We start from the raw sequence: 130921 nt of genomic DNA on the forward strand, positions 1-130921 counted from the left end.
AGGTTTGAGAGGGAGAAGGGTGAGTCATGAACCAAGAATTTAAATTTAGGTAAGGCTGACTTTGGAGGGATGAGGCAGGAATTGACCACAGTAGACTGGGCAGAACTAGTAACGGATAAAGCTATGGATAAGCAGTGGGAGGTGTTCAAAAAAGTATTTGGTAGAATACAGGACCTGTACATACCCCAAAAGGGCAAGAGCTCTACTTGTGTAATTCAATAACCTTGGTCAACAAGGGAAGTGAGAGATAGTATAAAACTAAAAGAAAGGGTTTATACAAAGGCAAAGAAGAGTAGAGATCCCATGGACTGGGAGAGATATAAAGAACAGCAAAGGGGTACAAAGAAAGTGGTAATAGCTGCAAAAAGGGAATACAAGAAAAAGCTTGTGAGGGATATCAAGGAGAACAATAAAGGTTTTTACAAAATATATTAAGAGAAAGAGGGTGGCTAAGAATAATGTGGGCCCCTTAATGACAGATGCAGGTGATATTGTAATTGGAAATCAGAAAATGGCAAACTTACTAAATAGCTTCTTTGTATCAGTCATCACATTAGAGGATCAGGATAAAATACCAGAGATACAAGGAAAAGTAAAAATAAATCAAGGGGAGGAACTAAGTAGTTTCAATATGAGTTCGCAGCGGGTTGGGATCGGGTTTCCCATTTTTAAGAGTTTCCCCTTCATTTCCTTTCCCACTGAAGTGTAACAGCAGCATGACAGGGCTGTCTAATCCCACCGGATTGCTGGCTTTCCTGAAGTACCGGGGCCGATTTTTAGCACCTGTGTGTTCACCTGAGCCTACATAAGCTGAAAGGACTTCTACTCCATCTGTGTGCAGCTGGTCAGTGACCTACAACACCATATCATGAGGATCAATGCCTGCTTTCCTGGCAGTAGCTGCATTGTTTTCAATTTTAAACATGCCAGGTTTATTTAAAGGTAAAAGGGACTGAAAACATGGCTCCTTGGAGACCAAGTTTACCCTCTTCAGCAGTGGCCAATGACATCTTTGTGACAGCTACGGAGCTAGGTAGAGGACAGTTATAATGAGATCCGTGCAACCACCAGAATTGTTACTGAGCATCTTGTAGCAGTCTTTCAGATGTTTTATCAGGTGCCTTACAGTAGATCCCACCCTAATACAAAACAAAAAGCATTATGCTGTCCTTGTACAAGACTTTGGTTAAGCTTTATCTAGAATATTGTGTCAAGTTTTGATCTTCTCATATGTTTGATGATATAGAAGCCCTGAAAGAGGTTCAGAAGAGGGACACTAGATTGATACCTAGTGTAACTTCCCTTTGTTACCATGAAAAGCTTAGACACCTGTGTTTTTTTTACAATAGAAAAGCATAGATTTTGGGGATATTTGATTGAGGTCTTTAAAGTAATGAAAGGACTTGACTTTGTCCATGTGGATAGACTATTTGAGATAAATAGGTAAGGGAGAATCAGGAAATATGTGTATAAGCTACTTAAGTATAGCGTAAGGAGATCAGGAGATTTTCCTTCTCACAGAGGGTCATCGATGCCTGGAATAATTTACCAGCTAGCGCAACGAATGTGGAATAGCTGCAAGCATTCATAACGATGCTGGATGTGTTCCTAGCTGTGGCTGATATCACAGCTTACAAAAGGTAGGTGGGATATGGAGCGATATGTCTCATGGTCACTGTGGTCTCCTGGAATTCAATTTCATCGCCTTCAGGGGTTCAGAGAGGAATTTGCCAATTTTTTTTTCCAGAATTGGCCCAGGTTTTTTTTTGCCTCTCCCAGGAAATTATGTGGCTACTGGTAGGTGCGGGGGAGGGGGGGTTTGATGGGGATTATGGTGCTCAACTGCACTATGACGGCATGGGATAGGCTCAATGGACCAGCTGGTCTTTTTCTGTTCATAACCTTTGTATGTTCGTATTCCTGATAGCAAACCCTTTGGTGCCAGTAAAGGAAGCTCGAAGCAAAATAAATAAATAACAGCAACTAGCACAAAGTCTCATGAAAGGCCAAATGCCATCTGAGGGGAAACAAAACATAAGAAGGGCCTTTAAGAGACCTAATGCAATTACCTTTAAATTCTGTCGGCCTTTTAAAGGTCCTTCTGCCTACAGGTCTGCTTGAGGCCATGTTCCTGGCTGCTTTGGGCAGGAACTTTGGATGCTCGGCCCATGCTCAAGATAGAGCCTTAAATCAATGGCAGAACTGATTTCCCCTCAATTTCCTGACCTCTACTGTCCCTCGGAGTGCCACGTAGATGAGAAACAATCCCAAAAATAAGGGTGCTAGACGGGAAAAAGTCAAATGAAGTGACATAAGAAGGGATCTGACCCAAATTGACTGAGCAGAAAAGTTAGCAAAGAGGTTGATGGAAATTTTCAATCTGAGATGAATACAGTACAAAATAAATGCACTACTAGAAGATGGCATCAAAAAATAGAGTTTCATGGATACATATAGAGATTAAACTAAACTGAAACTTAAAAGGGGAGCATGTAATAAAATTGACAGTGAACAAAACTAAAGAAAATCATGAGGAATATAGAAAGTTTAGTGGGGAAGTGAAAAGAGAGATTAAAAGGGCAAAAAGGGAATATGAAAAAATGCTAACAGATTGTATAGAAGTTTATAGTAAGGGCTTTTATAAGCATATAAAAAGTAGAAAAATAGTTAAAGAGAGGGCAGGACTACTCAGGGATGAAGAAGGGACTGTAATTGTGGATGGTGAAGGTATGGTGGAGATATTAAATAAATATTTTGCATCAGTTTTTATAAATGATGGTGGAAATAAGAATGTAAGTGTGGGATATGGATATGGAATAATATTAGAGATGACTAGAAAAGGAATTGATTCGAAAAAAAATTAGTAGAAATCAAGTCACCAGGCCCTAATGCGATACACCTAGACTGTTGAAAAAAGTTAAAGAGGAGATTACAGAGGCTCTAGCCACAGTTTTTGAATCCCACTTAAATGTACAAATTGTTCCATGTGCCTGAAGAGAAGGGAATAAAGGATAAATTGGGTAATTATAGACCAATTAGTCTAATGTCAGTTGTGGCAAACTCTTTGAATCCATAATTTGATAAAAAATTAGTAAGCATTTAGAAATGCATGGGTTAATCAAGAGCATGGATTTTCTAAAGGCAATTCATGATTTATAAACTGAATAGATTTCTTTGAAGAAGGGATATATTAGATAAAGGGAATGCAGTAGGCGTGGTATAAATGGATTTTTAGAAGGCATCTGATAAGGTATCTCATATAAACTTTTATAAAACACTGGTTAGGCCTCAGCTGGAGTATTGGGCACCACACTTTAGGAAGGATGTCATGACCTTAGAGAGGATGCAGAAGAAATTTACTAGAATTGTACCAAGGATGAAGGACTTCAGTTACCTGGAGAGACTGGAGAAGCTGGGAGGTATGGTGGAGAAGGTTAAGAAGGGATTTGACAGAGGTGTTCAAAATCATGAACGGTTTTGATAGAGTAAATAAGAAGAAACTGTTTCCAGTGGCAGAAAGGTCAGTAACCAGAGGACACAGATTTAAGGTGATCACCAAAAGAACCAGAGGCGACATGAGGGAACATTTATTTACACAGCGAGTTGATATGATCTGAAATGCACTGCCTGAAAAGGTGGTGGAAGCAGATGTAATAATAACTTTCAAAAGGGAATTGGATAAATACTTGAAGGGAAAAAAATGGATAGCTGTTTCAAAGAGATAGCACAGGCAGGATGGGCCGAATGGCCTCCTTCTGTGCTGTATTATACTATGAAACTATGAAACTACACTAAGAGGCTTGGTAGAAAAAATTAGATGTATATTACAAGAATAAATGTAGCAACATGAATAGAAAGTTGATTGATGGACAGGAAACAAAGGGCGTAAATGTGTGTAGCTTGGATTGGCTGGAAGTGATATACTCCAGGACCCCTGGAATACCACTGACCCAGTGCTGGGTCCACTTTTGTTCTCGGTACATATAGAGGATCTGGACTTGGGCATAGGGAGTACAATCTTGAAACTTGCTGATGACATAAAAGTAATGGGTTTGGCAAATAGTGAGGAGGACTGTAAAAGACTTTAAGAAGATCTAAACAAGTTAGCAGAAAGGATAGACAGGATGTTACCAGAATTGAGAGGATATAACTATCAAAAAAGATTGGACAGGTTGGAGCTCTTTTTCCTGGAAAAGAGCAGACTAAAAAGAGACCTGTTAGAAGTCTTGAAAATTATGAAGGGGTTCGATAGGGTGGATTTAGAAAAACTGTTTCCACTTATGTGTGAGTCCAAAACAAAGGGGCAGAAATAAAAGGTAGCCACTAACAGATCAAATAAAGAATTTAGGAAGCATTTCTTTACGCAGAGAGTGGTGAGAATGTGGAACTCGCTGCTACATGTTTGAAGCAGATAGTAGTGATACATTTAAGGGGGGGCTTGATGCATACAGGAGGGAGAAGGGAATAAATACACTATTAATGGTGTTCATCTATACATTATAAAGTAGCGAATTTTCTTTTTGCATAGTCTCTAAATCACCAGAGTTCACTGAAGCATTTGAAAACTAAATTAGTGCTGTATGGTGGACAACACAATTATACACAATATACTACCACAGACACAGGTAATTCTGTGACAATCGTGTCCTATTTCCAGATTATTTTAACAGATTATGGAAATATTTACCACAATATAATGAACACTTTAATGATACTACCAAATGCCAGAGAGAATGATCAGTACATATTATATAGATTTGCCAAGTCACTTAATTATTGAAAAGGGTGAAATCTGCTTTAAAAAGTTTAGTCAATAAATCAGAATGATTAAGTAACATCTAGTGAGAAGAGGTAATTAGAATGGGAGGAGGCTCATTTGGAATATATACACTGGCATAGACCAGTTGGGCCAAATGGCCTGTTTCTGTGTTGTGGTTTTTATGTAATTCTATGTAGCTTCTAAGTGGAGTCACTGTTGGTATGTACATAAATGTAGCCACTGTTTTGTACACCGTAAGGTCCCACGATAAGCAATGAGATGAATGACTCGTTAATTTTTTTGGAGGTTTTGATTGAGGGAATAATATTGGCCAGGGCACAGGGTGAATTCCTTCCTCTTCTTTGAATAGATCTCTTACTACAATACTTTCTTCTTCAGTTGCAAAGTGTGGATGCTGTTGAGTGCAGATTTCACTAAGGCTGCTTAATGATTATCTGACAAGAGGTATTCCTCGACAAGAATGGAATAAATCCATTCAGTTTATCTTCCCATTCCCCCTCCCAGGATAGAATAATCTAGTACAGAGAAGTAAGGCAAATGACAGAAGTCTGCAGCATTTAATAATTTCAGTATTTTGTATAAAAAGAAAAGTGATTTTTACTTAGTGCTGGCATCATCAAGTGGCACAGGAGTGGTACTGTCAAGGTCAGTGTTGTTGTTCCTTTGACAACTGGATAAACACTTCTCACATGGACTGAGAAAGTATTTTCAAACCAATCACAGTTAGCTTCATTCTTAAAGCAATTATTGACTTTCCAAAAAAAAGCAGCACTTGGCTTGTGCTGTGGTGTAATGCATCAATAATGGAAGTTCATGATAAATATGTGGCCAAATCATTATTGAAGGGAAGAGGCTTTGTTTCCAATTATTTTTTTATATATATATTCATTTTCGGGATGTGGGCATCACTGGCAAGGCCAGCATTTATTGCCCATCCCTAATTGCCCTTGAGAAAGTAACGGTGGGCCTTCTTGAACCGTTACAGTTCATGTGGTGAAGGTTCTCCCACAGTGCTGTTAGGTAGGGAGTTCCAGGATTTTGACCCAGTGACGATGAAGGAACGGCGATATATTTCCAAGTCAGGATGGTGTGTGACTTGGAGGGGAATTTCGAGATGATGGTGTTCTCATGCATCTGCTGCACTTGTCCCTCTAGGTGGTTGAGGTCATGGGTTTGGGAGGTGCTGCCACAGAAGCCTTGGCAACTTGCTGCATTGCATCCTGTAGACAGAACACAATGCAGTCACAGTACACCAATGGTGGAGGAAGTGGAGGTTTAGGCTAGTGGATGGGGTGCTGATCAAATGGTCTGCTTTGTCCTGGATGGGGTCGAGCTTCTTGAGTGTTGTTGCAGCTGCACCCATCCAGGCCCAGACAAAAATCTACCCCCATATTTCAACTGTATGGTCGAGGGAGTGTTGTCCTACTGGTCCTTCAGATAGGAGGTGATGCAGGAGCAGGAAACATTTGCTACATCCCGGGAGCTGCCATGGGCAACCTGCAGCAGCTGGAGGAGAATGTGCATTAGTATTCCTCTGAAATCTCTGCAATCGGAAAGGCTTTACAAAAATGCAGGCTACCATGGAGTGAATGGCATCTGCACAGCCATCTGTAGGGGAGGCCCTAAACAGTGAAGGATCAAGTGCTGAACAGCATTCTCTTGCCACTGAATGGCGCCACTGGGACGAATTTGTTTTGCCATCGACATTAGCCTTGCCTTTAAATGTCTGCTACAGTCCTTTAAACAGCAGGCTGGAATTCCTTCCCCTACCATTGCCAGGCACCTGCACCATTAGGGGCACATCCAGAGCACTCGACATCGCAGCAAAGACAGAAAGTTCAGGGTAAGGTGTTAGGCCTCCTCCCAGAAACCAAGTACAGTATAGTTGCTTCTAGTGACACCCTTTGCAAGGGGCCATTTAAAAGAATTTGTTTCCAAATCTTCAGGAGTCCAGGCCAAAATCAAGGCTTGGGTACTCAGGTGATCCTCACATCTCACCTTGGGTGAACTGGCATGTCTTATCACACCAAGCGTACCTGCGCTGACCATCCAACAGGTTCCAATTAAGGTGTGGGAAGCTCTGATGTTTAGAATGCCTAACCATGACCCTGTGCCCCCTTATATCAGTGGCCATGTTTGGGGCTGATGGAGATTCTGTCCCCAACAAGCCATCCCAAAAACTTTGGAATATCTGAGTCCCAGCCTGGTTACTGGCTGTTCCGCTGTACTCCCACCAAAGGAACTGCAGCATTACGCCAGAACAGCCATGGAATTTCAGGGCTGGTGAGACCAGTCGTTCCAGCTGACCCAGGGACAGATGTGGGGAACCATATGGGGGTCCAGGCAAAGGTTATAAACTTTGGCGGGGTAAGCAGTGGAGATCCAGTCTTAGTGCATTTCAGCACTTAAGCCAAGATGCATCAACCCGCAGATTTTCGTGCCATGATCGTAATAAGCTTACTGATGTTCAGTTACAGCAAATAATATTTTTCTATAGATGTGTTCTGACTAGGGTTGCCAACTCTGGTTGGACTTATTCCTGGAGTTTCGGTCACATGACATTCGCTGCAGTCTGCAAATGTTTTCACATTTACTTTAATGGCTTAATATCTGTGCTTTGCTGAGGGTGCCAATGACTGACATTGAAGGCAATAATTTTAAACGACTGGCCTGAGTGTGATAGTGTTGAAATTGAAGCTCAAGGGTGGCAATGCATATTCTGTTATATTGAGAATCTAATACTTATCTTGCAAATTCATCATCACTGGACTTTTCTTCTGAGCTAGAGACCGCGTCCTCTTTATCACTTGGCTCCTCCACCAGGTAAGAATCATCCTGCTCCTGCCGGCTCATTGGCAATAAAGCAAGGAAGGCTGACTGCTGCAAGCACAGCGAGATTCCTTGTGGCTGGTGCCGCTCCACTGTTGTAACCTCGATGTGGAGATGCCGGTGATGGACTGGGGTGGACAAATGTAAGGACATTTGTTGTAACCTCACAGGAAGCGAGGCAAGTCGCCTCTCCAGCGAACTTAAGGGTTGCGGGGGCGGGACCAGCTGTCAGCCATGGAGGATATTCCAGCGGAGAATCGCTCAATAGGCAGCACCTCCAGCTCCACGGAGGCAGGTAGGATGGTGCGGGGTGGGAATTGGCAGATCCGGGGCAGGTGGAATTGAAATTTTGAGCTGCTGGAAGGGTGAAGGTGCAAACTTGAGCACGGGGGTACTTTTCTTTCAGATCGCCAGCGGCATTTCAGGAGACTCCCAGGCAATCCGGGAGGGTCGGCAACCCTAGGATATATGGTATCCAGGGTTAAGAAAGAATCTGGGGAAGGATTTAATTTAGTGTTTCCTCTATCAGAGGATTCAAACAAAGCAGCACATTTTACACCCCCACAGCAGTACTGGACCGTGAAGGTGCTATGGTAACATTCCATGTGCCTCCAGTAAAATTTAAAAAATAACTATGCATCCTGACCTTAGAGAGCAGGCATTCCAAATGTGACATTAAACCATTTTCTGCTAACTTATTTGCTTATTGATTTTATTTTGCTCCATCTGGAGAGGTGGGGCAGAGTAAGAATAGCCTCTTATGCTGCTCTCCAGTGCCGCAGGGTAATTGAAGCAATGTGTTAGAACAATATTAACATTATTAGACATGATGTGGAGATGCCGGTGATGGACTGGGGTGGACAAATGTAAGGAATCTTACAACACCAGGTTATAGTCCAACAGTTTTATTTGAAAATCACAAGCTTTCGGAGCCAGAATTGGAGCAGCGCAGAAATCTTGGAGGGTTGTAGGGCTGGAGGAGGTTATAGACCTGCTCGCTGACCTACATTGGCTCCCGATCTGGCAAAGCCTCGATTTTAAAATTCTCATCCTTGTTTTCAAATCCCTCCATAGCCTCGTCCCTCCCTCTCTCTGTAACCTCCTGACGAAGGAGAAAAGCTCCGAAAGCTTGTGATTTTCAAATAAAACTGTTGGACTATAACCTGGTGTTGTAAGATTCCTTACATAGGTATGGTTACGATTGAGCTGGCTGCACTCAATTTTCACTTCCACCAGATCTCAACTTGCAGGTGGCAGCAGATTAAACTAGTCAATGAGCAAAGACTGATCACTAGTAAGCTGGGGTAACTGTTGACACCAAGCACAAATTATGTAAATGCATAATAATACTGGAAAATAGTACAATGATTAAGTTATTTGGATTCGTGTCGTAGCAGTTGACTGGACCAGCACTTTAAATCTGTAAGCAGTAAGCATTTACTACTGAGTTAAACCTATACTGGAAAATGTTACTTGGCATTAACACTGCTTAGGTGAACATAAAGTCAACTTAATTTGCTAACCCTTGGAAAACAGACGCTGCAGATACTAACCATGGCTATTAATAATCTGTATTGTGTGTAATGCAATGAGGCACCCCAGAGTGTCATGAACTGTAATTATGTACAATGTGTTCATTGAACTGCACTTGATGTAACCTGCAAATTGTATAATCTGTCTTGTGTACATTTGGAATGTGATATGACAACTGTATTGTATGTATTGCTGCAAATTTTATGAATAAAGTATATTTTATGAAAAAAAAATGCACTGCCCTCTTTTAGAAATTCAAGGCCCACCCCGTCAGTCATCACCTGGTAACAAACACTTGGAACATGTTACAGATGGAGTAGGCAGTACATTTGTTGCTACTTTATCTTTACCTTGGTTCCACCTAGTGATCTTTCATGGAACTCTCACTTGGGTTTCTGGTGGAAACCTTCTGCCTTCTCGAAAACTGCTGACAATCCTCTTTTAATATTGGAAACATGATAATATTGGAATTTTCTTGTGCAGTAAATGACACAATGCTGCTTTGATGTCATATAACATGTCTTTATTAGTAGTACTGAAGGTTATAAAGCAACACATCAATGTTCCCCTCTGTTTCTCATCACCGTTGTTTTCTTCCTTCTTTCTTCCGGATAACACAGGTTCATTGGTTGTATCTGTATTTATGTAATTATGTTATCATTTTAAAAACCATTCTAAGGAAAACATTAGTTAAAAAGTATGCATTTGTTGCAACAAATTTATGTGTTGGTACAAATGAAGACAACTCTAAACATTTAGACATTATATTTGCTAATAAGAGCCCGACCAACATTGTTGCTTAACCACTCAAAGTAATGAGACACCTCTGTGTATACGCCTGGAAATTCAGCTGTTCCACACTGTTTACCCCAGCTAACTACTCCCCATACGTAAGCTTCATTTCTTTCATCAGAACAGACTAATGGACCCCCAGAATCGCCTTTGCAGGAATCGACTGTTCCATCAATTTTTCCTGGTCAAGAAAACAAAGTATGAATATTAGGAAGAGATCTTCAAATTTAAATGAATCACTGATACAAATTCAAATTTGCCTTCATTCGGCTGATTACATGTTTGAGTAATATAATAACTTAAAATACTTTTTTAGAGCTGAAATTAGGAACGTCTGTATCAATTTGTTGAGTAACTTTAAGACTCGCAGGAGGAACTCAATGCAAAATTAAACATTACAACTGCTAAGTTTATTTGGAAAATATTGGCAAAAATATATGAGCAAAGGAATGGGACTAAGTATATAGTGCTTTCAGAGAGACAAGGCATGCTCGATTAGCCAAATGTCCTCCTTCTATATTGTAAAATTCCATGGCTCTGGAAATTCTGCAGGAGTTCTCTTGGTCTCCCACAATGACTCCAGTTACATCAGACCTCTGCCACTTTTCAAGGATTTCCTCCATGTTCTCATTGGAGTTATGGCAGGAGGCCAGGAGAACCCAGGTAGAATTTCAGGGTCCATTTTATATTTAGCCCCATAAAATTTACACAACACGATTTGGATGGATGTTGTTACACGATACATATCATACCCAGTTAAAAAGTTCTAAACGCATTAAGTACTTGCAGAGTTAGGGTTAAAAAAAATTAGAGGCCAAATTATTTTGGCCATTTCAGCAGACTTCGACCATAACACCAATAAGAGTCTGGCAAAACATCCAGAAACTCCACCGGGACCCAGATACACCAGGTCCTGGCCTTAAATGGGAGCTTCATGGGAGCAGGAGTAAGCCATTCAACACCCCAGCACCCCCTCCCCCTGAGCCTGTTCCAGCATTCAATCAGATCATGGCTGCTCAGTATCTCTGCTCCATGTACACACCTTTGCTCCATATTCCTTGATACCCTTATCTAACACAAGTCTATCGATCTCAGTGTTGAACATTTCGATTGTCCCAGCATCCATAACCTTTTAGAGGAGCAAGCATGGACAGCCAACAGAAATTCACCCACACCATCACTCACTAGACCAGATAGAGTCACTCAGGGAGTATAGATAATTCAGATTAGGAGTGGACACTGGATGCTGCATAACACACGAGGAAGCCAGAAGAACAGGTAGTGGAAGTGGAGAAGGATGTTCCTGAACAGAAGCTAAGGAAACGTCAACCCTTGGCTGAAGAGCATTTAGACAATGATCTCAGGGGTCCTGCCATGAAAAGACAAATGATAGCAGAGCATCGAACTCATATAAAGGCATGGCAAAGTCTCTCCAAAACTGTGTAGCAGATAGCAGGGCTGATGCCAGAATCCAATGCCATTTTTTATGGCTACTCCACAATGCAGTGCAGTCTGGAGCAAGTGACAGCTGCTGAAATCACTACTTACATCCTACAGAACACAAAGGCCTGGAGCCAAGTCATCATCTCCAAAATGACTTGTAGCATTCAGGACTTAGGTGACGGGATGAAGAGAATGGAGAGAGCAATATCTACCAAATATGGAGATCCCTAGGGCATCATTTCAAATGTTTGTTTTCCTGCTGATCAGTGGCAACCTATATCCTGATCCCATGCCACGTGGGAGAGCAACACGTGGCTGAAAGGATTCTGCCTTCCCTCAGGACAGCAGCATCAGAGAATTCTCTGCCCAGTCTCCTAAGGTGCCTTCATTGGTGAAAGAAAGGCAGTAGGCCAAGGCTGTAGAGATTCCAGGCCTAGAGAAGCAGTCAATTGTGGTCCATTCCTGGACTAGCAGCCCTGAGATGTAAGCTAATGTTGTCCCAGTAGGCTCATAGATATATAGAGCAGCCATCCACATCTCAGACCCCAAGCCCTCAGGTGGTACTTTGAAGGAGTGTTAGAATATGACCGCAGAAAAATCAAAGTCGCAAGGGTAGTGCACAGTGATGCACCTAATTGACTTCTCAGTCGTAAAGTTCCAGAGTGTTACACGATTGCTGTTCTCAGGCATATTGTTATGATGTTCATGATTCTTCTATTGGAAACATAAGGTTGTAGTGGAAATCAAAAAATGTTTGTGGACTTGGGGACCCTCATTGGCACTTTGGCTTTTAAAGATGAACAAAGTGTTCTGAAGGGTTGTACATTTAAATTATTTGGAGTACCCTGGTTATTACAGATGTTGGATAGCTATAATGTGATCAGAACTTACCAAAGGTCTCTCTGATAAGTTTGTATTGTTGCTATCTTCCAGCAGTTATCTGTAACCCTGCTATGTCTTCCTCATGCCTGTGTTCTTCTGTCTCAGGGTGGCGGGGGGGGGCGGCGATTCAGCTTCTGACTCAGTCTCCCCAGAAATCAAAATTTCCAGGCCTTTCTGAAGAGCAGGGGACATCATCCGGACTTTCACAGGCACCTAACTCTTCCCTCAGCATGCCAATAGACTTCAATTTTAATCTTCATGCAAATGTGAGCCTCATTGCAGCATTCCTCTGTTTCATTGGTGGGCCTTCTCAGTGGTGTTCAAAGCCACTGTAGTATTGGATACCCCTTGGCCCCAAGAAGCCAGCCAGCATCTTGTCCTTGACACTCAAAGAGCACAGGGACACTGGACTGCAGAAGGGTGAATGAATCATGGCAGCTCCCTACTTACTGGGCACTGATGTGCAGAAACCTGTGCCTGTAGTTGAACCCCAATTGGACATCAACTCTTATCAGTTGACATAATGAGTGAGTTGACAGTCAGGTTTCATGTGGCCGCTTGAATGCAATGTATAGCTCCAAGGACTCGTAGAACCTCAGTGATCCAATGAAAATGAATGACCTGCTCACCCAGTTATCTTGCTCCTGTGTCAAAAGCAATGAACTGGACTGTCCTGGCAAACAGGGCATTCATGACTTACCTTAAGCAAAAATGTACAGCAAACTGGTTGACAGGCTTGTCACCTGCTATCTCTTGGAATTAACCAGTGGCCAAGAAATTACATTCAGTAGTGACTTTCTGAACCATAGTAAGTGCTATCCTTGAAAACACTCAGCAGGTCAGGCAGCATCTGAGTAGCAATAAACAGAGCTAACATTTTAGGTCGATGAACTTTCCTGAAATGTTAATTCTATTTCTCTCTCCACAGATGCTGCCTGGCCTGCTGAGTGTTTCTATTTATTTCAGATTTCCAGCATCTGCGGTATTTTGCTTTTGTTTTTTGCAAGCACTATCCTGCTTCATAAAGGAGATATTCAAATAAACTCTTCTTACATTTTGGTAGTTGGGTATCTGGTGTCAATATTTCTAGTTTGATAATCGCTCCTGTGAAGCGCCATGGGACGTTTTACTACGTTAAAGATGCTATATAAATGTAAGTTGTTGTTGAAGGGTCTGTATCTCCTGTGGTGCTGTATTATTAGCCTGGCCTCTCAGTTTCTCTACTGTTCCTCCTCCTATATATCATAAAGAGGGGGCTCCCCATTGGGAGACCTATACTGCAGCCTAGCACGATATTTTAGGGAATAGTCCCAAACAAAAAAGTCTTAATGAAGACTTCTAAATGAAGCTAGAAGCCTCCAAAATAAAGAGCACCAAAAATGTTGAAAAAGGACCAATCCGAAGAAAAATTATGAGTCTCTATGTAATAGCACAATAAAACGCAGCAATTCACCTTTAAGATTCCAGCAACAGCCTTTCCCAGCTGCTGTTCTAAGTTACCCCTATTTTACAGTGGCATAAGTTAGATTGGCAGATTCTGGGATGTAAATGACAGAATTTAGGACTGATGGGCTCGAATTCTCCTCCTGTTGGCAGGTTTGAGGAATGGTGGTCCTAACATCCACCAATGCAAAATGATCGTTCACCCGCAGTAACTTCCTCCCAGAACCATCGTTAAGCCTTGCATGGTGGTTTGGAGGCCAGAAAATGGCGCTTCATTGGCTTACTGCCATTGGGAGAGAGGGAAATACAGCTCTGGTGCACTGCAGCGAGTTACAGAGCACCAGCCCTTCCCAGCAAGATTAGTGAAATTGCAGTAGCCTCAGGGGTGTCAGCAGCTGGAAGGCAGCCAGATTATCCGACGAGTCAGTGGAGGTGCTGCAGGCAGAAGTGAGGGCCAGGAGAGACCGTCAGATGGGAACTGAGGATAGGAGGCCTCATAGGGGAATGGTGCAGGCTGTCTGCAGAGAGTTGTCAGAGGCAGTCAGTGCAACCTCCACCACCCCAAGAACTGCCACACATTGCTGGAAGAGATTCAATGAGCTCACAAGGGCGGCCAAGGTAAGTCAAGGCTCTGGTGCCAATATACATTCTCTATAGCTTCACTCACCTCCTTACCTATCATACCTTCCCAAGGGACTGCACCTTGACCTGGTGGGAAGTCTTGCATGCTCCTATGACCCTGAGAGTTATGCTGGTGGTAGCACAACACCTGGTCGGGCCACCCAAACTAAACAGGTCATAAGGTAGGAGCCACCAGTCCTGCAGGTAGGGGATTATGATTCAGCTTAATGACCAGTCCACATGAAAATGCCTTTCATTACAGAAAGGACCCAGAGACAAGATAAGTCTGTTACAGACTTGCAAATATAAACATGAATGGTGGAGAACTACAATCTGAGCAGTGAGAGAGGAGAGCGCGGAGCGCGGGATCAGCGATAAAAGGAGGAGAAAGAGAGCGAAGTGCAGGATCTGCGATAAAAGGAGGATTGAAAGAAGAGAGAGAGCGTGGAGCGTGGGATCGGCGAGGAATGGAGGAGAGAGAGCGTGGAGCGCGGGATCGACGAGGAATGGAGGAGAGGGAGCGTGGAGCGTGGGATCGGCGAGGAATGGAGGAGAGAGAGCGTGGAGCGCGGGATCGGCGAGGAATGGAGGAGAGAGAGCGTGGAGCGCGGGATCGGCGAGGAATGGAGGAGAGGGAGCGTGGAGCGTGGGATCGGCGAGGAATGGAGAAGAGAGAGCGTGGAGCGCGGGATCGGCGAGGAATGGAGGAGAGGGAGCGTGGAGCGCGGGATCGACGAGGAATGGAGGAGAGAGAGCGTGGAGCGCGGGATCAGCGAGGAATGGAGGAGAGAGAGCGTGGAGCGCGGGATCGACGAGGAATGGAGGAGAGAGAGCGTGGAGCGCGGGATCGACGAGGAATGGAGGAGAGAGAGCGTGGAGCGCGGGATCGGCGAGGAATGGAGGAGAGAGAGCGTGGAGCGCGGGATCGGCGAGGAATGGAGGAGAGAGAGCGTGGAGCGCGGGATCGGCGAGGAATGGAGGAGAGAGAGCGTGGAGCGCGGGATCGGCGAGGAATGGAGGAGAGAGAGCGTGGAGCGCGGGATCGGCGAGGAATGGAGGAGAGAGAGCGTGGAGCGCGGGATCGGCGAGGAACGGAGGAGAGAGAGCGCGGAGCGCGGCATCGGCGAGGAACGGAGGAGAGAGAGCGCGGAGCGCGGGATCGGCGAGGAACGGAGGAGAGAGAGCGCGGAGCGCGGGATCGGCGAGGAACGGAGGAGAGAGAGCGCGGAGCGCGGGATCGGCGAGGAACGGAGGAGAGAGAGCGTGGAGCGCGGGATCGGCGAGGAATGGAGGAGAGAGAGCGTGGAGCGCGGGATCGGCGAGGAATGGAGGAGAGAGAGCGCGGAGCGCGGGATCGGCGAGGAACGGAGGAGAGAGAGCGTGGAGCGCGGGATCGGCGAGGAACGGAGGAGAGAGAGCGCGGAGCGCGGGATCGGCGAGGAATGGAGGAGAGAGAGCGTGGAGCGCGGGATCGGCGAGGAATGGAGGAGAGAGAGCGTGGAGCGCGGGATCGGCGAGGAATGGAGGAGAGAGAGCGCGGAGCGCGGGATCGGCGAGGAATGGAGGAGAGAGAGCGTGGAGCGCGGGATCGGCGAGGAATGGAGGAGAGAGAGCGTGGAGCGCGGGATCGGCGAGGAACGGAGGAGAGAGAGCGCGGAGCGCGGGATCGGCGAGGAACGGAGGAGAGAGAGCGCGGAGCGCGGGATCGGCGAGGAACGGAGGAGAGAGAGCGCGGAGCGCGGGATCGGCGAGGAACGGAGGAGAGAGAGCGCGGAGCGCGGGATCGGCGAGGAACGGAGGAGAGAGAGCGTGGAGCGCGGGATCGGCGAGGAACGGAGGAGAGAGAGCGTGGAGCGCGGGATCGGCGAGGAATGGAGGAGAGAGAGCGCGGAGCGCGGGATCGGCGAGGAACGGAGGAGAGAGAGCGCGGAGCGCGGGATCGGCGAGGAACGGAGGAGAGAGAGCGCGGAGCGCGGGATCGGCGAGGAACGGAGGAGAGAGAGCGCGGAGCGCGGGATCGGCGAGGAACGGAGGAGAGAGAGCGCGGAGCGCGGGATCGGCGAGGAACGGAGGAGAGAGAGCGCGGAGCGCGGGATCGGCGAGGAACGGAGGAGAGAGAGCGCGGAGCGCGGGATCGGCGAGGAACGGAGGAGAGAGAGCGCGGAGCGCGGGATCGGCGAGGAACGGAGGAGAGAGAGCGCGGAGCGCGGGATCGGCGAGGAATGGAGGAGAGAGAGCGTGGAGCGCGGGATCGGCGAGGAATGGAGGAGAGAGAGCGTGGAGCGCGGGATCGGCGAGGAATGGAGGAGAGAGAGCGCGGAGCGCGGGATCGGCGAGGAACGGAGGAGAGAGAGCGTGGAGCGCGGGATCGGCGAGGAACGGAGGAGAGAGAGCGCGGAGCGCGGGATCGGCGAGGAATGGAGGAGAGAGAGCGTGGAGCGCGGGATCGGCGAGGAATGGAGGAGAGAGAGCGTGGAGCGCGGGATCGGCGAGGAATGGAGGAGAGAGAGCGTGGAGCGCGGGATCGGCGAGGAACGGAGGAGAGAGAGCGCGGAGCGCGGGATCGGCGAGGAACGGAGGAGAGAGAGCGTGGAGCGCGGGATCGGCGAGGAATGGAGGAGAGAGAGTGGGGAGAGAGGTGAAAAAACACCTAAAGTGACGTCAACACAAAGGAAGGAACTGATTGGTGAGTAGCTGGTGAGTGTTTTTTCAGTCTTTTAAGTTTATTTTTGTTAAGTTTAGTTAATAATATAATAAATCAAGGCATGGCAGGGAACCTCAGACCCATCGAATACACATCTTGTGCCATGTGGGAACTCCAGGATGCTTCTCGTGTCCTGGACAACCACAGGTGCAGGAAGTGTCATCAGCTGGAGGAGCTCGAGCTCTGGGTTTCGGAGTTTGAGCAGCAGCTGGCGTCACTGCAGTGCATCCGCGAGGCTGAGAGCTACATGGATAGTACATTTCAGGAAGTGGTCATCCCGTTGCTTAAGAGAGTGCAGGCAGAGAGGGAATGGGTGACCGTCAGACAGACAAGGAGGACCAGGCAGGTAGTGCAGGAGTCCCCTGAGGGCATCTTACTCTATAAACAGCATTCAGTTCTGAATACTGGTGAGGTAGAGGGTTCCCCTGGGAGTGCAGCAAGAGACAAGACCATAACACCATGGGTGACTCAGCTGTACAGGGGGGGAGGAGAAAGGTCAGGAGAGCAATAGTAATAATGGATTCAATAGTTAGGGGAACAGACAGGTGTTTCTGCGGCCGCAGATGTGATTCCATGATGGTATGTTGTCTCCCTGGTGCCAGGGTCAAGGATGTCACTGAGTGGCTGCAGAACATTCTGAGGGGGAAGGATGAACAGCCAGAGATCATGGTCCATATCGGTACCAACGACATAGGTAGAAAGAGGGATGGGGTCCTGCAGGCACATTTTAAGGAGTTAGGAAAGAGATTAACAAGCAGGACCTCAAAGGTAGTAATCTCCGGATTACTCCCAGTGCCACGCGCTAGCGAGTATAGAAATAGGAGGAAAGAGCAGATGAATGCGAGGCTGGAGAGATGGTGCAGGAAGAAGGGCTTTAGATTCCTGGGGCACTGGGACCAGTTCTGGGGGAGGTGGGACCTGTACAGGCCGGATGGGTTGCACCTGAACGGAGCTGGGACCGATGTCCTCACAGGGAGGTTTGCTGGTGCTATGGTGGGGGAGGGTTTAAACTAATTTGGCAGGGGGATGGGCACCAGGATGTAGTATTGGAAAGGAGAAACAAGGTGCACAAAGGATTAAGTGAGACAGATAGCACTAGAATAAGAAATACTACGGCATTAGGTTGGATCAAACTAAGAGAGAGTACAAGAAAGTCTAAGATAGGTTTACAGTGCACGTGTATAAACGCACAAAGCGTGATAAACAAGGTTGGCGAGCTCCAGGCGCAAATAGCCACATGGGAATATGATGTCATGGCGATTACAGAGACCTGGCTCAAAAACAAGCAGGATTGGTACTAAATATTCCCGGATACAAGGTGTTCAGGAAAGATAGGATAAGGAAGAAAGGAGGGGGAAGGGTGGCAGTATTGATTAGGGAGAATATTGCAGTGCTGGAGAGAAAGGATGTCCCAGTGCGGTCAAGGACAGAATCTATTTGGTTAGAGTTAAGAAACAAAAGAGGTGCCATTACACTACTGGGTGTATTCTATAGGCCACCAACTAGTGGGAAGGAGTTAGAGAAGCAAATTTGCAGGGAAATTACAGAGAGGTGCAAAAACCATAGAGTAGTGATAACTGGGGACTTCAACTATCCTAATATAGGCTGGGATAGTAATAATATAAGGGGCAAAGAGGGGGAGGAATTTTTGAAGTGTGTTCAGGAGAACTTTCTTGACCAGTACATTTCCAGCCCAATGAGGAATGAGGCATTGCTGGATTTGGTTTTGGGGAATGAGGCGGGCCAAGTGGAGCAAGTGTCAGTGGGGGAACATTTAGGGAATGGCGATCATAGTATCATAAGGTTTAGAATAGCAATGGAAAAGGACACGGACCACTCTAAAGTAAAAATACTCAATTGCAGGAGGGCCAATTTCAGTGGGATGAGAACAGATGTGGCCCGGGTAATTTGGACTCAAAGGTTGGCAGGCAAAACTGTAATTGAACAATGGGCGGCCTTTAAGGAGGATATGGTTTGGGTACAGTCTAGGTACATTCCCACATGGGAGAAAGGTAGGGTAACTAAAGCCAGAGCTCCCTGACAAAAGAGATAGAGAGTAAGATGAAGCAGAAAAAAGGGGCATATGACAGATGTCAGGTTGATAACACAAGTGAGAACCAGGCTGAATATAGAAAGTTCAGAGGGGAAGTGAAAAAGGAAATAAGAGGGGCAAAGAGAGAGTATGAGAATAGACTGGCGGCCAACATAAAAGGAATCCAAAAGATTTCTATAGGCATGTTATCAGTAAACAGGTAGTAAGAGGAGGGGTGGGGCCGATTAGGGACCAAAAAGGTGATCTACTCATGGAGGCAGATGGCATGGCTGAGGTACTAAATGAATACTTTGCATCTGTCTTTACCAAGGAAGAAGATGCTGCCAGAATCTCAGTAAAGGAAGATATAGTTGAGATACTGAATGAGCTAAAAATCGATAAAGAGGTACTAGAAAGGCTAGCTGTACTTATAGATAAGTCACCCGGTCCGGATGGGCTGTATCCTAGGTTGCTGAGAGAAGTAAGGTGGGAAATTGCAAAGGTACTGGCCATAATCTTCCAGACATCCTTAGGTATGGGGGTGGTGCCAGAGGACTGGAGAATTGCAAATGTTACACCCTTGTTCAAAAAAGGGTGTAAAGATAAACCCAGCAACTATAGGCCATTCAGTTCAACCTCAGTGGTGGGGAAACTTTTAGAATTGGTATTCCGGGACAGAATTACAGTCACTTGACAAGTGTGGATTGATTAGGGAAAGCCAGCATGGATTTGTTGAAGTCAAATCGTGTTTAACTAACTTGATAGAGTTTTTTGATGAGGTAACAGAGAGGGTCGATGAGGGCAATTCGATTGATGTGGTGTATATGTACTTTCAAAAGGTGTTTGATAAAGTGCCGCATAATAGGCTTATCATCAAAATTGAAGCCCAGGGAATAAAATGGGCAGTAGCAGCATGGATACAGAATTGGCTAAGTAACAGGAAATAGAGAGTAGTGGTGAACGGTTGTTTTTCGCTCTGGAGGGAGGTGTACAGTGGTGTTCCCAAAGGTTCGATATTAGAATCATTGCTTTTCTTGATATATATTAATGACTTGGACTTGGGTGTACAGGGCACAATTTCCAAATTTACAGATGACGCAAAATTTGGAAGTGTAGCGAACAGTGAAGAGGATAGTGATAGACGTCAAGAGGATATAGACAGGCTGGTGGCATGGCGGACATGTGGCAGAAATTTAACGCAGAAAAATGCGAGGTGATACATTTTGGTGGGAAGAATGAGGAGATGCAATATAAACTAAAGGGCACAATTCTAAAAGGGGTGCAGGAACAGAGAGATCTGGGGGTATATGTGCACAAATTGTTGAAGGTAGCAGGATAGGTTGAGAAAGCGGTTAAAAAAGCATACGGGATCCTGGGCTTTATATATAGAGGCAGAGAGTACAAAAGCAAGGAAGTCATGATGAACCTCTATAAAACACTGGTTTGGCTACAACTGGAGTATTAGAACATAAGAACATAAGAAATAGGAGCAGGAGTAGGCCATCCGGCCCCTCGAGCCTGCTCCACCATTCAACAAGATCATGGCTGATCTTCTACCTCAACGCCATTTTCCTGCACAATCCCCATATCCCTTGATGCCTTTAATACCTAGAAATCTATCGATCTCTGTTTTGAATGTACTCAATGACTGAGCCTCCACAGCCCTCTGGGGTAGAGAATTCCAAAGATTCACCACCTTCTGAGTGAAAAAATTTCTCCTCATCTCAGTCCTAAATGGCCTACCCTTTATTCTGAGACTGTGACCCCTGGTTCTAGATTCCTCATCCAGGGGAAACATCCTCCTTGCATCTACTCTGCCGAGCCCTGTAAGAATTTTGTATGTTTCAGTCAGATCACCTCTCATTCTTCTAAACTCTAGAGAATACAGGCCTAGTCTACTCAATCTCTCCTCATACGACAATCCCACCATCCCAGGAATCAGTCTGGTGAACCTTTGTTGCACTCCCTCTATGGCAAGTATATCCTCTCTTAGGTAAGGAGACCAAAATTGTACACAATACTCCAGGTGCAGTCTCACCAAGGCCCTATATAATTGCAGTAAGGCATCTTTACTCCTGTACTCAAATCTTCTTGTAATAAAGGCCAACTTACCATTTACCTTCCTAATTGCTTGCTGCACCTGCATGTTAGCTTTCAGTGACTCATGTACAAGAACACTCAGAACCCTTTGAACATCAACATTTCCCAATCTATCACCATTTAAACAATACTCTGCATTTCTGTTTTTCCTACCAAAGTGGTAACTTCACATTTTTCCACATTATATTCCATCTGCTATGTTCTTGCTCACTCATTCTGCCTTTCTATATCCCCTTGAAGTCTCTTTGCATCCTCCTCACAACTCACATTCCCACCTAGTTCTGTGTCATCAGCAAACTTGGAAATATTACATTTGGTCTCCTCATCCAAATCATTGATATAGATTGTGAATAGCTGGGGCCCAAGCACCGATCCCTGATGTACCCCACTAGTCACAGTCTGCCAACCTGAAAAAGACCTGTTTATTCCTACTCTCTGTTTTCTGTCTGTTAACCAATTCTTAATCCATGCCAGTATATTACCCCCAATTCCATGTGCTGTAACTTTGTTCACCAACCTCCTATGTGGGACCTTATCGAAAGCCTTCTGAAAATCCAAATACACCACATCCACAGGTTCCCCCTTATCTATTCTACTAATTACATCCTCAAAGAACTCCAATAGGTTTGTCAAACATGATTTCCCTTTCATAAATCCATGTTGACTCTGCCAAATCCTATTATTATTTTCTAAGTGTCCTGTTATCTCATCCGTTATAATAGATTCTAGCATTTTCCCTACTACTGATGTCAGGCTAACAGGTCTGTAGTTCCCTGTTTTCTCTCTCCCTCCTTTCTTAAATAGTGGGGTTACATTTGCTACCCTCCAATCTGCAGGAACCACTCCAGAATCTGTAGAATTTTGAAAGGTGACAACCAATGCATCCACTATCTCTATAGCCACCTCTTTCAATACTCTGGGATGTAGATCAGGTCCTTGGGATTTATCGACTTTCAGTCCCATTCATTTCTCTAGTACTATTTTTTTTACTAATACTGATTTCCTTCAGTTCCTCATTCTCGCCAGACCCTTTGTTCTCTAATTTCTAGGAGGTTTTTTGTGTCTTCTTCCGGGAAGACAGACACAAAGAGGGTGATTTTAAACCCCAAGAACAGGTGGGTTGGGGGCAGGTGGGAGTTGAAAATAGTTGTTTTTTGAGTTGCGACCGCAACCCGGCTTTATTTCTGGGTTTAACGTTGGCGCGTAAAAGTACAGGCTTCCCACTGGGAATGCAAAGTCCAAATATTTTGCAGTTGCGACCCAAAAAAAACAACTATTTTCAACTCCCACCCGTCCCCAACCCACCCGTTCTTGGGGTTTAAAATCACCCCCAAATTATTTGTTTAATTTCTCTGCCATTTCCTTATTCCCCATTATAAATTCTCCCTTCTCTGCCTGTATTGTGTCCAATTCTGGGCACCGCACTTTAGGAAAGATATGAAGGCCATAGAGTGCAGAAGAGATCTACTAGAATGATTCCAGGGATGAGGGACTTTAGTTACGTGGATAGACTGGAGAAGCTGGGGTCGTTCTCCTTGGAACAGAGAAGGTTAAGAGGAGATTTTATAGAGGTATTCAAAATCATGAAGGGTCTAGACAGAATAGATAGAGAGAAACTGTTCCCATTGGCAGAAGGGTCAAGAACCAGAGGTCATAGATTTAAGGTGATTGGCAAAAGAATCAAAGGTGATATGAGGAAAAACTTTTTTTACACAGCGAATGGTTAGGATCTAGAATGCACTGCCCGAGGGAGTGGTTGAGTAAGATTCAATCATGGCCTTCAAAAGGGAACTGGATAAGTACTTGAAAGGAAAAAAATTGCAGGGCTACAGGGATAGGGTGGGGGAGTGGGACTAGCTGGATTGCTCTTGCATAGAGCCAGCATGGACTCGATGGGCTGAGTAGTCTTTTTCCATAATCTTTCTATGATTTTGTTGGATGTAAGGCAAAATGATACTCCAATTGGAAACAAATATCTTGTTCTGGACAGACAGGAGTGGAAGAAGTGGGGTGCCTCAAGTACTACCAAGTACAAGAGATTCTAACTATCTAACTGGCTAACTTACCTATTATACCTTTTCTCTCTCAGCGCTTGGGTGTTGGGAAAACATTTTACTTCTGTCAAGGCCAACCTCTCCAAATGCTCAACCATCTTCTTGGCAGTAAGTGTTCCCTCTATTAACCCCTGCACAACAGCTCAGTGCCAGAAGAAGTTCAATGACCTCAAGCCAAGGTAAGAGTAGGCAGACACACGTGACAATGCACGGTGATAAACATGTTTCCTATTTCCACTCAATTTGCCCTCATGGTGTTGAGCACCATCTACAACCCTTTAGCTAAGTACAGATGGTACCACAATACTGTTTACACCACTTCCTTCCTCTGCAAATGTGCCTTCAAACACAGCTTAACATGAAAGGAAGCAGTAAAAGGCTCATATGATATTTAGTTGCTCCTTTCCTGCAACTGTGATCACCCCCATTAAGAAATGCTTAGATTGGATTCCATATAATGGCAAAAAAGGGCCCTCAGACTGTCCACTTTCTTCTTGAAAGAGAAAGTAACCCACAGCCAACACCAGAGATCAGCCACTGAAGTTTCTCCCAGCCTTCAGCCTCCCACCTCATATGAGGAAGAAGCCCTGGAACTGTTGATCAGGCTTACAGCAGAAGCAGAGGAAGACAAGCAAATGGAGAGGAATAGGCTTACAATTTAGCCAAAAGCAAAATACTGCAGGTGCTGGAAATCTGAAATAAAAACAGAAGATGCTGGAAATACTCAGCACATCTGGTAGCATTTGTGGAGAAAGAAACAGAGTTAACAATTCAGGTCGATGGACCCTTCATCAGATCTGGGGTCATCAACCTGAAACGCTAACTCTGTTTCTTTCTCCACAAATGCTGCCTGACGTGCTGAGTATTTCCAGAATTTTCTATTTTTATTTCAGGTTTACAATTTAGGTTGGTCATGCAGTTCATCATCTCGTGTCTCTTCAGCTCCCGTAGCACACATATAGGCCTAGAAATTTGGACGTGCAGCACCCATTTTTCAGGCGCTAAGTGCCTTACTAAGCCCCCAATATGGTGGGCAGAAGCGGGTACACACTTCAGGCTGGAATTGAGCTGCCCACCATATTGGTGGAGGAGGTTGCACTGGCAGCAGGAGTGCACGCCAGCAACATTCTAAGCTCTGCATAATGTATGTAAATTAGGGTCCTGTGCTTCTTGCAGGACCTGTTTTCCATTTTTGATTGCCTCAGTGCTTCACTCGCCACGTGCTGACAACGTGGCACTAACCGGCATGAAGACCGCCTCAGCAGTGCTATTTAAAGGGAAATGTAAGGAATCTTACAACACCAGGTTATAGTCCAACAGTTTTATTTGAAAATCACAAGCTTTCGGAGGCTTTCTCCTTCGTCAGGTGTTGTTGCTCTTTGTCTCACAAATAGTCTGGCTGCAGACAAGGGTAGTCTCATAGGGCTCATTTAAAATGAGAAATCCCATAGAGTTGTTTGCATAGAGTTTTCAATGGAAGTCATTTTAATTATATAAGTTGCTGCTCTGAGGTTACATCACTCACCTGACGAAGGAGAAAGCCTCCAATAGCTTGTGATTTTCAAATAAAACTGTTGAACTATAACCTGGTGTTGTAAGATTCCTTACATTTGTCCACCCCAGTCCATCACCGGCATCTCCACATCATTTAAAGGGAAGATGCAGTACTTACAAGTTCATTGCTGGTTTATTATTTCCGGCTGCTGCTTGACTTCTAGGCATTTTTTGGTGTGTTGTACCACTCTGGAAAGTTCACTTTGTCTGCACAGAGAGAGGTTTTGCTGCTCTTGCAGTGTTGTTGCTCTTTGTCTCACAAATAGTCTGGCTGCAGACAAGGGTAGTCTCATAGGGCTCATTTAAAATGAGAAATCCCATAGAGAGATGTTTGCATAGAGTTTTCAATGGAAGTCATTTTAATTATATAAGTTGTTGCTCTGAGGTTAGATTAAGAGACACTGGAGTAGAATTTATACAATGTGCACACAGGCAAGGCAGTGGGAATGTCTCCTCCTTTGGGGCTGAGGATGAGGGGGAGCAGCAAGGAAGACACCTCAGAACAGGAGAAGCTGTCAGAAGAGGAAGGCACTGAACAGGAGGCCATATCCACAGAGGGTCTTCAGGGAGCACTTCTCCTACATCAACTTTACTGAGGAGCAATGTATGAGGCGCTTATGTTTCACTAAGTAGGTTGTCACCAAGCTATGTTACCTGCTGCAGCCACAACTCGAGCCTCAAACCAGGGCATGGACAATGGCTTATGGCCGTCAAGGTCATTGTGTCCCTTAACTTTTTTGCCACGGGCTCCTTTCAGGCTGCAACAGGTGATATCTGCAACAACTCAAAGTTTGCAGTACACCGATGTATCAGGAAGGTCACTGAGATTCTCTGCGTCAGAACGAACATCTACATCTCCTTCCCTACTGACAGAGTGAAGCAGGACGAGAGAGCACTAGGTTTCGCACGTATGGCAGGCTTCCCCAGGGTGCAAGGTGTCATTGACTGCACACACTTTGCCTTGCATCTCCCTATCACCAGCCTGGCATCTTTATCAATCGAAAGGAATTCCACTCCCTCAACGTACAGCTGGTTTACAGGCAGCACATCATGCAGGTCTGTTCCTGTTATCCCCGCAGCAGTCATGGCTCTTTCATCCTGCGCCAGTCCTCTGTGCTGCCTTTATTCAACAAGCCACTAAGTTACAGGCTGTCTACTGGGCGACAAGGGTTATCCCTGACTGCAGTCAAGAACCTGCACACAGCTGCAGTGCAGGCCTACAATGAGAGCTATGCTGCCACGAAGAACAGCATCAAGCAAACAATCGGTGTGCTCAAACAATGCTTTCGCTGCCTGCACTGTACTGGAGGAGCTTTGCAGTACATCCCTGAGCGGATATCCAGATTTGTCATCGTCTGCTGTATGCTCCACAACTTCACTATCATGAAGGACCAGCCCTTGCCTCAACCTGGGCAGCAACAAATAGGGAGGAGGAGGAGAGGCAGCGATTAACAGAGCCCCTATCTGCCCAAGCTCTGAGACTAGCTCATTGAGGAGCGCGTCAAGTAGATCAGCACTCCCATTCACCAACAGTCCCACAATCCTTACCCCTTTCCTTACGTCCACCATCCGATTGCCTTCCTTCACTCCAAGCTTATGGGTCTAGCCCTCACTTCACTACAAAGGCAAATACCAATACCAAATCCAGAACAAAAAACAAATTTATCAAACAAATCATGTCAGCATTGACAAAACAAACTACTAATCACCCTTGTGCAAGCCCCTTAGTGCCTGTCTTGTGTGCTTGTTTTCCTATCCTGATGCTGCTACTACGAAGTGCTTCCCCACTGGCTACAGTTTAGGAGTCTTACAACACCAGGTTATAGTCCAACAGTTTTATTTGAAAGTCACAAGCTTTCGGAGCTTACCTCCTTCGTCAGGTGAGTGAGGGGTTCTAAAAACGCCTTCTGATGAAGGAGGTAAGCTCCGAAAGCTTGTGATTTTCAAATAAAACTGTTGGACTGTAACCTGGTGTTGTAAGATTCCTTACATTTGTCCACCCCAGTCCATCACCGGCATCTCCACATCACAGTTTAGGAGGTTGATGGCTGCTGCGCTTCCATTGAGGACACTTCAGATGGCCGTGGAGGACAGCTTTGAGCACCTCTGGGCCTAGAGGGCCCGGCTGCAGACTGTAGCATCTCAACCTGGGCCGAGGCAATCTGGGAGGCACCAGCAAGGGCACTGGCAAAGTTTCTGTTGGGGGAGCTGGAATGCCGTCTCCCATGGAGCCAAGGCTACTCTCCTGGGGCGGCACCTCAGCACTCTAGCTCTGCTGGAGAACAGAGTGCAGGAGTGATGTGAAACCACAGAAACCTCTTTCAGCAGTGGCCCCCAAATCCAAGATGGCAGCCATCTCAGCGTCCATGCCAGCAGTGTGAGCTGCCATAGTAACCCTATGAGTTTCCATGGCAGTAATATATGCTGCCATAGAAGCTGTAAGAGCTGTCAGGAGAGGCTCCTGGCGGTGGGTTCCACTGTGATGTTGATGAATCTGACCACTTGGTCTATGTTGAACAGAGTGGTTTCCATGCTCTGTGCAATGCCTTGAGACAAGTTGGAGCTGGACTCCTTCATGCTCTGCGACATTGTGCACAAGCTCTCTGGCAGGCTGCCCACTGCACCTGGCATTTCCCAATGTATGTCCACGAGCCTTCTTCAGCAGCCTGAGCCCTTGAAGACTGAATCTGATTCCTCTGCAGCAGGATTAGTATGTGATCTCACTCTCCAGCGATCTGGCACCTGTGGCGTCCTATCCCCCCGTCCTAGCTCCTGCGTACTTGTACCCGATGATTCACCACGTGCAGATCCCTCCTCTAACCTAGCCTCTAAAGTCCGGGCGGTATCTGGGCTGGTAATTGCGAGAGTCAGATCAAGAGATGGTGCACCTTCAGGAATACTGGGCTGCTCTTCCTCCACTAGCTGATGGACATCGACATTCACAGCAACCAAAATGAAAGAGTGGGACAAGGGTTGGTTTGTGGTGTGAGGGAGAGGAGAGAGAAAGAAATGGGTGTTGAAAGCATCTGCAGCTTGTCATGCAGAGTGTGTAGGGTGTGAGAGAAGTCATAAGGGACAAAGAGGATTAGGTATAAAGAAAGCCTGTGCGGCATCTCCTCCAGTGTCACCAATGGCGACGGCCTCCATTCTGCCCCTTCCCATGATAGCCAGCACGCTCTCTTCAAGGGGGAGAAGGTGTGAAGACAAGCCCATCCTCCTTGCATTGTGTGTGGCCTTCTCCTGCAAGAAAGAGGAAAGTGTGTTGTAATAGTGGTGAGTGTGTGAGCATGAGGAGAAGGAGGTTTAGTGAAGTGTGCTGCACTAGTTACAGAGTATTGGGGGAGGGGAGTGTTGAGAGTCCTGTGAGTGTGGTAATTAATGATGCTATGAGTGGTGCAGCTGTGATTAGAAAGTATTTTCGCAGTCTCCTCACCTTAGCAACTCTAATTAAATCACTGAATCGTTTCCTGCATTGCAGCCATGTTCTTGGTGCAATGCTCCTGACATTGACATACTCAACAATATTTTCCACTGCCTCCTCAGTAGATGCCTGGAGAGCTTCCTGCTCCCTGGGGGAGAAAGGATGTCCCTCCTCCTCTCCACTGCCTGCATCAAGGCATCTAGTGTAGCATTGGAGAACCTTGGTGCCTGCTTGCTCCCTCCTTCAGCCATTTCCTCAGCATTCTGTTCTCTTGTCTCTGCAGCCAGAATGTACCTCCCCTTTAAGAGTTGTTGTTTGCCTTTAAATAGTGTTGTGGACTCTTAATATCGCTCCCCCCCCGCCAATCCACCCACCCACCCGATTGGCGTTCAGTCAATGAATAGCGTTGACTGCACGAACAAACGATTGTCACTAGCAGGTAGTTGCGTGCTGCCTGCATTGATAGTCATTGGCGTGGGCAGTCTGCGCCCCGCCCCCTGCGCGCCCGTTTTCAGGCGTGATCCAATTTTTAGGCCATAATCTGTCATTAGGATAGGTTGCATAAACTTTGGCTTGCCTTGAGTTTATAAGATTGAGGGTTGATCTAATCAAGGAGTTTAAAATGATAAAGGGATTCGATAGGGTAGATACGGAATAAACTATTTCCTCTGCTGGTGGAATCCAGAACAAGGGGTCACAATCTTAAAATTAGAGCTGGGCCATTTAGGAGTGACATCAGGAAGCACTTTTTCACACGAAGGCTTGTGGAAATCTAGAATTCTCGCCCCCAAAAAGCTGTGGATGCTGGGTCAATTGAAATTTTCAAGACAGAGAGTAACAGATTTTTATTAGGTGAGGGATATGGATCAAAGGCGGATAATTGGAGTTGAGGTACAGATCAGCCATGATCTCATTGAAATGCGGAGCAGGCTTCAGGGCTGAATGGCCCACTCCTGTTCCTATGTTCCAATGTTTCGTCACAGCACATTGTGAATCCCTCATGTCATACCTTCTACTGCAAGTGCTATGGCCATTGCACTGCTCATCTACCCATGCTTACCTATTCTATTTGTGTCCTTCTAGGTGTGCTGCAGCAACAAACAGAGGAAGAACTACAAAAGAAACCTGGCTTCTTTGTTCCTTTTCACACACATTACCAATCACCCACTCTATTCCAAGCAGCAGCCCAGCGACACCCACCCAGGGGGTAGTTCATGAGCCTGAAGGGAGTGTACAGGGTGAGACACTAAGCACGAGTGAGCAGGTGGATCCGGGGATGCAAGATAAGGAGGTACAGGCTGTTGGCTAATGGTCAGGAGATGGCTACCCTCAGCTGAGGAGCCTATGATCCCAGATCTCTGTAGTCCTATATTTAAAAGAAAGATGCTTGTAGGGCATCAAGCTGATGTAGAGTCACCTGAGATGGTGTCCTAGAAGGTGCTGAGGATGGTGGTTCAGTTGGAGGAGTCCACTAACTGCATCTGTGGCACCATGATGGATGTTTGTGCAGCACTGCAATCAACCCTGGAGTGCATGGCAACTCCAGAGGAACTAAGAGCAGTCATACCTTCTGGCATAGAAGGTGTGACTGCTGCTATAGACCCTTCAGGTGTCAGAGTGGAGAGGACTGTCTCTTCCAGCCTTCAAACAATTGGGCTGGAGTCTAGATAATATCTCTATAGGCTCCAATGATCTAATTGGTACTATTCGGGTAGCAATCTTGCTGCTCAGTGACCAACCGGACACAATCTCCATGACTACTAGCCTGGCAGATGTGCGTTTCGATGATGATACTGTCTCCTCGGACAGTACCATGAGTGTACCCTCCCGCCAGTCCTCTCAGACGCCTGCACATGTGACAGAAAGCAGCCAAGGCAAGGCTACCCTTGCAGCAGCAAACAAGATACAGCCCAGGTCCATCTGGGGCCTCAGCTTCTCTGCAACAAGGGCCACTCAACCCTAAAGATTACACCTCACACCCTTCTGGTACCAAGGAAAAGTAGGAGATTAAGAATGAATGGGCACACAATTACAGGCACCAAGGAAAACACTGTGCTAAGAAAAAGTAGGAAGACTCAATGCATTTTTTACCTTAATGACGTGGTAGCACCACAGTAATGTGGCTAGATGGGGGAATGTCTTAGATAATGTATCAGAAATGGTAAAAATGAAACATCTATCATTTTTGTCATATTAAAACCAAATGTTTACATTTTGGAAAGGGGGAATATGGAGATACAACTTTGCTGCAGTGAGCTGGGATAACATCCAGATGAAGGCGTCTCAGATTAGTTGCGCCCGAATATATCATGCAGCCAGAAAAGGGTAGTCTTTATACAACTTCCTGCCTGGTCACCTTGCAACACTTGCACTTCTTTCTCTTCATCTGGGTTATGCATGTTTTTCTCTTTGAAGAATGATGTTGTGCAGCATGCAACACAATACCACAATCCTTGACATCCTGGCAGGGCTATGTTGCAGTGCTCCCTGATTGATCAAACCACTTTAAGCATCTTCGAATGTTAATTGTCTTCTCAATTATTATTCTGGTGGCACCATGGACCTCAATGTAACAGTGATCAACTGATGTCTTAGGCAGCCAAAACAGTGCAATCAGCCACTACTGCAGAGGTAGACCTGATCTCCAAAAATCCATCACCGGCATCTCCATATCACAGATATTTGTCGTTCTGCAATGAAAAGTGGTGATATAGTGGACTGCCTCAAAGTGAATAAACCGTGGCAGCTTCCGGGAAACTAAGCATTAACCAGAATTATTTGGTGGTTGTGGTCCGAAACCAACAGCACATTAAGTGACTGGAACCCTTTCCTGTTCTGGTAGTTGATCACATTATGTAAAAGGGCCATACATATAGCCACATGGGTATCACCTTACACTTTGTGAAATCCTGCCACGTGGTAAAAGTGTGAGGCTCTGTCATTCTGATGACAAATGTACACAGTGAAGCAGAAATACTGGCCATCTCTAGCAAACAAGACATTTGTTGCTTGCTTATGCATCGGTGCACAGTCAATTGACTAATGTTGCAAACGTCCCGAGAGGCAGCCTGAAATGACCCTGTAGCAAAGAATTTGAGGGCAGTGGTGAGCGTTACAGACACTGGCAGTGTGGTGCTTGGAGTGGACGTGAACTCTAGATCCAGGGCTAGTATGTGGTGTAACTCATGTATTGTTTTAAATGTCAAGCATAACCTCCACAACAAGCATTGCTCAATTCGAGATAGGACCGTGTCGGTCCATATATGTGGGTGTGAGGGTACCTGTGGGTGGGGACCAGATGCCTCCTGTACTTCCCAATGGGCATGTCTTCCCTGCATTCCTGCTCCTCTTCCTCCAGGTAATGTAAAGAGAGAGGGATTGCTAATGGAAAGTTCATTGCTCCCTCTGTGAAATATGTGAGGTTGAAAAATTGGAGCCCCAGAGTACACGGCAGAAAGATCAACGTAGCAGCAAGCTTCTTGATGAAGCACAAATAAAGGTAATGAAAACCGTTGTTCAGCAGCAAAGGTAAAACAATTTAAAGTTCCATTGAAGCGTACCTTTGAAGCAACTTCCACCTGTTGGCAGTCACCTAGCAATGTTGAATGCCTCCTATAAATTGGCATTCTTAACCATTTTTTTTAATATTGGCAAGCCAGAGCACAAACGTCAAGAAATCCTATGTTTGACTTCAGGATCCCATTTAAATATGGGAGCCAGTTTTTAGGCAGTCATTTCAGATCATTGACCTCACTTCTGGCACAAAATTGCAAATTGTGTGATTAGTGGTGGGGATGCAGTATAAGGTTTCAATGCCTTAATTTCTCTAATCCACCCAGCCTAAAACTGCTCAAAATCAGGCGTATATAAATCAGAAATTCTAGCCCGACAGATCTCAAGGCAGTTCTTCTAGTAATCCTGGCCAACATTCCTTCTTCAGCCAGTAACGCTACAAAAAAAATTAAGTAATTGGTTGTTCGTAACATTGCCCTTCAATGGATCTTGCTGTGCACAAGTGGCTGCCACATGTACCTGCATAACAACAGTCATAGAATTACTTAGAATTACATTGAGTCTACAGCACAGAAACAGGCCCAACTGGTCTATGCCGGCGTTTATGCTCCTCACGAGCCTCCTCCCACCCCTCTCTCATATCCTTCTATTCCTTTCTCCCTTGTGTATTTATCTAGCTTCCCCTTAAATGCATCTATGCTATTCCCCATAACCACTCCCTGTGGTAGCGAGTTCCACATTCTTACCACTCTTTGGGTAAAGAAGTTTCTCCTGAATTTCCTATTGGATTTATTAGTGACTATCTTATAGTTATGGCCCCTTGTTTTGGTCTCCCCCACAAGTGGAAACAAGTTTTCTAAGTCAACCTTATCAAACCCCTTCATACTTTTAAAGACCTCTATTAGATCACCCCTCACCCTTCCCTTTTCTAGAGAAAAGAGCCTCACCCTATTCAGCCTTTCATGATAAGCATATTCTCTCAGATCATCCTTGTGAATTTTTTTTACACCTTCTCCAGTGCCTCTATATCCTTTTTATAATATGGAGACCAGAATTGTACACAGTATTCCAAGTGTGGTCTAACCAAGGTTCTATACAAGTTTAACATAACTTCTCTGCTTTTCAGTTCTATCCCTCTAGAAATGAACCCTAGTGTTTGTTTTTTTTATGGCCTTATTAATCTGCATTACTACTTTTAGTGATTTGTGTATTTGTACCCCTAGATCCCTTTGCTCCTTTACCTCATTTAGACTCTTATTTTCCAAGCAGTATGTGGCCTCCTTATTCTTCCTACCAAAATGTAACATCTCACACTTATCTATATTGAAATTCATTTGCCAATTACACATCCATTCTGCAAGTTTATTAACGTCTTCCTGTATTTTGTCGCGGTCTTCCTCAGTATTAACTATACCCTCCAATTTGGTGCCCAGGTGCTGCAATAGCATTCTGTTGAAATAAATGAATCTTTGCATGCAATTCATGCACTTACTGAGGTATTTACAGTAGCTGCATGCTGTTTGATTACTAATCACGTTTTTTTATGAAGGTTACAGAAAATAATTACTAATCTAATGCACAGCAGCGTGGGCTTGAAATTCCATAAATTCCATTCTGCAGCCATAACCAGGGTGCAGTGGGAATTCCACCCATTGGCTTGTGTTCCTAATCCCATCCCAATTTCGGAGTAATGGAGGTTTGCATAAAGTATGCAGAGGCCCCGTTTCAGTAGTGGCACAGTCAGGGTGGCTACGAGGCGGGGGAGAGGAAATTCCCAGTGGAGGGCAGCCGTTTGAGCAGAGAGCTGGGAGGGCAGGATTAAGGTGCTCACCTGAAAAAGAAAAACGTCTTGTTTCCAAAATGGCCAATACCTTTCTGACAGGATGGCATTGTGATTTCCCACTGTAAGGAAACCAGCCTTTCAAATGCCGTGGGCTTTACTTCAGCCAGGGTGTGGTCCTGGCATGTAACACATACCTATTTCATGCTGGCATACATTGAGTTGGGGGTCAATAGAGGCAATGGGGATTCCAGAAGATGATGTCATCCCACCGATCACACCTCTTTCAGTGACACCACTGCGGACACAAGAAGCACCCGTCCCCGTTGTCCGCAAAATTGCTGCCGTACTTCATGAGGTGAAGACACAGCAAATCCAGATCCCACCCCAAGTCCATTCCCCCCCCGGCCTGCTAGTGACCCAGATCTTTCAAAAAAGGTCCTGGATTTTTGGGCCATTTACTTTTATAAAATGAGGACCTGATTTTAATAATAATTGAGATCTAAGTTTTAACCTTACCTGCACATGCCATTCCTTCAAAAAAATCAGATTTGTAAATCGCTGAACAGTTTCCAATGATATCAAGTTCAGCCCAACGTAGAACCCTTACTTTAGCATTACCTAAAAATGGAATAACATAAGTAAATGACTTCAGCACACATTAATGTAACACCAGATAGTTAATACTGTCATTTGTGCAGCTAAGCTGATTAACCATTCTCCCAACTAGAAACTTGCACATTAGCAATTCCATTTAAAATGGGTTTTGTAGAATTTTGAAGAATTGTGCAATCAGTAACTTAATTTTATGTATCATTCAGATGTCTTACAGGTACATTTAAAATTACTGGATTTCCCCATCAAAGAGAGGTGGGCCCTTCCCAGAATCCCCCAGATGGGTCAGTCCTCCAATCTTAGTCAAGCTATCGGGAACTTATAGAGGCTAGTTACAAACTAACATCGGCAGAAGCCTAAAAATAGGGCACTTGCTTGTTCTCTTGGCCACAGAATTGTAAACAGTCCTTGGGCAACTAATGCAGGGCATAAACTTCGAACTGCGTTAGTAACAAATGATCCTGTGTTTTTTTTCCTGAATACAACTAAAATGGTGAATCAGAGGATATGGTATTTTGTAACAACATGGGTGTTGCTTGCCTCAGCCCATGTGCCATTGGAATTCTCTGCCATGACTTTGTCAATTCTGGACTCGACTATTCCAGTGTTCTCCTGGCCGACCTTCCGTCCTCCTTCTTCTGTGAACTTCAGCTCATCCAAAACTCTGCTGCCCATATCCTATCCCACACCAAGTACTGCTCACCCTTCACCCCTATCCTTGTTATCTTACATTGGCTCCTGGTCCCCCAGCGTCTCAAATTTAAAATTCTCAACCTTGTATTTAAATCCCTTTAAGTGCGATGCTGAAATCTGACACAGGAAACGTAATGTGACAACAGGAAATGCGTATTATTTCTATAATATCATACATTACTCTTGAGTCAGTATTTACAGTTGGGTTCAGGCACTTGTGAAACCAATGGTGGAAGGGGTTTATGGGAACTCCCAGCCTGCTAATAAAATGAAATGATTCAGGGTAGAAAGTAACCAAAAACAATATGGGTGGCCTTTATCTGGGAACAAACCAAGCTATAGTGCCCCTTACCGTAGGAAATTTGGAACACAGGAACAGGAGTAGGCCATTTAGCGCCTCGAACCTGTTCCGCCATTCAATGAGATCATGGCCGATCTGTGACCTAACTCCATATATCCGCCTTAGCCCCATATCCCTTAATACCTTTGGTTAACAAAAATCTATCAATCTCAGATTTAAAATTAACAATTGAGTTAGCATCAACTGCCGTTTGCGGAAGAGCGTTCCAAACTTCTATTACCTTTTGCGTGTTTCCTGACTTCACTCCTGAAAGTCCTGGTTCTAATTTTTAGGCTATTCCCCTAGTCCTAAACCCCCCAACCAGCGGAAATAGTTTCTCTCTAACTACCCTATCAGTTCCCCTTAATATGTTGAAAACTTCGATCAAATCACCCCTTAATCTTCTAAATTCCAGGGGATACAACCCTAGTTTGTGTAATCGCTCCTCGTAATTTAACCCTTAGAGTCCAGGTATCATTCTAGTAAATCTATGCTGCACTTCTTCCAAGGCCAATATATCCTTTCTAAGGTGCCCAGAACTGCTCACAGTACTCCAGGTGCGGTCTAACCAGGGTTTTGTATAGCTCCAGCATAACTTCTGCCCCCTTGTACTCTAGTCCTCTAGATATAAAGGCCAGCATTCCATTAGCCTTTTTGATTATTTTCTGTACCTAGTCACTGAAATTCCATTTTCTTGTAGGCATCCATTATTTGGATTTCCCCATCAAAGAGAGGTAGGCCATTCCCGCAATCCCCCAGATGGTCAATCCTTCAATTTAGTCAAGCTATCCGGAACTTATACAGGCTAGTTACAAACTAACATTGGAAGAATCCTAAAAATAGGCCACTTGCTTGTTCTCTTGGCCACAGAATCCCTCTCCCTGGCCACTGTCTGAGGCTGAACCAGATGTCCTAATTGACCCTGAGCTGAACTTCCAACCCCATATCTTCTCCATCACCAAGACCGCCTACTTCCACCTCCGAAACATCGCCCATCTCTACTCCTGCTGACACCCTCATCCATGCCTTTGTTACCTCTAGACTCGACCATTCCAGTGCTCTCCTGGCTGGCTTCCCATCTTGCACCCACTGTAAACTTGAGCTCATCCAAAACTCTGCCACCCGTATCCTAACCCACATCAAGTGCCGTTCACCCATTAACCTTGTGCTCACTGATCTACATTGACTCCCGGTCCATTAGCGCTTCGATTTTAAAATTCTCATCCTTGTTTTCAAATCCCTCCATGGCCTCGCCCATCCCTATCTCTGTAACCTCCTCCAGCCCTACAACCCTCTGAGATCTCTGCGCTCCTCCAATTCTAATCTTTTGCCCATCCCCGATTTTAACCACTAAACCTTTGGCGGCAGTGCCTTCAGCTGCCTAGGCCCTAAGCTCTGGAATTCCCTCCCTAAACCTCTCCGCCTCTCTACCTCTCTCTTCTCCTTTAAGATGCTCCTTAAAGCCTACCTTGTCAACTGTCTTAATGGCCCAAAATTTGCTGTCAAAATAACAGTAAGGCCAACAGCGCTCACCATTATTAAACCCGTAGTTAAATGCGAAAATCCGGAAGTTGCTGTCCGAGGTGCACCACTCCGCCGTTAGATTCATGTAAACAGCATCTCGCTGTCTGCCTCACCATTCTAATTGGATGGTAGATACGAACTAAACTCACCACAGAAAGTTAGAGCTTGTTCATTTCAGTCTAAGTACCCTTCTTAACGGCATGATGAATCTTAATTACTACCAACCAACCACTGAAAATTAACTATTACAAGTGTGGAGTCTCATTCCTTCAGCTTTTAATTGTTGTTGGAGATTTTTTTTTAATTAATTAATTAATTTTAAAAAACTTTTTCTTTCTGTCTCCTTTTTCTCTCCCTCTTAAGCCAATCTTTCTTTCTCTCTATTTATTTCTGTCCCTGCACCTGATTTGACAATGAATTCACTCTTCTAACTTATACTTCCTGGTTCAGACTCTGCACTGTTCATTTCACAATCCTTCAATCTGATTGGTTAAAGAGATGAACAATTGCTTGTCCTGTTCACTCAGGTCCCAGATGCCCTGTAGAGGGCGCTGCATCATTTCCATCTTCCACGTCCAAGAACTTCCAGTGCAAAATCTCATGGAAATTAAATGAGCAAGGGCAAATCTAACTAATGGGTGGGCGCCGTTCATTGACCGGCTACAGCAAATTCTGGCCCATTATCTGCTTATGTGGCTCGGTGTCAAATTTTGTTTGATAATCGCTCCTGTGAAGTGCCTTGGGATGTTTTACGACATTAAAGGTGCTGTATAAATGTAAGTTGTTGTGTCCTTCATTAAACGAGCCATTAGAAAGACTGAGATTGCCATTGTTTAGTTTTTTATTCCCCATTCTGAACACAATATTAAAATCTGCTGCTCTTGTACATGGAAGGGTTAATGCTCACAGGTTGTTGGTGATTTTGTAAAAATTAATAATTGTGTCCCCGGCTAGTTTGTTTACCCATGGCTACTTGGGATGGTATCCCGAGGTTTGTAGGACACTGTGATCCTGGAAGCCAGGTGGGATTCTTTTAGTGTGACTCCTCCCAGCCCGGAACCTGTGGATTAGCTATCACTGTCCCTCTCCGCATCTCCCTCTAGAATGTCCGTTCACTAGTGACCAAGGCCCTTGCCATCCATGAGCTTATTGTGGATGATTGCTTCAACATCATAACCTTGACGGAAACCTGGCTGACGGGTGATGACACCTTCCCCCTTAATGAAGCCTCCCTGCCTGGCTATATCTTCCACCACTTGCCCCGTCCAGCCCGCCGCGGTGGCGGTGTGGCCCTTATCACCAAATCACACCTTGGTCTGTCCCCCTATTCCTCTGGCACCTTCTCCTCCTTTGAGCATCTCACCTTGTTCCACCCCTCTCATCTCCATTAAAATCCTCATTCTCTACCACCCACCCAAGTACCACGCCAATTTTCTCACCGAGATATCTTCACTGCTTTCCTCCTTCAGCCTTTGCACTGAATGACTTCTCATCCTCGATGATTTCAACATCCACCTCAACTCATCATGCTTTCTCTCCTCTGAGTTCACTGCCCTCCTAACGTCCTTTAATTTCTCCCTCCATATAAACTCCCCTACCCATATTCATGGCCACCCCCTTGATCTTGCCATCTCACGTGGCCTCTCTACTCCCATCGTGGCAATCACAGATAAGTCCATCTCTGATCACTTCCTTGTATCCCTCTCCACCCACATCCCCTTCCCCCTCTCAACCCCACTTCCTTCTGTATTCGCTCCTGGAAAAAACTTTCCTTCAAGTCACTTACAACAGCACCTTCATATTCCCAATTGTCTAGCCTTTGGCCCTCCATTCACCACGACATTTCTACCGATCTGCTCAATCAAACCCTCACCTCCACCTTTGATGCCCTTGTCCCCATTAAAACCATTACTCTCTCTCACCCTGGTTGTTCCCCCAGTACAGCCCTCATCTACGCTCCCTTAAGTCCAAGGGACGCAGACTTGAACGTTTATGGTGGACAACTGCTTTGGCCATTCATCGCCAGACCTGGCTGGATCATATAAAGCACTATCGGGTCCTACTCTCCTCTGCCAAAACTGCTCACTATTCCAGGATCATCCTGGAATGCAAAGATAACCCCCGGCTTCTCTACTCCACTACAAACCACCTTCTTAAACCCCTCTCCCCTGCCCCCTCCAGCCTCACCTCCAATAAGTGCGAGGAACTCATGGACATCTTTGTCACTAAGATCTCCCCTCACGCCCTCTCCGAGCTCATCTTGTCCATGAGGCTCACCTCCTGCTCCCTCGACCCTATTTCCACCAAACTCTGACCACCCAACTTCCCTCCCTGGCCTCCATGCTAGCTGATATTGCATACAAATATGCCGTCATCACCTCCTCCTTAAAAAACGCACCCTTGACCCCTCTGTCCTTGCAAACTACCGCCCCAACTCCAACTTCCCTTTCCTCTCCAAAGTTCTTGAATGTGCTGTTGCCTCCCGAATCCGTGCCCATCTTTCCCGCAACTCCATGTTTGAATCCCTCCAATCAGGTTTCCGCCCCTGCCACAATACCGAAATGGCCCTTATCAAAGTCACAAATGACATCCCATATGACTGTGACCATGATAAACTATCCCTCCTCATCCTTCTCAACCTGTCTGCAGCCTTTGACACAGTTGATCACACCATCTTCCTCCAATGCCTCTCCTCCGTCGTCCAGCTGGGTGGGACTGCGTCGCCTGGTTCCATTCTTATCTATCCAGTCGTAGCCAGAGAATCACCTGCAATGGCTTCTCTTCCCGCTCCTGCACCGTTACCTCTGGAGTCCCTCAAGGATCTACCCTTGGCCTCCTCCTATTTCTCATCTACATGCTGTTCCTCGGCGACATCATCCGAAAACACATCAGGTTCCACATATACACTGACGACACCCAGCTCTACCTTGCCACCACCTCTCGATCCCTGCACTGTCTCCGATTTGTCACAATGCTTGTCCGGATGACCAAAAATTTCCTCCAACTAAATATTGTGAAGACCAAAGCCATTGTCTTTAGTCCCCACCACAAACTCTGTTCCCTGACCACCAACTCCATCCCTCTCCCTGGCTGCTGTCTGAGGCTGAACCAAACAGTTCACAACCTTAGCTTCCTATTTGACCCTGAGACGAGCTACTGACCACATATCCGCTCCATCACCGAGACCGCCTACTTCCACCTCCGTAACATCGCCCATCTCCGTCCCTGCTTCAGCTCAACTGCTGCTGAAACCCTCATCTATGCCTTTGCTACGTCTAGACTTTTTATTCCAATGCTCTCCTGGCCGGCCTCCCATCTTTCACCCTCCATAAACTTGAACTCATCCAAACCTCTGTTGCTCATCGCCTAACTCACACCAAGTCCAGTTCACCCATCATCCCTGTGCTCGCTGACCTACATTGGTTCCCGGTCCGGCAACGCCTCGATTTTAAAATTCTCATCCTTGTTTTCAAATCCCTCCATGGCCTCACCCCTCCCTATCTCTGTAACCTCCTCCAGCCCTACAACCCTCAGATCTCTGCACTCCTCCAATTCATGCCTCTTGCGCCTCTCCGGTTTTAATCGCTCCACCATTGACGGCTGTGCCTTCAGCTGCCTAGGCCCTAAGCTATTGAATTCCCTCCCTAAACCTCTTCGCCTCTCTACCTCTCCACCCTCCCTTAGGACGCTCCTCAAAACCTACCTCTTTGACCAAGCTTTTGGTCACCTGTCCTAATATCTCCTTATGTGGCTCGGTGTCAAATTTTGTTTGAAAATCGCTCGTGAAACGCCATGGAACATTTTGCTACGTTAAAGGCACTACATAAATGTAAGTTGTTGTGTGTATGTATGTTAGAGTGTGTAACTGTGTGCGTGCATATGTTAGAATGTGTGTGCGTGTATGTGTATGACCGAAACATGTGTTTGTATGTGTTAGAATGTGTGCTTGAGAGTGTTAGTGTGTGTACGTACGTGTGCATATGTGTATGTGTGAGAGGCAGAGATGTGTGTGCATGTTTGTATGTGTTTGTGGGCGTGTGTTTGATTGTGTGTGTGTTTATGTTAGAATGTGTGTGTGTGCGTGCTGGATGGGGTAAAAAAAACCTAAGAGTAGCAGAGGAGAAAGGGGCATACTGGGGAGTGGTACGGGGACTCCACGACTAACCCAAAATCATAAGCTCACCCACCTCTGGTAGTTAGTGTCAGTGAAATGCTATTTTTGAATGAAAGTAATTTTTTTTTAAGTTTTGGGATTGTAGTTATGGTGGACAATGATTTTTCTATGCTGGTAAATGTCCTCAAAAGCTCCAATTTCTCTTGCTTGTTTGTGGTTTGAGGAACATCAAAAGTGTAAACTGAAAATCAAATAAGAAGCATTGGAGCCGTGTTTAACTTGGCCCATCCCTCAAAGGACACAAAACCTAATTGATGTAAATACGTATATCTTGAGGTCAAATGGAGGAAAATTGCTGCAAGGGCTTGAAAAGCAGGCAAAAAAATCAAAAATACACATGGGAAAACAGAAGCATTGATAGGAAATAAACTTTGCAACTAAAACTTCAAATTTATGAGCAAATTACCCTTTTTGTCAGAAATTTAACTTTAAACCCTGGTCTAAAGCAAATTATATTGCTTCAATGAAATATAAAAGTAAAATTTTCAGAGAGAATATAATACTTTCAACATATAACTCTGTAATAGTAAGTTTACCTTCGGAACGACCCCAACCAGATACTATGCAAGTCTTGTTAGGTCTGAATAGGTAGTCCGACCAGGGAACGCAGACAGGTTGGACGTCATCACTCAGTGGAATGCATTTTTTGTCTTTAAAAACATGAACCACTTTTATTAAGGCAATGTCATTCTGGTACGTTTTAGGATTGTAGTCATCATGAACGATGATTTTCTCGACTGGTAAAATTTCTTCATGATCTGAAATATTTCTTTTATCATACTTTGCAATTCTCACTAAATAGCTGGACAATCTGTAAGGCCTGGAATAAGGACAAAAGAAATGAATAAAAATAATCTCTGCTAAGTATTGCAGATCTTGTCACATATTATAGTAACTATTATGGAAAGGTTGATGATATTTGGGGCATAACTTATTTTAATTGGCAAATCTAGGTGAAAGGCATAGTCCTATAGTGGAGGATAACAGCAAGGTATAAAATACAGCAGACGAGGTGAATTAGTCCCGATTCCTGTTTTTGTGAATAATGGAAGAGAACTTCTTATTCACCACTTCAAAAGAATGCTAATGAAATTGTGAGACTATGTGCCTTGTACATGTCGGATATGTAAAAAATCAATTAACATTAATGACAATCACACAGCCCTTGCAAAGATGGTCCTTCATACTTCTCAACCAGCTAACAAGACAATTAACCAGTACAAATGTTCAAAAGCTCATTCATCCACAATTGTTTAGAGTAAGTGCCAATTGAAAAAAGGCTGATTTGCCAACAAGATCCTGTAAGTGCTGGTAAGTACAGTAATAGAACGACAAGAATATTTTTATGGGAGATGACATTTGGGAGAGGGAATATTTTGAAAGAAGGAATTTCTATGGCCAAATGACTATTTCTCAATCCCCACTGCCTTATGTTTAAAGGCAAATCTGGCACATAACAGGAGAACATAACATGGAACAGGTGATGGGTTCCAAGACATTATAAGGAACTCACTCCCTATTAGAAAGTGCTTGTTGATTTGTGCAGGAGGGAAAGTTTAGAAGGTAGTGAAATCGTGGAAATTGGAGGAGAGGGCCGCATTAGTGCCTCATACCATATTCATTATATATACCATGATTTGCTTGATATATCACATCAACATATCAATGCACAGCGATTTTGCACAAGCATATAATAATAACGTAGTACCCAAATAGATACATGTGCTTATGTACTTAAAGTACATTCTGCACTCTTCACAGAACAAAGTTGATTTAATGGAGCACCAGTTGTATCTGATGAGCATTACTCATCTGAGCACCAACCATCACCATTTCCACTTTAAGTAGGCACCAGCTGAGCGATACAGGAAGGAAAAATTGGCAACCAGAACTGTAGATGATCAATGGGAATTATTTAACTAGGAGACGGAAAGTATACAAATCAAATATATTCCAGTAAGGAGAAAAGGGAGTGTATCGATGGCTGAATAAGGGCACTAGGTCAAATTTGAAACTAAAAAAGTATTTAGCACAGAAGGCAGATAATAAGAAAGAAAGTCAGGATAAATATAAAGAATATGGGAACACTATAAAAAGGGAGAGTGGCTAGATTGAGAGGAACTAAATGAGAAAATTAGCAGAGAACATAAAAGGGCAATAAAAACGCTCTCTATTGGTGCATTAGTAATATAAGCACAGTTGAGGTAGGGACAGGGCAGCGAAGATCAGGTAACACCTTTGTCATGGTGAGTGAGAATGTCACAGATACTAAATAAGTATTTTGGCCTAAAAATAGTGCCCATTTTCTAGGCGGAAAATGGGCCAATTTTGTGGGGCTATGTCCCATGCCCCAAAAATGCCTGAAATACATCCGACCCCACATTGTGTCAAACGATTTTACAGGCGGCCACGACTCTTATTAGGCCCCTTGCATACGTTAATGAGGGGCCTAACGGCTGTTTTAGGACCCCCTTCCCAAAATTGGGCTGCCCTGGCTGCAACCACGATGGGCTTGCTGCATTCAGGATAACCGGGTCTACAAGCAGCCTAACCAGCAGTCGTCAACAAGACCGCTGTAAGCCGCCACCAAAAAGATAAGTTTCTTAAAACATTCTTACCTGAATATTGGGCCGGGCTGAGCAGGAGTACTCCTCCCTGCTCCAATCCAGTCTTGAAGATTGTTGCCGGCCTCCGCTCAGCCCCCTCCCGATCGACTCCCCTACCCCTCCCAGGACCTACTTTCACCAGTTAGCTGCCTTGGGATGTGCTGTAGGCTTCCGCAGCCCACTGGTCTAATTTAAATGAGGCCCAAAGCCAAATTTCTACCGGGCATCGGGCCTACCTGTTCAGGGCTAGGGATCATGGCCTGTGCTCAGTTCATGCCGGCAGGCTCTCTAAATTCTACCCCTTTGCCTCAAATATTTGTAGAGGAAATGATTATTGGGATTCTACAATTGCAAGAGGTGGGTGTAGAACTTATTATTAAATGGCGCTTATTATTCAAAGAGAAATGGTACTAAATAAGTTACTCAAACTTAAGGTAGACAAATCAATAGGATATAATGGTTTACATCCGACGATTCTGAGGGAAATTAAAGATAAATAAGCTAATTAGGGGGAGTTAGCAGAAATTTCTTAAAAGACAGGCTGTGCTTGACCAATCTTATAGAATTCTTTGAAGAAATAATTGGGGAGATAGGATAATGGAAATGCAATGGATGTGGTTCTATGGATTTTCAAAATGCGTTTGAGAAGGTACCACAAAAGAAAATTATGGCAATGTGAATGCCAGGTGGAATTAAGGGAAATGCGGCCAAGCAGATGTTTGGCGAGCAGAAAGTAAAGGGTAAGAGTAAAAGGAAAGATATGGGGACCAAAAGTCCATTGGTGTTTTAGTGGACTCCGCTATAACTTTGGCAGAAGTCCGCCAGAATGGCTGGAAATTAGATGGCAACCTGATTGTACCAGGTCCCCCGCAAATTGGGCGTGGGCCCTCCCACTGCTACATTTGTCATTGTTGCCACCATTTCACACCCGAAAAATAGGTGCAACTCATACTAGTTTTAACCCCAAAAAGTTAGAGTAAACGGGTGTTGCTTAGATTGGAGAAGGGTTGGAAGTGGTACACTCCAAGGATCAGTGTTGGCTCCACTTTTGTACTACACACACACGCACACACATTAGGCCGTTTGGTGGAGAACTGTAAAAAAGATAGGTTAGCTGAATGGGCAGACAGGTGGCAGATGAATGATAATACATTTTGGAAGGAAAACAAGTAATGGGAGTATACACTCAATAGAAAGTCGCTGAAGAGTGTGGATGCACAAAAAGACCTAGGGGTTCAAGTATATAGATCTGTGAAAGTGTAATGCAGGGAGATAAAGTCATAAAAAGGCCAATTGCATTTTGGATTTTATAAATGCAGGCATAAAGTGCAAGAGTAAAGTAATAAATTTGTACAAAGACTTGGTTAGACCACAGTTAGAATGCTAAGTACAGCTCTGGGTGTCCCATTATGGAAAGTACATTAAAGCTATAGAGAGTGCATGCTGTAGATTTACCAGGATCATGCCAGGGATGGGAAATAATAGTTATGAGGAGAGAGTTGAGATGCAGGGATTATTTTCAATGGAGCAGAGAAGAAAGGCATAGTGGTCTTAATGGGGTACTTTAGCCTTCACATAGATTGGGAAAAGCAGACTAGCAACTGTCAGAAAGGTAGTGAATTTCTTGAGTGTGTTCGGGATAGATTTTTTACAGCAGTAAGTCCTAGAGGCAACAAGGGGGCAAGCCATACTAGATTTAGTAATGAGTAATGAACCAGATTTAGTTAACGGCTTAACTGTACGCGAACATCTATCCAATAGCGATCATAACATGATCGAATTCAATGTAGTGTTTGAAAGGGAAAAAAAGTGAGTCAGCTGCTAAGATTCTAGATTTAGGTAAGGCCGACTTCAATGGGACGAGACAGAGACTGTCCACAGTAAACTGGGCAAATCTGTCAATGGGTAAAACGACTGATGATCAGTGGGAAATGTTTAAAGAAACATTTAACATGATACAGAATCGGTTTATACTCCTGAGGGGCAAGAACTCTACTTGTCAAACCGGGGAATTGTAGACCAGTTAGCCTGACATCTGTTGTGGGGAAAATGCTGGAGTCTATATTTAAGGATAGGGTGACTGAACACCTCGAGAATTTTCAGTTAATCAGGGAGAGCCAGCATGGATTTGTGAAAGGTAGGTCATGCCTGACAAACCTGATTGAATTTTTTGAAGAGGTGACTAAAGTAGTGGACAGGGGAATGTCAATGGATGTTATTTATATGGACTTCCAGAAGGCATTTGATAAGGTCCCACATAAGGGACTGTTAGCTAAGATAGAAGCCCATGGAATCGAGGGAAAAGTACGGACTTGGTTAGGAAGTTGGCTGAGCGAAAGGCGACAGAGATTAGGGATAATGGGAAGGTACTCACATTGGCAGGATGTGACTAGTGGAGTCCCGCAGGGATCTGTCTTGGGGTCTCAATTATTCACAATATTTATTAACAACTTAGATGAAGGCATAGAAAGTCTCATATCTAAGTTTGCCGATGACACAAAGATTGGTGGCATTGCAAGCAGTGTAGATGAAAACATAAAATTACAAAGCGATATTGATAGATTAGGTGAATGGGCAAAACTGTGGCAAATGGAATTCAATGTAGACAAATGTGAGGTCATCCACTTTGGATCAAAAAAGGATAGAACAGGGTACTTTCTAAATGGTAAAAAGTTAAAAACAGTGGATGTCCAAAGGGACCTAGGGGTTCAGGTACATAGATCATTGAAGTGTCATGAACAGGTGCAGAAAATAATCAATAAGGCTAATGGAATGCTGGCCTTTATATCTAGAGGACTAGAGTACAAGGGGGCAGAAGTTATACTGCAGCTATACAAAACCCTAGTTAGACCGCACCTGGAGTACTGTGAGCAGTTCTGGGCACCACACCTTCGGAAGGACATATTTGCCTTGGAGGGAGTGCAGCGTAGGTTTACTAGAATGATACCCGGACTTCAAGGGTTAAGTTACGAGGAGAGATTACACAAATTGGGGTTGTATTCTCTGGAGCTTCGAAGCTCAAGGGGTGATCTGATCGAAGTTTATAAGATATTAAGGGGAATGGATAGGGTGGATAGAGAGAAACTATTTCCACTGGTTGGGGATTCTCGGAGTAGGGAGCACAGTCTAAAAATTAGAGTCAGACCTTTCAGGAGCGAGATTAGAAAACATTTCTACACACAAAGGGTGGTAGAAGTTTGGAACTCTCTTCCGCAAATGGCAATTGATACTAGCTCAACTGCTAAATTTCAATCTGAGATAGATAGATAGCTTTTTGGCAATCAAAGGTATTAAGGGATATGGGCCAAAGGCGGGTATATGGAGTTATATCACAGATCTGCCATGATCTTATCAAATGGCGGAGCAGGCACGAGGAGCTGAATGGCCTACTCCTGTTCCTGTGTTCCTATCTACTAGAGGCTTTTAAAATTATGATGGGTTTTAATAGTGTAAATGGGGAATCATAAAAGTTTACAACATGGAAACAGGCCCTTCGGCCCAACATGTCCATGTCGCCCAGTTTATACCACTAAGCTAGTCCCAATTGCCTGCACTTGGCCCATATCCCTCTATACCCATCTTACCCATGTAACTGTCCAAATGCTTTTTAAAAGACAAAATTGTACCCGCCTCTACTACTGCCTCTGGCAGCTCGTTCCAGACACTCACCACCCTTTGAGTGAAAAAATTGCCCCTCTGGACCCTTTTGTATCTCTCCCCTCTCACCTTAAATCTATGCCCCCTCGTTATAGACTCCCCTACCTTTGGGAAAAGATTTTGACTATCGACCTTATCAATGCCCCTCATTATTTTATAGACTTCTATAAGATCACCCCTAAACCTCCTACTCTCCAGGGAAAAAAGTCTCAGTCTATCCAACCTCTCCCTATAAGTCAAACCATCAAGTCCCGGTAGCATCCTAGTAAATCTTTTCTGCACTCTTTCTAGTTTAATAATATCCTTTCTATAATAGGGTGACCAGAACTGTACACAGTATTCCAAGTGTGGCCTTACTAATGTCTTGTACAACTTCAACAAGACATCCCAACTCCTGCATTCAATGTTCTGACCAATGAAACCAAGCATGCTGAATGCATTCTTCACCACCCTATCCACCTGTGACTCCACTTTCAAGGAGCTATGAATCTGTACTCCCAGATCTCTTTGTTCTATAACTCTCCCCAACGCCCTACGATTAACGGAGTAGGTCCTGGCCCGATTCGATCTACCAAAATGCATCACCTCACATTTATCTAAATTAAACTCCATCTGCCATTCATCGGCCCACTGGCCCAATTGATCAAGATCCCGTTGCAATCCTAGATAACCTTCTTCACTGTCCACAATGCCACCAATCTTGGTGTCATCTGCAAACTTACTAACCATGCCTCCTAAATTCTCATCCAAATCATTAATATAAATAACAAATAACAGCGGACCCAGCACCGATCCCTGAGGCACACCGCTGGTCACAGGCCTCCAGTTTGAAAAACAACCCTCTACAACCACCCTCTGTCTTCTGCCGTCAATCCAATTTTGTATCCAATTGGCTACCTCACCTTGGATCCCATGAGATCTAACCTTATGTAACAACCTACCATGCGGTACCTTGTCAAAGGCTTTGCTAAAGTCCATGTAGACCACATCTACTGCACAGCCCTCATCTATCTTCTTGGTTACCCCTTCAAAAAACTCAATCAAATTTGTGAGACATGATTTTCCTCTCACAAAACCATGCTGACTGTTCCTAATCAGTCCCTGCCTCTCCAAATGCCCGTAGATCCTGTCTCTCAGAATACCCTCTAACAACTTACCCACTACAGATGTCAGGCTCACCAGTCTGTAGTTCCCAGGCTTTTCCCTGCCGCCCTTCTTAAACAAAGGCACAACATTTGCTACCCTCCAATCTTCAGGCGCCTCACCTGTAGCTGTCGATGATTCAAATATCTCTGCTAGGGGACCCGCAATTTCCTCCCTAACCTCCTATAATGTCCTGGGATACACTTCATCAGGTCCCGGAGATTTATCTACCTTGATGCGCTGGTTGGGGAATCAGTGAAGAGTGGTCATTGATTTAAAATTGGCACTAAGAATAAGGAGAGAGGTTTGGAGAAAATTCTTAACATGGAGGGTTTTTGAAGCAACTACAGAAAGTGATTGAGGTCAGAAACAATTGTACATTTTAAGGGAAAATTGGATAAATATTTGAAGCCAAGTAAGATACAGGGCTTTCGGGAGAGAGTGGGACGCTGGGATGAGTTTTAGAATCCTCTAACAAGAACTAGCACAGACATGAAAGACCAAATGGCTTCCTTTTGTGCTGTAAATGTCTATCTTACCTTAAATGGTAAGATTTTAAATGGAGTAGAGAAGCAGAGGTATCTTGCTGTGCAGATGAACAGGTCATTAAAGATAGCAGCACAACTAAGTGCGGCATTAAAAAGGCAAAGGGAATCCTTGGTTTTGCATCTAGAGGCAAAGAATACAAAAGCAAGGAAGTAATGTTGAACTTAGTTAGGTTACAAATGGAATATTATATGCAGTTATGGCCACCCTATGACAGGAAATGTATAAAAACAATGAAAAAGTGCAGTGCGAGGGTATAAATCTGAGATCCTACTGAACATAATGGATTATTTCATTGTGTACTTTATTCTGAGTTAGTGATTGTCCAGTGAGTGCAGAGTTTCCCACCTTACACAATGTGCAGCTGTCAGAACCCAGCAACCACCAATGAAGATTCCCCCACAGTTCAAATATGAATCTTCATAAACTGCTATTTGCCAAGGAAATTCGCCCTATGGAGACAAAATACTTTAACACAATTTTCATGTATTCATAATAGCACATCCAGAGAAAGATAGACATAAATACACACACTATTAAAATTAAGCTGTGTTTCAAAGGCTAGACAACATGGCCTGGAGTTTCCGCTTTCTAGTCCTCCACCTGTGAGTAACCTGATTTTACATCACTGAAAACTATACTGAAGCATTTATTACTTTCATTGGTGTACACTAGTTAGTTTCTTAGTAAATTAATATTTTTTAATATTTAAAAATGTTTATACCGTGCCTTTGCGCCTAAGAAAACTAGCTTAATTTTAAGACCCTCCTCGACGATCGCGGGCAGACACAATCAGCGGAAACTTACCATCCTCGTTATTTTGTTCGGGGGCGTGGCTAGTTTTATGGGCGGGGCCGGCTTCAGCGATATTTTCTTTTAGCCAGCGCAAAACATCACGGAAACGTGAATTACGCTAGGCATAAATCACGCCAAGTGTAAATCGAAATTCTGCGATTTTTGCGCTGATTCGGCTGGGTTGGAGTGAAAAAGCCAACGCAATCTAGCGGAAACTCTGGGCCATGTGCACAAAATTGACTAATCTCGAGCAAGATTAGACATTTCAGACCTGAATTTCCATGGGGATCTCCCAATCTTCCACATACGCTAATTTCTCCAGGAGTTACGCCGATCTCCCACACAAATTACGGTGGGAGATAGGGACAACCACTGCACAAATTCAACGCCTTTCTTTCTAGAATAGTGGATGTTCAGAAAGTGAACACAAGCCAACCTACTCTTTCCTAACACCGTGCTTCCCCTGGGTGCCTACACATGTCTTTCTTTCACCCATTCTAGTGCTTCTGGGACTTTTTTCCCTGGAGAGTAGGAGGTTAAGGGGTGATCTTATAGAAGTCTATAAAATAATGAGGGGCATAGATAAGGTCGATAGTCAAAATCTTTTCCCAAAGGTAGGGGAGTCTATAACGAGGGGGCATAGATTTAAGGTGAGAGGGGAGAGATACAAAAGGGTCCAGAGGGGCAATTGTTTCACTCAAAGGGTGGTGAGTGTCTGGAACGAGCTGCCAGAGGCAGTAGTAGAGGCGGGTACAATTTTGTCTTTTAAAAAGCATTTGGACAGTTACATGGGTAAGATGGGTATAGAGGGATATGGGCCAAGTGCAGGCAATTGGGACTAGCTTAGTGGTATAAACTGGGCGACATGGACATGTTGGGCCGAAGGGCCTGTTTCCATGTTGTAACTTCTATGATTCTATGATTCTATGATTCTCCTAGGTGCCACCTGAGGGTCAGTACCGTGACAGGTGGTTGGTTGCTCATGCTCTACAAAAGCAGCATAGGAATGAGGTGGTCCTCCTCTCATGGCAGCTTGCTCCTGGCAGGGTGCTACTGCTGACAGCATCTCTATGGCTTGATCCTGGGCAACTTGATGTCGCCTCCCATATTTCACTAGTGTGGTTGCTCTGAGGAGGAAGGCCGGAGGCCTGGCATGTTCTTCTGTGCTGAGAGATGGAAGTATCAGGTAGGTGGACCCCAACCATCACCATTTCACTGGGTCCTGGATCTATGTCCCCACTGTTCAGTGGGAGGCTGGTCTAATGTAGCAATCAGATCCTGAAAGCCCTGAGACACAGCAGCATGCCTTGTGGCTGGCATGGCCTGGAAGCTGTTATGCTGTGTATTCTCTCCCCTGTTGTCATCAGAGCTGCAGTCTGTGCTTCTGTGGAGGTGGAGGCACTGACTGGTCCCTGTCTGCTTCTTAGGTGGGGGTCTGCTGCAGATTCCAATGAAGCAGCCACATGCTCCATTGGGGCCTGCAAGGGAGACAAAGCTTCCCTGATATTGTTGCAAAGGAGATCTCAAGAGTCATATCTGTCAGTTATTGCACATTCTTGGAGTCTGAGCTCAGATCCTCCACATAGGTGTGATATTCCTCCAACATCCTTCTTTCCAGGTGAGTATGCATGAGTTCTCTGTCCCACAACTCCGAAATCATAGGCATCCTTCTCCTTTGCCTCAGCTATAAGTGAGTATGGTAGTGTAGTGATTATGTTACTGGAGTAGCAATCCAGAAAACGTGAGTTCAAATCCCACCACGGCAGTTTGAGAATTTGAATTCAGTTTTAAAAAAATCTGGAAATAAAATGCTGGTATCGGTAAAAGTGATCATGAAGCTGTCAGATTGTCGTAAAAATTCAACTGGTTCACTAACGTCCTTTAGGGAAGGAAAGCTGCCATCCTTACCCAGCCTGGCCTGTTTGTGACTCCAGTCCCACATCAATGCAGTTGTCTCCTAACTGCTGTCTGAAATGTCCAGTGAGTTATATCAATCCAACATTAGGAAACTAGGCAGAGGCGAGTGATGCCCACCCACATCCCAAGGATGAATTTAAAAATAGCTAGGATGGTGGCAAATCCTTACCGACTCCCTACTTCTTCTGGCTCTCTCATGCTCTGTGAATCACCCTGTGCCTAACACTATCTAATTCCTCCCCCTAGGTGAAAGTTTCTGAGCTGGTGCATAGAAATAAAGAAACTTGATGTCGGGGTTGTGTTCTAGGGGTTGGGGCAGAGGACCATGGGGCAGGAGGTCTCAAAGAACTCATGGGTGAGCTTGAGTCTGAGTTCTTCTGCCTCTTCATCACTATCCTCCTCACCTTTATCACAGTTTGTAAGGAGGCAGTTGTGTCTTAGTTCTTCCTTCCCCCCCATTGCTCTGGTGGATTTGCAGGAAGGGAGGGTAGAAGCTAAGAATGGGTGAGTGTTACCCCCTTGGGATTAAGAAGACAGAGAAGGGGGTGGAAGTTTGTGGCTGTGTGGTGCTTCACAGGGATGCCAGGGTGTTGGTGTTCAGTGACCAACCAGGCACTGGCAATATTCCTCCCACAGCAAGAGCAGAGTGCCTCCCCATGAGCTCAATGGCTGTCTCCTCATGGGGGGTGAGTTGTTCAAAGTTGGGGATGCCCCCTTCCCCCCCCCCCCCCCCCCCCACCAGCCCGGTGGCCTGCTTCTTGCAGGCATTATGCACCAATGTCACCAGCAACAAGATTGAGTAAATTAGGGGCAAACCAGCAGTTGAAGATTGTGGAGAGTGAAGAAAGAGATGTGGGGATCAGCCTTTTAAAATGGAGGAAAGAGTTTTAGGGTTGTGCATGTAAGTAATTGTTAGGGGAGATGGATAGCCATAATGTATGATGCCAAGTTTGAGCCCCATCCCTCCCCATAATCTGAGTGCATTGTAAAAGGTTAGTTGTACAACAGTTCCTTTCAGAGGATGAGGAGCATGCTGCTGCCCAGGATGAACAAGGAAGTAAAGGGAGAGTGTCCGGTGTGTTACCTTGCCTACTTTGGTCAGGTCATTGAACTTCTTGCAGCCGTGGTCTGCAGCCCTGGAGGTGAGAAAGTTGGCACTCAGTGCCAGCGCCACCTTTCTCCAGGTGACAAGACTGACATTTCTGGCAGGTTTGCTGCCACAGACACCCAGCAGTCTGTGTCTCCTGATATCAATGTCCTCGAGGAGGGCTAGAAGGTTTGACTCTGTGAAATTGTGCCACCTTCTCCTTTACCTGCTTGCCAGGCCCTACTGCCTTATTTTGGGTGCATGTGCCAGCTGCTCCTACAGTAGACATTCTTAAAAAAATGGCAGAAAAAGATTACTGAAACATGCATTCAAGGTAACTGACAGTTAAGTGAGTGAGCCAAGCACTGTTCGTTACTTAGGTGCTTATCCCCAGCCTCGTCCTGCAGCATTCAGTCAGAACTGTCTTTTTAAAGGCTGCACTCTAATTTCCATGCAGCCCAGTATATTACAATCATTTTATGCAAGATTTAAGCCAATGACTCCTCCTGGCCCAGAAAACTCTTGTGTAAATACTTCTCCAGATCATCGGTGGGCACAAATCTTTTCCATTGGCGCAAAAGAGGTGCAATTCCCCACGTGGAAATACTAGGCCTCAATCTCTACTTCAGCCCTGATCAAAAACTCAGTACCATATTTGTGAATTCTGGTTTAACTGCTCCATACCAAAGACACAAGTCCTGATCAAAGGCATTGGCCTAGAAATGCGTGGGTACCGCGCCTGTTTTCCAGATGTAAAATGGATGCCTAAGCATCCAATATAGTGGGCAGCACACGCAAAAGTGCGCTGCCCACCATATTGGATCAGGCTCCTCTGTATGTGTCCAGGGGCTGGAAGTACTTAAAACGCTGATTGATTTGAAGCAACATGGCATCGACTACCAGTGCTGCGAGTTGTCAAAGCTCTCAGAGCGTAGCTCATCTAAGAGTGCTTTTCCTGAACCATCACTCCCATCCCCAATACACCAACAGCCCCTCAATCCTTACCACCACCGTCCTTACTACCACCTGCTGATTGCCTTCCTTTAGTCCAACCTTATTGGCCTTTCCCTCACTTCACTACAAATATAGACACCATCACCAAATCCAGAACAAAATACAAATTTATCCAACAACTCAATTCCACCTGTATCTAACACTTAAAAGAAAGAATTAAGAATCACCCTTGTCCAAGCAACTTAATGTCTGTCTTCTGTGCTCGTTTACTTATCTTATTGCTCCTCGGGAATCAGGGGGAAAACTCTCCAGTGGCTGAAGTCATACCTAGCACAAAGGAAGATGGTAATGGTTGTTGGAGGCCAATCATCTCAGCCCCAGGACATTGCTGCAGGAGTTCCTCAGGACAGTGACCTAGACCCAACCATCTTCAGCTGCTTCATCAATGACCTTCCCTCCATCATAAGGTCAGAAGTGGGGATGTTCGCTGATGATTGCACAGTGTTCAGTTCTATTCACAACCCCTCCGATAATGAAGCCATCCCGCATGCAGCAAGACCTGGATAACATCCAGGCTTGGGCTGATAAGTGGCAAGTAACATTTGTGCCACGCAAGTGCCAGGCAATGACCATCTCCAACAAGAGAGAATCTAACCACCTCCTCTTGACATTCAACAGCATTACCATCGCCAAATCCCCCACCATCAACATCCTGGGGGTCACCATTGACCAGAAACTTAACTGGACCAGCCATAAAAATACTGTGGCTATAAGAGCAGGTCAGAGGCTGGGAATTCTGCGGCGAGTGACTCACCTCCTGACTCTCCAAAGCCTTTCCACCATTTACAAGGCACAAGTCAGGAGTGTGATGGAATACTCTCCACTTGCCTGGATGAGTGCAGCTCCAACAACACTCAAGAAGCTCGACACCATCCAGGACAAAGCAGTCCGCTTGATTGGCACCCCATTAACCACCTTAAACATTCACTCCCTTCACCACCGGCGCACCATGGCTGCAGTGTGTACCATCTACAGGATGCACTGCAGCAACTCGCCAAGGCTTCTTCGACAGCACCTCCCAAACCCGCGACCTCTACCACCTAGAAGGACAAGGGCAGCAGGTGCATGGGAACAACACCACCTACACGTTCCCCTCCAAGTCACACACCATCCTGACTTGGAAATATATCGTCGTTCCTTCATCGTCGCTGGGTCAAAATCCTGGAACTCCCTTCCTGACAGCACTGTGGGAGAACCTTCACCACACGGACTGCAGCGATTCAAGAAGGCGGCTCACCTCCACCTTCTCAAGGGCAATTAGGCATAGGCAATAAATTCTGGCCTTGCCAGCAATGCCCACATCCCATGAACAATTTAAAAAAAGTGATTATCCAATGGCTACAGCTTGGGAGGTGAAAGGCTGCTGAGCTTCCATTGTGGATACTGCAGTCGGCCGTGGTGGGCAACCTCGAGCAGCTCTGGGTCTTGAGGGCCTGGCTGTAGACTGCAGCATCTCAGCGTGAGCTGGGCTGTCTGACCCAGCTGGTTGTGTGGCACTAACAAGGGCACTGGCAGAGTGGGTGGCGGGAGAACAGTCATGCTGTCATCCTGAGAGAGGACGGCAGGTGCCTCTCCCATGGAGCCAAGGCCACTCTCCTGGGACTGCGCCTCAGCTCTCCTACGACTCTGCATGAGAAGAGTGTAGGAATGATGTAACGCTCTGAAACCCCCTGTAAACACTGGCCCACAGAGACAAGATGGTGGCTGACTGAGCTTCCATGACAGCAGTGTTGGCAGAGGCTCCATCATGGTTTGAGTCACTGTCATGTTCATGAAGCTGACCACTTGGTCCACGTTGGACAGAATGGTCTCCGTGCTCTGTGGGAAGCCTTCACTCAAGTTGGAGCTGGACTCTTCCATGCTCTGTGACATTGTGGGCAAGTTCTCAGGCAGGTTGCCCAGTGCACCTAGCATTTCCTGGTGTATACCTATCATCCTTCTTCGGCAGCTTTGGCCCTCAAAGTCAGCAACTGAGTCTTCTGAAGCAGAGCTAGTATGTGATCAAGCCCTCCCATGAGCTGGCCCCTGCCAGGTGATTCACCGCATGAAGACCCCTCCTCTAGCCTAGCCTCTAAAGTACACGTGGTGCCAGTCTCTGAGCTGATGCTTGCTCGGGTCAGATCGAGTGACGTTGCATCTTCAGGAAGGCTCGCCTCCTCATCCTCGACTGGCAGAGCGGCTTCCACATTTTCAGCACCTGAAAAGAAAGAGAGGGACAAGGGTTAGCTTTTAGTGTTAAGACAGGGCAGAGAAAGAAGTGGCTGGTGAAAGCAGCTCCAGTTTGTCACACAGAGTTTGTAGGAATGAGATTGGAGTAAGAACAGAAAAAGAGGAAAGAGTGTGAAGATGATGCAAAGATAGGTGGAAAAGCAAGTTGCGATGAGGACACAAAGGGCCTGATTTTAGCAGGCCTGCGTGTTTCCGGCGGGTTGGGTTTCGGGTGCGTGGCCTCCGCGCCCGGTGAAATTAGTGGGTGGCCCGCGCGATCGTAGTAGGCAATGCACTAATTGGAGCCACTTACCTGCTCCTCCGGGCTCCGCGCTGCTGGTCTGCGCGTCGGGCGGGCTGCGCATGCGCAGTGCGATCTGTCAGCTGGAGGCTCTCTACTTAAAGGGGCAGTCCTCCACTGAAAGATGCTGCAACCAATGGAACAAATTACAGCATGGAGCAGCGCAGGGGGAAGGCTGCTCCCAGTTTAATGATGCCTCACCCCAGGTATCATCAGATGGGGTGAGGAGGAGGGGGAGGACAGAGATCTTCCACCCGGGGGCGGGAGGAAGCGGCCTGCCTCTGCCACCAAGAAGGCCTGGCTCGAGGTGGCAGAGGGGGTCACCTGCACCACCAGCATATCGCCCACCTGCATACAGTGCAGGAGGCGCTCCAATGACCTCAGTAGGTCAGCCACAGTGAGAACACGTAGTCTTTCCCCTACACTCCGTCTGCCACAACACTGCCCCCACCCCACATCTCCTTCGGCACCGCCAACACTACTCTGTCACATCACCCCTCATACCCACTCAAACCCCATCCTCATCTTACCTGCACCTACTCACCTCGCCAGTACTCAGCCGCCACTAACACGCAACCCAATCCTCATACAATCTCATGGCTCTATCCCATACTCACCCTCTCGTGCATCTCCCTCATGGCCAGCCTCACTCAACCTGCCACCACCTGTGCTGCAGCCACAGGGCATGCATCACATATGTGCAGTAGGCAGCGTAAGGCAAACGTGTCGTGAGCATGAAGGGGATGCACAAGGGTGTCTGAGGGTTTGCCATGGGTGTTACCTATATTGAATTTCAGAGCAACAAACATCATACATTATATTGGCACCACCACTGCCATGTCTCCGCGAATCCTGTCTGTTGTGTCCAATAATGCCCGCTCCTGGGTATCACTATGAGGACCCACCACTGATGCCACCCATTGTGTTACTGCAGAGTAGGTGCAGGTGTATTTGCAGGGCTCTTCCGCGCAGACGACTGAGAGACATCGGCGGTGTACCCAGCTGCACCCTGGAAGGATGCAGAGGAGAAGTTGTGGAGGGCAGTGGTGACTTTGGCAGCGACAGGTAAGCAGATGGTGCTGGGGCCAGCCAGGAGCAGCTCGGCATGAAAGAGCCTGCAGATCTCCACAACTACATGTCGAGTGACTCTGAGCCTCCGTGTGCACTGCTGCTCGGAGAGGTCCGGGGAGCTGAGCCTCGGTCTGTGGACCCTGTGGCGAGGGTAGTGCCCTCTGCGACGCGTCTCTCTCTGCGGTAGCCCTCCCTCCAGCTGTACAGGTGGATGTGTCACAGCACTCTGTTGTGGAGCTCCACGTGTCAGAGGTGGACGGCGTGGATGGCGAGGCTGGTGATGCTGTTCGCCCTCCGAGGGGGTCATGACTGCAGCTACGACGGCCCCCATCCGCAATATGTACATCTGAGGGGGTCCGCAAGGTAGGCACATCTCTCCGGACCCCGGGTTGAGTGTGCAGGTTGGTGACTTTGACCGTCCGGAGGAGGGTGGTGAAGGCCACACTTTGTCCCAAGTGACAGAGCGGCCTCCTGCAATGGGTGAGGGTCTCCCCCCCACCCCCACCTGTCAAATGGACCTTTGCAGCTGCCACAGGCTGACAGCTGCAACACGTCCATTTCAACTAGGACTGTTTCCCCCAGTGTGTGAAACAGTCCCATGTTTCCCCAAAATCACACACAGTCCCTTAATCAGGTCAGTTAATGACCTAAACAAGCAAAATAAATAACCTCAAGTGGCATCCCGCTGGCTTTAATTGCCTGCGGGATTCCCACCAGCGGGGGCCACGCACGCACCCCCGCACGTCATCGGGGAACCCGGAAGTGGGCGGGATCGTGGCGGGATCCTGTCACGTGACTGGATATCGGGATTTTCGGGGCCCGCCCGCTGGAAACCCACAGGAAACCCGACGGTAAAATCGAGCCCAAAGTGTCTGCAAAGGGATATTGACAGGTTAAGTGAACGGGCAAAAATTTGGGAGATTAAATATAATGTGGGAAAATATGAAGTCATCCACTTTGGGAGGAAAAATAAAAAAGCAAAATATTATTTGAATGCAGAAATACTACAAAATGCTGCGGTACAGAGGGATCTGGGTGTCCTCGTACATGAAACACAAAAAGTCAACATGCAGGTGCAGCAGGTAATCCGGAAGGCAAATGGAATATTGGCCTTTATTTCTAGGGGGATGGAGTATAAAAGCAGGGAAGTCATGCTACAACTGTACAGGGTGCTGGTGAGACCACACCTGGAGTACTGCGTACAGTTCTGGTGTCCTTATTTAAGGAAGGACATACTTGCATTGGAGGCAGTTCAGAGAAGGTTCACTAGGTTGATTCTGGGTATGGAAGGGTTGCCTTATGAGGAAAGATTGAACAGGTTGGGTCTATAGTCATTGGAGTTTAGAAGAATGAGAGGAGACCTTATTGAAACATACAAGATTCTGAGGGGACTCGATAGGGTAGATGCTGAGAGGATGTTACCCCTCATGGGGAAATCTAAAACTAGGGGGCATAGTCTCAGAATAAGGGGTCGCCCGTTTAAGACGGAAATGAGGAGGAATTTCTTCTCCCAGAGGGTTGTGAATCTTTGGAATTCTTTACCCCAAAAGCTGTGGAGGCTGAGTCATTGAATACATTCAAGGCTGAGTTAGACACATTTTTGATCAGCAAGGGAGTCAAAGGATATGGGGAAAAGGCGGGAAAGTGGAGTTGAGGTAAAAATCAGATCAGCCATGATCTCATTAAATGGCGGAGCAGGCTCAAAGGGCCGAATGGCCTACTCCTGCTCCTATCTCTTATGGTCTTATGGTCTAAGAAACCCTGCGCGACGCCTTCTCCAGCGTTGCCACTCACCACGGCCATGACTCGCCCCTGCCTGTGGTGGCCAGCACATTTTCTTCCACAGGGAGAGGGTGTGCAGGTGGGCTCGGCCTCCTGCGGTCACTGCCTCCTGCTACAAGTCGTGCGCAACCTTCTCGCGTAATATAGTAGGGAGTGTGTCAGTGAGAGTGTGTCTGTCATAATCGAATAGTGATATGTAGCGTGTAAGATGTGAGGTGTGGGGAAGTGAGGGTTGCAATAGTGGTGAGTGTGAGGAGGTGGAGTCAAGTGTGGTGCAGTGATTGTAGGAGAGTGAAGGGAAGCAGGGGAGGGGATTTTTGTGAACAGTGAGGTTGCAGATGGTGGAGATGTGAGGAGAGAGTAAGAGGGCGGTATTCTTACCTTGACAACTATGGTGAGGTCATTGAACTTTTAGCATTGCAGCCATGTCCTGGGAGCTAAGCTCCTGGCATTGACATCCTCAGCGGCCTCTTCCCATTGGTGGCAGAGAAGTTGCCTGGAGGGCAATAGAAATAAAAATCGGAGAGATGTAAAACGGGCTGCTGACTCGCTATCACCCGTTTTACTCTATCGCACACAGTCAAGATGCACCCCAATGTCTTTAAAAAACAAATGAGAGTTAAAGGTAATGAAATAAGGATTCTAAACTTACCTGTAAAGCTTCAGTACCTCCTACAAGCCTTTTAGATCTCTTCAAGGTGCTATTACTTGTGTCTCTGGTAACGTTTGAAATCCCACATGAGATTTTAGCAAGTGATGACTTGAGCAGGCTTCTTTCTAAAGGTAATGTTAAGTACATATTCTGTTTATCAGCCTGTCATACTCCAAATTCAAGCCAGTCTACACAAACCATTGTTTTCAAGTACTGGGAGATGTAAATTGGTCATAGACCCTCAAAACAATGGGGGTAATTTTGACTTTGTGCAATAGTGTAAAATGGACAATAGCAAATCAGCAGTCCGTTTTACATCTCTCCTGATTTTCATTTAATTGAGATTCATTTATATGCAGTTACTGGAAAGTTAAATTAGCTCCTTTTTTCTCTGGATGCGCACCTTCCCTGTACATATGGGAAGGTCCACGCAAGCAAGTGATGTCAACAACATGTTGCTGACCTATTCTGGTGGACTGAGAGTTCCCGGCAGCTGTTTGCCTCTACTGCCAGTGACCCTCTGCCTCTGCGGGCAGGGAACAAAACAATTGCAGTCTATAGTGTAAACAACCCTAGGGTACATGAATCAGTGGTATTGTACACCCACAGAAATGAGGGCCTGTGGTTCTGCCACTGGGAAAAAGGCCACCTGTTGGAGTCAAGAAAATGCAGGCAGTCAATGCCACACACTTGTTCTCTGGCTCTCTATCATACAGTGAAGCCCAGCGGAGCTACAGAGACTGAGTCCTGCCACAGAGTGTCGAAGGGGGAGATCAGTGCAAACAGGATCTGTGTTTAATTGCAAAGTAAAAGCACTTGAGGCCCTTCAGCAGCACTTCTGAAACAATTTTCACCTTTATTTCCAATTACGCGATTACAGGCGTCTTTTATTTATTCAGCAACCAAATAGCGGGCGACTCTATGGGTTTCTCAGATGTTGTATAGTACATGTCAGAGAAGAAGCTGAAGCCTTTTGTCTATCCCTTAATTGCCTTCCTCTCAATTTCTCCCCTCCTCTGCTAACAGCAGTAACTCATGATGTGGTGCAGTGGGAAAGGTGTCAATCACTCTCTGGTACCTCCCAAAAGTCGCCATTCTTCAGTTGTAAGTCTAGCATCGTAGGCTATTTGCCCATAGAGCTCAATCTATTCCCAACCTAACATCAAGACATGGGCGCTTTTTGCAGCAAGGATCACTCTAGAGTGAACAGGAGGCGGAAACCTAGCTGATTCCTCCCTCCCTGAGGCTGAGACCAATTGCAGCAATGCACTGTCACCCTATCTGAGATAAATTAACTTAGCATCGACCAGCAGTAGAGCCTGTGACCTATCTGGTCTATGTCACCTAATACTACACCAGACAATGTGATTGGCTGCGAGGATCGTTATCCGAGCCCTGGGAACAGGTCTCCCACCCTTTCGGCCACAGGTGCTATATGAACGGTAATCATATAAATTGAAAACCGAAGGGACTTGACATCTTCCCTGAAAAAAATCGCTATCTACACTTACCTGCATTATAATCTGTGATTGTGGTGGTTCCTTTATGAAAACAAAAACACAAGAAGTGTATTAATCATAATGACAATCATTCCCACTTAATGTTATTAACACCATTACTCCAGGGATTTACAATAGCTGCCAATAAATAAATGCATGGGCACAATGGCCGCAGTGCATGGAAATTCTCCCCCATGTATGTGAGGCCACCAATATTAACTACATAATGCACACCCCTGCTAGTGCAGGAGAAGGAAGTGCCCAACAGGAGAGGGTGAGCATTGGATGAGGACTGGCAAAACTGCATTTGTTTTCTCCACTTTTAAGAGTAGGCCTTCCAAATGCAGGGTCAAGGCTTTGAAGAAGAAGCAGGAGATAGGGAAACATGAGGCCTGGCCCAAATTCAGGGTTTGTACCACCTCCTTTAGTCTCCATCCTATCGAGTCACATACTCACTGACACCGAAGCATGCCTTGGGCAGCAGATCTGTGCCAATATATAGGTAAAGGCTGCAAAGTGTAATCAGGACATGTTTGTAACTTTTTTCTCCTTTTGTTTCTGTAGGTTTGGCAGAAGAAGCTGAGGTGGGAGCCAATGACCAAGAGCAACCATGTACCTTACAGCACATTGCATCACTCAGTCTCACCCTGACAAACAGCAGCACAAGTATATCCACCCTGGGGGATTTAGATGGTGAGTTTGTGGAGAGCACACTAGGTGAAACAGAGCACTAGAGAGCAGGAGCAGGTGGAGGTGGCAGTCGAGGAGCAGGAAGCAGCTGAGATCAGAAAGTGAGATCGTATCCATCTGATGAAGACAAGAATCCTGATCTCTGGGGCCCAGCTTTTAAAAGAAGGATGCTTTCTGAGGATGAAAGATTGTTGGAATCATTGGGGAGTGTGCCTGGTAGCTTTCATCTCGTATTGTGTGGAGGATTCCAGAACCCGAATATATAGTGGGCTGATGAATGGAATAGAAACTCTACAGTCCACCTTGTATTACATCCTGAAATATATCTCTGTAACCACCTCCAGTCCTACAATGCTCTGACACCTCTGGCCTCTTGTGCATCCCTGATTTCCTTCGCCCCACCATTGGCAGCCGTGCTATCAGCTGCATAGGCCCTAAGCTCTGGAATACCTTCCTTAAACCTCTCCGCCTCTCTACTTTGATTTCCTCCTTTAAGACGCTTCTTAAAACCTACCTCTTTGACCAAGCGTTTGGTCACCTATCCTAATATCTCCTTATGTGGCTCGGTATCAAATTTTGTCTGATAACACTCCTATGATGCACCTTGGGATGTTTTGCTACATTAAAAGCACTATATAAATGAAAGTTCTTGTTGTTATGGGAACTCCAGAGACATTTGCAGTGGAGCCCCCATTGCAGAAGCTCCAATACCACTCTGCATGTCTCGTAGCCATACAGGCCTTGCGATGCACAATAATTCCTCCTTGGAAGGTATTGCTGATCAAATCGTTACTTGAAGTCAGTGATAGGGCCTTCAATAATGTCATCGATGCCACGGGGTCCATTTGCCTGTAGATTAGTGGACACATTAACATGAAAGTTCAGGAACAAGAGCAGGTCTGAGCTGACCATGGATGACGTTGCTGTCTCTCCTAATGATAAAATATCCACATCATTCTGCCAACCCCTCCGATGACTGTGCATGGGCCAGAAAGTGGGCAGGGCCAGGCTACACCCGCAATTCCTGCAGCTGGACCATCTCAGCCCAGTGCTCACAGGGGTAAGAGTGAAGGAGCCACTCATAGTCACATAGCTGCCAGCCACCTCACAGTTAGAACCAAGAAGAAGCGCAATAGTAAGTAAAACAGAACAACACACACAGAGTGTTAAGAGGAGGAAGTGACATGGCAGCGGGGACTAGATTCAGAAATATCACATTTTCAATAATAAATATGGTGGTGCTTGAGTGGCAGCGTTTCTAGACAGATTCATTTGTTTGGCTCTGGGAAATACATATGCTGTTGACAGGAGTGGTATGGCTGGCAGATTATTAGGTTTGCTGTGTAAACGTACAGGGTGGTGGTTTATTACTGGGCATGAAAGATGGAGGAAGAACTATTCATGTACAGGATGGATGGGATGATTAAGTGAAGATGTGGTCCATGGCGACTCTGCAGAATGACTCTGGCACATGGCAAAGATGCTTGTGGAGCTATATTCTCTGGTCCTTCAGGCTCCTAAGCGACGTTTAGCACAATGATTTATGAAACTTTGACTGGGCTGTACTGATAAAGCACAGCCTGAACTGTCAAGGCATCGGAAACACTGCTTCACCATTGCCTAAGGGATGCTCAATGATACCTCTGGAGGTATGCACCTCATTGTACCTGTGCTCCTCTGCTATCTATGTCTGCTGCAGAGGAGTCACAAGCCAGGACTGTAGAAGGTCTCCCAGGATCCAACCGTGGATATTTTGGTGCCAGGCTTAACTACCTCAAAATGAAGGAATCATGACGGTTGCCAGGAAAACAGGCATTATCAGTGCAGATGCCTGGCTAACTCCAGCGTATGGGAATGAATATAACATTTAGGGGTATAAAGTGTTCAGAAAAGACAGAGTGGGCAGAAGAAAGGTGGTTAACCAAAAGTGTCAGAGACACTAGGGAGATAAAAGTAGTTTCAGCAGGAGGAAGAAAACATCAATGAGCTGTTCTTGGTAGGCATTCTTAAGATGAAAAAAATTCAAGCCATCACTATTGGTTAAGATCATGATTAAGAAGTTTGCAGATGATACAAAAATTGGCCGTGTGGTTGAGAGTGAGGAGGAAAGCTGTAGACTGCAGGTAGATATCAATGGACTGGTCAGGCAGGCAGAAAGGTGGCAAATGGAATTCAATCCGGAGAAGCGTGAGGTAATGCATTTAAGGAGGGCAAACAATGCAAGAGAATACACAATAAATGGGAGGATACTGAAAGAATAGAGGAACAGAGGGACCTTAAAGTGCATGTCCAAAGATCCCTGAAGGTGGTTAAAAAGGCATACGGGATACTTGCCTTTATTAGCTGAGGTATAGAATATAAGAGTTTATGCTTGAACTGTATAAACACTAGTTAGGCCACAGCTAGAGTACTGCATACAGTTCTGGTCACCACATTACAGGAAAGATGTGATTGTACTGGAGAGGGTGCAGAGGAGATTTATGAGGATTTTGCCAGGACTGGAGAATTTTAGCATGGAGGAAAGATTGGATAGGTTTGGGTTGTTTTCATTGGAACAGAGGTGGCTGAGGGGAGATTTAATTGAAGTGTATAAAATTATAAGGGGCCTAGATAGAGTGGATGGGAAGGACCTATTTCCCTTAGCAGAGAGGTCAATAACCAGTGGCATAGATTTAAAGTCATTGGTAGAAGGATTAGAGGGGAGCTGAGGAAAAATGTTTTCACCCAGAGGATGGTAGGGGTCTGGAACTCATTACCTGAAAAGGCGGTAGAGACAGAAACCCTCATTGCATTTAAAAGTGCTTAGATGTGCACTTGAAGTGCTATAACCTACAAGGCTACAGACCAAGAGCTGTAAAGTGGGATTAGACTGAATAGCTCTTCTTCGACCTTCTTCGAGGGCACAGACACGATGGGCCGAATGGCCTCCTTCTGTGCTGTACTGTAAATTTCTATGATTCTGTGACTCTATGGTTGGTATGATGTAGGCCTCCAGGTCAGCATAAGAAGAGAGATTGTTTGTTCTATGAAGAGATAGGAAGGGTATGTGAGAACAGAAAGTTTATTTTAATGGGCGACTTCAATCATCCTAATATAAATTGGGGAAACCCAGTGGTCTAGAGTCAGAGTTGGTAAATATAATGCAGAACTGTTTCATCACCCTGTGCACCAGAGAAGTCATGAGAGGTAGTGTTTATCCCGACAATGCACAAAACATGGAAGTTATGGCACCTACAGAATGATTAAGTTTTACATGATCTGGGTTTCAGAAATATCAAAGACCAGGAGCCAGATGCATAATTTTAAGAGTTCATTTCAAAGAAATTAAAAAACAACTTAAACAAATTGATTGGGGGAAACTGTTCACCAACACTTTAGTAGAGAACAAGTGGAACACCTTTAAAGGCATAGGCCTAGAAGTTCCTCGACATGAGTTACACTGCTGTTGCACCTTTAAAAGAAACGTTTTGCATCTGCTGGGTGGTCTCTAGAGGAAGATACACGTGGGTGTCCTGAAGCTTCTCATTTGCATTCCCATTGGTGCAGGTGTTGGTGTAACACACCAGCCGTTCAGTAAGCAGCTGAACTACCAGGAAACTTCTGTGCAGCTTTTGAAAAGACAGTTCAGCCTGTGCTCTCCAAAAGCAGACTGGGGGACAGAGAGGGTAGAGAGAAACAGTGCTTGGCTCCTTCACTTCGCTCTCTAATAACTTCACTACATGTCTTAGCAATATTTTTACTACACTTCCATAGAATTATAACCACTCAAGCACCATCTATGCCAAGAGGGCAGCAGAACATGGCGCCAAGCCAGAAAAGGAGAACATACTATTTCACTCCTTCAGGCTTTGACGCCCTCCTGGATGGCAGTAAAGACGTGATGAACAGACTCCTGGGTGTGGCTGCCTCCAAATCAACCAGAATTATCCCTCATGTCATCTGGATGAAGGTGGCACTGGCACTCACTGTCAACCCCCTCACCCCTGGGACTGCAGAACAGTGCTGCTAGAAGATCCCCATCCTCAGCAGTGCAAGCAAGGTTACACACTACAAACCTCTCCCTTTTCTTCCTTGTCCACCTTGGTCACCAGCACACCGTTTGCTCTCTTAAAGCAAAACTTGTATAACTAACCCTTCACACTGCACTCTGGTTAAGGGGAACGCCAACTCAGCATCTTGCACTATGTCTACACAGGTCCTTACGCAGCAATTACTTAGATGCACAACCCTAAAACCCCTTCCTCCACTCCAACAGTCACATACCCTCACATCTCATACTTTAGCTCTGCAATGCTACTTGGCACACACTCCGCAACTGCTAGCCTTACCCTCATCCATTATATCCTCTTGCAGGACAAATTGGTACTCAATGCCACCAAAGGAAGGCCACTGGAGAGGCATCTCTACCTTTAAACCTCTCACCCACTTTGAGGACAAGGTCATGGAACTCATGGGGAGGTACTCTGTTCTTGCCGTGGGAAATAGAGAGGTTGGCATCATCTTTCCGGTGCCAGGTTACTGACTGAGCATGTGCACTGTCACCTGACATCCTTGTGAAGCACCACATAGGGACAAACTTTTCTGTCTCCTTAATCCCAAGGAGGTGATGCTCACCCATTTTAATTTTCACCCTCCTTTCCTGCAGATCCACCGCAGCAACAGGGGGAGGAAGATAATGATGATGGTGAAGAGGATGATGAGGACCAAGCCACCCATGTGTTGCAGCTCCGTGATAATGCCGTCTCTCAGGACAACAGTACATGCCAGGCTTCCAGCCGTCCGCCACATGGCACCTCGCCAGTGGAACATGGGAAGCGACACCAAGCTGCCAGACTGGAGGCTGGTATACCAAGTGAGATTAAAAGTTGTTTCTCGGGCAGCCCCCCGTCGGGCAGCAGTAGGCACCATAGTCGTCAGCTTGTGTGGGCTGGTGGGCACGTGAGCTGCTCCCATAGGGGCTCTGCCACTGACCCTGTATACCCTAGCGTGGTCACTGCTGGAGGGCAACCACAGGCACAATTCTGGTGTAACTGTCGGGATCACGGCCTGTGCAAATTCAGGGCTTTTCTGTACAATAACAATTCAATTAATAGCAGTCAACATGGCTTAGATGGGGAAGAACCTGCCTGGCCAAACTTCTTGGCTTCTTTGAAGAAGTAACATCCCAAGTGGGCTGTGGGAAGCCCTATGACGTGTTCTACATGGATTTCCAGAAGGCATTTGACAAAGTTCCACATGGAAGGCAATTAGTTAAGCTCAAAGCTCAGGGGTCCAGGTAAACCTAGGATATGGATAAGAAATTGGCTGAAGGGCAGGAAAAAGTGAGTATTTGTTAGCAGTGTTACATCCTGGTGGGAGGAAGTATTGAGGGGGTGCCCAGGATCAATGTTAATACCATTATTGTTTCTAATTTAATGACTTGGACTCAGAAACCCAGGATGAAATAAAAACAACGACTTGCATTTATATGGAGCCTTTAACGTAGTAAAACGTCTCTTTCCCGCCGTCGACGAGTGGTGGGAAAGAGTGAGAGCGGAGCGGGAATATAAACAGTATGGAGAGAGCGGGAGTTCAGTCGGTGAGCGGGGGGAGGAGTGAGACCAGAGTGAGGATATAAACAGTGCGGAGAGAGCGGGAGTTCAGTCGGTGAGCGGGGGGAGGAGTGAGACCAGAGTGAGGATATAAACAGTGCGGAGAGAGCGGGAGTTCAGTCGGTGAGCGGGGGGAGGAGTGAGACCAGAGTGAGGATATAAACAGTGCGGAGAGAGCGGGAGTTCAGTCGGTGAGCGGGGGGAAAGAGTGAGACCAGAGTGAGGATATAAACAGTGCGGAGAGAGCGGGAGTTCAGTCGGTGAGCGTTGGGAAAGAGTGAGACCAGAGTGAGGATATAAACAGTGCGGAGAGAGCGGGAGTTCAGTCGGTGAGTGGTGGGAGGAGTGAGACCAGAGTGAGGATATAAACAGTGCGGAGAGAGCGGGAGTTCAGTCGGTGAGCGGGGGGAAAGAGTGAGACCAGAGTGAGGATATAAACAGTGCGGAGAGAGCGGGAGTTCAGTCGGTGAGTGGTGGGAGGAGTGAGACCAGAGTGAGGATATAAACAGTGCGGAGAGAGCCGGAGTTCAGTCGGTGAGTGGTGGGAGGAGTGAGACCAGAGTGAGGATATAAACAGTGCGGAGAGAGCCGGAGTTCAGTCAGTGAGCGGGGGGAAAGAGTGAGAGCAGAGTGAGGATATAAACAGTGCGGAGAGAGGGGGAGTTCAGTTGGTGAGTGGGGGGAGGAGTGAGACCAGAGTGAGGATATAAACAGTGCGGAGAGAGGGGGAGTTCAGTCGGTGAGTGGTGGGAGGAGTGAGACCAGAGTGAGGATATAAACAGTGCGGAGAGAGCGGGAGTTCAGTCGGTGAGCGGGGGGAGGAGTGAGACCAGAGTGAGGATATAAAAAGTGCGGAGAGAGCGAGAGTTCAGTCGGTGAGCAGGGGGAAAGAGTGAGACCAGAGTGAGGATATAAACAGTGCGGAGAGAGCGGGAGTTCAGTCGGTGAGCGGGGGGAAAGAGTGAGACCAGAGTGAGGATATAAACAGTGCGGAGAGAGCCGGAGTTCAGTCGGTGAGTGGGGGGGAAGAGTGAGACCAGAGTGAGGATAGAAACAGTGCGGAGAGAGCGGGAGTTCAGTCGGTGAGCGGGGGGAAAGAGTGAGACCAGAGTGAGGATATAAACAGTGCGGAGAGAGCGGGAGTTCAGTCGGTGAGCGGGGGGAAAGAGTGAGACCAGAGTGAGGATATAAACAGTGCGGAGAGAGCGGGAGTTCAGTCGGTGAGTGGTGGGAGGAGTGAGACCAGAGTGAGGATATAAACAGTGCGGAGAGAGCCGGAGTTCAGTCAGTGAGCGGGGGGAAAGAGTGAGAGCAGAGTGAGGATATAAACAGTGCGGAGAGAGGGGGAGTTCAGTCGGTGAGCGGGGGGAAAGAGTGAGACCAGAGTGAGGATATAAACAGTGCGGAGAGAGCGGGAGTTCAGTCGGTGAGCGGGGGGAAAGAGTGAGACCAGAGTGAGGATATAAACAGTGCGGAGAGAGCGGGAGTTCAGTCGGTGAGTGGTGGGAGGAGTGAGACCAGAGTGAGGATATAAACAGTGCGGAGAGAGCCGGAGTTCAGTCGGTGAGTGGTGGGAGGAGTGAGACCAGAGTGAGGATATAAACAGTGCGGAGAGAGCCGGAGTTCAGTCAGTGAGCGGGGGGAAAGAGTGAGAGCAGAGTGAGGATATAAACAGTGCGGAGAGAGGGGGAGTTCAGTCGGTGAGCGGGGGGAAAGAGTGAGACCAGAGTGAGGATATAAACAGTGCGGAGAGAGCGGGAGTTCAGTCGGTGAGCGGGGGGAAAGAGTGAGACCAGAGTGAGGATATAAACAGTGCGGAGAGAGCGGGAGTTCAGTCGGTGAGTGGTGGGAGGAGTGAGACCAGAGTGAGGATATAAACAGTGCGGAGAGAGCCGGAGTTCAGTCGGTGAGTGGTGGGAGGAGTGAGACCAGAGTGAGGATATAAACAGTGCGGAGAGAGGGGGAGTTCAGTCGGTGAGCGGGGGGAAAGAGTGAGACCAGAGTGAGGATATAAACAGTGCGGAGAGAGCGGGAGTTCAGTCAGTGAGCGGGGGGAGGAGTGAGACCAGAGTGAGGATATAAACAGTGCGGAGAGAGGGGGAGTTCAGTCGGTGAGTGGTGGGAGGAGTGAGACCAGAGTGAGGATATAAACAGTGCGGAGAGAGGGGGAGTTCAGTCGGTGAGTGGTGGGAGGAGTGAGACCAGAGTGAGGATATAAACAGTGCGGAGAGAGCGGGAGTTCAGTCGGTGAGCGGGGGGAGGAGTGAGACCAGAGTGAGGATATAAACAGTGCGGAGAGAGCGGGAGTTCAATTGGTGAGTGGGGGGAGGAGTGAGACCAGAGTGAGGATATAAACAGTGCGGAGAGAGCGAGAGTTCAGTCGGTGAGCGGGGGGAAAGAGTGAGACCAGAGTGAGGATATAAACAGTGCGGAGAGAGCCGGAGTTCAGTCGGTGAGTGGGGGGGAAGAGTGAGACCAGAGTGAGGATAGAAACAGTGCGGAGAGAGCGGGAGTTCAGTCGGTGAGCGGGGGGAAAGAGTGAGACCAGAGTGAGGATATAAACAGTGCGGAGAGAGCGGGAGTTCAGTCGGTGAGCGGGGGGAGGAGTGAGACCAGAGTGAGGATATAAACAGTGCGGAGAGAGCGGGAGTTCAGTCGGTGAGCGGGGGGAGGAGTGAGACCAGAGTGAGGATATAAACAGTGCGGAGAGAGCGAGAGTTCAGTTGGTGAGCGGGGGGAAAGAGTGAGACCAGAGTGAGGATATAAACAGTGCGGAGAGAACCGGAGTTCAGTCGGTGAGCGGGGAGAGGAGTGAGACCAGAGTGAGGATATAAACAGTGCGGAGAGAGCGGGAGTTCAGTCAGTGAGCGGGGAGAGGAGTGAGACCAGAGTGAGGATATAAACAGTGCGGAGAGAGCGGGAGTTCAGTTGGTGAGCGGGGGGAAAGAGTGAGACCAGAGTGAGGATATAAACAGTGCGGAGAGAGCGGGAGTTCAGTTGGTGAGTGGGGGAAAGATTGAGACCAGAGTGAGGATATAAACAGTACGGAGAGAGCCGGAGTTCAGTCGGTGAGTGGGTGAAAGAGTGAGACCAGAGTGAGGATATAAACAGTGCGGAGAGATCCGGAGTTCAGTCGGTGAGCGGGGGGAAAGAGTGAGACCAGAGTGAGGATATAAACAGTGCGGACGGAGGAGGAGTTCAGTCTGTGAGCCGGGGGAGGAGTGAGACCAGAGTGAGGATATAAACAGTGCGGAGAGAGGGGGAGTTCAGTCGGTGAGCGGGGGGAAAGAGTGAGACCAGAGTGAGGATATAAACAATGCGGAGAGAGCGGGAGTCCAATCTGTGAGCGGGGGGAAAGAGTGAGACCAGAGTGAGGATATAAACAGTGCGGAGAGAGCCGGAGTTCAGTCAGTGAGCGGGGGGAAAGAGTGAGACCAGAGTGAGGATATAAACAGTGCGGAGAGAGGGGGAGTTCAGTCTGTGAGCGGGGGGAAAGAGTGAGACCAGAGTGAGGATATAAACAGTGCGGAGAGAGCCGGAGTTCAGTCAGTGAGCGGGGGGAAAGAGTGAGACCAGAGTGAGGATATAAACAGTGCGGAGAGAGGGGGAGTTCAGTCTGTGAGCGGGGGGAAAGAGTGAGACCAGAGTGAGGATATAAACAGTGCGGAGAGAGCCGGAGTTCAGTCAGTGAGCGGGGGGAAAGAGTGAGACCAGAGTGAGGATATAAACAGTGCGGAGAGAGGGGGAGTTCAGTCTGTGAGCGGGGGGAAAGAGTGAGACCAGAGTGAGGATATAAACAGTGCGGAGAGAGGGGGAGTTCAGTCTGTGAGCGGGGGGAAAGAGTGAGACCAGAGTGAGGATATAAACAGTGCGGAGAGAGCCGGAGTTCAGTCTGTGCCGGTCTGAACCCACCCACCACGGTCTGAGAAAAACCCAAGTGTGACGTCACAGGGAAACACATAAGTAAGTGGTTGGTGAGTAATTGACTGATTTATCTTTCAAAACAAGTGTAACTTCATCATTGTAAGGTTATAGTGGTGGTAGAAGGTTTACTAGCAGTTGTAAAGCTTATTGGGAGTAGTAGGGTTAATAAATTATAAATTTAATTAAGAAGAATAATAAATTAATTGACACTTAATAAAGATGGCAGAGCAGGTGATGTGTAGCGACTGCAGAATGTGGGAGCTCCTGGACTCCAGTGTGATCCAGGGCAAAGACATTTGCAGTAAGTGTCTGCGGTTTGAGGAGTGTCGGCTCAGAGTCATTGAACTGAAGGTCGAGCTGCAGACACTGCGACACATCAGGGAGAGGGAAAAATACCTGGACATTTGTTTTCAGGAGGCTGTCCCACCCCTTAGGATAAGGCCATCTAAATTGGTCAGTGGTCAGCGACAAGAGGGTGTGACTGCGAGCAAGGCAGGTAAGGGGATCGAGAAAGTCGAAGTGGAGGAGCCTCAGCCTTTGCAATTGTCCAACAGGTTTGAGGTGCTTGCAGCCTGTATAAACGAAAGCAGAGTCTGCAGGGTGGATGAGCAAACTGACTGTGGCACCATGGTACAGAAAGCCATTCAAGAGAGGGGAGTTAGTAGGAATGTCATGGTAGTAGGGGACAATATAGACAGGGGGATAGGCGCAGTTCTCTGCAGCTGAGAACAAGAGTCCAGAAGTGCTGTGTTACCTGCCCGGTGCCAAGGTTCGGGACTTCTGTTCTGGGCTGGAGAGGAACTTGCAGTGGGAGGGGGAGGATCCATCTGTTGTGGTCCACATAGGTACCAACGACATAGGTAGGATGAGGGAAGAGGTTCTGCTTAGGGAGTATGAGCAGCTAGGGGCTAAATTAAAAAGCAGAACCTCAAAGGTAATAATATCTGGATTATTACCTGAGCCACAAGCAAATTGACATAGGGTAAATCAGATTAGTTAAATTCGTGGCTCAAAGATTGGTGTGGGAGAAATGGGTTTCAATTCACTGGACACTGGAACCAGTACTGGGGAAAGTGGGAGCTGTACCGTTGGGACAGGCTTCATCTGAACCGTGTGGGGCCAGTGTTATGGCGAATCGTATAACTAGGGCCGGTAGAGAATGCCTTAAACTAAATAGTGGGGACGAGGGATCAAGTAAGGGAAGATGTGATAATTTAAAGAAAGAGGACAAGGCAATAGAGCAAGGTAGCAATAAGGGAATAGATAATCAGAGAGTGGCAAGAAGGGACAGAGCATGCAAACGTAAGAGTACACCAGCAGATAAGGCTAGAGGTTGCAAAAATAGTAAAAAGACAGCACTAAAGGCTTTGTATTTGAATGCACGTAGCATTCGTAACAAAATGGATGAATTGACAGCTCAAATAGAAATAAATATGTACGATCTGATAGCAATTACAGAGACATGACTGCAAGATGACAAAGGCTGGAATCTGAATATTCAAGGGTACTTGACATTTCAGAAGGACAGGAAGCTAGGAAAAGGTGGAGGGGTAGCTCTGTTAATTAAGGATGACATGAGTATAATAGAGAGAAATGACCTTAGTTCTAAAGACCAAGATGTAGAATCAGTTTGGGTAGAGATAAGGAATAGTAAAGGCAAGGAGTCACTTATGGAAGTAGTTTATAGGCCCCCTAACAGTAACCACACTGTAGGACAGGGTATACAGGAAAAAATAATGGGGGCTTGTGAGAAAGGAATAGTGATAATCATGGGTGATTTTAATCTACATATAGATTGGAAGAATCTGATTGGCAATGGTAGCCTGGAAGATGAGTTCATAGAGTGCTTTCGGGATAGTTTCTTAGAGCAGCATGTGCTGGAACCAACCAGAGAGCAGGCTATTCTAGATCTGGTAATGTGTAATGAGACAGGATTAATTGATGACCTTATAGTAAAGGAGCCTCTAGGTAGTAGTGACCACAATATGATTGAATTTCGCATTCAGTTTGAGGGAGAGAAGAGTAAGTCTAAGACTAGTATTTTAAATTTAAATAAGGGCAATTATGAGGGCATGAAGACAGAGCTGGCTAAAGTGAACTGGGAAATTATGTTAAGGGATAGGTCAGTAGAGATGCAGTGGGAGACATTTAATGAGATATTTCACAACACTCAGCAAAGATACATTCCAGTGAGAAAGAAAGACTCGAGGGAAAGGACGTACCATCTGTGGCTAACTAAGGAAGTTAAAGATAGTATCAAATTGAAAGAAAAAGCATACAATTCCACGAAGATTAGTGGCAGGTCAGAAGATTGGACGGAATATAAAAAACAGCAAAGAATGACGAAAAGAATAATAAGGAGGGAGAAATGAGAGTACGAGAGAAAGCTAGCTAGAAATATAAAAACAGATAGTAAGAGTTTCTACAGGTATTTAAAAAGGATTAAAGGAAAATGAGCATTGGTCCTCTACAGAGTGAGCCTGGGGAATTAATAATGGAGAATAAGGAAATGGCGGATGAATTGAACAGATATTTTGCATCCGTCTTCACTGTAGAGGATACAAATAACATGCCAGAAATAATTGTGAATCAAGAGGTGAAAGGGAAGGAGGAACTTAAAACATTTACAATCACCAGGGACAGAGTTCTGAAAAAAATATTAGAACTAAAAGCTGACAAGTATTCAGGTCCTGACGGACTTCATCCTAGGGTCTTAAAAGAAGTGGCTGCAGAGATAGTAAATGCATTGGTATTAGTTTTCCAAAATTCCCTAGATTCTGGAAGGGTCCCATCAGATTGGAAAATAGTGAATGTAACTCCTCTATTCAAGAAAGTAGAGAGGCAGAAAGCAGGAAACTACAGGCCAGTTAGCTTAACATCTGTCATAGGGAAAATGCTAGAATCTATTATTAAGGAGGTTATAGCAGGGCACTTAGATAATCTCAATGTAATCAGGCAGGGTGAAAGGGAAATAGTGTTTGACTAATTTATTAGAGTTCTTTGAGGAAGTAACAAGCAATGTGGATAAAGGGGATCCTGTGAATGTGGCGTACTTGGATTTCCAGAAGGCATTTGACAAGGTGCCATATCAAAGGCTACAACACAAAATAAGAGCTCATGGTGTAGGAGGTAACATATTAGCATGGATAAAGGATTGGTTAGCTAACAGGAAACAGAGAGTAGACATAAATGGGTCATTTTCAGGTTGACAAGATGTAATAAGTGGAGTGCCACAGGGATCAGTGCTTGGGCCTCAACTATTTACAATCTATATCAATGACTTGGATGAAGGGACCGAATGTATGGTTGCTAAATTTGCTGATGACACAAAGGTAGGTAGGAAAGTAAGTTGTGAAGAGGACATAAGGAGTCTGCAAAGGGATAGAGATAGGTTAAGTGAGTGGGCAAAAATTTGGCAGATGGAGTATAATGTGGGAAAATGTGAACTTGTCCACTTTGGCAGGAGGAATAGAAAAACAGTATATTATTTAAATGGAGAGAGATTGCAGAACTCTGAGGTACAGAGGGATCTGGGTGTCCTAGTACATGAATCACAAAAAGTTAGTATGCAGGTACAGCAAGTGATTAGGAAGGCAAATGGAATGTTGTCATTTATTGCAAGGGGAATGGAATATAAAAGTAGAGATGTTTTGCTGCAGTTGTACAGGGCATTGGTGAGACCACATCTAGAATACTGTGTGCAGTTTTGGTCTCCTTATTTAAGAAAGGACATAATTGCTTTAGAGGCGGTTCAGAGAAGGCTCACTCGACTGATTCCTGGGATGAGGGGGTTATCTTATGAGGAAAGGTTGGACAAGTTAGGCCTGCACACTGGAGTTTAGAAGAATGAGAGGTGATCTTATTGAAACATATAAGGTCCTGAGGGGACTTGAAGGGGTAGATGCTGAGAGGCTGTTTCCCCTTGTGGGAGAGACTAGAACTAGGGGACACAGTTTAAAAATAAGGGGTCTCCCATTTAAGACAGAGATAAGGAGAATTTTTTTCTCTCAGAGGATCATGAGCCTGTGGAACTTCCTTACCCAGAGATGGTGGAGGCAGGGTCATTGAATATTTTTAAGGCGGAGTTAGATAGATTCCTGATCAACAAGGGAGTCAAAGGTTATAGTAGGTAGAGGGGAAAGTAGGGTTGAGGTCACAATCAGATCAGCCATGATCTTATCAAATGGCAGAGCAAGCTCAAGGGGCCGAATGGCCTACTCCTGCTTATAATTCCTATGTTCGTATATGTTCATATGTTATGTTTCAAGGCGCTTCACAGGAGTGTTATCAAACAAGATTTGACACTGAGCCACATAAGGAGATATTAGGACAGGTGACCAAAAGCTTGGTCAAAGAGATAGGTTTTAAGGAGGGTCTTAAAGGAGGAGAGAGAGGTAGAGAGGTGGAGAGGTTTAGGGAGGGAATTCCAGAGCTTAGGGCCTAGGCTGTTAGAACATAAGAACATAAGAAATAGGAGCAGGAGTAGGCCAATCGGCCCCTCGAGCCTGCTCCGCCATTCAATAAGATCATGGCTGATCTGATCCTAACCTCAAATCTAAATTCATGTCCAATTTCCTGCCCGCTCCCCGTAACCCCTAATTCCTGTTGAAGGTACGTTCGCCAAATCGGAGAGGCGCAAGAGGCAAGAATTGGAGGAGCGCAGAGATCTCGGAAGATTGTAGGGCTGGAGGAGGTTACAGAGATAGGGAGGGCTGAGGCCATGGAGAGATTTGAAAACAAGGATGAGAATTTTAAAATGGAGGCATTCCCGCACCGGGAGCCAATGTAGGTCAGCAAGTACGGGTTTGATGGGTGAACGGTATTTGGTGTGAGTTAGGATACAAGCAGCAGAGTTTTGGATGAGCTCAAGTTTATGGAGATTGGAAGATGGGATGCCAGCCAGGACAGCATTGGAATAGTCGAGTCTAGAGGTAACAATGCATGGATGAGAGTTTCAGCAGCAGATGAGCTGAGGCAGGGATGGATTTGGGCGATGTTACGGAGGTGGAAGTAGGCGGTCTTGGTGATGGAGTGGATATGTGGTCGGAAGCTCATCTCAGGGTCAAATAGGACGTCAAGGTTGCGAACTGTCTGGTTCAGCCTCAGACAGTGGCCAGAGAGAGGGATTGAGTCAGTGGCAAACAGAGTTTGTGGTGGGGACCGAAGACAATGGTATCGGTCTTCCCAATATTTAGTTGGAGGAAATTTTTGCTCATCCAGTACTGGATGTCAGATAAGCAGCGTGACAAATCAGAGACAGTGGAGGGGTTGAGGTTGGTGGTGGTGAGAAAGAGCTGGGTGTCATCAGTGTACATGTGGAACCTGACATTGTGTTTTCGGATGATGTCGCTGAGGGGCAGCATGTAAATGAGAAATAGGAGTGGGCCAAGGATAGATCCTTGGGGGGCTCCAGAGGTCTCTCTGGAGCGGGAAGAGGTGCAGTAGCAGGAAGAGTAGCCATTGCAGGTGATTCTCTGGCTACGACTGGATATATAAGAATGGAACCAGACGAACATTGTCCTACCTAGCTGGACGATGGAGGAGAGGCGTTGGAGGACAATGGTGTGGTCAACCGTGTCAAAGGCCGCAGACAGGTTGAGCAGGATGAGGAAGTATAGTTTACCACGGTCAAAGTCACATAGGATATCATTTGTGACTGTGATAAGGGCCGTTTCAGTACTGTAGCAGGGGCAGAAATCTGATTGAGGGATTCAAATATGGAGTTACGCGAAAGATGGGCACAGATTTGGGAGACAACAACACGTTCAAGGACTTAAGAGGAAAGGGCGGTTGGAGATGGGGCGGTAGTTTGCAAGGACAGAGGGGTCAAGGATTGAAGGATAAAGGGATTGAACATAACCAACTAAATGCTATCCTTATATATTACCAGCTGCTTCTGTCCAGCAAGTCTTTTCAACTAACAAAAGTTTCTGATTTTTTCTAGTTGAATAGGTAACATGCCCAAGGTATGTGCAGTGTAACATGGAACTGTCAACATCAGGGAAATGAGATTTATGATCAAATTAGTGATAGTGATTGTAAATACATTTACACATGGAATGGCATTTATATTTCACCGTGAGATAACAGGGTGAATTTCCTCGGGCGTTCTCCCACTCGACCGCCTTAATATTGGCGGAAGTTCTGCGGAAACCCCAACAAAATTACTTAAAGGGTTTCTACAGCGCTTCTGCTGAAGTTACAGCGGGCGAGCAGGAGAACACCCAAGGAAATTCACCCAGTCGATTAAAATAAGTTATATCTTTCCTCTAGTTTTCTCCGATGACTGATGATGGTGTACAGTTCCACAGATGTTGACAACCCTCCAGCACCTCAGCCAATGGCTACTCTTCATATATGAGTCTTAGCAGTTGGTGTTGCCAGCTTGCTGCACTGAAAGGGGGTTTCACAGCCGACCCTGCCTGGTGCCTATGTAAGCGCACTTAACTGCACTGGTCACTGGCTAACCACCCAGAGTGGTAACCCTGGCTGAAAATTGTGTCCCTTATTGCTGCCCTAGCTGAGATCATCTTAACACAACACAGACCAGAGGTTGAATGTGGGACATTTGTAATTATACGGCTCAGAATCGCACTAGTTAGTGCCTTTACCTACTAAAGCAATGAGGTCCCTAGGTTACAGTTTTAAACTGAAGTGAGTGAATCTCAGTCCATGTGGAAGAAGCTTTGAGCTCATATTGTTATTAAACACGTGTACATCAACAGTCGTAGGATGCACTAATCTGTGAAGATTATTCCTTACCGTTACAGTTACTCTCATCACTTCCATCCAAGCAGTCATCTTCGCCATCACATAAAGAAAAATTTGGAATACATATGTCTGACTTGCAGTGGTAAGATTTTTCGCATTCTGTTTTAACAGTAGAAAAAATGTATTAAGATAGAGGCAATGATATTCAACCATCATTTGGTGCCTTTTTAATGAACTGAAAGCGCTAAGTGCTGCTGGACCAAGAACACCTGCAGAGTATTACTATCAATCAAACCTCCAGAGACAGCATCAAAACAGAACAAGATCTGACCCTTTTGTTTACCTTTACAGCATAACTCATCACTTAGGTCAGCACAGTCATCAATGCCATTGCAAAGATCCTTCAGTGGAATACACTTGCCATTTACACATTTAAATTCATCATTGGTGCAGTTCTTATCTAACAACGAAAAAACAGAAACAATTTTAGTGAAGCAAAATATAACTGAACTAAATGCAACAGCTGTATAATCCAACAACATTTCTCAGTTGACAGGTTGGTAACTGGACAAGGACTGTTACATGGCACATGAGACAAGTTGTGTGTGAAGCTGAAGTTACGTGTATACCAGGGACTTGATTTGAATCATCATGATCTATTGTAAACTGGTGCACCTCATTCAGTTTTAGGAGTGGCATGTACCTACTGTACACAACCGAGCACTGGCTGGAATCAAAGCCCTGGTTGATAAAATTTCCACTGCAGTCAAGCTTTCTGTTTATAGTCAAACTGCAATAAGAAACTATAGTGCTGATCTCTGCTGCTTGGTCATAGGATTTCTGCAACTGGCCTCACCACCGCAGGGTTAGGGAGGGGAGAAGTCAATGGGTCACTCTTTTGATCGCTATTCCGTTACACTGCTAGAAAGTGTGTGTGTGTGGATGGCACGTGAAGACATGATAAGCTTTGACCTGCCACACAAAACACACTATTGAAACCATTCTTTTTAGCTATTTAAAATCAAACTGCAGATTACTGAGCATAGATGGGGTTGCAGACTCAGAAGTCATGTGCATCATGTCATCAGAGAGTAAGATGATTCCAGATACACTTGAATTGTGGCTGATTTATCCACATTTATTGGAACTAGAGTCAATTAGGTGTCAGCCGTGGCTCAGTGGTAGTGCTCTCACCTCTGTGTCACAAAGTTGTGGGTTCGTGTCTTGAGACTTGAGCGCAAAGTCTAGGCTGACATTTCAGTGCAGCACCAGGGGAGTGCTGCACTGTCAGAGCTGCTGTCGATTGGATGAGACATTAAACTGAGGTCCCATCTGCCCTCTCAGGTGGATGTAAGAGAAGAAGAGAAGGGGAGTTCTCCTGGTGTCCTGGCCAATATTTATCCTTCAACCAGCATCACTAAAACAGATTATCTGATCATTATCTCATTGCTGTTTGTGGGACCTTGCTGTGTGGTATTGGCTGCCGCGTTTCCTACATTACAACAGTGACTACACTTGAAAAGTACTTCATTGGCTGTAAAGTGCTTTGGAATGTCCTGAGGTTGTGAAAGGCTGTATTGAAATGCAAGTCTTTTCCTTTTCCTTTAGGTAAAGAAGTGTCAGAACAGGTCGATACTCCTGCTGCCTATCCCCGAGGAAAAATATATTAATTTCAATTCATTTCGTTTGGGAAAACTATTTTCGTCTGGTCTACCCAACTCTTTGAACAAACAATGAGGCAGATTTTTGTCTGTACTGCCTGGGCTTTAAGCATTTCGCATGGACAGAGTGCAGAGTGGAATATGTGGCAGGGAGGATCACACATCGGTGACAGGAGTCGCCTAGTTTTCCCTTCATTTAAATTAACGGAAAGAAAATCAGCCGGGCTCCATTACCGTCTCCATCCAACTGTTCTCCCTACACTCCTTCCAGGTGATAATTCACGCCCAGGTGGTACGGAAGAACACTCTACCCCCATGTCTCTTACATCAATGAAGTCCACTGTAATAACAGAAAATAATAACCTGGAGGATAATCATAACATTTAACCGCAGCAATGTCTGCTTTACAGCACTCCCTCTGTGGGGTTGTAATATCGGTGAGGCGGAAACATTCTGATAGGCTCTTCTCAAACCCTCTGCAGCGCGCGCCGTTATCCCAGTTCACCCAAGTGGCGACACTGATGCTACTTGTAAAGTTTGCTGCTGTTAAAACTTTCTCTGCTCCTCTGGCAAAAGAAAAAAAAGATGCGTAGTAGCAGATAAAATATCTTTAAAAGACAAAATACTCATTTGCAAGCATTGACTTGAATCATTTCAAATACAGAAAACTGAAGATAAATTCTTACAAGTTAAAGTTGAGTTGTCTGCAGGCTACATTTGCCTCATGCATTGTCCACCTCTTCAGCTTCATGCATACAGGCAATTGTTGTGTTGTGTCGTTGAAACTGAACAAAACAATTCCTTGTGATGTATTATCAAGATCCAAAGAAACAGTAGTATGTCCTAAAATTAAAAAAGGAGATTCAACATGTATGTTTACATATACATTTACAAATGTGGACATATGTCAAATCATTATTGAGAGTAATGCAGTGGGTTAGAAAGTGTCCTTTTAACTCTGGGGTCTTGTTTCAATTCTAACCCAGACTAATAGCTGATGTGGGGAATGGAAAATGTTGCACTGGTGCAGTAGAGGGAGCTATTCTGAAGTTGGGACAGAGTACAGGGATTTTTACTCTGCCTCTAACTGTGTTATACCTGTCCCGCTTGCTGCTGGCACTGGAGGGGTAGAAATTCATTTAGGCCCATTTGTGGGCGTATCGCGCCTCCACAGGCAGCTCGTGCATTTGAGAAGCACAATGCGACGCTTGCCTCGCAGGTAGCAGCTTTGAAGGTAAATCTCAGAGGTTGGAGCCAGAAATGGTGGAGTGGGGGGCGCAATCGTGATGCCTGTGGAGTCAGGGGAGCACTCCTGCGTCCGCAGGAAGGCTTTTTATTAATTTAAATTTTAAAAAACTTACGTTACATTTTAATTTTTTTTTAACTTTACCTTTAGTTGGCGGCCACAGCAGCTACTTAAGAATCCGGAGCGGGGCAGGCTCGAAGCCTGCTCCACTCATCGCAATCGAATTTCTGTGAGGGGACATAAAACAGGCATTAAGCCCCTCATTTGCATATTCAAGGGACATAACTCCTGTTTTAGGCAGCCGCGATGGATGCCTGAAAAATGGCCCGCCCCAATTTTGTGTTGGACGTTTTTCAGGCATCCTTGGGGCGCAGGACTTTGGTCCCCAAAATTGGGCCTTGTTGCATCTGTTTTACATCTATAAATGGGTGCAACAAAGTCTAATTTCTTCTCCTGGGTGCCTGAAATTGTAGGTGGTCCATTTCCCAATGCTGACATTCCTCAGCTTGAAAAAATCCTTGGGTTTGATTCCTAGTTTGTGTTGAAGTAGCTGATTTGAACAGGAGTTTTAATTGATGGCAGCATCCCTGGGTTACAGAAAGAGGAAAAAAAAATCAGCCTGGGTTCCCATCCCTCATATCTAGTGGTCCCTGTTGAAACATGCATGAGTGTGCACATCAGATGAGGACAGGATTGCGTTTGGCTGTAATGGCCTTATGATCTGAGCATCTACTACTCTCGGAACATAATGGGGCCAATTTTCAGTTTCGATAGGTATCGGTGGAGTGCGCTCGCTGCCCACCTGATGTCACCAGTGAGAAGCCTGATCAATTTTCACAGTCGAGTTTCACTATCATTCTGTCAGCGAGCTGCCCGTGCGTTTGGGGAACGTGGACAGGCAGCTCGCCAATCGGGAGGGGGTTGCGACATTCGGTAGCTCCTCCGTGGAGTTGAGCTGGCAGAATTTAGTTAAGGCAGGGGCAGGCAATCGTGAGGGGGGCACCGCAGAGGAACCAGCAGCAGGCAGGATTATTTTTGTGGAGCCAGGAAGAGCATTTCTTGGGCCCACAGGAACGAAACTGCAGCTTGCAGTGGTTAGGCTGGTTAGGCCGTTCTGCCCAAATTTACCTAAAAAATGCTTTGTGGTCCTTTTGATGATTTGCATAGTCTAATGAGGTGCCCACCAGAAACAGGCCGCCCATTTCAAGGACCCCGCCAGCAGTGCAGTCATCAACAGAAACAGGACAGTAAGTGCTGGGCTGCGATTTTCAGCATGCTACTGCCTGGTTCCTCCTGAAAACAGGAATTAAAATTGGCCCCAATGAACGAAACACATTGGAACAGACTGGCTTTCCCCCATTTTAAATATAGATTGGATAACAGTTGCTACACCCACTATAACTGACTGAGAGCACTTTGTATGCAGCCAATAATATGATTATATATATATATATATGTCTCACTGAGAACTGTACCCACCTGTCACCAGGCCTGAAATAGATTGGCTGTATTTTCCTATTCAAATGGTGGTAAGTAACAATCCCTACATTACAATAATTTTTGCAATCTCACCCAATAAGCATGTCCCAAAGTGAGAGAACCTTTCCGAGTCTCGATGGCATTCAAAACTTTTCAGCTTGCAGTACGATGTAAACTTCCTCTTATTGCTTGAGCAGACTTCTCCTCCAGCCTTTGGACACTGATTCGGCAGCTTGCACATACACCTCCCACGAACACACTTCTCCCAAGGCTGACAGAAGATTTTCAGACATGATTTATAGGTGAAATTTTTGTCTCGGCAACCTTCGGACAGTCTTTTAAGGTGAGTAATTGAAGATTTTGAAATCTGTGATATATTCAAGGTAGAAAGTTAGTATTAATGCAGTTCTTTTCTTACCAATTTTTTCCACTTCTTCTCTCCTGAAGGCACTGACTTGCTGGTTACAGTTTCATGGCTGCTGGCTGCTGTCTGTTATCTTGCTCAGTCTTCATATATTAGCTTACACAGTAGAGCTGTTTTCTTCTGCCCTACTGTCAAAAGCACCCAAACATTGAATTTCTAGGCCAGTGTGTTTTGGAAAAGTTATTTACCATACAAATCAGGGGAGTCCCAGATTTAATACCTGATTTGTGATGAGTTAGCTGATTATAGTTAAAGTGACAACAGGATCATTATAATGGCCCTCGACACCTTAAAGGCTAGGGAGGTCAGGCTCAGTCTGGGTTCCCGTTACTAATTGCTATTCAGTGATCCCTGTTGGAAAGCGGTGTGTTGTGCGTGTAGATTACATGAGAACAGAATTAGGTTCAGCTGTGAAAGCTCCACAGTTGAATAGCTTACTAAAAATAGCATACAAAAAAAAGCCACTTGGATAAGATATTGAAAGGCTGCTGCTGTCACTGTGCAACTGTACTTCAGCACAAATCATAAGTGCCTTCAGAAAAGTGGCGTACTGCACCAATTGGAAAATAGCAGGTGTGAGTTCTGGATAGGGCCCTCAATTTCACAGTTGTTCCGTTAGTATACACCAAATTCATTTATGATGTGGAATCTTCACTCTGACTCTCTTTTAGTGTCCACATTAGAAAGGATCGAAGTCTACAAAATACAAGCTTTCAGTTTCAATTGAAATTTAATAAACCAGAATGAAGTGAGAACGTTGCTGGATGGACATGTCATGATGGACAAGGAGACTTTCTGTCGCTTTTAAGAGGGGATTGTAATAAACCACTATTTCTGCTGATTATTTGGTGGTGTTTTAAAATTCAGTAAAAAAAAATTTATTAGACTGGAAGTAGTAAGCAAATGTTTCTAAAATATATTCTTGCCCCACAAAAATCAACAAATAATGGGGTAGAAATTGGACCTTGATAAACAGGCACAATGAGGCCAATCTCGGGGATCAATATCCTAATCCGGAAGGCAAACGGAATATTGGCCTTTATTTCTAGGGGGATGGAGTATAAAAGCAGGGAAGTCATGCTACAACTGTACAGGGTGCTGGTGAGACCACACCTGGAGTACTGCGTACAGTTCTGGTGCCCTTATTTAAGGAAGGACATACTTGCATTGGAGGCAGTTCAGAGAAGGTTGATTGCGGGTATGGAAGGGTTGTCTTATGAGGAAAGATTGAACAGATTGGGTCTATACTCATTGGAGTTTAGAAGAATGAGAGGAGTTTGTATTGAAACTTACAAGATTCTGAGGGGACTCGATAGGGTAGATGCTGAGAGGATGTTACCCCTCATGGGGGAATCTAAAACTAGGGGGCATAGTCTCAGCATAAGGGGTCGCCCGTTTAAGACGGAAATGAGGAAGAATTTCTTCTCTCAGGGGGTTATGAATCTTTGGAATTCTTTACCCCAAAAAGCTGTGGAAGCTGAGTCATTGAATACACTCAAGGCTGAGTTAGACACATTTTTGATCAGCAAGGGAGTCAAAGAATATGGTGAAAGGGCGGGAAAGTGGAGTTGAGGTAAAAATCAGATCAGCCATGATCTCATTAAATGGTGGAGCAGGCTCGAGGGGCCGAATGGCCTACTCCTGCTCCTGTCTCTTATGGACACCTGAAAGACATCGGACCCAAAATTGAGTCGGATGATTTTTCAGACATTCCTGACAGCTGCCTAAAACAGGCGTTAGGCCCCTTACGTATATAAACGAGGGGTCTAATGCCTGTTTTAGGACCCCTCCGGAAATTGGTGTCCCTGAGGAGGAAACTTCTTTTACCCAATGATTCTAGTGACTGAATTTCCTGGGAAAGTGAAATAGATGTTCATAAAAAAACTTCGATCATTGCAGAAGACATTGATAATTACAAATACTTGTAAAATGCAGAATCAGGATAGGAACATAGAAATGCACAATACCATAAAAGACCATGTCAGACCATCTAGCTGGCTGTAGAGACATAACACCACACATCAATGTGTCTATTTCCCAGAACTTTCTCAAGACTGCTCCCGTCCAGCCGCCGTAACTTTGTCAGAGGTGGAACGGAAACCTCGCTAACACGTGTTAACAGGGTTTCCACCATACTTCTGAAGTTACGGCAGTGGAGCAGGAACAGCTCCAAGGAAATTCTGGGCCAATGTGTTTGTCACAGTACCTGAAATAGGTCACGCTATTGGAGATCAGCAATGATTCAGAGGCATAGGGTGGAGAATCAGTAAATTTGTCAACCTTCTCCAAGCACATCAACATCTGGGATTTCACCATATTGGATGTCTGACACCAATCCCCGTGCGGGGCACTTAATTAGTTTCATCAATACGATGCAAACACTGTTGAGACTACAGAGTACATGCTGCCAACACCGGAGTTTTGCCGTCTGGCATCACAGGTCGGAAATGTTCCGACCATTTATTTTAATGGTTGGAAAATTGCAGGCGATGCATGCCCAAATTTCGAATTGGTGCTGCCTGCTAATGGGGCTTTCTGCTGGCAAACCCTTATGCAGATACCGGTGCTAAATATTCTTCTTCATGTCATGTGCTAACTGTAGCACCCATTAACCCAGTGATAGGACAGGTTTTCATTCATGCATAACCTATGTATTAAAAAATTATGGCAAAACTGTGGCAGATAGAGTTCAATATGGGGAAGTGTAAGGTCATCCACTTTGGACCTAAGAAAGATAGATCTGAATATTTTCTAAATGATGAGAAGCTAGGGATTGTGGAGGAGCCGAGAGATTGAGGGGTCCAAGTACAGAAATCACTAAAAGCTAGTGGACAGGTACAAAAAATAATTTAAAAGGCTAATGAAATTTTGGCCTTTATCTCAATGGGACTGGAATACAAAGGGATAGAATTTATATTACAGTTATATAAAGCTCTGGATAGACCCCATCTGTAGTTATGCATTCAGTTCTGGGCACCGCACCTCATGAAAGATATATTGGCCTTGGAGGGGGTGCAGCGCAGATTCACCAGAATGATACCGGGGCTAAAAGGGTTAAATTATGAGGGCAGTTAGCATAGACTAGGCTTGTAGTCCCTTGAGTATAGAAGATTAAGGAGTGATGTAATTGAGGTGTTTAAGATGATTACAGGAGTTGATAGGATAGATAGAGAGAAACGATTTCCTCTGGTGAGGGAGTCCAGAACAAAGGGGCATAACCTTAAAATTAGAGCTAAGCCGTTCAGGGGCGATGTCAGGAAGCACTTCTTCACACAAAGGGTAGTGGAAATCTGGAATTCTCGGTCAAAAGCTGTTGAGGCTAGGTCAATTGAAAATTTCAAAACTGAGATTGATAGATTTTTGTTAGGCAAGGGTATTAAGGGTTACGGAGCCAAGATGGGTAGATGAAGTTAACCTCTCCGCCTCTCTCTCCTCCTTTAAGACACTCCTTAAAACTCTTTGACCAAGCTTTTGGTCACCTATGCTAATATCTCCTTAAGTAGATCGGTGTCAAATTTGGTTTGATAACACTTCTCCAGCCCTACAACCCTCTGAGATCGCTCCTGTGAAGGGCCTTGGGACATTTTACTACATTAAAGGCGCTATATAAATGCAAGTTGTTAAGGTACAGATCAGCTATGATCAAGTTGAATGGTGGAACAGGCTCAAGGCCTACTCCTGTTCCTATGATCTTATGTTTCTAACTGCGTTTAAATCTAGGCCAGTCTAATGGAACAAATCCAGCTTCTAGTGGGTAAGAGCCCCTAGTTCAACACTGATTGAATGAGATGCCAATTAAGTGCCAAAGATGCCATTGGATAGCAGGTATGGGAAATGGAAGTGGGTGCTCTTCTGAGGCTATGGCTGGTGTATATTGTTGGAACAGGGAGGAGGGAGCTTTGTTTTACATCTAACCGTACTACACCTGAGCAAAGAATGCTTGGTGATAACAATGGGCGGCCAAAATGGAAAGTGCTCCATTTCCAACCATGATCACCTTGATAAGTACAAACATTTCACAAAATTGTCATTTAAAAAAATTCATGATACTTACCGCATGAGTGGAATTATTGTCCATTGCGTCATGATCCTTTGACAGCTCCTGAAGAAAATGGTCATGTTTACATGGAAATTCAACATTTTGCCAGTAAACTGATTAACCACTAGAACATCATCTGTAATTCTTCTGCTAGTCAGAGACTAAACAACATATACTAAATAATATTTTTACAACCACAGGAATTCCCTTATTCAGCTTCATAGATACAAGAGAATGGAAAATCCTGATATCATGAGAAGGTTATCAGTCCAGTTTCAAAATGGCCACGAGATTCTTTGAGAATTTTGGTGGCTACAGTTGTTCTTTCATGTGGCCAGCATTCTGGCAGGTGAGAGATGTTAATTCAGACATGCGTGCTGGAGGGAGGGAAGCATCTGCACAATTTCAAGCAGGAGTAAAAGTGCTCTGTCAGTGGGCTGGGTAAATGTGCGAGATATTTTCCGCAATCACAGAAAACTAGCAGTAGCGGATTGGACGCTGATTGGGCGGGGTGTCTAATGGGTAGCCGATTTGTTATGCCTGTTTTCTGCCGCCGCTGACAGAGAAGCAAAAGCAAGAAAGAGAGGAAGAGAATCAAAAGGAGGGAAGAGAAAATACAGTCGGCAAGTCACAACAGTAAGGAGGCAAAAAGAGAAAACTAGTAAAGGAGAGAAAGAATGATGACACAAAATAAACTGAAGAAAACAAAAAGAATGAGCAACAATTAGAGGAAGAGAATCAAAGATGTGTCATAAAAGTCAATTATAGCCATTATATAAACTTAGATTTCTTATGCAATATTTATATCTTTTTCCTGCATTTTTGTTGAATTTCATGAATATGGATATTTTAGAATTAATATTTAAACAGGTTAATTATTTCCATACTCTTGTGGTGCAATCTCAACTGTCTGTGTACACAGGAAATGGTTGGTAATCATACAAGAAAAGTCTCACATGACCTGGGAAAGGTCCCTATACAACAGATTACAGACACTTAACGGGAAATGAGTTGCACAATGTGCAAGTCACATAAATTGTTCTTAAAAACATTGCTGTTTAAAGCCCATGAAAATCACTCCAGAGTAGAAACTGCAACTGTGTAAAAACCAGTCATTTGTACTACAGTGCTGCTGCTGGAGGTAGCCCCGACTCTGACTGCGATATACATCAAGGCAGAAATGGCAGAAATTTGAATAGTTACTTTGCCTCCGTATTTACCAGGGAGACTAACAAGGTGGGCAGGACATTAGAAGAAGAGATCGACAAAGGTATTAAAACATTTAGCATAGAAAGGAGATAATTGATAAACTAACCAAACTTAGGGAGGATAAGATGGCTGGATGGATTGCATCCGAGAATATTAAAAGAAGTTAGGGAGGAGATAGCAGAGGCACTATTACAAAAATATAAAAATTCACTGGAAAAGAGTATAGTGCCAGAGGACTGGCAGACAGCTAATGTTATTCCTGTATTTAAAAAGGGAGATAGAACAAGTCCAGGGAACTATTGACCAGTTAGCTTAACGTCAGTGGTAGGAAAGATAATGGAATCTTTACTCAAAGATGTAATAGAAAAACATCTAGAGAACGAAAATATAATAAAAAATAGTCAGCACTTATTTCAGAAGGGAAAGTCATGTTTGACCAACCTTATTGAATTGTTTGAAGAAGTAACAGAAAGAGTAGCCTTGGGTAATGTAGTAGATATAATATATTTGGATTTTCAAAAGGCCTTCGATAAGGTATCGCATTGTAGACTCATGACTAAGGTCAGAGCATGTGGAGTCAGGGGACAGGTAGCAGAATGGATAGCAAGTTGGCAACAAAGCAGAAAACAGAGAGTAGGGGTTAAGAGTAGCTACTCAGACTGGCAAAAGGTGGGAAGTGGTGTTCCACAGGCATCGATGCTGGGACCGTTGTTCACAATTTACATTAACGATTTGCATTCGGGAATCGGAAGTACAATTTCAAAATTTGCTGACGACACCAAATTTGGGGGGGATGTAATTAATACAAGGGAAGAATGCATCAAAATGCAAGAAGACATTAATAAACTTGCTGAATGGGCGTGTAATTGGCAAATGAATTTCAATACAGGTAAGTGTGAGCTAATGCATTTTGGTGGGAAGAATAAGGAGGCCACATACTGCTTGAATAATAAGAGTCTAAAGGGGATAGAGGAGCAAAGGGATCTCGGGGTACAGATACACAAATCACTAAAAGTAGTGACGCAGGTTAAAAAGGCAATAAAAAAGGCAAATCAAGCACTGGGGTTCATTTCAAGAGGGATAGAATTGAAAAGCAAAGAAGTTATGTTACACTTGTATAGAACCTTGATTAAACCACACTTGAAGTATTGTGCACAGTTCTGGGGGCTGATTTTCGGATGGCGGAGTGGGGGCGGGGGGGTTCCTAAAATTGTAGAAATCCGAAGCAGGTTCGGAGCCCGGCTCCAACCCGCTGACTTCCGGGTTCTCCAGTGACGCGTTCGGGTGCGCGCGCACCTCCCGAATGCGGGACTCCCACTGGCAATTAAAGCCGGCGGGATGATGATTTACATACCTTGACAGATAGTTAAGGTACTTGAGATACCTCATTAAGTAGACATTTTGGCAGGGGTGCAATTTTGAAGGATCCTCAGTGTGTTTCCTGTGTTATGGGAAACACTCCCAGTACTAGCAGACGTGTTTCAAACAGCAGCCAGTGGGAGATGCAGAGGATTATTTGACAGGTGGGGGGAAACCTCATTTATTGCAGCAGGGCACCCTGTCACTTCAGACAAAGTTTTGGCTGCAAGACCTTTGTGTTTTCACTCAAAATTCTTACTATCCACCCAAAACTCTGCTGTGCAAACATAGTTACCTACTTTGCGGACCCCAAAAAATTGACACCGTCAGGATGGGGGGCGCCATGGCTGCATTCAATACTTCATCCGAGGACAAGCAACATCACCAGCCTCGCCAGGCACGCCGTCCACCTCCGCCACGTGGAGCTCCACAACACAGTGCTGTGCCACAGGCACCTGCACAAGAGCACGGAGGGCAACAACAGAGAGAGCAACGTCACTGGAGGCACTACCCTCGCAACAGGGTCTACAGACCCAGGCTCAGCTTCCTGGACCTCTCTGAGGAGCAGTGCATGCGGAGGCTCAGTCAGTCTCCAGATAGTCCCGGACATCTGCAGCCTCCTTCATGCCGAGCTGCTCCCGGCTGGGCCGAGCAGCATCTCCTTACTTGTCGCTGTCAAAGTCACCACTGCCCTCAACTTCTTCGCCTCCGGATCATTCCAGGGTGCCAACGGGGACATTGCCGAGGTCTCTCAGTCGTCTGCACACAAGTGCATAAGGCAGGTCACCGACGACCTGTTTCGCAGGACCTCGCACTACGTCAACTTCCCATGGATGATCTCAGCCAGACGGAGAGGGCAGTGGGATTCCACGCTGTGGCTGGCTTCCCACGGGTGCAGTGTGTAATTGATTGCACCCATATAGCAATACGAGCACCTCAACATGAGCCAGGACTGTTCATGAACAGGAAGGGCTATCACTCCATCAACACTCAGCTCATTTGTGACCACCGCAAGAGATTCCTTCACATGTGCAGCTGCCACGATTCCTTTATCCTGAGGGAATCCAACATCCCGCCCCTCTTCCACACACCAAACACCCAGAAGGACTGGCTCCTCGGGGATAAGGGATACCCCCTGCACACGTGGCTCATGACACCTCTGACGAACCCTACCAAAGAGCAACAGCGTCGTTATAACGACAGCCACATCGCTACTAGGTCTACAATTGAGCATGCTATAAGGCTGCTCAAGATGCGCTTCAGGTGCCTTGATCGTTCTAATACGCATCAGATAGAGTGAGACGCATTATAGTCGTCTGTTGTACCCTGCACGACATGGCACACCAGAGAGGGGTGCCGCTTGAGGAGGCCCCATCCACATCTGCCAACCACATTGAGGATGAGGAGGAGGCAGAGGAGGGGGAGGAGCAACCCATGGGCAGATCAGCGGCTCACCTGGCTGCTCATCAGGCGAGGGAGTCACTGATGTGTGAACGGTTCTCCTAACATCAGACAGTGTGAAAAGTCCAGTCCTCACCATCTGGACAGAGCAGCACCCACACCAGCCTCCCGCCCCCTGCACAAAACAGTCCTGCAATGACACATACACCCACTGTAGAGTGACCCAATGGGTGGCATCAAGTGTGGGCGTTCATGGTGAACCTCATGAGAGGGTCTTATTACAGAAGTCAGTCAAGAATGGCCAGGATGTGGCAGTTGTGGTGACAATAATAACATTTAATGTGCCATTAACAAAAATCAAATATAAATAAAAAACATGACCAACCGTCAAACAGCCTTGTGCATCGCCTTTATGCTTACAAAACCTTCGCCTTTCGCTTCCGACTACTTATATGTGGTGCCTCCCCTGTGGCTGCAGCAGAGGTAGTGGCAGGTTGCTCTTGTTCATGCACTGACCGATTAGATGCTTTGGGCCCATGCCCTCTGGGTTTCGGTGCCCGTGAGGGCCCCTCCAAAGACTGCTCCACCTGCACCTGTGCAGGAGCAGACTCGGCCACCTGGAGAGGAGGCAGCATTGTGGGTGGTGGTTGAGAGGGGGGCAACGGGTGAGACGTGGGGGCGTTTTGAGAGGCGTCCCCACTTCCATGTCCCCTTTCGCCATCATCCCTCCCCTGGGCGAGGCCCACACCACTCTTACCACTCTACTGGAGGACATGTGTCATGGAGGCTAGCCTACCCTCCATCGCAGACATGCCCGCACTTACCGGCAACACTACCTCAGAGATGCCCTCACATCCCTGTGACAGTATCTCAGAGATGCCCTCCCTTACATGGCCACCAATCCACTCATGCGCGATTGTGGAGAGTGCGCGTGGCACCTGTTCCAACACCTCGCAAATGTGCTGCTGCCCCTTGATCATTCTGCTTTTAAAGGATGGCCCCCAGGGTTCTGCATCTGTGTCCAGCTGAGAAGGGCCTGGAGAAGAGTGCTCCCACCGACGCAGACTCTCCACAGCTGCCCCTGCCACCAGTGTCTGCTTTGCTCACGTGTGTGATAACTCACCATGTGCGACCCCAGCTAAATGAGGATGGGGACCCACTGAGGTGTGAGTATCTGCGCTGGTGGATGGCTCGCTCAGATGTGACGGTGCACCCTCAGAGGCCGGCAGGTCCTCTGCAGAATCGCCCTCCACCGTCACAGCGGTCGCTGAAGGCGTTGTAAGCGAACAGCAGGCAATATTAAGCATGATGTCATATGTTGAGGTGCTGAAGATGGCAAGGCATGTTAACATCAATTCATATTGTGTGTGCTGAATGTTAAAGATCTGTCACCAGACGTTTGTCGGGTGCCAGTCTCGGCGTCCCCGACGGTCAGGCACTCAAGGGTGCGGCTGAGCTCCAGCGCCTCCTGCTCCGCATCTGTGAGCATGACTAACTGTTGCAGCCCCCCTCCGGCCTTCGCCCTCTCCTGTGCATTCTGAGCTCTCTTCTCCTAGAAGGGAAGAAAGTACAGATGCGTGAGTGAGTCATAGTGACGTGGCCAACCAATGAATGCATTGGTTTGGGTGCGGCTGACTGAGAAAGAGATGCATCAGAGGGTGAGTATGAAACAAAGCCATGACATTGCATGAGGATCGGGTTGAGTGGTAGTGGTGGGGTGACTAATGGGGAGGTGAGGAAGTGCAGGTAAGTTGAGGATAAGCTTTGAGTGGGTGTGAGGAGTGATGTGATAGAGTAGTGTTGGCAGCTGCAGAATGAGTTAGGGGGTGGGGGCGATGATGTGGAAGATGGTATGTGGAAGATTGAGTAAGTTTACTGACTTTGGCTGACCTAGTTAGGTCATTGAAGAGCTTCCTGCACTGGATCCAGGTGCGGGAGATGTTACTACTGCTGGTGACCTCCACTGCCACCTCGAGCCAGGCAGAGGCAGGCCACTTCCTCCTGTCCGCCGGGTAGAACACATCCCTCCTCCTCCTTTCCCCATCCAGTAGCACCTGGAGTGAGGCTTCACTGAATCTAGGAGCAGCCTTTCCCCTGTACTGCTCCATTGTGCTATGTGGGTGTTTCCTCCAGAAGCAGCCATTGGAGGACTGCCCCTTTATATAGGGCTCCTCCAGCTGACAGCCTGTGATGCGGGTGCGCAGTCCGCCCACTGCACAGGTTTCCAACGGGAAACCCGGAAGCCACGTTAAGTGGCTTCAATTTACCCGTGATCATGTGGGGAACGGATGGATTTTACTGGGCGGGGCCTTGGTCTCCATATTATAGAAAGGATATAGAGGCATTGGAGAGAGTGCAAAAAAGATTCGCAAGGATGATACCAGTACTGAAAGGATATCCTTATCAGGAAAGGCTGAACAAGCTGGGACTCCTTAGGCTGAGGGGTGACCTCATAGAGGTCTTTACGATAATGATAGGTTTTGATATGGTAGACATAGAGAAAATGTTTCCATTTGTGGGGGAGTCCAAAACTAGAGGTCATAAATATAAAATAGTCGCTAATAAATCCAATAGGGAATTCAAGAAAAACTTCTTAACCCAAAGAGTGGTAAGAATGTGGAACATGCTACCACAAGGAATAGATGAGGCAAATAGCATAGATGCATTTAAGGGGAAACTAGATAAGCACAAGAGGAAGAAAGGAATAGAAGGATATCCTGATAGGGTTAGATGAAGTAGGAAAGGAGGAGGCTCGTGTGGAGCATAAACGCCGGCATAGACCAGTTGGGCCGAATGGCCTGTTTCTGTGCTGTAGTTTCGATGTAACCCGATGTAAGTGGCATCAGTGCCTCCAACGTCACGGAGACCTACCTGAGGAGCGGATTTTTCCCTGTGTTGCCAGAATCACAGCTCCGCCAATGGCAAGGATAAATGACTGGCTGCAATGATGCTATGGGCTGTCATTTTCTTCCACCCATACAGACCAACAATGCTGTTTTCCTAAGGGGAAAGGTCCACAGCCACAGCATTGTGATCTTTCAGCTGCACAAGCACAAGCCTGCACATGTGGAATTGTTTCCCAGTTGCTGCTCGTGCACTGAAATCCGCCCCAAAATGTGAACAGAGTGGTCCCGAGCGCTGGAAGCTTCAGAACAGCTTCAGTGGAAGCAACTTGGTACCATTAAGTAATAGTAGATAATTGCATGTAGTGCACAGATATCTGGGAGCTTGTGCTTCAAATGGGCCGGCCTATCCTTAGCATCCCAGTACTTGATACTATTCTGATTGCGCTTTCCGCTGCGGTTTGAGGTACTGCCTTAGTCCTGGTCCATCACAGCTTTCAAAAATCTACTCCCCAGACGTAGTGGATAGCTGTATGTTGTTGTTGATGTGCTGAAGGAGGATCCTAATACTCCAGAGCATGTGAGTTCAAATCCCACCATGAAAATTTGAATTCAGGTTTTTAAAAAAATAAAATAAAAAAAAATAAAGCTGATATCAGTAAAAGTGACCATGAAGCTGTCAGATTGTTATAAAAACCCAACTGGTTCATAATGTCCTTTAGGGAGGAAAACCTGCTATCCTTACCCTGTCTGGCCTATATGTGACTCCAGTCTCACGCCAATGTAGTTGGCTCTTAACTGCTCTCTGAAGTGGCCTAGCAAGCCATTCTGTTGTATCAAAACCACTACATCAGGGCAGCTAGGGATGGCACTAAATGCCAGACTTGCCAGAGATGCCCACATCCCAAGAATGAATAAAAAAATACTAATTGACACTGTGTTGTGTGTTGCTGCCTCCAGTAAGGGAATTCTCCACCAGACCTGACTATCCTCAAATGCCTTTGAAAATGTAGGATTGTTGGACAGAAAACTGTGTGCCAGCGATTTTATAATATGTGCTTTTGTTTAATTAATCTACCCGTTCTACACCTGAGCTAAGAATGCTTGGTGATAACATTAGGCGGCCAACGTTGAAAGTGGTTCATTTCCAACCATGATCACCTTGATAAGTACAAACATTTCACAAAATTGTTATTAAAAAGAAATCATGATACTTATTGCATGGGTGGAATTATTGCCCCATTGCTTCATGACAGGTCCTGAAGAAAAGGGCCCTGTTTGCATAAAAATCCATCACTTTGCTGGTAAACAGATTGCTTAGAATTATGTCGAATGTACAGTACAGAAACAGGCCTTTTGGCCCAACTGGTGTATGCTGGTGTTTATGCTCCACATGAGCCTCCTCCCACCCCTCTTCATCTGACCCTATCAACATATCCTTCTATTCCTTTCTCCCTCATGTGCTTATCTAGTTTCCCCTTAAATGCATGTAAGATTAACCACTAGAACATCATCTGTAATTCTTCTGCGAGTCAGTCAAGAACTAAATAACAAATTCTAAATAATATTTTTACAACCACAGGAATCCCCTTATTCAACATGATAGATACAAGAGAATGGCAAATCCTAATATCATGAAGTTATCAGTTCAAAATGGCCACGAGATTCTTTTGAGAATTTTGGTGGCTACAGTTGTTCTTTCAATGCGGTCGGTATTCTGGCAGGTGAGAGATGTTAATTCAGACAAGCATGCTGGAGGGAGGGAAGCATCTGCACAATTTTGAGCAGCAGTAAAAGTGCTCTGTCACTGAGCTGGGTAAATGTGCGAGATATTTTCGGCGGTGACAGAAAACCTTCAGTCGTGAATTGGACACCGGTTATACAACCCCACCTGTTTGGGAGAGTGTGCCAGCGATTTTCCAATATGTGCTTTTGATTAATTATTGATTAATCGGGGTGTATGGCCAAAACAGGTAATGCAGGTCACCAACAAGGTAAGAAAGAAGGTGGGAATTTGGGTTTTTATAAATGATTTTAGGACTTTCTACTGGGCTTGCACAGTCTGTTACCTGCCATCTACACAGTTGTGAAAGTGTGCGTATGACGCTGAGAGTCTTAATTTGAGTGTGAGTTGCTGTACTACAGAGAAAACATGGGGATTTTGAGTTATACATGCACAAACTCACAATGAATGACTGGAGTTACCACTTCTCATGTGGCCATTCAGCTGAAAACAGTTGTCAAGTATGGAAAAGGCAGTGTTAGAAATTCACCTGCAGAGTCAGGGATTTGTTATTTGTAGAGATGCAGGAATTAAATATTAACGTGAGATTCAACATTGCTCAATGTCTATTTTCTTTTACTTTTAATTTTCATAAAATATTAACCTGTTTTTCCCCTATAGTTATACAGTCCATGATATCTAAATGGCACCCATGCATTCTAGAGGCTCAGAACTGAGGTTGCAATGGACTTTGGGACAGATAGTGCACCACCCAGTTCCATGTGATATTCCATACCCATTTTAACAACACTGCCTATTATTTAGGTAGCCATAACTTTGAGTACTATAGGACAGAGAGTGTGATAAATTTAAACTTAACTCAGGCACATGTAAGTATTTGAAATTGAAAATCAGAAGTGCAAGGCTATAGTAAATGACATTCCATTCCTTGTGATAAGCACAAAGTATAGAATTAAATGTATATTTTTATAAGCATGCTCCATTTATTCAAGCGCATATTGGAGAAGATTTTTCTGTAGCAGGGCATGTAATGGCATCTGCCGTTAATTAGGTTTGCCCTACAACCTTTAGCTCAAAAATATTTTGCCCACAAAGATGCTGAAAGTGTGAGCTGATAAAGGGGCAGCGAGGGAAACAGGGCATCTGGGACCTGAGAGAACAGGGCAAGCAACTGGGTATCTCCTTAACCAATGAAATTTAAGGATTGTGAAATAAACAGCGCAAGGACTAAGAAGGAAGGTGAATAAAAGGGGGTGAATTCAGTGTCAAATCAGGTACAGAAAGAGAAATAAAGAGAGGGAAAGAAAGATTGGATTAAGGAAGAGAAAAAAGAGACAGAAAGAAAAAGTTTTTTAAAATTTGACATTTTAAAATCTCGCCAAAAAATTCAAAACCTGAAGGAATGAGACCCCACCCTTGTAATAGTTAATTTTCAGTGCAAGGGAGGTTGATTAACAATTATCATATTGTTAAAAGGGTACGTACGCTATTAAACTAGCCCTAAATATCTGCGGCGGTTTAGTTTGTACCTACCGTGCAAATACAGCAACATCACGCCAATTAATGCATGTCAATGGTCAGGCAGACAGTAAAATGCCATTTTCATGAAGTTAACAGCGGGTGGCGCAACTTGGGCTGTAACTTTTGAATATTCGCATTTAACTGCGCATTTGCCTCTCGCCTCAAGTTGCTGTACCATTTACACATAAATAACAGCAAGAGCCATTAGCCTCAACATTATTTTGACAGCAAATTCTGGCCCATTGTTTAAATTTACTGTATCTTTCTGCCAGATCTGCTTTTCTAATTCTCTTATATGTTTTTTCTTAACTTTTTCATCCATATCCTCCTAATTTATTTTTCCTTTATTCCCTGGGCCGAGTCCAAGTGGACTGCAGATGCCTGAGATGGAAGCATGCCTGTGTTTCCTCCCTCTGCCTAAACTCCTCTTCCTGCTCCAAATCCATAATGGGCATTGGAAAGCCCAGTGAAATGTCTGTGCTGAGCATTATGCTTCTAGCTAAAAATCATAGTCGTGCTGTGGCTACAGATCTGTGCAAACGGAGTCTGGAGTTTTAAAAATTCAGCAGCAAACAGTGAAATCACTAATGCAAACAAAAAATGCAGAAACTGCTGCACAAAAAGTCAAGCGATAAACCAAATTGCCACACAATACAAAGTGTGCAATTCCAGCTTTAAGAATCCAACGTCTTAAGCGAACAGCATGGAAGCCCAGAAGCGCCTGTCATCTACAAGCAACCAGCACTACAGGAGTGAAGAGGCCAGAGAAGACATGATGCGACCCGTTTAAATACGTTTGCATTAAATTCGGAATTGTAATGAGGTCCACATATGGTCTCTGTGCAACTTCCAAAAAATTGTTAGATCAGGGAAATCCAGAGCACAGTAATACCAGTGCTTGGGCCTAGTGCACGATTACACAATGCACATGTGCAGAATACCTGAGTGCACCATCAAGGAATCAGTCCTTTGATTTCAACACTTTGCGGCTAAAGAGAGGAACAAAATTGTATAGTATGGAGTATTTGGAGTTTATAAGGAGCGAGAGAAGAAAAGTGAGAGGACCGTAGTAATATCAATAAAATAGAAAGATAAGTCAGTGTTAACTATATTGCCTCATTTGTAGTGGGCCAAAATTTACTGTAGCCAATGCATGGATGGCGGGTTAGACTTGCCCTTGCCTGTTTAATTTCCATGAGATTTTGCACTGCAATTTGTTGTAAGTGGGAGGTGGAAACGTACCCTTTTAACAATGTGATAATTGTAAGTGGGAGATCTACAGGGCAACTGGGGCATGTTTGAACAGGGCAACCAACTGCGTATCTCCTTAACCAATCAGATTGAAGGATTGTGAAATGAACAGCGCAGAGTCTGAACCAGGAAGTATAAGTTAGAAGAGTGAATTCAATGTCAAATCAGGTACAAAAAGCAAAATACAGAGAGGGAAAGAAAGACTGGATTAAGAGAGAGAGAGAATAAAGAGACAGAAAAAATTTAAAAAGTTAATTTAATTTTAAAAAAAATCTCCAACAATTAAAAGCCTGAAGGAATGAGACTCCACACTTGTAATAGTTAATTTTCAGTGTCAGAGATGTTGTTTGGCAATAATTAAGACTTTTCACACCGTTAAAAAGGGTACTTAGACTGTGGCGAGTTTAGTTTGTGTCTACCGTGCAAATACAGGAACTTCACGCCATTCAATGTATTTGAATGGTCAGTCAGACATCGAGATGCCATTTTTGTGAAGCTTACGGCGGAACGGCCATCTCAGACAGCAACTTCCGGATTTCATCTTCAACCATTCATCTGCGCTCGCCTGAAGTTGCTGTGCGATTTGCGCATAAATAATAGTGCGCGCCATTAGCCTCACCGTTATTTTGACAGCAAATTCTGGCCCAATGTCCTTTTACTCTTGATAGAACTAGACAGCAGTCTTGCATAAGCAAGAGATTACAAAGTATCACAATATTTACTGCATGGGTGCTGATCACTGTTTCATTGATTTCTCTTGACAGCAACACCAGAAGAAAATGACCATAGTTACTTGTGAAGTAACTTTGGTGACATCATCATAACAACAACTCACATTTACATAGCGCCTTTAACATAAAGAAATATTCAAAGGCACTTCACGGAAATATGTCAAGCCAGGAACTGAAATATAGGCTCTGATATTAGTGGGGAGGCGGGATGGCAGTGGGAGGGGGGGCGATTGGGCGTGTGGGTAACCCACCCAGTGAGATCCGTTTTTCCCACACGATCGCGGGTCAATTGGAGCACTTAACATGGCTTCCGGGATAGCCGTCCGAAAGCTGCGCAGCGAGTGGACTACGCACCCGCATCACTAGCTGTCAGCTGGAGGAGCTCTATTTAAAGGGGTAGTCCTCCAATGGCTGCTCCTGCAACACACCCACATAACACAATGGAGCAGCACAGGGGAAAGGCTGCTCCTAGATTTAGCGATGCCTCACTCCAGGTGCTACTGGATGGGGTGAGGAGGAGGAGGGATGTCTTCAAACCGGCAGATGGGAGGAAGTGGCCTGCCCCTGGCATCAAGAAGGCCTGGCTCGAGGTGGCAGAGGAGGTCACCAGCAGCAGCATCATCTCCCGCACCTGGATCCAGTGCAGGAAGCGCTTCAATGATCTAACTGGGTCAGCCAAAGTGAGTACACTTACTCATTCTGCTACATTCTGTCTTCCACATCACTGCCCCCTACCCCCTAACTCATTCTGCACTGCCAACACTACTCTATCACATCACTCCTCACACCCACTTAAAGCTCATCCTCAATTTACCTGCACTTCCTCAGCACTTCCTCACCTCCCCATTACTCACCCCACCACTACCGCTCAATCCAATCCTCATACAATGTTATGGCTCTGTCTCATACTCACCCTCTGATGCATCTCTTTCACGGTCAGCCGCATCCAAAGCAATGCATTCATTGATTGGTCACGTCACCATCATTCACTCACGCCTCTGTACTTTCTCCCCTTATAGGAGAAGAGAGCCCAGAATGCACGGGAGAGGCCGAAGACCGGAGGGGGGCCGCAAAATCAGGTCGTCCTCACAGACGTGGAGCAGGTGGCGCTGGAGCTAAGCTGAACCCTCGAGTGCCTGACCGTCAGGAACGCCGAGACTGGCACCCGACAAACGTCTGGTGACAGAACTTTAACATTCAGCACACAAAATATGAATTGATGTTAACATGCCTTGCCATTTTCAGCACCTCAATGTGCTCATCGCAACGTGACACATCTGTGATCGTGCTTAATATTGCCTTCTGTTCTCTTACAGGGCCTTCAGCGACTGCTGTAGCGGCAGAGGGCGATTCCGCAGAGGACCTGCCGGCCTCTGAGGGTGCACCGTCACATCTGAGTGAGCCATCCACCAGCGTAGATACTCACACCTCGGTGGGTCCTAGTCCGCAGTTAGTTGGGGGGTCGCACATGGTGAGTTACCACACACGTGAGCACGAGCAGACACTGGTGGCAGGGGCAGCTGTGGAGAGTCCGCGTCGGTGGGAGCACTCCTCTCCAGGCCCTGCTCACCTGGACACAGATGCTGAACCCTCGGGGCCATCCTTTAAAGGGAGAATGATCGAGGGACAGCACCATATTTAAGAGGTGCTGGATCAGGTGCCACGCGCACTCTCCACAATAGCGCAGAGGATGGAGGAGTCCAACTCCTGCATGAATGGAATGGTGGCACAGGTACAGGAGGGAATCTCTGAAATATTGTCACAGAGACGTGAGGCATCTCTGACATACTGTCGCGGGTAAGTGCGGGAATGTCTGCGATGGAGGGAAGGCTAGCCTCCATGGAGCTTCAAGCACGGCTCACAAATGAGTCCATTGAGGCCCTGACAATGGCCGTTCGGACTCAGGGTGAACAACATTCTGCCGCCTTAAACAGGCAGGCAGATACACTAGCATTGGCCTTACAAGGCTCCACACATGTCCTCCAAACTGTCGTCCAGCAGGGTAGTAGGAGTGGTGTGGGCCTGGCCCAGGGGAGGGATGATGGTGAAAGGGGACATAGAAGTTGGGACGCCACTCAAAGCGCTCCCGTGTCTCACCCGTTGCCCCCCTCTCAACCAGTACCCGCAATGCTGCCTCCTCTCCAGGTGGCCAAGTCTGCCGCTGCACAGGTACAGGTAGAGTAGTATATGGAGGGGCACCAAAACCCAGAGGAGTAGGCCCAAAGCATCTAATCGGTCAGGACATGAACAAGAGCAACCTGTCACGGGAGATGTACCACGTAGGAGTAGTCGGAAGAGAAAGGTGAAGGTTTTGTAAGCACGAAGGGGATGCACAAAGGTGTTTGACAATTGGTCATGTTTTTTATTTATATTAGCTTTTTGTTAATCTTATATTAAATATTCTTATTGTCACCACAGCAGCCACGCCTTGGCCATTCTTGACTGGCTTCTGTAATAAGTCCCATTCATGAGGTTCATTGTGCAGGGGGTATCCCTTGTCCCCAAGGAGCCAGCCCTATGGGTGTTCAGTGCGTGGAAGAGGGGTGGGATGTTGGACTCCCGGAGGATGAAGGAATCGTGGCAGCTGCCAGGGAATCTGGCGCAGACGTGAAGGAATCTTTTGCGGTGGTCACAGATGAGCTGAGTGTTGATGGAGTGATAGCCCTTCCTGTTGATGAACAGTCCTGGCTCATGTGGAGGTGCTCACATTGATATATGGGTGCAATCAATTACACCCTGCACCCGTGGGAAGCCAGCCATGGCGTGGAATCCCACTGCCCTCTCCGTCTGGCTGAGGTCATCCATGGGAAAGTTGGCGTAGTGCAAGGCCCTGCGAAACAAGCCGTCGGTGACCTGCCTTATGCACTTGTGTGCAGACGACTGAGACACCCCGGCAATGTCCCCGGTGGCACCCTGGAATGATCCGGAGGTGAAGAAGTTGAGGGCAGTGGTGACTTTGACAGTGACAGGTAAGGAGATGCCGGGAGCAGCTCGGCATGAAGGGATACAGGGAAATGTGGCGAATTGGATCCAAAAATGGCCCAGCAACAGTAACAAAGGGTAAAAGTCGATGGATGTCTTTGCAAATGGAAATACGTTTCCAGTGGTGTGCCACAGGGCTCAGTGTTGGGTCCCTTGCTGTTTGTGTTATATAGTAATGATTTGGACTTGAATGTAAGGGGCATGATTGGCAAATTTGCAGACAGCACAAAAATTGGCCGTGTAGTTGATAGTGAAGAGGATAACTGTAGACTCCAAAAAGATGTCAATGGGTTGATGGAGTGGGCAGAAAAGCGGCAAATGTAGTTCCATCCAGAGAAGTGTGAGGTAATGCACTTAGGGAGGGCAAACAGTAAAAGGGAATACACAGTAAACGGGAATATATTGAGAGGGGTAGAGAAAGTGAGAGACCTTGGAGTGCATGTGCACAGGTCCCTGAAGGTGGCAGTACAGGTAGATAAGGTTGTGAAGAAGGCATACGGAACGCTCTCCGTTATTAGCTGAGATATAGAATACAAAAGCAGGGATGTAATGATGGAACTGTATAAAATGCTGGTAAGGCCACAGCTGGAGTATTGTCCGCAGTTCTGGTCACCACATTACAGGAAGGATGCGATTGCTCTGGAGAGAGTGCAGAGAAGATTTACAAGAATGTTGCCAGGGCTTGAAAATTGTAGCTACGAGGAGAGATTGGATAGGCTGGGGTTGTTTTCCTTGGAGCAGAGGAGGCTGAGGGGAGACTTGATTGAGTGTACAAAATTATGAGGGGCCCAGTTAGAGTAGACAGGAAGTGCCTATTTCCCCTAGCGGAGAGTTCAAGAACTAGAGGACATAGATTTAAGCTGATTGGCAGAAGGATTAGAGGGGACATGAGGAAAAACCAGAGGGTGGTGGGTGTATGGAATTCGCTGTCCAAATTGGTGGTAGAGGCAGGGACCCTCAACTCTTTTAAAAAGTACCTGGACCTGCACCTAAAGTGCTGTAAACTGCAGGACTACAGATCGGGTGCTGGAAGGTGGGATTAGAATGGGCATCTGGTTGTTCTTCGAGCCGGCGCAGACACGATGAGCCGAATGGCCCCCTTCTGTGCTGTATCTTTTCTATGGTTCTATGGTTCTAAGGAGGCTGCAGATGTCTGCGACTACCTGGCGACCAACTCTGAGCCTCTGAATGCACTGCTTCTCAGAGAGGTCCAGGAAGCAGAGCCTCGGTCTGTAGACCCTGTGGCGAGGGTAGTGCCTCCTGCGACGTCGTTCACTCTGTTGTTGCCCTCCGTGCTCTTGTACAGGTGTCTGTGGCGCAGCACTGTGTTGAGGAGCTCCATGTGACAGAGGTGGACGCCATGCCTGGCGATGCTGGTGATGTTGCTCATCCTCAGATGTAGTGGTGAATGCAGCCATGGCGGCCCCCATCCTGACGGTGTGAGTTTGAGGGGGTCCGGAAAGTAGTTAAATATGTTTGAACAGCAGACTTTTGGGTGGAAAGTGAGAATTTTGAGTGAGAACACAAAGATCTTGCAGCCAAAACTTTGTCTGAAGTGACAGAGTGCCCTGCTGCAATAAATGACGTTTTCTCCCTAGCTGTCAAATAATCCTTTGCATCTCCCACTGGCTGCTGGCTGAAACACATCTGTTGCAACAGGGAGTGTTTCCCACAGCACGGGAAACACGCTGAGGATCCTTCAAAATCTCACCCCTGCCAAAATGTCGAGTCAATCAAGTAGTTCAAGTACTTCGACTAGCTGACAAACTATGTGAAGTATCATCCCGCTGGCTTTAATTGCCGGTGGGACATCCGCATTCAGAAGGTGCGTGTGCACTCGGACACATCACTGGGGAACCCGGAAGTCGGCGGGTTGGAGCCGGGCTCCGAACCCGCTTGGGATTTCAGCGATTTTGGGAGCCCCCTCGCCCCCAACACACCCGCTCCTTCACCCAAAAATCGAGCCCATTAAGTGGGGTGACTGAAAGATTGGTCAAAGACATACTGTAAAAATACCATCTTAGAATCATAGGAATTACAGCACAGAAGGAGGACATTTGCCCCTTGGCCCCGTGTCAGTGCTAGTTTTTCAACTGGAGCTGTGTACTCTAAAACCATTTCCCCGATTTTTCTCTTGGTCCTTTTATATTCTTCCTCTTCAAACAGTTATCCAATTTCCTTTTAAATAATGTTCGAATCGTTGCGTAAATAACCACTTGTGGTAAAGCATTCCATGTTCTAATAACCCTCTGTGAAAAAGTTCTTCTCTTCCCTCCTTCTCCTATTGATTATCCTGAGTCTATGTTCCCTTGTTACTCATTTGCCAAGCAGTGGAAACAATCTTTCACGATTTATCCTCTCAAAATCTGTCATAATTTTGAAAACCTCTATTAGATGCCCCCTTTAACCTTCTCTGTTCTAGTAAAAAAAAAGCTGGGAAACTGGCCTTGTCTATCCTGCCGTCCTAATTATTCATTTCACCTCCAAGTTCTCTCGAAGTCACACACCATCCTGACTATATCGCTGTTCCTTCATCGTCGCTGGGTCAAAATCCTAGAACACCCTACCGAACAGCATTGTGGGAGTACCTTCACCACATGGACTGAAGCGGTTCAAGAAGACGGCCCACCATCACCTTGCAAGCACAACTAGAGATGGGCAATAAATGCTGGCCTTGCCAGCGACGCCCACATCCCGCATGAATTTTTTTAAAATTACGTCTTAGTTGACCTTAGTCTGATGGATCAGCCAAACTCTCGCTCCCAACCTAACTCTTATTCAAAAACCAAACTCCCTCTTTAAATTGGTTTCACTCTGCTGCCCTTTGCTCAGGTGTTTTTACAGCTCAACTAAGGATGTCCTTTGAAGACTTCTCTCCACTGCAGTTCCTAGTCCTGAGAAAACACTAGGGAATTGAAGTTCACATCTTTGCTAACTTTAACGATAAAGATAAATGAGTAAAATGCAACATATCACCACTTTACATTCACATCTACGTTTTTACTAAAATTCGTGAAGATGGGAATTTTACCCTCCAAGGTTATGTTTTCAGCATGGCATCACAGACTTGAACTGCTCTGTGCCAAACCATAATACCTGGGCGCAGTGAACGAGAAAACCAATAGTTTACATTAAGATGAACAACATGCACATTCCACACTTAAGCAGAATCAGAAGTCTGCAAATGCAGCAGATCAGGAATTAAAACAGAACATGCAAGGAGCCATGGGCTATAGTTCCTTTTGTGCTGGTAACCTCTGGTACGCTATTCTTCATGCACAAGCCCAGCCAGGTGAGCATCAACAGGCTATATGTCAGTGAGGACAGTACGGCTAAGCCAAGTCCTGTCTTCATCCAACCGTGTGGGGCACCACAGCGGAACTCGCACCTGATGTCCACAAGTGTACACCTTCCAGCAGGGATCACCTCTCTAACGGAGGGACACTGAGATCAATTGTGGTGCCCCCAACCCATCCCACCTGCTAACTAAGCACAGACCTCGAATTGAACTGGGACCTTCCTGGTCCGAATCACTCAATACCACACCAGGCAGTGCATAAACTCACTGAGTCACCAGAACACCCTGACAGTGTACATTTCAGAGAAATCCTCTAAATATTTGATGATGAAGGGTTCAATTTTAGGAGGCAATTGCGGGTGCATTGGGGGCGGGGGGCTCCGAAAATTGCGGAAATCCTGCCGGCAATTAAAGCCGGCGGGATGACAGTTAACGAGCCAAGTGTACCTCATTGAGGTACTTAAGGCACTTTACCTGTGGCAGAGTAAGTGATTAGAATGATTTTTAACTTACCTGGGCAGCTTGCCCACCGCTTCTGATTCACGCCTGGCCGGATCAGGGAAAAAGAAACTAAATAAATTAAATAAAAGCCACAGACGGAAGTGAAAACACAAAATGAACCTACCTTAGCACCCTGCTTCGATGTCCGATGTCTCCCTCTCCGATGTCCCACTCTTCACCCCCCCCCACCGATATCCTCCCCAATCTTCCCCTCTCCCCCTCCCGATCTTCCCCTCTCCCCCTCCCGATCTTCCCCTCTCCCCCTCCCGATCTTCCCCTCTCCCCCCACCGCTCTTCCATTCTCCTCCCGGTTCTTCCACTCTCCCCCAACCCCTCCCCACCACCGTCTTCCAGTCCAGCACTGGATGACGTCTCGCTCTCTCTCTTTATTGCCCCCCTCGCGTTGCAGCTCCTGACGGCAGCCAGCCTCTCAATCGGGCTGGCTGCCGGGTGCGAAACCCGGAGAGGACGTTAATCATCAACATGCGATCGTGTTGGAAACGGTAAGTTTTGTTCTTGTGGGTTTGCCACGCGTACCTTCATTCCCCCCCCCCCACCCCCGCTGCCAACCCGCCACCATAGTAAAATCGACCCCGAAGTATCTGTCATTTTGTTTCCGAGTGCTGAACTACAATCACTGTATTACTAATAAAAGCAGTTACCTTTTGTTCATCCGCAGTAACAAAGAGGCACATAAAAAAGAGCAGATACATTGAGAGAATCATGGTAAATGACTATAGTGTGCCCTCCTCAATCTCGACTGAAAAATACTAGATTCCACTCTGCTGTGACAAATCTATGGTTAAGGATTAATTTTCAACCCAACATTGCATAAGGGCAGTCATCTATTAGATAAGGTCCTTAGTGTTTTGCAGATAATTTCAACCCCTGGCTGAGGGAAGTGATGAAAGCAGTATTCGTTTTGTCACTACAAATATTTTCAGCTTTCTTACTTTGTGTGGGAAATATTTGGCTCCAGATTTTAATTTCTACATCAGTGCCTCTCTCCAGATTGGGATTTTCAGTCAGTTTTCGGCTCTCTGTCTCTTCTTCCATCTCTCCTGCTAATTGCACCATTGCTTTTCCCTCCTCATTCTTGGATGATGAAAGAAAGAAAGAAAAAGCATAGCACCAGTTTTCCTGTGCTTATTCTCTGGGTGCAAAGCACAGTTAAGAGCAGTGGAGACCTGTGATTCTGGAATTCCACATTCTTCACATTGCCCATGGTTTTCCAGGGCTGCCCCGAAAGGGAGGGGGTGGAGTGATATTCCCAGAGTTTCATCACATGACCTCCCGCCTCCAAGCAACCCACCCAGTCAAACAGACTTTTTTCCCAATCTTTAGCATTTTTATAATTAATAAACAAAAGTGTTCAAAGGAAATGAATGACACACACAATTTATTTAATGCCTCTATGATTTTTCTACCCAGGCTGCTCGCAGCAGTGTCTATGAAATTAATCTTTAATTCCTGGAGGTTCCAGGACAATCCTGGAGGGTTGGTAACCCTAGTTGCCAGCAGGATGCCCACTCTGTAGAAGGCCCAGAAGTGGGCCTTAGGCCCTGCACCCAACCTCTTCTTGGATTGGAGGATCAGAGAAGCTACAAACACACAAGATCCAAGGTAAGTCTCTTTTTTTCTCCCCCTCAGGGCCAGAGATTGGTGCTGGAGGTCTTCAGATTTGCTGTTTTTGGACAGCAGCCTGAAAGCCCCAACACCAGCAGTCATTCTCACTGGTGGAGGCCACTCAAGCTGACTTTCCTCCCCCATTTCCAGGTGCTAGGCCCCGGAAATACAGGCAGATTCAGGTAGCGGGCAGCGCAAACTATGGGTGCACTCCATCTGCCTGGCACCCATACATCGGGATCGCATGAAATCCAGTCCCCACAGTGTTCAAAAAGGAAGGAGTGCAAAGGACAAAACAGGGTGGAATTGTGCAGGGCTTTGGTGAGACCACACCTGGAGTACTGTGCACAGTTTTGGTCTCCTTATCTAAGGAAGGATATACTTGCCTTAGTGGCGGTCCAACGAAGGTTCATTAGTTTGATTCCTGGGATGAGATAGTTGTCCTATGAGGAGAGATTGGGTAAAATGGGCCTATACTCTCTGGAATTCAGAAGAATGAGAGGTGATCTTATTGAAACATATAAGATTCTCAGGGGGCTTGACAGGGTAGATGCTGAGAGGTTGTTTCCCCTGGCTGGAGAGTCTAGAACTATGGGCATAGTCTCAGGATAAGAGGTCGGCCATTTAAGACTGAGATAAGGAGGAATTTCTTCACTCAGGGGGTTGTGAATCTTTGGAATTCCCTACCCCAGAGGGCTGTGGATGCTGAGACGTTGAGTATATTCAAGGCTGAGATTGATAGATTTTTGGGGACTAGGGGAATCAAGGGATATGGGAATCGGGCGGGAAAGTGGAGTTGAGGTCGAAGATCAGCCATGATCTTATTGAATGGTGGAGCAGGCTCGAGGGGCCATCTAGCCTACTCCTGCTCCTAATTATTATGTTCTTATGTTCTAATTTGTACAATGATCATGGAGGTGATGTGATCGATGTGATGCACAATTTGCAAATGCCAAAATTAGGCATGTGGGAATGAGCCCAAACTTCCAGGTCGGGGCTCATTAACTATGCAGAATGAAACTAAACCAGAAAATGCTGAAAATATAGAGCAGGTCAGTAAAGAGAAAATAAAGTTAAACTTTTTGGGTGTATACCCTTCTTCAGAACTTTGGTGTTCTGACAAAGGCTCCTGTTGTCCAGCTTCAACAAGCTGGCAGATTGGATTAAGAGAATCTTGAGAGGAGATCCATAGACTTTATTGCTGCCCACAGGTCAGGTATCACACAAATCAGTGGACACACTGAGGGAATGCACAGCTGCACTGCATGCTAGAATAGGCACGATGAGATTGATGTCTCTCAGGGCAACGCAACATCCAACCCACCCAGCATCCTTGCACAAGCAACAGTAGATATACAAGAAAGCAGAGAAGACCAGCCAGCCACAGCAGCAGTGAACAAGGCTGAATCAGCTGCTGAGCCAACTTGCCTTCGGCAATAGAAGGCATACATGTCAACAGTCAGCATTTTAAAGTGACAGTCCACATTTCAGCCCATATCATAGAATCTTATAGCGCAGAAGGAGGCCATTCGATCCATTGTGCCTGTGCTGGCTCTTTGAAAGAGCTATCCAATTAGCCCCACTGCCCCGCTTATTAGTATTTCATGAGAAGAAACAGCTTCTTCTCTGGGATAGGAGGCTTTCAGTATCAATCGATCAGATTTAATTGGAGGGCAGCACTGCAGGTTGTCAGAACCAAACTGGTTGGAGGGCAAGCCTGGAGGTTGCTAGAAACAATGGCCCCATTATTAACGGGGAGCCGTGGAGGATGCGGGGAAGGCCGAAATTGGCTGAAGAACCCGGCAAGACCGGGGACGCGGAGGCCCTGCTGATCTTAACGACAGGGCCTCATTAACATATTGTAGGGCTGCCTCCCACCTGGCAGCTGGTCAAATGGACAGCCTGGACAGTGGGCAGGAGGGTACATCAGCGATCGGGAGGGCTGGGGGGAGGTTGGCCATTGAGCGGGCTTGGGGGGAGATTTGAGACCGGGAGAGCTGGGGAGGGGGTTGGGGTGGTGGGGAGGCTGGAGATCGGGGCTGGGGGAGGCTTCCTTGAGGGGCCTGGGGGGAGCACTCCTGCTCCTCCTGGCCCACAAGGAGTGCTAAATGAGCCACTTACCTTGGGGAGCCAGCAGCTTCCGCCTCGGATCAACTGCCAGCAATCCCATAGGTCGGGCCTCCCCCTTGGTGCCAATAATGTCATCGGGCTGCGACTTTAGTATGTTAATTAGGACCCTGCCTGCTTTTTGCAGCCTGTCCGGGGGAGGGGGGAGGTTGAGAGTTAAAATCGAGGCCAATCAATCAGGGGTTAGTATCTCCCACTGTTGGTTACACATGAACGTGGGGCACAAAAGTTTTATGATAAGTTGATGGCTTCTGAAAGTCACAGCTATAGGTGTCTTTAGTTAGTGTTTGTCCCCAAAAAGTTACATAAAATAAATAAGCTGATAAAATGCAGCTTTGGGAAACTGTAGATTTTCCTCAAATGAGTTTTCCGTGTCATGCCCAGCCGTTGTCTTATGTAAAGGTATATATTCGTCAAGACTTGCTGCGGCTGCTTTTTTGAGAAATGGAGGATGTTCCCTAATGTAAATGCATTAACTGGTTTTATTTGCATATTCCTGTCACTGCACTCGTGTAATTGCCAGGATTTGGAAATAAAATAAGGAGTGGGGTTGGAGTGGTGATGAGTTTTATTTAACTTATAAAATGACAGTGAGATTCCCATACTTAGGATTTTACTGCAGCTTACTGTTGTGATGCTATACAAACTATTGAAAAGGAGAAATTTGCTGGTCTATGGAAAAGAACATGGCAGTGGGACTAATTGGATAACTCTTTAAAAGAGCTAGCACAGACATGATGGGACGAATGGCCTCTTTCTCTGCCGTATGAATCTATGATTCTATGATACGTGATGTGGATTGTAAATCTCATTGTCAGTTATGTTCTATAACTTTGAAAGCTGTTTCCAGTTTGTTTACACACCCATGGTGGAGTTCCCTTTGTTAGAATGCAGTAACCCGGGAGAGAGAGTCGATACTTTCTGTATCAGAGTGATCAATGTCCATGAGAAAATGTGAGGATTGACATTAATAATTGATAACAGCGTTATAGATTGCAAACCCCAGACTGCAGACAGTCTCCCAAGTCAACCTCAGAACACAGTGCGCAGCTCTCTGGGCCTTTTACTGAAACAACAGGGAGGGATTTTAACCACCGGTGGGTTTCCAGCTGGTTTCATTTAGATGCTCACCCACCCACGGCAGAATGAGGCCACAGCGATTTTAACCGCTGGGCCTGATTAATGTGCTCCTGGCCAACTTCCCATCTGGAGCAGGCAGGAAGTGGGCGGGAAGTGGCAGTCGGCCTGTGAAAATTCAGGCGACCCATCAGCACTCAGGGAAGTGTGGAGACCGGTGTTCCAAGAGTGGGGTGGGGGGGTCGGTGTGCTCGTGGTATAGAAAGGGTGAGTCCGAGACAGGGGAGGCTTAGACATAAGCCACTACAGGGAAAGTAAAAAGCTTAGCCGCAGGGTATCTCCAGCCTCGTCTCACTTAACTTTACATGGCAGGAAAGCCCAACGGCTTCCCCACTCGGGTTGGAGTTAAAATCGCAGTCGGGGCCCAATGACATCACCAGATCCCGATCTACCTATTTAAAGAAGCACCCCACCTGCTGCAGGCGGGTGCCTTTGCCGGCTACTCAGAAGAGCAGATTAAGATTGAAGACGGCGGGATTCGTGAGGGACATCAGCAGGTGAGTCACCCGGTCGATTGTTGCTGCCCACCCGCCCGGTTTCTGAATCCAAATTTTTATGCACTTTAGCTTTTTTTAATGATTGCAGCGTGTAATGATTTTTGAAATTTCCAACACAGAAATTAAACCACTCTGACAGAGTCAAAAGTGAAATATAGGCCGTAAGTTATTGTTGCCGATAACATGTTCGTATGATATTCACCTGTCTAATATTTTAATGCAGATGTTAACCCATTCATTTCAAAGTAAGTGACAGAGAAATATAAAAAGGAAAAATTTCAAATGCTGGAAATCTGAGGCAAAAACAAAACGCTGGAAATAAACAGTAGATCGATCAACATCTGTAAAGAGAAAAGACAGGTTATGATGTTTCAGTTGGGTACCCTTCATCAGAACTGAAGATTAAAAGATAAACAGCCACATACACTTTATCAGTAGTGAGGACAGAAAGATAAACAGGTATTTAATAAGGTTAGAAAAATAAAGAGAAAAATGGAGGAAGAGGAGAACAGATACACCAATCCCTGAACCAGAGTTAATGGGTTAAATGACCTCTGAACTGCTTAATAGAAGACTGGTAGATGATTTAGAAGATCATGGGGGATAAATTGAATAAGCCCCGAAAACGGGCGCGGGGATCGGGGTCCGCAATCAACCTGCGCCCGTTCATTGCGCTGCAGGCAGCACCTTAAATTCGTGCTGCCTGCTGATTTCTATGATTGCTGCGTGCAGCCAGTACTACCTGCGTTATTCATTGACTGCAAGCATCAACAGGGGGCCCAATATCGTGAGTGGCTAGTGCTACTTAAAGGTAGCCCGCACCTCTTAAAGGCGAGGTGCACTGTGGCTGATGGAATTGGTGTCAGGAAGTGGATTGCTGTGGAAGAGGTTTTGTGAAGATGTCTCAACCTGCAAGAGAGGGTGCACCAAGGTTTTCTGATAATGCACTGGAGGCCTTGGTGCAAGAGGTGGAGAGAAAGAGGGACATCCTTCTCCTTTTCTGAGGAAGAATATCCTTGCCATGGAGGGAGTGCAACAAAGATTTACCAGACTGATTCCTGGGATGGCAGGACTGACGTATGAGGAGAGATTGGGTCGACTAGGCCTATATTCACTAGAGTTTAGAAGAATGAGAGGTGATCTCATCGAAACATATAAAATTCTAACAGGACTAGACAGACTAGATGCAGGAAGGATGTTCCCGATGGCTCGGGAGTCCAGAACCAGGGGTCACAGTCTCAGGATACGGGGTATGCCATTTAGAACCGAGATGAGGAGAAATTTCTTCACTCAGAGGGTGGTGAACCTGTGGAATTCTCTACCACAGAAGGCAGTGGAGGCCAAGTCATTAGATGTATTCAAGAAGGAGATAGTTATGTTTCTTAATGCTAAAGGGATCAAGGGATATGGGGAAAAAGCGGGAACAGGGTACTGAGTTGGACGATCAGCCATGATCATTTTGAATGGCGGAGCAGGCCCGAAGGGCCGAACGGCCTACTCTTGCTCCTATTTTCTATGTTTCTATGTTTCCATCCTGTATCCGCAGGGGGCGCAGGAGACCTTCCAGACATATATTCAGGAGGCAGTGGGAGGAATTAGCGGCCGAGGTCAATGCGAGGAGTATAGTTCCAAGAACATGGATGTAGTGCAGGAAGAAGTTTAACGATTTGACACGAGTTGTCAAGGTGAGTGAGTTCAGTCTTCAAATGGCACATCCTACCAGCTGCACCACTAGCCTCATCCACTGCTCAATTCACTACACCCCCATCACCCACCTCCCAACAATCTCTATCAATCAGTACTCAACCCTTCAATTTATATGGTTTACCTCACCCTCACACACAGTTGCAAGCCTCACACCCAGAACTCCCAGCTTACACACACTGGCAGCTATTCGTCCATGACAGCCACAACACACAAACATCTTGCAGGACACACTTCCCTCTTTGTTGCAGGAGAAGGTGGCACATAACAGGAGGCAGCAAGAAAGAACTGGAGGAGGACAAGTGCGTCTGCACGTTTTAACCCCCATTGAGGAGACAGTGCTGGGCATCATGAGAAGGGGCATCGCTGAGGCTCTGGCCACTGGCAGCACTGGAGGGATCGATGATGAGGGTCTCTGCATACCTAATCCTCCACCTATCTTCCCATTTCTCCCTCATCCCACAATCTCTACTGACTCACAAGCTGCAGATAGTATAAGCACACACTTCTCACTTTCTCCTTTCCACTCACCACAACCCAACCTGTGTCCCTTTGTCATTTCTGATACCCAAAAACTGGAACCTTCTCAGTCAGAGGAGGCAGAGGAAGAAGACAGTGATGATGAAGAGACACCGTCACTCGATCTTACACTTACAGCCACCAGCTCAGAGATCGACACTGCGCGTACTTTAGAGGCTAGGATAGAGGAGGGATCTGTATGTGGTGAGACACTGGGCACAGGAGCCCGAGCAGGGGGAAAGGATGCTGCAGGTGCCAGCTCGCTGGAAGACGAGTTTGCACACTAGTTCTGCTGCAGAGGAGGACTTCGATGGCCCAGGCTACAGAAGGCGGCTGATCGGCGTACTCAACCAAATGCGTGGTGCACTGGAAAGCCTGCCAGAAAGTCTGCTCACAATATCAAGGAGAATGGAGGAGTCCAGCTCCAACTTGGCATAGGGATTTGCGCAGAGCTTGGATCCCATCCTTTCCAACATGGAACGGGTGGTCACCTCCATCAGCACACCTGTGGAATCCATCTTGATGCAGCGTCTAATGACCGATGTCACAGCTTCCATTGCCGCACAAACATCTTCCATCAAAGGTCTGACTGCTGCATTTGGAGCTCAGAGTGCTGCCTGCATTCCTGCTCCCACCCCTGCCACTCCGCCAGCGCACTTGCTGTTGCCTGTCAGCCAGCCAGGCCAGACTGCTGCAGCCCATGCTGAGATGGTGCAATGTGAAGCCGGGCCCTCCCGGCCCAGAGCTGCTTGAACTCGTCCTCCAAGGTCATCTGCACTCTCCTCAATTGAAGGCCAGCAGCCTCCCACCACCCATGCTCCAGCCACTGAGGATGCACCTCATAGGAGCACTAGGATAGGTAAAGGCACACGAACAACAGGCACTAAAGGGATGCACAAGGGTAAATAGTCCCCTTTTGTTTGCATAATTTAATTTGTTAGTTGATAAATGTGACTCTGAATTTGCATTTGGTTGTGGTTTTTATTTGTGTGATGAGCTGGGGGGTGAAAGCGATGTGTAATCAGATGGAGGGCGATTTGGTGGTTATTTGGGAGTGGACAGGTGGGGAGTGTAGGACTGTTGGTGAGTTGGGGGATGTCGTTCAGATTATTGATAGCGGGCACGTATAAGGTGAGCACGCAGAGCCCTTGCAGATAAGGCGTGTGTTCCTTGTTGCCCCCTTGCATCTTCCTCCACCCCCTCCTCCTCCACAGCCTCTTCCTCCTCCTCTTCCTCTTCCTCATGCTCCTGGTTCTCAGATTCTCTCCTGATAGGCAGTGGCCAAGCCTGTTCCCACATAATGGCCAGGTTGTGCAGCATGCAGCATACTCCCACAAATCTCGATACCCGCTCAGCTGAATAGTGCAGGGCTCCTCCAGAGCAGTCCAGGCAGCGGAAGTGTTGCTTGAGGACACCGATGATGTGCTCTATGTTCCTTGTGGCAGCATGGCTCTCATTGTAGCCTGTTGTGTACATGAACCATGTCATGAGGGGATAACCCAGTAGCCAACCTTTGACTTGCCACGCTGGTTCAAATACAGAGGACTGCTGCAGAATGAAAGAATCATGACTGTCGCCAGGATAACGGGCATTCACCTGCAAGATAAGAACATAGAACATAAGAAATAGGAGCAGGAGTAGGCCCTACGGCCCCTCGAGCTTGCACCACCATTCAATCAGATCATGGCTGCTTTCCTGCCCGATCCCCATATCCCTTGATTCCCCTAGAGTCTAAAAATCTATCTATCACAGCCTTGAATATACTTATCGACTCAGCATCCACAGCCCTCTGGGGTAGAGAATTCCAAAGATTCACAACCCTCTGAGTGAAGAAATTCCTCCTCACCTCAGTCTTAAATGGCCAACCTCTTATCCTGAGACTATGCCCTCTAGTTCTGGACTCTCCAGCCAGGGGAAACAACCTTTCAGCATCTACTCTGTCAAGCCCCCTCAGAATCTTATATATTTCAATGAGATCACCACTCATTCTTCTAAACTTCAGAGAGTATAGGCTCATTCTACTCAACCTCTCCTCAAAGGACAACCCTCTCATCCCAGGAATCAATCTAGTTAACCTTTGTTGCACTGCCTCTAAGGCAAGTATATCCTTTTTTAGATAAGGAGACCAAAAATGTACGCAATTCTCTAGGTGAGGTCTCACCAAAGGCTTGTACAATTGTAGTAAGACTTCTTTATTCTTGTACTCCAACCCCCTTGCAATAAAGGCCAATATGCCATTTGCTTTCCTAATTGCCTGCCATACCTGCATGCTAACTTTTTGTGTTTCTTGTACCAGGACACCCAAGTTTCTCTGGATACCAACATTTAATAGTTTCTCACCATTCAAAAAATATTCTGCTTTTCTATTCTTCCTACCAAAGTGAATAACCTCACATTTCCCAACTTTATACTCCATCTGCCACCTCTTGCCCACTCACTTAACCTGTCTATATCCCTTTGCAGACTCTTAGTGTCCTCCTCGCAGCTTACTTTCCCATCTAGCTTTGTATCATCAGCAAACTTTACACTGGGTAATGATGCACTGCCTGTGGTCGCACACTAGCTGCACATTGAGGGAGTGGAATCCCTTTCAGTTCATGAATATGGCCGAGTTCAGATAAGGAGCATGCATGGCAATATGAGTGCAGTCAATGGCACCCTGCACCATGGGGAAGCCTGCAATGCGAGGAAACCTGAGAGCTCGCTCTTTCTGCTTGTCTCTGGCAAGAAAGAATAAGATGATGGGTTCCTCATTGCATAGAGAGCCTCAGTGACCTCCCTTATACAGCAAACTGCGAGATGTTACTTATATCTTCAGCAGCAGCGTGAAAGGAGCCAGAGCCATAAAAATTAAGAGCCTCAACAGCCATAGGCAATGCTGTCCTTGCCCTGCTTTGACGCTGCAGTTGTGGCTGCAGCAGTTGACAAATTTCAGTCACAACCTCTTTAGTGAACCGTAGCCGTCTGATGCACTGGTCATCGCTGAAGTTGAGGTAAGAGAATTGGTCTCTGAAGACACCTTGCGGATATGGCCTCCTGCTGTGTGCCCTGCTCCTCCTCCTTCTCCTCCCTCTTCTAGAAACTTGTCCTGCTCTGCGTGGTCTCTCTTCATTCTCCCAGTCATGTTCAATTCCCAGAGGAAGTCCTAGCAGGCCACCCATGACTGGAAGCAACTTTTTCAGCACAATATTTTAAATGACACAAAAAGTACTGCAAGACCAGCCAGACCACTCCCTGTAGAGTATTGAAACTTTGGCCAAGTATAGGAAACCTCCTAAAACTCGTACAACTGCACCAGCAGCCAGAAGAAATAATCCAGCAACTAACCTGTAAGTATTTCATGATCCCTTTAAATAGTGCTGGTGCTGGTGGTGGTGGTGGGGGAGGGGGATCTTCATGCCACTTAATGTCGTGTTCAGCTGTGCGAGGTTGGCTGGAGCGTGAAGGTGCAAAATGGCAGCGGTGGCATCAAATCAGGGTTGCACACTGATTCGCAACATGGTCTTCCTGCTCTACGTGCTGCTGGCGGTCGTTAGGTGTATATGCGCAAACCCCTTTACCAAAATGGCATCCTGTGGAAGTGCATCTCGGACCCCATTTTCGAGTCTTAGTTGTGAGCGTAACGCCTACAAAATGGGCGGGCACTACACGGCTCAATTTAACTCCCAGTCAGTGAAATGATGCAGATATAAAACCGACAAAGAATTATGCAAAAAGTGGTGGGAAAAGAAACACAGAAGAGGTCCACACAACAAAAGCATGAGAAAATAGGGAAAAATAGAGAAGGATAGAAAAAAAACAGGCGGCAAATATAATACAGCAGATGAAGATTCAAAACAGAAAATGCAAGAAGCCATGCTTCCAGTCTTCCTTCATCTTGCGATAAATCTGGCACAGATGTTTGTTGCAGAGATTAACGATTTATCTATTTTGTTTGCTGTTTGTGGGCCTTGCTGTGCACCAATTGGCCATATTGGTTTACTTAACAACAGTAACTGCACTTCAAAAACATTTATTTAATTGGCTGTGAATCACTTTGAGACATCCTGTCAATGTGAAAGGCATTATATAAATAGAAGTTCTTTCTTTAGTTGGTAATTGAACATCTGGGAAGAGTGGGCTTGAGCCCACATTAGGACAGTGGTTACCAGGAACTCCTTACAAGCAGTGTAACTCATCATAAAATGTGTTGCTCCTATCCTCCTGGCCACAGTGTGGGCACATATCATACCCACTGAATGGAGCTTGCACCACTTGGAGGTGTGGAATGATAGCAGCAGATGCTTGCCTCTATGCTGTTCAATCTTGGTAGATACCGAGCCCTGGACATATGAACATTGCATTCTCATCAGTTTCCAGGTTACGGAGTTTCCCTATTAGTTCTTAGGTTACTCTACAGGATAGAATCTTGTAGAATTGGTGGGAAGTTTTAGAAAGGATTAAGAATTGGCTGCAGGCAGAAAGTGGCTAGTGATAGTTGTGGATCTGCTTGGAGACTGGTTACCACTGGTTTCCAGCAGGGATTGGTGTTACAGCTGTTGCTTTTTACTATCTTCATTAATGACCGAGATGTAGGTGTTGGGAGAACGGTCTGCAAGTTTGGGGATGATATGAAGATTTGTGCTAGGGTTAGGGCTGCAGATAAGAATAAACTACTGCAAGCGGATCTTGATGTAATGGGGAATGTCCCCGCGTTTGGCAAATGGTATTTAACTTCGATAAATATAATGTTATCCATGTGGGCAGGACCAACATCAGGTATATTTACATTCTACTGAATACAGAACTGAAGTCCGTTGAGAAAATAAAAGATCTTGGTGTTATAGTACAGAATTCTATTAAGCTTCACTACCAATGTCATGAAACGATAACCAAAGCAAGTAGGGTATTAGGTTGCATTGCCTGGACAATTCAATACAAAACAAAGCACTCCATTTTGTCCTCGCATAAGACTTTGGTCAGGCCTCACTTAGAATACTGAGTCTAGTTTTAGTCCCCTCACATGATGGACGATATAGAGACTTTGGAAAGGGCTAAGAGGAGGACCACAAGAATGATACTCATCTTAAACACCTTAATTACCCAGACAGGCATAAAAATCTGGGTCTATTTACTTTAGAAATGCGTAGATTCCAGGGCGAGCTGATAGAGGTGTTTAAAATAATGAAGGGACTAGACTACATTCATATTGACAGATTATTTCAATTAAAAAGAAAGACTTGCATTTACATAGCACCTTTCACGACCTCAGGACGTCCCAAAGCGTTTTATAGCAAATGAAATACTTTTGTAATGTAGGAAATGCGGCAGCCCATTTGCGCACAGCAAGGTCCCACAAACTGCACTACGACGATGACCAGATAACCTGTTTTAGGTGATGGTTGAGGGATAAATATTGGCCAGGACACCAGGGAGAACTTCCTTGCTTTTCTTTGAAATAGTGCCGTGGGATCTTTTACATCCACCTGAGAGAGTTTAACATCTCAACTGAAAGACTGCACTTCCGACAGTGAAGCACTCCCTCAGTACTGTACTGGAGTGTCAGCCCTAGATTTTGTGCTCAAGTCTCTGGACTTGAACCCACAACCTTCTGACTCAGAGGCAAGAGTGCTCCCCTGAGTCACGGCTGAGGACCAGGGTTATATATATATATATATATATATATATTAGAGCAGAACTAGGTTAGATGTCAGACTTATGGAAAAAGTTGCTGGCTTGTGCGGTGAGTGCTGATTCACTTCATGACTTCAGAAGAGAGCTGGAGCTGCTCTGATGGGTCAGAGACCACACCATACAAAAGATACTAAGTAATATAAATCATGGTCAATAGGAAGTCAGAGAGGAATTTTCCAAATATTTTTCCCCCTAAATTGGCCTTGGGTTTTTATCTGTTTTTTTGCCTCTGCCAGGAGATTACATGGCTGTTGGTGAATGGGGGTGTTGTGAATCACAACAGTGTGGGACAATCTCAACGGGCCAGTTAGCCTTTCTCTGTCCACCATTTTCGTGTATGTGTATGTTAGAATAGACATCTGCCTTCAGTGTGGTGGAAGGACCTACGCAGGTCATAGGAATATAGGAAAAGGAGTAGGCCATTCAGCCCCTTGAGCCTGTTCCGCCGTTCAATGAGATCATGGTGATCTGTATCCTAACTACATCCATCAGCCTTGGCGCCATATCCCTTAATACCCTTGGCTAGCAAAAATCTATTGATCACAGATTTAAAATTATTAATTGAACTAGCATCTACTGCTTTTTGTGGGAGAGAGTTCCACACTTCTACCACCCTTTGCCTGAAGAAGCATTTCCTAACTTCTCTCCTGAATGCCCTGGCTCTCATTTTAAGGTTATGTCCCCAACCAGCGGAAAATGTTTCTCTCTCTCTACCATATCAATTCCTTTCAAAATCCTAAAAACCTCAATCAAATCACTGCTTAACCTTCTATATTCCAGGGAATACCAGCCTAGTTTATATAATCTCTCCTCATAATCTAACTTTTGGAGCCCTGGTAACATTCTGGTGAATCTGCACTGCACTCCTTCCAAGGCCATTATATCCTTTCTAAGGTACAGTGCCCAGAACTGTACACCATACTCCAGATGTAGTCTAACTATGGCTTTGTATAGCTGTAGCAAAACTTCCTGCACTTTATATTTTACCCTCTGGTTATAAAGGCTAACGTTCCATTAGCCTTTTTGATTATTTTTTGTGTCTGACTACTACATTTTAGTGATCTGTGTACATGGACCCCTAAATCTCTTTGGATCTCCGCTGTTCCTAGCTTTACATCATTTAAAAAATACTATCCTTTTTTGGTCCAAATTGGATGACCTCACACTTACCTGCGTTGAAATCCATCTGCCACAGTTTTGCCCACTCACTTAATCTATCAATGTCTCTTTGTAATTTTATGCTCCCATTTACACTACTTACTATGCCACCAATCTTTATGTCATTGGCAAACTTGGATGTATGGCTCTCTATTGTCTTATCTGAGTCATTAAGGGCAGCTTGCAACTTGCCAGCCATTTTAAATCGCCGGTTGTGAGAGAGCGGGAAATCAGCCGGCTTCCGCCTTGAGCTGGCCAGCAGGTCAGGACTGGGGGCGAGGTGATCCCGAGCGTGGGCTTACTTGGGCACACAGCAGCCCAAGTTTTTTTGTGGGCCCAGGAGGAGCACTCCTACACCACCTGAGTCACAGAATTTCTCCCAAAGAAATTTTTGGGCCTTTCTTGCTAGCAGGATAGGCCGCTCAATGCCTGGTATAAATGGGTGGAGTGTGCAAGGTGCATGCTCTGCCCGATTATACCTGAACATTGCAATCGCAGTCCTACAACTGGTGTATGACCTTGATTTCCCTGAGTTTGGTATTTAAGCAGCCTCCTGCAGAAATAGGTGGGTGGGCTGCTCGCCTGAAAATTGCATCAGGCGGGTCTTGGGCGTCAGAGGGGAGGCCAAGGTGATCCCCCTGATTTTCAACTGTCAACAACCCACTTGTGGTCAGCAGTTGAAAATGGTTCCCCAAAAGTGTGCTCTGGAACACCGAGGATGTGTGCCTCAAATAAAATCCCATTTACCATCTTCATAAGGGCATCTCGAAAGAGAATGAAGCAATGACCTGTTAAATGTGGAAATATGACAAATGCATGGCTGATGAAATTGAAGTTGATTTATTTTGTTGTATTGATGGATTCAAACATTTTTAGTGTGTACTATATTATGTACCTAGGATAACATCAAGTATTGCAAAGAAACATTACCAATGATTAACTCATCTCTATTTCAGTATTTGCTTTGCAAGACTTGTCCACATTTATCAAGGGCACGTGTTCACTGGATAAACAAGACAACATAAATGCCAAATTTGTAACAATGTATGTAAATTGCATATTCTAGTTTGTATTTGTGATGTTTTATGGACACTCTATTAACATAATGCAAATAAGTACAACCATTATTATATTTCTTGCATGTGGTATTGAATAAACGAAAACCCTTATAAATATTGTCGCATGTGTAAGTATCAGTATTTACTGGTAAGTAGACTTTGGGATTTTAAAGTCCACTGTTATTGTACTACTTTTAAAAAATATTTTCAAAAAACTTAACCTCAGTTTTCTTTTAGGAGTATGGATCTTTTACCATATGTACAAGAAATTTACATCATTATTTGGGGGCTCTAAATAGAAATTTGCAAAGCATAAAGTTACAGAAGGCATGGTGAACCAAGACAAATATAAAACCAAGGTAATACAGATTAAGAAGTTGGTCAGTGGAGTTAAAATAGAAAATGAGGTTAAGATAGCAGGGAAAATGAAAAGAGATGTCATTCATTTCTATAGATGCATTTGCAGCGAGTAGGATAAAAAAGGCAATCGTGGGGGCTGGGGCCTTTGAACGATCCCAAAGGTGAAATGATATAAAGGGCTCGATTTTCGTACCCCCGAGCGGGTGCGTTCATGGCGGGGGGGCTCCGAAAATCGGGGATTCCCGGGGCGGGTCCGGAGCCCGGCTCCAACCCGCCCACTTCCGGGTTCCCCAGTGACACGCTGACATGCGCGCGCAGCCCCCGCATGTGGAACTCCCGCCAGCAATTAAAGCCGGCGGGGTGCCACTTGAAGTAATTAACCAGGTACTTCAGGTCATTTACAGACCTGATTGACCTGATATTTGAGGAGGGGTGGGATTTTCAGATCAACTGGGACTGTTTCCCGTACTGGGGGAAACACTCCCAGTTCAAATGGACGTGTTGCAGCCATCAGCCTGTGGCAGCTGCAAAGGTCCATTTGACAGGTGGGGGGTAGGGGTGGGGGGAGACCCTCACTCATTGCAGGAGGCCGCTCTGTCACTTTGGACAAAATTTGGCCTCCACCACCCTCCTCCTAACAATAAAATTCACCAACTTGCACACTTACCCCAGTGTCCAGACACATGTACCTACCTTGCGGGGGGCCGCCATAGCTGCAGTCATGACCTCCTCGGAGGGCGAACAACATCACCAGCCTCGCCGTCCGCGCCGTCCACCTCTGACACATGGAGCTCCACAACAGAGTGCTGTGACACATCCACCTGCACAGGAGGAGGGAGGGCAATGGCAGAGAGAGTTGCGTCGCAGAGGGCACTACCCTCGCCACAGGGTCCACAGACCGAGGCTCAGCTTCCTGGACCTCTCTGAGCAGCAGTGCACACGGAGGCTCAGAGTCACTCGACATGTAGTCATGGACATCTGCAGCCTCCTTCATGCCGAGCTGCTCCCGGCTGGCCCAAGCACCATCTTCTTACCTGTCGCTGTCAAAGTCACCACTGCCCTCAACGACTTCTCCTCCGCATCCTTCCAGGGTGCCACCGGGGACATCGCCGACGTCTCTCAGTCGTCTGCACAAAAGAGCCCTGCAAATACACCTACACCCACTCTGCAGTCACACAATGGGTGGCATCAGTTGTGGGTCTTCATTGTGATCCTCAGGAAAGGGCATTATTGCACAAACCAGACAAGATTCGCAAAGACGTGGCAGTAGTGGTGACAATATAATATGTTATGTGAGTTACTCAGAAATTAAATATAAGTAAAAACCATGACAAACCCTCAAACACCCTTGTGCATCCCCTTCATGCTCACGACACGTTTGCCGTACGCTTCCTACTGCACATATGTGATGCATGCCCTGTGACTGCAGCACAGGTAGTGGCAGGTTGAGTGAAGCTGACCGTGAAAGAGATGCGTGAGAGGGCGAGTATGAGATAGAGCCATGAGATTGTATGAGGATTGGGTTGAGTGGTAGTGGCGGGATGAGTACTGGCGAGGTGAGTAAGTGCAGGTAAGATGAGGATGAGCTTTGAGTGGGTGTGAGAGGTGATGTGATAGAGTAGTGTTGGCAGTGCAGAAGGAGATGTGGGGTGGGGGCGGTAATGTGGCAGACGGAGTGTAGGGGAATGACCTACTTTGGCTGACCTACTTAGGACATTGAAGCGCCTCCTGCACTGTATGCAGGTGCGCGATATGTTGGCGGTGCAGGTGACCTCCTCTGCCACCTCGAGCCAGGCTTTCTTGGTGGCAGAGGCAGGCCACTTCCTCCCGCCCGCCGGGGCGAAGATCTCTGTCCTCCCCCTCCTCCTCACCCCATCCAATGATACCTGGAGTGAGGCATCATTAAACCTGGGAACAGCCTTTCCCCTGGCTGCTCCATGCTGTAACTTTTCCTATTTTCTGTAGCATCAGTCGGTGGAGGACTGCCCCTTTAAATAGAGCTCCTCCAGCTGACAGCCTCTGCTGCGCATGCGCAGTCCGCCCGCTGCGCAGCTTTCCAGCGCGAAACCTGGAAGCAAAGGAAGTGGTTTCAATTAGCCTGTGATTGCGGGCAGAGCACCCCGATTTCACTGGGCGCGTTACCCATGCGCCCAGTCGACCCCCTGCTGCGAACCCACTGCCCTCCTAATATCAGGCCCAAAGTGACTAAGGGATAGCAACTATACTAAAGGGGCTAATTTTCTGATTTTTCTCCCAGGGAAGAGTAGACTTTCAGCAGCAGTCAGAAGCCTGTCGGCCGGTGACCAGAACTGTAGCATCAGGTGTGATTTCCTTCCCTTTTTGCCAGTGCTAGGCCCTGCCAGGACAGTTCTGGGGGTGCCCCTGGCCCAGGAGAGGAAATTCCGGTGCTTCTGGGCCTGGACAGGCAAAGCGCATTTCAGGCACCAGGGCAGAGAGAAGACAGGAGAATCGGTCCCACAGAGTTCACTTTTTCAACCTTCCTTACCTTAACTGAAATATTTGCAGAGCAGAGATTTTTCTTTCCCTGCTCTCTAAACATTTAGGCCTAGAAATTTGATGGCGTCGCACCCGTTTTTCAGGTGCTAAATGGGTGCCTAAGCCTCCAATATGCTGGGCAGGAAGTGCACACTCGCCGTATGGGTGTAGGCAAAAAAATAGGTGTCCAGGACCTGCACCTGAAACAGGCATCAGGCCCTTTCCAAATGCAAATAAGGGGCCTAGCACCTGTTTGAGGTCCCCTCTGCAATATTGGTTTGGCCTGAAGTAACTGGCTTAAGGGGACCACTGCAAGCAGCCACCAAAAAAGTAAGTTTGTTAAAAATACTTACCTGAATGTGGAACCGGGGAGAAGCAGGGGTGCTCCTACCAATCTCACATTAAAACCGCGGGCGGCTACTGGCTACCATTCACCCCCTCTCCGATCACCGCTGCCATCCTCACCTGCCGATTGCTGCTGCCACCCTCCCTCCCAATCACCGCCCTTCCTGGTTCCCCTTCTTCCCGGTCCCCCCCTTCCCGATTGCCCGCTTTCCTGATTGCCCCGTCTCCTGATTGCTCCCCTTCCAGGTCGCCTTTAAGAACCTTCCTGAGGGCCGCTGCTGGCAATGCAGCAGCCCGACCTTTAAGGCCTCTCCTCAGGCGAGCTGCCTGGGGACTCTCATTAGGTTTCTGCAACTCAACGGTTCAATGATATTGAGGCCCAATATTAGGTACGCCTCGGGTCCATCCATTCTGGAATTGTTCGCTGCACCTAGTTCACTCCAGCAGGCCAGCGCGAATGAATTTCCAGGCCTTAAATTTCTAACTGTTGGAAGAGAGCTCTGTGCCTGCTGATGGTCAGACCTGCACGTAACTCTATCCTAAACAGGAAAATTAAAGTTCCAGACAGGCAGCATCATAGCAATGTAAACAGGGTTCTGCCTGGCTGGAACATGAACTGCAGCTACTGGTCTTAGACTGGTAACCGCAGTGTAGAATGCACCCTAAGTTTGGAGGACTTGGATCATACTTAATATATTTTTTTGTCGAAGGTTGAAAACATAGCCATGTCTGTCCTTCTTAGCGATCGAGATTATGAATTAGGTGAGACTTTTGGAGCTTTGTTTGTTTTGGGTTGTACATTACTTCAGGCCGTCGTGAAAGTGACCGTTGGTTCATATATCACAATTAATACTATGTCAAAAGAGCAGTGACTGATGATGCACTGTAGCTCTTTTGTCTCGGGTGGGAAAATCTGGGGTACAATTGTCTGCAGGGAAAATCATTTTTCCATGCCACTAGTATGCCGATTGTTTCTTCATGCTATATAAGTGCACAGGCTTGCTCTCAGCATCAGTCAATCAAAACCACCTTATATTATCAGAGTATTTCATAATTCTTAACAATAACTTTGTTTCCCTCAATATCACTGCACAATACCATTACTCTATACTGTTGATTCCTATTTTCACCTCTCATTCCATTACCTTAATCTGCAGCATGGACTACGATAAGTTACATGGTGCATTACAGAGCTTCACTTTCCTTGAAGTTGAGCATTCTTTGTGGCCACCCAGCCTCTATAGTTCCTCTGTTGCATCATTTCAAATAAATTGGCTCGTTTGCACAGCTCCTACTGATTCAAATAATAAACAAATTAATTTTGTAATACAGCCTTAACAATGGCTCTTTCTTGTCCATTAATTCTGGTTCTGTCAACAAGTGACCATTTTGGATTATATTTTGTTCATTGCTAATATAATCAGTATTCCAGATTGCACTGTATTACTTCAAGTACCATTTTCTTCATCTTTTTCTCGCAAAATAGTCATTTTAAATGTCCGATCTAATCAAATGTCCAATGGACAGTTAACACGGAAATAGACCAACACAGAAATATCCAAAAGTGCTCAATCTAAACAACTTTTAACATAATAAAGTGCACATTTATTCCTGTCACTAGGGTTCTGACATTTCTCATTTTGTTAAAAAAAGGGAGAATATCACGTTAGCTTCAAAAACCTACGGCTGTTCCAGCAACTTTGACAGGAGTATGCCAGAACAGCCACAAACTAGACCAGCACCCGGTTATGCTGGATCTCAACCCAGCAGCGAACTTTCCAGGATGGCCTTGTGGGGGTGGAGGCTTCACCCACGTCTTAAAAGGAGCAGTGGGGGTTCCCTACATGGGGAATTCCTGCAACCCGGGTCTTCAGAGGGACCTGGCATAGAGATGCCTGGGCTCATCTCCCAGCCTGCCAGTGCAGGTGGAGATTTGGGCATCCAGTTTTATTCCCCCAGTGTTTTAACTGACTCTCCTTTGTAAGTGGGCTGCGAGGACTCGTAGGAGTAGATTTTAACTTTCACCACCAGGCAGTTAGTTGGCAGTAGCAAATCGGCTGCCGATTATACATCCCACAGGATTTTCCTTCCTGTTGACTTCAATGGAAAGGGAAATCAGAGAGGATGTATAATTGGCAACGGATCTGCTACAGGTGGTGAAAGTTAGCCCCAATGTTTAATCTGAGAGGAGGACCCAACAACCCATATCCCGGAACTCTTTGGAAGACATAGGAACAGGAGTAGGCCATTCAGCCCCTCGAGCCTGTTCCGGCATTCAATTAGATCATGGCTGATCTATATCTTAATTCCATCTACCCACCTTGATTCTGCAACTCTTAATGCCTTTGCCTAACAAAAATCTATCAATCTAATTTTCGAAATTTTCAATTGACCTAGCCTCAACAGCTTTTTTTTAGAGTCATAGAGTCATAGAGTCATAGAGTTATACAGCACGGATAGAGGCCCTTCGGCCCATCGTGTCCGCGCCGGCCATCAGCCCTGTCTACTCTAATCCCATATTCCAGCATTTGGTCCGTAGCCTTGTATGCTATGGCATTTCAAGTGCTCATCCAAATGCTTCTTGAATGTTGTGAGGGTTCCTGCCTCTACAACCCTTTCAGGCAGTGAGTTCCAGACTCCAACCACCCTCTGGGTGAAAAAGTTCTTTCTCAAATCCCCTCTAAACCTCCCGCCTTTTACCTTGAATCTATGTCCCCTTGTTATAGTACCCTCAACGAAGGGAAAAAGCTCCTTAGTATCCATCCTATCTGTGCCCCTCATAATTTTGTACACCTCAATCATGTCCCCCCTCAGCCTCCTCTGCTCCAAGGAAAACAAACCCAATCTTCCCAGTCTCTCTTCATAGCTGAAGCGCTCCAGCCCTAGTAACATCCTGGTGAATCTCCTCTGCACCCTCTCCAAAGCGATCACATCCTTCCTGTAGTGTGGCGACCAGAACTGCACACAGTACTCCAGCTGTGGCCTAACCAGTGTTTTATACAGCTCCATCATAACCTCCTTGCTCTTATATTCTATGCCTCGGCTAATAAAGGCAAGTATCCCATATGCCTTCTTTACCACCTTATCTACCTGTTCCGCCGCCTTCAGGGATCTGTGAACTTGCACACCAAGATCCCTCTGACCCTCTGTCTTGCCTAGGGTCCTCCCATTCATTGTGTATTCCCTTGCCTCGTTAGTCCCTCCAAAGTGCATCACCTCGCACTTTTCCGGGTTAAATTCCATTTGCCACTGTTCCGCCCATCTGACCAACCCATCTATATCGTCCTGCAGACTGAGGCTATCCTCCTCGCTATTTACCACCCTACCAATCTTTGTATCATCAGCGAACTTACTGATCATACCTTTTACATTCATATCCAAGTCATTAATGTAGACCACAAACAGCAAGGGACCCAGCACCGATCCCTGTGGTACCCCACTGGCCACAGGCTTCCAGTCACAAAAACAACCTTCGACCATCACCCTCTGCCTTCTGCCACTAAGCCAGTTTTGTATCCAAAGTGCCAAGGCACCCTGGATTCCATGGGCTCGTACCTTCTTGACCAGTCTCCTGTGGGGGACTTTATCGAAGGCCTTACTGAAATCCATGTATACCACATCCACTGCATTACCCTCATCCACACGCCTAGTCACCCCCTCAAAAAATTCAATCAAATTAGTCAGACATGTGGGGGGGGCGGGGGGGAAAGAGAAAGAGTTCCAGATTTCCACTACCTTTTGTGTGAAGAAGTGCTTCCTGACATCACCCCTAGCTCTAGCTCTAATTTTAAGGTGATTGGCCGATGGGGGAGCGTCCCACATACGCCTTTATCCCGCCAAGGGTATTTAAATCGCAGGACCTCCCCATGACCCAGTTAATGGTGGCGAGGTCAGTGGTGGAGGTCGCGAGCGGATGCATCTCGGCCCCCTATGCTGGCAAGTGCCCTCCCCCCCACCCCCAACGGATTTTTGGAACCATTATCTCATAAATTATGAACTGCTCATGAGCTCAGACAAACTTGTACCTTTTTAAATTTGAGACTCGTGTGATTCAGATATTGTCAACGGCACCAAAAACCCAGGAGCCATTTACGACACAACTGCAATAAAAACAACAGTAACTTGTATTTATAACTCACCTTTGAGTCCTGCAGCAGCAAACCCAGTCCAAAGAAAAATCCAGGCCATCCAATCTGGATATCAGACAAGCGTCCTGACAGCACAGAGACAATTAGTAGTTGAGTGAAGTGATGGATGAGGGAAGAAAGCCATTGCTGAACCTACGCTGGTTTTGTTCAGATAGGTAGGACTGGAACAATCCGAGGGCAGTCCCACAGAGCTGGGCAATGGAGGAGAGGTATTGGAGGATGGTGGCCTGGTCAACCATGCTGAAGGCTGCAGAGAGGTCAAGAAGGACAAGGAAATATAATGCACTAAGAAAAAAATCACAGAAGTTGTTGTTTGTGACTTTAGTTAAGACTTTTTTGGTGCTAATGTGAAAGGTGGAAGCTGGACTGGAGGGATTCAAATAGGCATTTTTTGGAGAGTGTGCCTGGAGCACAGATGTGACAACACATTCAAGGAACTTGGAGAGAAAAGGGAGGTTGAGGATGGGCAGTAGTTGGCAAGGATGGAAAGGGCAAGGGTGTTTTTTTTAGGATAATAGTGTTTTTGAAAGGAGGAGGGACAGTACCTGAGGAACAGGAACCATTTACAATGTCAGCTAGCATGGAGGTCAGAAAGGGCAGCACAAGCGGTCAGGAGTGGAGGGGAAAGTGATTGAAAAAGCAGGAGATGGGTCTCATAGATAAGATTAGCTTTGAGAGGGCAACACAATCCAAATTCAGTTTTAGTGCCACAGCGGTGGGAAAAAATATTAAGTCCAGGTTTTTGTGAGAGGCTAAGGCCTTCAAGTAAAAAGAAAGTGCTTTATAGCCCATGAAGTACTTTTGAAGTGTAGATACTGTTGTAATGTAGGAAAACACAACAGCCAATTTGCACACAGCACAGTCCCACAAACAGCAATGAGATAAATGACCAATGGGGGTTCTGTCGAAAGATCATCGAACTAAAACATTAACCCTACCTTCCTCTCACCGCAGATGCTGCCTGGCTTGCTGAGTGTTTCCAGCATTTTCTGTTTTTATTTTAAATGACTAATTAAACTGTTTTATTGGCGTTGGTTGAGGGATAAATATTGGTCAGGACAACGGGAGAACTCCACTGCTCTTTGAATAGTGCTACAAGATTTTTTACATCCACCTGAAAGGACAGATAGGACCTCATTTAACGTCTCATCCAAAAGACAGCACCTCCGACGGTGCAACACTCCCTCAGTACTGCACTGGAGTGTCAGCCTAGATTTTGTGCTCAAGTCATTGAGTTTGAACCCACAACCTTCTGACTCAGAGGCAAGCATGCTATCACTGAGCTACGGCTGACACCGTTAAAATTTCAGTGAAGATATTGGGCCATAATTTGCTGTAGCAGGGCACCTAATGGTGTCTGCCGTTAGTTAGACTTGCCCTCACACATTCAGGTTTTAAAATTTTTTGCGTGGCAAGTTGCTGAAAATGTGAGCTGATAACAGGACAGTGAAGGAAACAGGGCATCTAGGACCTGAGTGAACAGGGCAAGCAGTTGTGTATCTCCTTAACCAATCAGATTAAAGGATTGTGAAATTAACAGCAGAAGGACTGAGAATGAAGTGTAAATTATAGAGGGTGAATTCAATGTCAAATCAGGTACAGAAAGAAATAAAGAGAGGGAAAGAAAGATTGGATTAGAGAGAGAGAGAAAAAAAGAGACAGAAAGGAAAAGTTTTTTAAAAATGTAAAATTTAAATTTTATATTTTTTAAATCTCCAACAATTAAAGCCTGAAAGAATGAGACTCCACACTTGTTAAAGTTCATTTTCAGTGCCAGAGAGGTTGATTAGCAGTAATTAACACGTCACTAAAAGGGTACTAAGACTTCAAATGGACGCGACTTAACTTTCAGTGGCAAGTTTAGTTTGTATCTACCGTGCAAATTCAGCAACTTCGCGACATTCAATGCATTTCAATGGTGAGACAGACAGCGAAATGCCATTTTCGCGAAGGTAAAGGCAGAGTGGCACAACTCAGACAGCAACTTTTAGATATTTGGGTTTAACTCGCATCTGCCCCTTGTCTGAAGTTGCTGTACAATTTCCGCATAAATAACAGGTGAGCACCATTAGTCTCACTGTTATTTTGACAACAAATTATGACCTATTAAAAGATATGAGACAATTCAATGGATAAATTTAATCATGTATTGTGAAATATGTAATTTTTCAAATTTTTATTTTGTTAAAGCCCTTATTTTAGACGTTAGAAATTTTGGTTACTGCGGAAATTTCATATAGCATTTTAAGTGATTTCTGGTAAAAGGATAATATTGCACCACCCAAAGGCTAGGTTATACAAATACAGGATGATGAGTTTACCTAAGTAAAAGTGTACACAATTCTCCAATCTACTCTCCCACC

At 46.0% G+C, this 130921-nt stretch overlaps 1 protein-coding gene across 1 annotated transcript; it reads right to left on the bottom strand.

Annotated features, from left to right (window-relative positions):
- Positions 1-9643: 9643 nt before the first annotated feature.
- Positions 9644-106460, bottom strand: cfi (complement factor I). The gene is made up of 13 exons (XM_067991584.1): positions 106373-106460; positions 86886-86933; positions 82501-82774; positions 80369-80525; positions 80046-80248; positions 78365-78481; positions 78073-78180; positions 61118-61147; positions 59607-59731; positions 49128-49231; positions 41364-41647; positions 34001-34102; positions 9644-10115 (listed from the first exon to the last, which is right to left on the bottom strand). The coding sequence occupies exons 1-13, from the start codon at positions 106433-106435 to the stop codon at positions 9898-9900; spliced, it is 1833 nt and encodes a 610-aa protein (XP_067847685.1). The 5' UTR covers positions 106436-106460; the 3' UTR covers positions 9644-9897.
- Positions 106461-130921: the final 24461 nt, after the last annotated feature.

This window comes from Heptranchias perlo, chromosome 1, assembly GCF_035084215.1.
Source record: "Heptranchias perlo isolate sHepPer1 chromosome 1, sHepPer1.hap1, whole genome shotgun sequence".
NCBI classification, from domain to species: Eukaryota; Metazoa; Chordata; class Chondrichthyes; order Hexanchiformes; family Hexanchidae; genus Heptranchias; species Heptranchias perlo.

Excerpts from the sequence above, each read along its gene's own strand:
- cfi (XM_067991584.1), bottom strand. The coding sequence starts at position 106,435 with ATGATTCTCTCAATGTATCTGCTCTTTTTTATGTGCCTCTTTGTTACT. Across the intron at positions 80,526-82,500 it reads CTTTGGGACATGCTTATTGG|GACATACTACTGTTTCTTTG; the intron begins GTGAGATTGCAA and ends TTTTAATTTTAG. Across the intron at positions 61,148-78,072 it reads TGATGAGAGTAACTGTAACG|GAACCACCACAATCACAGAT; the intron begins GTAAGGAATAAT and ends GTTTTCATAAAG.